General features: G+C 49.2%; 2 protein-coding genes and 2 long non-coding RNA genes across 5 annotated transcripts in view; 2 read left to right on the forward strand and 2 right to left on the reverse strand.

The window, feature by feature from the left end:
• SPP2 (secreted phosphoprotein 2) overlaps positions 1–1,036 on the reverse strand; it is a 22,369-nt gene extending 21,333 nt beyond the window's left edge. For both annotated transcript variants that reach the window (XM_060624244.3, XM_060624243.3), the window contains exons 1-2: positions 859–1,036; positions 612–736 (exon numbers count right to left, since the gene is read on the reverse strand). In XM_060624244.3, coding sequence (XP_060480227.2) covers positions 612–736; positions 859–916 — 183 coding nt within the window. In that variant the 5' untranslated portion in view covers positions 917–1,036. The remainder of the gene's footprint in view (positions 1–611; positions 737–858) is intronic.
• Positions 1,037–20,656: 19,620 nt separating this feature from the next.
• Positions 20,657–118,679, reverse strand: TRPM8 (transient receptor potential cation channel subfamily M member 8). Its single transcript, XM_078450757.2, has 26 exons — positions 118,617–118,679; positions 105,948–106,069; positions 100,912–100,985; positions 94,797–94,953; positions 93,651–93,828; positions 87,888–88,060; positions 81,802–81,976; positions 80,224–80,291; positions 77,782–77,979; positions 72,930–73,032; positions 71,717–71,835; positions 67,009–67,299; positions 64,913–65,008; positions 63,952–64,081; positions 62,020–62,165; positions 59,182–59,294; positions 58,581–58,797; positions 52,733–52,824; positions 51,171–51,312; positions 49,941–50,112; positions 48,629–48,806; positions 38,050–38,240; positions 33,128–33,227; positions 32,005–32,038; positions 27,490–27,582; positions 20,657–23,912 (listed from the first exon to the last, which is right to left on the reverse strand). Exons 2-25 carry the CDS (start codon positions 106,062–106,064, stop codon positions 27,532–27,534), a joined length of 3,315 nt encoding a protein of 1,104 aa, XP_078306883.1. The 5' UTR covers positions 106,065–106,069; positions 118,617–118,679; the 3' UTR covers positions 20,657–23,912; positions 27,490–27,531.
• Positions 79,418–81,764, forward strand: LOC144617106 (uncharacterized). Its single transcript, XR_013557144.2, has 2 exons — positions 79,418–79,695; positions 81,506–81,764. It is a non-coding gene; the product is annotated as an uncharacterized LOC144617106 (long non-coding RNA).
• Positions 87,955–115,275, forward strand: LOC144617107 (uncharacterized). The gene is made up of 4 exons (XR_013557145.2): positions 87,955–88,376; positions 112,487–112,627; positions 113,117–113,687; positions 114,867–115,275. It is a non-coding gene; the product is annotated as an uncharacterized LOC144617107 (long non-coding RNA).
• Positions 118,680–121,896: the final 3,217 nt, after the last annotated feature.

Here is a 121,896-nt window from a genome sequence, read left to right on the forward strand (position 1 = left end):
TCAAGAGGAACCGGGCGGGGGTGGGGGGGGGGGGGGGGGGGACCGTGGACTCAGAAGCAGGATACACAAACGGCAACATCTGGAAAGAGGAAGCCAGGCCAGAGGAGGGAGGGACAGAAGAATCTGGCATCCGAAGTGGCTTTGAGGGTCTTATGACAAGAACGGTAATTAAATGCTTTCTCATCTAAATAAACAAACAAATAAATAAATAAACTTTTTTTAAAAAAGTCTGAAAAGAGGACTAGCTGTTATCTTTCTAAACTGGAAAAAATTTTAAAGGGCACCCAATAGACGAAAGGAAAAAAAAAAAAAAGAACACAAAGCGGCAGAAAGAGGAATCAAGAAGATGGAATGTGTACTTACCCTTTTTCGTTTTAATTTTTTTTTAATGCTTATTTATTTTTGAGAGAGAGACGCAGAGCGCAAGCGGGGGGAGGGGCGGAGAGAGAGGGAGACACAGACTCGGAAGCATCTCCAGGCTCGAGCTGTCAGCACAGAGCCCGACGCGGGGCTCGAACTCACGGACCGCGAGATCATGACCTGAGCCGAAGTCGGCCGCCTAACCGACTGAGCCACCCAGGCGCCCCCCCAACCCCCCCCCCTGCACTTACTCTTTTAATTGAGCCCCTGAAGGCTCGAAACAGATACGGACTCAAGGACTGGGCGTTGACTTTGGCCACGGACGCGCTGAGGGCTTCCCGCAAGGAGGACGGGTCGTAGTCATACACCGGGAAACCTGGACGTGAGTGGACACAGGGGACACAGTGAGACAAGAACCCCAACCCCCCCGCCCCCGCCCCGGGCCAGGACGGCACCTGCAGCATTAAGGGCAGGGGGTCGTGGCGCTGAGCTGCTTACCTGCACAAGACAGGAAGTTCATTCCAAGAACCAGAAGAATCAGTATCTTCGTCACCATCTTCTCCGTTCGGGGAAGAGTAGTTTTAATTCAGAGGCAGTGAGATCGTTTCTTGGCTTTGGACGAAGCGGCTCCTGATCACGTGTGACCTGGCCTGCTCTCTCGGCCTGCCTGCTGCTCCCCTGCCTCTCTGGCCTGCCTGCTGCGGCTTCGACAGAAACCATTGATCCTGGGGTCAATATTTACTGCTGGCTTTTCCTCTGGAAACGTGCCAGGTTGAGGCTACTTTTGAAGTGTTGCCCTCAGTGGGGGACTTTAGCCCACGGCCAAAGACATCGGGAGGTCCGGGGCCCCCGCGTGTGCTGTTTGTTTTTCCCTGTCTTAATTTCATCCACATGTGCTGCTTCGGTCTCTTCCTTTCGGTTGCATGTGTAGAAGGAGGGGGTGTAATCGTATTCTCGGCAAAACCGTGCATTTTAAATTTTTTTTTTTAACGTTTATTTATTTTTGAGACAGAGAGAGACAGAGCATGAGCAGGGGAGGGTCAGAGAGAGGGACACATAGAATCTGAAGCAGGCTCCAGGCTCTGAGCGGTCAGCACGGAGCCCGACGCGGGACTGGAACTCACAGACCGCGAGATCATGACCTGAGCCGAAGTCAAATGCTTAACCGACTGAGCCACCCAGGTGCCCCAAAACCGTGCATTTTCAACGGTCGTCCCTTTGGTTCCCCCTCCTGTTCCTAAAGATCTTGCGGTTGATGGCATACGGAAATGGTGTGGCTACCGCAAGACGTTTTTGGAAATGATGGCGGTAAAGGAGATAATTTGATATATAGGAGCTAAGTGTGTCAGGCAAGTACACGTGCAGCAGGAAGCTTCCTGGTGACCAGGCTCCTCTGCTAATGGACCTTTGTGCACATCACCTAGACCAAAAGGTGTGCGCGTGCTGATGATTTTCACGTGGTGTAAGAGCCCAACGTCGCTGGTGAGTCTTAAAAGCGACAGATACTTTATAGTCAATGGTGCATGTTCATGCACGAGAAGCTGCGTTGTGCTGTGGCTCAGGAAGACCTAGCCCGGAATCTCGGCTCCACACGCATCAAGCGTCTACCCTTGTGCACAGCACTCCATGCCTCTGAACCTCAACTTCCTCGTCTGTGAAATGGGCATAAATAGTAAAATATAAAGTGAGCTATTTTTAAAATTTTTTTAAGGTTTATTTTTGAGAGACAGAGAGAGAGACTGGAGCAGAGACGGGAAGAGGGAAAGAGACACGGAATCCAAAACAGGCTCCAGACTCGGAGCTGTCAGCGCAGAGCCTGATGCAGGGCTCAAACTTAGAAACCGCAAGACCGTGACCTGAGCTGAAGAAGTCAGATGCTTCACTGACTGAGCCACCCAGGCACCCCTGCAGTGTGTTATCAGTCGGAGTTCTACAGAGAAACAGAACCAACAGGGTGTTTAGAGAGGCAGGCAGACAGACAGAGACAGACGCAGAAAAAGAGAGAGACAGAGAGATTTGTTTTAGAGAATTGGCTCACCTAACGGTGGAGGCTAGAAAGTCCAAAATCTGCCAGGTGGACCAGCAGACTGGAGACCCAAAGAGAGTTGCAGTTGAATTCAAAGGCAATCTGCTGGCCCGATTCCTTTCTGCTCCGAGGAGGTCATTTTTTGTCGATTGGTGCCTTCAACTGATCGGATGAGGCCCACCCACGGTATAGAGACGAATCTCCTGTACTCAGTGAGACTGCGGCCGTTTACCAAGGACGCGGTGCGGGGAGGGATGCTGGTCGGAGGCAGGCCCGTTGCTACCGCCAGGAAGGAGGAGGAGGAGGAGACACGGGGTCCGTTGACCACCGCCGCTGTGCCCTAGCGGAAGTGGGGTGGGCAAGCGTTAAATGGACGCTACCACAGGAGGCAACGTGATCCATCAAAATATTGCGTCTGTTTTGCCTGCCCTCTGCACAAAGGGTCAAAATCGTGCGTCTCGTGACTTCGCCTACCGGCCGGTTCACGAACATCTACCGCCCCGAGCCCAAGGGTGCTCTTTGCACACATCCCATTCATCAGCACATTGCCACAAAGGTTGTTAACAACTCAGGAGACAACAGGTGTCGGGGAGGACGCCGCGGAGAAACGGAGAAACGGGAACCCTCCTGCACTGCCGGTGGGAATGCCAACTGGTGCAGCCGCTCTGGAGAACAGTGCGGAGGTTCCTGGAAAAATTGAGACTCGAACTCCCTTACGGCCCGGCAATTGCACGGCTAGTTCTGTGTGCAAAGGACACAAATACGCTGACTCATAGGGGCACATGCACACCAGTGCTTACGGCAACGCTATCAACAACAGCCAAACCATGGAAAGAGCCCAAAGGTCCATCAAAAAGAATGAAATCTTGCCGTTTGCAGCAACCTGAATGGAACTAGAGCGTATCATACTGAGCAAAATAAGTCAGAGAACGACAAATGATTTCACTCACATGTGGAATCCAGGAAACACAGCAGATGAACAGAGGGGAGAGGAAGGAAACATCAGAGAGGGAGGAAAACCGTAAGAGGCTCTTAAATCCAGTGAACAAACTGAGGGTTGCTGGAGAGATGTTGGCTGGGGGGATGGGCTAAATGGCTGAAGGGCATTGAGGAGGGCACTTGCTGGGATGAGCGCTGGGTGTTGTATGTAAGTGATGAATCACTAAACTCTACTCCTGAAAACCCTGGTGCACTAAACTTGGATTTGAGTTAAAAATTTTGAGTTAACAAACTTGGATTTGAGTTTCAAAAAATAAAAATTTTGAGGGCGCCCGGGGGGCTCAGACGGTCAAGCGTCCGACTTCGGCTCAGGTCATGATCTCGCGGTCCGTGGGTTCGAGCCCCGCGTCGGGCTCTGTGCTGACAGCTCAGAGCCTGGAGCCTGCTTCGGATTGTGTCTCCCTCTCTCTCTCTCTCTGCCCCTCACCTGCTCATGCTCTGTCTCCCTCTGTCTCTCAAAAATAAATAAATGTTAAAAAAAAAACTAGTAAGTAAATAAATAAATTATAAATAAATAAATAAACAAAGACTTTTAAAAATCCCTGGTAATCTCAGGGTCTAAATGTCTGTCTGCCCCATGCAACACCTCTGGACCCAGCAGCTTTTGGCCTCCTCTCGGGCCACCGGCCTTCCTGGACGGGTCCCGGTCATACAGGTGCCCTCGCAGTTCCTTGGGGACACAAAACAACCTCCATTCCAGAGCCCTTCTGTGCCCGATTCCTTCTATCTGACAGTGAGGGCTTTCCTTCCTCATGTTTTCCCCAGGTCAGCTCCTTCCCATCATTCGGGTAGCAGCGTTCAGTAGCACCTCCCTGGAGAGCTTTCCCGAGCACCCCTGAAGTTCGCGTACCCTTCACCCCTCCACATCAGCTCTCCCCTTCCTCCCTTCCGAGCCCTCATGGCAAAGCCTGGCGGTCTTGCTTGCTCGTTTGATATCGTCCTTCATCGCTAGACTACACGCTCCATGAGGCAAGGACACGCCTGTCCTGTCCACGCCGGACTGCAGCATCCAGACAGGCGCACACGTGGTCTCTCGGAACCTTCATCCAAGCTCTTTCCGATTCGAGCCAGCAGTGACTTCCGAGGCGCCAAAGGTCACACAAAGCAGTGTGCCACGAGATCTATAATTCTCTTACTCTTAACCTGGTTTGAACTCAATTCCATTAGAGTCTTCCAGATTTAACTGATGGCACCACCTGGCTCCAACCTCCAAGGTCCCATTAAGTGAGCAGGGCTAATTAAAGTAATTGCAAAAGAATAGAGGAGATGAAGGAGGTAACAGTGAAACAATGTTGCCGGCACAGGGCGATGGGTTTTGTTTGTAGTTTGCTGGCACCAGAGACTTTCCAGGGCTGGATTCGCTTGGCTACAATAAACAATGGAGAGCAGGGGCTGGTTGGTGCTACGGAGGGATGATCCGGGGGCGCCTGGGAGGCTCAGTCGGTTGAACATCTGACTTCCGCTCAGGTCATGATCTCGTGGTTCATGAGTTCAAGCCCCGCACCAGGCTCGCAGCTGTCAGCCCCTCAGTGCAAAGCCCACTTCGGATCCTCTGTTCCCCCCCTCCTTCGCCCCTTCCCCACTTGCACTCTCCCCAAAATGAATAAACATTTTTTTAGAAGAAGTGATGATCTAAAAATGCGTCATTTCTGGTAAACCCAGAAGATTATATATAAGCCAGCCAATGAAATTCAGGCCGTCATGATTTATTTCATTATTACCTTTTTTTTTTTTTTTTTGCCTGTCTTCAGCAAGGTATACGGCATTAATTCCAGCAATTTTCTGCCCTTCCCACAAAAATTATTTAGTTAAGCTCTTAAGTTACATGGCAGCAAGTGAAGAAGGCCTTAGAACTTTTTTCTTTTCATTTTTTTATTTTTTTATTTTTAAAAAATTTTTTTTTAACATTTTATTTATTTTTGAGACAGAGAGAGACATAGCATGAACGGGGGAGGGGCAGAGAGAGAGGGAGACACAGAATCGGAAGCAGGCTCCAGGCTCTGAGCCATCAGCCCAGAGCCCGACGTGGGGCTCGAACTCACGGACCGCAAGATCGTGACCTGAGCCGAAGTCGGACGCTTAACCGACTGAGCCACCCAGGCGCCCCAGAACTTTTTTTCTTATATAGCTCCTGGATGTGTATATAACGTTTATCACGGGAAGCTTAACAAGCAATTGGAAAAAGTTTGAATAAAGACGGTGGTGGTCCATAACACAGACTAATAAGGTTCATTGCTAACATCTCCATCGTTTCTCTTGGGAGTGCTTCTTTTTCTTTTGGTCACATCTACAGTAATATTACTTGAGAAAAATTGCTAAGTTTAGAGCAAATGTAAACCAAGTCTTTGTCTGAACCAAAAATCACAAATTTTGCCTCTATCATGCAGTCTCTTACAACGACACAGTTTCTAAACTCCTGGGGGCGCCTGGGTGACTCAGCCAGTTAAGCAGCCGACTTCAGCTCAGGTCATGATCTCGCGGTCCGTGAGTTCGAGCCCCGCGTCGGGCTCTGTGCTGACAGCTCAGAGCCTGGAGCTTGTTTCAGATTCTGTGTCTCCCCCTCTCTCTGACCCTCCCCCATTCATGCTCTGTCTCTCTCTGTCTCAAAAATAAATAAACGTTAAAAAAAAAATTTCAAACTCCTGAACTCCACTGTCAAGATGTCCCTCAATTGCCTACGGTCACAGCCTTTCCACGTTCTGGAAATGTCAATACTATTGTTACTTTTATATTCTAGGGGCGATGTGTTTTTGCCAGCCAAAGCTTACAGCTCAGAGATTCTCCAGGTGTGGTCCCCAGGCCAGCAGCTTCAGCACCACCTGGGAACTTACTAGAAATGCAAATTCTCAAACCCCACCCGGGGCCAATTATGTCAGAAATTCCAGGGAGAAGACCCAGCCATCTGTGTTTGACAGACGCTCTAGGTGGTTCTGATGCACGCTCAAACGTGAGACCCCCGCGCAGAGCAGTGGCTTGCAACCCCCGGCTGACTCTGCTCCTCAAGGACGTGTGGCAGTGTCTGGAGATATTTGGGTTGTCAATAACTAGGGCACAGGATGCCACTGGGCATCTCGAAGCCAGAGCTGCTGCTGAACTTCCTGCAATGTGCAGGCCCCCGTAACAAAGAATTATCCAGTCCAATATATCAAGAGTGCCAACGCTGAGAAACGAGAAACCCTGGGTAAAGGAAAGAACCTTTTTGACCAGCAGCCCTGAGTTTTAATAATGGCTTCCTATTAAAATGTTTTAATGTTTATTTACTTTTGAGAGAGAGAGAGACAGAGTGCGAGCAGGGGTGGGGCAGAGAAAGAGGGGGGGACACAGAATCGGAAGCAGGCTCCGGGCTCTGAGCTGTCAGCCCAGAGACCGACTCGGGGCTCGAACCCACGAGCCGTGAGATCATGACCTGAGCCGAAGTCGGTCGCTCAACCGACTGAGCCCCCCAGGCGCCCCTAATTACGGCTTCCTATTAGTTTTCACTCATTTTGTTTTTGGTGGTGTGATATGTCCTAGGAAAGATTTTATTTTTGTGTTTACATTTTTGTTAAACTTGTTGTTGGTTTCTACCATGGTCATCTTTTGAAAGCCTCCAGGTCGAAGTCATAATTGTTCACCTAGATGTTTCAATTTCCCGTTTTACGTTGTACTTATTCAATCCGCTTGGAATGGATTTTGATGAAAGTTGTGAAGTGATGATTTAACAACTTCTTCTATTTCCTAACCAAACCATGATAGATAAGAGGATGTGCTTCACCACGACAAAAGAGCTAGCTAAGCGTCAGGACGGTTTATTCAGAATCGGCTTCACCTTCATGTGACCAAAACTTCAAAACCAGATTAAATAAAATATGTTTATGTTTCACATTTAAAAAAATAAGCGTGGGGCATCTGGGTGGCTCAGTCGGTTAAGCATCCGACTTCCACTCAGGTGATGATCTCACAATTTGTGAGTTCGAGCCCCACATCGGGCTCTGTGCTGACAGCTCGGAGCCCGGAGCCTGCTTCGGATTCTGTGTCTCCCTCTCTCTCTGCCCCTCCCCCATTCATGCTCTGTCTCTGTCTCTCAAAAATAAATAAATGTTAAAATCAATCAATCAATCAATCAATCCATCCATCCATCAATAAAAGTGTGATAGGCAGGCCAGTGCTTGTTTGGAGGCTCCACAATTACCAGGGATCTGGATTTCTTCAAGACATCCTGTCACTATGGTCCAAAAAGGCTGCCAGAGCTCCAACCATCACATTCTATCCCATGCAGCTTGAAGAAGGAAAGAAAAAGATGGGCTTCTTCTTCTTCTTCTTTTTTTTTTTTTTAAGCTTATTTATTTATTTTGAGAGAGAAAAAGAAAACACAGGAAGGGCAGAAAGAGAGGCAGAGTGAGAGAATCCCAGGCAGGCTCCACAGTGTCAGGGAAGAGCCCGATTCGGGGCTTGAACTCACGTGCTGTGAGATCATGACCTGAGCCAAAACTAAGAGCTGGACGCTTAATCAACTAAGCCACCCAGGTGCCGTGAGCCTCCTCTCTTTAAGGACATTTTCCAAAGGTCACGCACAACATTGCTGCTCACAACTCATCGGCCAAAAACAAGTTAGCAGGGGATTTATGCCCCACCGGAGAGAGGTGGAGGCGGTCTCCAGGAAGACCATTGTGCAGGAGGCTAGAAGGCCACCCCTGAACAGAGAGCCCCAAAGAAAAGATGAAATTAATAGAGTCTTTGACAAAGAATACTGAGAAGAGATTTATACCCTTAGTGTAGACTTTGGAGTTGAATTTCTGATTGGCACAGAGAAAATTAAGCAAACCTTTGAAAATGAAGCATTGCTATTTCCAGGAAAAATAAACATTTGCTCAGGAAAGAATTCAGTTAGGAAAACTTTGGTTACAGTGTGCTAACCAACATGGTCCCCAAAACCACAGGAGCTTAAAACAACCAGATTTTATCTTTTGCTTATGGCTACACGCGCACCGCCAGTTGAAAAAGGGACTGTCCTCATCGTAGTCACAAAAGGACCCAGACTGATGGAGCAAACACCTTCTGGAACGCAGGTAACTTGCGGTGCCTGATGCAAAGAGACCCCTGGAGAATTTCACATCAGCAATTAAATGCCCTGGAGCCTGTTGGCCAGATCAGTCACACGACCCCCAACCCCCCGCCCCCCACGCTGCCCTGCCTGGATTCAAAGGGAGCAGAAAAAAGTCTTGCCACGTACCCTGAAGGTAGACCCCCAAACGTTTGACATCGAGCAACAGTGACAACCACACAAGGACACGGGGAGTTGCTGTGGAAAATACAGATAGAACCATGATCGCGTAAGCATCGAACAATGATGTTTGGGAGGATGGCTGTTGTGGGAAGCGTTTACTACATCGAGGTGGGGGTGGCGAAGGGGCATTAGAAAAAGGAGTCCTTGGGGCACCTGGGTGGTTCGGTTGTTAAGCGTCCAGCTCTTGGTTTTGGCTCAGGTCATGATCTCACGGCTCGTGGGTTTGAGCCCCACGTCAGGCTCTGTGCCGACAGCTCGGAGCCTGGAGCCTGCTTCGGATTCTGCGTCTCCCTCTCTCTCTGCCCCTCCCCTGCTTGCGCTCTGTCTCTGTCTCTCAAAATAAATAAACGTTAAAAAAAATTTTTTTTTAAAAAGAGAGAGATGAAAAGAAGAAAGCAGAACAGACAGGCAAAAGGCTTTTCAGTGTTTGCCTCGGTTCTGTGTTGGGGGTGGGGGTGGGCAGGGCACAGACTGTTATTTTTCACCATGAGCCTTGTGGTGCTTTTTGGCTTTTTAAAATATGTCAAATATTATTCTGGAAAGGCAAGAAATTAAATTTCAAGTTTCAAGAGTGGGAGGAAATGCCTCGAATGTTTGATAGCAAGCGTCTCTTTATCGTTTGAATGCACAGCCCCACACGTCGCCCTCCTAGGACAAAAAGGGAGGAACGCAGTGAGATGCCATATTGGTGCCGTTGCCCCTCGACCCCGGGTGCTCAGCCCTGGAACAAATCCTGGGTCTGTTTCCATTTTCACAAGCAGCCAATAAGCACCATTTAAGAGCAAGGCAAACTAAAGAACTCAATCACCCCCAAAGGAAGGATAATTTGCAGACTTTTCTGCTTCCAGCAACCATGTCTAATCCGGCGCTAACCCCTTGGAAGCACCACAGCGTTTCTAAGAGACAGGAATCCAGAGAATTCTACAACACGCTCCCCTTTTAAAAATGCAAATCAGCGGACATGTTTGCCGGCTCAAGCACGGTATGCACTCCGGAGATTTGTCAAGAAGCTTCTGCGATGCTTCCAAATTCTTGGGATGGCTTCGTGCCTCCCTGAAATTAATAAGAGATCCCCTATTTTTTTTTTCTACCTGGTAGTCATTTTCCAAGCATATGCTCGCTTGAAGAACGTGGGGGGCAGGAGCTGTTTGGAAGGCCAGCATGGCCCTGTCCCCCTGCAGGCTTCTGGAAGGGCAGCCAACCCCCCGTGACTGAGACTGTTAAACTCTTTTCATTGACTCACATGGATGTAAATAATGACGAGAGTCTGGCATCGTCTCACCAGATGCCCTGCATTGCCCTGCCTTCCTTCTGTCATCTGTGATGAAGGTGATGGCGGGGGGGAGAATACTCAAGGTAAGGGAATAAAGAATTTGTGATTCCACCTCAAGACAATATCCCGCTTCTCCAGGCTAACCTCTTGCTGCCTAATCCTATTAAGCACGTTGGAAACTTGAGAATTACCTCTGCCCTCCTGCGGGATTCTCCTCTCAGCTCCCTCCTCCCAGCCCAGGCAGATGGAGATCCTGGGCCAACTAGGGAGAAGGTCATGTTCTCAAAGAGGCAAAAACAAAGTCATGGATAATTTCCAAAACGTTGCCCCGTTTTGATGCAGTCGTTTGGATGTTTGCCAAGTGCCAAGGACCGTGGTGAACACTCGTCCCACAGCCAGCCCCTGGGGAATACTGACCCGATCCCTTTTGGGCAGACAAGATGGCCGGACCCAGACTGTAGGGCCAATGGCAGAGTTTATCGTGCTGTCATGCCGCCTTCCACACTTTTCACGGCCCTACGGGCGATAAAGACTCTCCCCTAGGGACACCACTGGAGGGCTGGGCAATCTACTGGTAGAGGCAGAGCCTGGTAGGTCAAGGCTCAACAGGAGTCATTGGGACTTTCTCCTTCCTTTGACTAAAATCTCCTTCCTGGCCTTCTTCATGGCCAAGCACCTGCTCTACCAGAGTCGGCTCAGGCCCCAGCTGCCCGCACGGTTCCCTGCGGCTCACTCTTGCACCTCTGTCTGCCCCCACAGGCCCTCCAATGAGTCCCCAGGACTTCCTCTGTTACCACGCCTTTCACATCATGTGAGGGTTGCAGTTCTCCTGTCTGTCTCCTCATTAGAGTGTGAGTCCTTTGAAGGAAGACTGGCGTCATTTATTTTAAATAATTCAACGAGTGATGGTTGATGAATAAGTGAGTGCAAAAATGAATGAATGAATGAATGCATGCATGAGTTCAGGTGAGGAAATCAGAGTTTCCTGACCTGCCCCACTCCACATAAGCAGCGATGCCAGAATGGATCTGAATGTTGTGCCTCCTAACTTCTGATCCGGGGTTTTTCCCACCACCGCCTACCAAACCTGGAATGTTTTCCCTCTTTACGAGCCCCCTCTGCAACTCCGCTAACACTGGGCGAGCACTTCGCTTCAGTACTTGTAAGGGAACAGAGCACAGATGAAGGAACCCCGAGGGAAAAGAATTGCGCATCAGAAGAAGAGAACAGAGAACCCACAGAAACAAGAGCAAGGAAGAGAGATGGTCAGCAAAACCAGCCTTCCTTCAGGTGATCGCGTAGCCGCGATCCGGGGCTGAGGTTTGTCTCGTGGAAGCAATTTACAGGGCCCGGGACTCGCGCTTCCTTTCTTCACATCTCGACACCAAAGTTCAAGGAACGTACGGAAGGAGTAAAGTACAATGACTTGAATTAACGTCAGGAACTCCGAAAGGTCTGAGATGTCGCCCAACCAGGGGCGGGCATGGAAGCTGGGAGAAGGTCCACCCTCCTGCGCCGGAGACGAAAGACAGCTTATTCGTGACGGCAGCAGCTGGAATGTCCGCATGCCTTGCGTCGGTTACCTGAGCCCCAGCTCCCCCCAGACGACAGGAGCCAGATTACACCTGCTCCACGAAGATCCCTGCTCCTGGCGACCCCGAATCTTCCCTGGCACACAGTAGGGCTCCCGACCCTTCTCTCCAGAGGAGAACGTTACCTTCATAGCAGAAAGTTGGCACGCCTGTCCTTGGTTTTGAAGGGAGACATTATCTCTACCTTCCAAGGCTGTTCATCGTATAAGAATCCTTAAGGGGCACCTGGGCGGCTCAGGCGGTAGAGTGTCCAACTCTCGATTTCGGCTCCGGGTCATGATCTCAGGGTTCAGTTTGTGAGATCGAGCCCCGCGTCAGGCTCTGCAGTGACAGTGTGCAATCAGCTTGGGATTCTCTCTCTGTCTCTCTCTCTCTCTGTCCTTCCCCCCCCCCCCCTTCAAAACCAAGTAAATAACTAAAACGTGAAAAAGAGAGAGAATCATTGAAACAAAGGCAGATGTGCAGAAACCTGAAAAACCGATGGATGATCGCCCCCCCACCCCCACCCCAGGGAGCATCTGACTTCCGCATTCACTCAGCTATTGAACGCTATCGAGCCGTCACATGCCAGGCACCGTGCTGCTTCCTGGATGTACACAGAGAACAAACCTGACATACATAGCTCCTGACTTCGGGGAGCTTGCACTTCGGCGGGGATAAAAAGCATTCATCCAAGATCCCATAAGTGCATGCAAAACACGGTGACAAGGAACGTCAGCGGAGGCTCCGGGCACCGCAGAAGTCTATCGTGGGATGCTGCGAAAATGTGTCACCTCTGAGTCGGGCACACAGCTTCCCCAAGACAGTCTTGTCTCGTGCCTGTTGTCCCAGACTGACTGTTCACAGCATCCCTTCCCCTCTGCATGGTGCCCTGTGAGGAACTGGGGGGAGGGGGGTGGGCAGGGCTCAGGGAGGGAGAGCGTGTCAGATGAGGCTACAAAGGTGAATAGGACAGGAGCACACGGAGGCTCACGGTCTCTATTAATACCTATGGTCATTATCTGCAGAGCATCAAGAAGCTATTTAAGGGTTTTAAATAAGAGGGTCACATGATTAGAGGCTCCTGGGTGGCTCAGTCAGTTGAGCGACCGACTTCAGCTCAGGTCGTGATCTCACGGTCTGTGAGTTCGAGCCCCGCGTCGGGCTCTGTGCCGACAGCTCGGAGCCTGGGTCCTGCTTCGGATTCCGTGTCCCCCTCTCTCTCTGCCCCTCCTCTGCTCATGCTCTGTCTCTCTCTGTCTCAAAAATAGATAAAAGATGAAAAACAAGAGACAGAGTGTGTCACATGATCAGATTTTCGTATTGAAGACGGCACTTGGGCCCAGATGGGGAGTTTAGAGGAAGTGGCTAGTGAACGAGGAGGGTCAGGGTCCATCGCTGCCTCTGGGAGGAGACCAGTAGTGGTCGAGGAGAGAATGGTTAGATTTGAGAGACACTCGGGGGTACGCCTACCAGGGTAATGACGTGAGAGGAGAGAGGCCACCAAGGAGGACCCGAGGATTCCCATCTGGCATGGCGGGTGGAAACACTGGACAGTGTAGTCAGAGAGGCAGCGAGGAAGCGAGGCCAGCGGCTGAACAGGCCTGGAGGTCAGCTGGTGGATCCGGGCTGGAGTTATTCACCAGAAAGTCAACATCACAAGGATAGTGGCCGAAGCTGTGAGGGTGAACGAGAGGCCCCACAGCGGCACAAAGAGAGAGCCCAGGCCAGAGCCCTCAGAAAGCCAACGTGAATAGACACGTAGGGTAGAATGGGTCCCGAAGGCAACTGGGAAGGTGCCATCAAAGGTACGAGGAAAACCAGGAGACTGTGGCTTCCCGAAAGCGAAGCAAAGCGAAGAGAAGCGAAGAGGAGAAGGAGACGGAAACTATCAACCGTGTCGAATCTGCTGGGTCATGAGGGAGGAGGAGGATTGGAAAACTCCATTAGACGTAAAGACATTGGACTCACTGGTGATCTCAGGAAGGCGTGTTCTGGGCAGGAATGAGGGCTGAAGCAGCCTTGGGGAGGACTCGGCCATGAGCCAGAGGGACAGAAATGGAGGCCGCGAATACAGGGACCTCTGTGAGAATCCAGACGACGAAAAGGGGGGACAGAAAGGCCAATGGAGAGACGGAGGGCAGAGGCTTTGCATTTTGTGGCTAGGAAAGGTTAGAGCAGGTGGAAATCTTCTAGAGGGAACTAGTCACTGGAGACGGGACGAGGTCGAATAAGGGTGGGGAGAGAGTTCACCCGAGGTTCCTGAGACGCGCAGAGCTGAGCAGGTGGCGTCCAATGGGAAAGAGGAAGAACTGAGTTGGAGAAGAGGGGGGCCGGGCCCGGGTGGTGGTGGGGAGGAAGGAGGAAACCCCGGGTCCGGGTGTAGGGCAGTCTCCAAATCTGGAGGAGGGAGGTTGAGTGAGCGCTCACGGGAATGGAGGGGTAGGAGGCCAGGCTATTTGCCAAGAAGGAGATGGCGGAGGCGGGGCCGGAGCTTGGGAGGTTGGCGGAGGCCTGGTGTGGCCACCGGAGCGGGGGGAGGGGGGAAGGGGCAGAGGAAAGCAAGGAGGGTCGGACAGAGTTTATGTGTGCCCGCACACGTGCCCAAGCACACACACTCAGGACACGATCCAGTCTCCACCTGCCTTAAACTGTCTCTCAAATCCAGCCGGCCGGGCCTCCTTCCTCCCGCCCGGTGTCCGTTCCCGAACCATCCCTCGCCAGGATCAGCTCCTGATGAAACCAAGCAAGAGCGTCTGCCCCTCAGAGGGCTGGGGGAGCCCGCGAGGGGGTGGAAAACTGCAAACACTCAGCACTTCACATCCGTCCTCCGTCCCCGCTTCACCTAGAGAAATGAATTCAGAGCAACCCACATGGCCGAGAAGAGAGAGCCCATCAGTGTTTCGATCAAAGCGGTCTCTGCTTGCTTATCCAGGCAGAGGCCGGCCCCGAGGGTTTCGGGGAGCAGGGGGCTGGGGAATGGCTCAGGTCGAGCTCTCCTTTTTCTACCATCTCAGCCATGGGCTGTCCGCGTTCCCTGAGAAGGCGAAAGAAGGAAGAATGAGTCCAGGCACGTTGGATCCAGGGGCGGGAGGTGGGTGCTGGGTGAGAGCGAATTTATCTTCCCCTTTCAGAGTGTAAAAATGCTTCCCCCAAGTCAGATGTACTTCGAGCCTGAAAATGACTCTTTCTAACAGGGAAACTGTGTCACCTACTCACAGAAGGATCTGAAGAGGAGAGCTGACAAAGAAGGGACTTAAATCCGCCGGAAAGCAAAGTGCCATCAGGAGTGGGCGGAAATGGTTCTCCTGACCTGGAAACGACCCTCACTTGGAATGAGTCTCCTGCTTCCTGACACGCCAAGGACAGGGGGGCTCAGAGCCTGGGGCTTTGAAGGGCTGGTGGGGTGGCGGGGAGGGAGGTGGGAGGCCTGCAGGGAGCAGACAGCAGCCCCCCAGCGTCCCCAGGGAGGGGGCTGGCAGGGGCACCTGCAGGGGCTGCCGAAGCCCGAGGCAGGAAGCCCGGGGTGTCTTCAGTTCGGGGTCACTGAAGGCCCACGACTCAGAGTGAAGCATCCGCAAACCGCCTAATCCGCCTGAGGGAAACTGACAGCGGGGCTTGAAAGGAAAGCATTTCTGGAAATAATCCCAGAGCGCTGCAGTTTCTGATGAGCAGATTCTAGGAAAAGCAGAGAGCCTGGGGGCCGGTGGGGGGCGGGGGGGCTTCATGTTGCGGCGGGAGGTTTCTCCAGGAGCCCTCCCCACCAGCCCGGGAGAGCGGATTCTCTCTCATCTGTCACTCATCTCGGAAAGAATTAACCAGACGACGGGGCCATTTGCCAGCGCTGAGATGGAAAAGGACAGAGGAAGCTTTGGGGGCGGGGCAAGGACAGCAGGGGGTGGCAGGAACCGGGAGGCAGTGCCCAGCCCCTCACAGTGGATCAGGCTGGAGTTGTGAGGGTGCTGGGCTCGCTCGGACACACTGCTTTCTTCCGCATTTACTTCCAAGCAGGACGGCAGAATGGGCCCGTGCAATTTCCCTTTCATCCACGCAAAATTACTGCAAACCCTATTTCCCACACCTCACAGCTCAAAAAAAAAAAAAAAAAAAGAAAGAAAAACAAAAAAACCAAAAGGCTACTAAAACTCTTAATTTGGGAGCTCTGTCTGGCACCTGGGTGGCCCCGTCGGGTAAGCGTCCGACTTCGGCTCAGGTCATGATCTCACAGTTCGTGAGTTCGAGCCCCGCGTCGGGCTCTGTGCTGACAGCTCGGAGCCTGGAGCCTGCTTTGGATTCTGTGTCTCCCTCCCTCTCTCTCTGCCCCTCCCCAGCTCACGCTCTGTCTCTCAAAAATAGAAACAATAAATAAATAAATACAAACAAGTCTCTGCGCTCTGGGAAGAGCCACACGCTGGGGTTGAGGTGGGAAGGAGCCGTCAAAGACGCACATCAATGCCACGATCCGTCCACAAGGGTCCCCTGTGACCCTGCAAGGAGCCCCGTCCTCTCTATTTACACAGGTAGAGTTGCCTGGAGACGTTTGGTTTGTTTGCAGTTTCCTGGCAAAATCTCTCCCAAGGGTGAATTTCACAGGCTAGCCATAGGGTGACACGTTGTGCCCAGAACACAGAAGTTAAACCAAGTTAATAAGTGACAGGCAGATACAGTAACTAACGTGGTGGGCGGGGCGGGTGGGTGCTGGGTGAAAGATACAATAACTAACGTCGTGTGGGTTTGGCCTGCCTGGGGGGCACTGGGCTCTGCAAGGTTCAGAATCGGGATTTGAACCCAGGCGAGCTGGTTCAAGTTTGTTCTCTTCACCACTGGCCCGTGTGTCTTTCCCCTACCTCAAACACTCTTCCCTGGAGGAACCCTCTTCGAGAGCCCTTAGCTGGTTCCAGAAAATGCTTCCCTGCTCTCTTCCCCAGAGCTCCGTTGGAAGCCCTTTCTTTCTGTATGTTCCCCTGCAGCCCTGTGCTGAAGGGCCCGCCAGAGGGCAAGACTCAGGACTGAAAACTGGTGGATTTGCCTCTTCCTGTAGACGGTGAGGTCTGTGAGGACAGGGTCGGCATTATATCCACACTGCAAGGCGCCCCATTGACGTGTCTCAGCGCGCGGATTAATGAAACGATGAGAAAGACCAGGTCTTTGTCCCGTGAGAGCCGCGAATCCAGGGGGGAACAGATCGGTGTACGAGGACCCTGACCCCTCACAGACGGGCTGCAAGGGTTGCGGCCAAGTTGAGAAGTCAGGTGCCAAACCCACGTGGGGGAAGGGCTGGTGACCTCCGCCCAGGGAAACAAGGAAAGAAGCGATGGTGTTTAATTAGGGCTGAGTAATAGCTGAGCCAGCCGAGAAGGGAGAAGAAACAACGCGAGTGAAGACAGCTCAGGACACGCTGGAGAGTGGCGAAGAGTATTCCGCTTCTGTCATAGCACACCTAACCGAGCTCCTGGGAGAGACCAGCATCGTCTAGCTACGGTGACTAAAACAAACCAGTAGGACAATGTCCCTTCGCTCGGGAACTCCACGCGGAGGGAGCGGGGAGACCACGGTAGGAGCTGATAGCCACAACTTCCCCGGCCAGGATTCTGGACCAGGAATGGATTACCGCTGTGCCGAGTGCTGACCACCGCCCCCCACCCCCACCCCGGTCTGGGCCTCTGGGTAGGGGCCCGGCCAGGGCTTGTGGCCTCCAGAAGCCTTCATCTAGCACGCCGGTGACCCCCAGATATCAGGAAGCTAGGGAGTGGGGGATCCAGGCAGGCTTTCTGGAGGAGGCGATTCTTGAGTTGGGCCCTGACAGTAGAGTAGGAGCTCACCAGGACAACAGGTGGAAGAGACTTTGGACAAAGGAACAGTGGAAAGTGGTGACGATAGATAGAGATGCTGAATCCACGGAGCAGTTACCCAGGGCCAGCTGGACCTGAGATTCCCCCTAAGCTATCTTGTTTAATCCTCTTAACCCTCCGAGGTACGGACGAGGGTGGGTTTGAGGTCCTTTTGCAGATGAGCGGATCAGGGCACAGAGAGTCTGTGTAACCTCTGCAAAGGCACACAGCCAGCCAGCCAGCAGTGAAGCTGGGATTCACGGCCAGCGCCCTTGTCCCGCAGTTCCGGGCCGGGGGCACCGCACTGCCACCTGTTCAAGAATCCACTGAGGCATGAATCCAAAGAACGGAGGCAGGCCACGGGGAAGGGAGGGCCAGGTAAGTCACGTGGTTTCCCTGTGCCGTGGAGCACTGGGCAGTAAGAGGTAAGAAACGGACTGGGAGGAGGACACAGCATTCGGCCCAGGCCGGGAGGGCCACATGGGCAGCGGCCTGGGGTCTGTGTGAGACGGCTGTTTCTGGAGTTTGGGGACTAGATGGAAAGGTCGGACCAAGTGTCCGTGGACGTGGGTAAGGGCCAGGCTGCTGATGGGGCAAAGCTCCATTTTGGGAGCTGGGCAGGAGTTAACGGAGAGCCATTGAAGACTCAGGAGCAGGGCCCGATAGGCTCCGGGGTGATGTCAGGAAGACAGTCTCAGAGTCGAGAGGGGAGCTGAGACTTTGGCAGAAACATGCCTTGGAAGGATGCTGCTGTAATCCGGCCTTGCGGGAGGCCACGGGGGCTCACGATCTAGATTACCTGTGATCTGCCACGATCGCTTCGCGGTTCATATGTTCCTTTTCTGCAGATGTGCACCGTCGCAGGGAGGAGGGTCCCAAACACAGCGTCCGGCTCCCCCCTAAACGCCCCCCACCGAATGCTCCCTGACGTCTCCCGCCGACCCCACACGCCTGGCTCCCGCCTGTGCACAGCAAGCAGTGCCCATCTGTAGCCACTCAGACTTCACTCTGCACCCCCAGGAGCTCCGCCAGGCGTCTGTGCAAACACCAGAGTGGTCTCGTGAGCAGAACTGGGGGGCGGCAGATTTCCTCCATCGATTTCGGAGCAGGTGCTGCTCGGATCCTTCACGGGATCGCTCCCTGCCTAGCGTGCGTCCCACCGCTCCTGCACCCGTCCCCGCACTGGGCAGACTGCATCGTGGTGTTAGTTCCGTTTCTTAGATCCATCCCGTCTCCTCTGGGAGATGGTAAGACGGTGGAGGGCAGGGGCCTCCCATCGCTGTCGTCTACTCTGAACCAGTCTTATTACCCAGGAAGGGCTCACAGCGGACAGTTAATGGAAACGCATTGTACGTGTAAGGGAGCGAGGGCGGCTTCTCCTGGTCAAACAAGAGTCCCGTAGCGGGAAGAGACTGATTTTTGCAAACTGATGCGATAAAACGTGTTGATCAGAGCAGAGCGCACGTTTCTGAACAGCTGTTCTGAATTCTGAACACAAGTCTGAACAGGATCGAGCTGGGGGGGGGGGGGGGGCTTTGGGGCGCTCTGGTCTGATCGATGAATGGGGCAGGCCACCGAAGGTTGATTTTCCCCCAGAGATTTCCATCTTCAGGAGAATAAAGGCCCAGGTGGGAAGGGAAGGAGGCCGCTGGAGCGTTTGTCTCTGAATCAGCTCCAGCTCAGCCGAGGGCCGGACTTTGGAGCGTTTTATTTTTGAGACACAGGCTGCGGGCAGAGGCTGTCTCCATGGCAACCAACAGCTCAGTCCCTACTTGACCCAGAAGAAGCTGAGAGGGGTAGGGGGACACACACTCCCTCAATTCTCCCTGGAAAAATGTGCTGGCTTTGGAGCAAGAGGATCCTGCCTTCATCCAGGAAAGCATGTCCCAGGCGGGGCTGAGGCTCCATTATCACGTGGGGTTGTGGACAATGGACATCCATTTGGCCCCCAAGATAAACCTTGAGAACCTGTTGTGAGCCCACAGGGGATGTCCCTAACCTCAGAAATAACTAGGCATGTCTGAGGGGTGGTGATATATGGGGGACTTCTTAGAGAAGTCAGCTCAGTAGAACGAAATCCCTGTAGAAACAAATCTGCCTGAACTAGGGGATTTGAGGGGCGCCTGGGTGGCTCAGTCGGTTAAGCTGTTGACTTCGGCTCAGGTCATGATCTCACAGTTCGTGGGTTTGAGCCCCCCACGTCGGTCTCTGTGCTCTCTCAGAGCCTGGAGCCTGCTCGGATTCTGTCTCTCCCTCTCTCTCTGCCCCTCCCCTGCTCATGCTCTGTCTGCCTCTCTCTCTCTCTCTCTCTCAAAAATAAACATTAAAAATTTTTTAAAATAATAAAAAAATAAACTAAGGGATTTGAAGCCTTCTCCAATGCAACTGACCTGTGTCCAGACCACCCACGTGGCCAGAAATCCAGACACCATCAAGCCCCCGAGATAGACATCCCAGTGACCGAAGGGAAGAAACCACCACCACGGACCCATAATCTCAAACCCTGTGACTTGAATGCGTCACACTCACTGGCATCTAGAGCTCTTTGTACTCCAGAGGCTCTGGATAGAGGGTTATCTCGTGCCCAGCTCCCCTTTTACCTTGGCTCTGACATGGAAAGGTTGTTCATTTTTTTTTTTAAACTTCTTAAACCAAGGCTAGGGCTGGAGACATAATTGGTTTTCGAGAAGCGTCAGTACAAAGCTTGTCCTTCGGTGGAAGAAGCCACCTTGTACTGTTTCGTTTACAGTTAACCTACATAATCCTAGCAGTGATATATGGGGACCTCATTACCCATTTTTGTCTTATTTACCGTAGGCAAGAACTTCCCCCACTAGGTAAGCGACGTTTGTGTTGTTCCAGAACTGGGGCTTCTCCGTTTCCTTACCTCTATCAACAGGAGCACGGACAAGGCATGGAGTAGAGGTGTTCACGGACCAGTTTAGACTCCGGCTGACTTGACCAGGATCTTCTGCGTGCTCCAGCCCTGCCGGTTGGGGGACCTGAGATCCGTTTGAGACCTGGGTACAGTCAACAGCCAGACTTGGCAGGGACCCCTCTTCCTGTGCTGAATCTGGAGTGTCCTTGCATTTTGGGAGGCCTAACGGGTCACTTCACCCCGCAGCCCCTTCCTACTGGAGCACCTCTTCGGCCCCTGCTATCGGAGGGATGTTTCCATTTAGGCGTCACAGAACAGACATTTGTCTTGAATATCCTTTTTTTGCCCTCTTAAAGCGAGAATAATTTAACTCCAGTTCGGCTGAAAACTTCCCAGGGGAGAAAATTCGGTCTACTGGTTTGGTATAGATAAATGGACATGAAACTTTTTAAAAGTAAAGACCATTGTCGAGTTTCGTGTGAAGCTAGTGTCACCCTATTTTGACTTTCTTGTTCAGGCCAGGCGTAAAACTTTTTTTCCCAGGAGGTGGAAGGATTTTAAAATTTCCTATACGAAATCATCCCCCCACACGCAAAGGGCCGTGTGTTTTTATGAATACAGTAAAACCTTGGATGGCAAGTAGCTTGTTCTGTGACTGTTCCACAAGACGAGCAAACATTTCTAATAAGTCTTAACCTGATAAACAAGTGAATGGTCTTCGATGCGAGTAGTATGTGACGCCGGGCGTCACATGATCACAACTGAGCCAATGGTTCTTGAAATTCGCTTTGATATACAAGCGCTTTGGATGACGAGCATGTTTCCAGAATGAACTATGCTTGCAAACCAAGGTTTTACTGCCTATAACTCAGTAAGGAAAGAACTAGAGAAGCCACCGTTTTATTTCTCTTCTCACCATGTGCATGTTTGGTCATTGTCTTACGCACTGTCTCAAATTCCCCTGGTGTTTTGTTTTGTTTTGTTTTGTTTTGTTTTGTTCTGCATAGTGTTGTGTCTACCTAAGGAGCTGAGCTGACCTTTCCACAGAGAGGCCCTGGAGTCTAAAATGATCAGGATCATTCACTTATTTGTGTCTTCTGTTACACTCGTGTCTCTTCTTTGTGTCGACAATAAAAATCCTTACTGCTTTCTCAAAAAAAAAACACACACACACACACAACTAAGTAATTTCATTTTATTCTCACTGTCGATAAAATGACCAAAGCAACACATGACAGTTCTTCCTTGTTATTTAATTCATTTACACGCTCGTTTAAACCAAGTTGCCCATTACCAGCAGTGGGGCACAGGACAGCAGCTCAGATTAGATGCACGTTCCGTACCTGTGCTATTTCCTACACCTTAACGTGTTAGAGCTACACCTAACGTAACGACTTTGAATACGCAAAACTCACGTAGAGTGGCCGTGCAAAACCAGCTAACAGACAAGCTGAGCTGAAAACACTCAGCCAGTCCTTCTCTAACACCAGTGGATTTTGAGTATCTGTCCAGGTTCTCTGTCACGAGCGCCAATCAGAGACGTTCTTGTGCTGCTGATACTGATGGGCATGTAGACGTCTCTCTCAAACTAATAAAAACATGGGCAACAGACATAGGAATCTGTGGGCAAATGCATTTTAGCGGATCCACTGATATGCTAAATTTGGTCTTATGAGAGGTTTGCAGTGTGATTTCCTGATTTTATTCAAATTCACTACTCGAATGAGGGTAAGAGGCCAAGACTGTTTCTCCCCGCACAGTGGTATATATCCAATGTGCCACACACTTTATTTTTTCCCGCCAGCACAGAGAGGACATAAATCTCTTCTTGGCTTCAGAAAAGGCAGATACTCCAGTTGCCGTAGTGAAACAAAAGTAACGTTCTCCCACAAACAGAGAAATTTTTGAAAATTCCACTCATTGGCAGTTTTTGCCACATAAATTTCCCATCTACTTTTAGCATCCAAAACCATGAACCCATCAACCCTTTTGAAGGGGATTCCCCTTTAAGCCATCAATAAAGTTTAAGTAAAAAATAAGAGTGTATAATAAATAAAAATAAAAAATAATATAGTCATTCCCATATATTCGTTCCTTGCTAGCATTCTGAATGTTGTGAGTAATCATTTTAACTAACGCCCAGACAAAATGGTAAAACACTTTTGGGGGGGGGGGGGGGGGGTTCGTGCTTTTGTAGTTTTTCTAATTAGATGATCTTTTAATAGTTTCCTTCTACGATTTCCTTCTGCAGCCATTGAGTTTATAGTGTATTCAAAGCGGAGAAAACTAATTCTGGACATTTCAAGTGCCTTATGTTCTTTGAGCACATCTTTTGGGCAAAGACACCACCTCTTGCAGAGAAAGCTGGAACGAGAAGTGTCTGATAAGATCATCTCCCCAATTCTATACCGATAACTCCACTACCTGCGATATTCATAGAAGGATGTTGGTTTCTGCCTAAACCAAGGGTTAAATATAATATCTTATGTTAAAGAATTCTAAGTTCATGTATCTTGCAACTTAGACGAACGTTAATAACTCCTATTTGCTATACAATTATGAAAAAAGCCTCGTAAATGGTTTGATCATAAATACACGCTCCTGGGGATCCAGCCACAGGAAAATTTCCCAAGTGCAGGAAAAGATTCATACGCCAAGATGCTTGTCCCACTGACCAGTTGGAAACAGCCTTCAACGACCAGCATTACGGAAATCACTGGAGGTTGTATATTATGCCATTATTCACATAATGTGTTAGAAGACCAGGAACGTAACAAAACATCCTTGATAAAATACTCAGTGAAACAGCTTATACAAAATCGTATATGTAGTATGATGACATCATGTGCAATTTTAAAAGATAGATAAAACATGCATAGAGGAAAACAGATTTGGAAACGCCTCCTAAAATGTTAGCAGCGATTATCTTGAATCACTAACAGGAGTATTTATAGTCTCTCTACTTGTCTATGTAGTCTGAATTTTCTACAACATCCATGAATTATCTTTACTGGGAAAAGAAGAAAGAGGAGAAAGGAGCCTCCACTGAAAACAAAATCAGGGGTACCTCTTAAGGTCCCATTTTTGGGTGATTATTCACACCGTTAAGAATGGGGGGCTCCTGGTGAGGGTAAGAGGGTAAGACGTTGCTACATCACCTCCGCTGAGAGATAAAAAGCATAATGAGAAGTGAGAACAGTCTTTCCTGAGCAGAGCGGGCCCCTCTTGTCCCGGCAGGTTTTAGAATCTGCCCTGACTGGGGAGACTTTTTAACGACATGCCGACTAATTAGTCACATATTCCCAAAAGGAAAATAGCCGGGGATCAGTTGAGCTAAACAAACCAACCATCCAGGAGGGAACGCACGACCGGGTTCTTCTTCCCGGGAGAGACTTTCTGCAACGCGCAGGGGTCAGAAGTAGGGAAATCGAAGGAAGATGGGGGGGTTCAGGATCATACTCCGATCACACAGCAAGTCCGCGGGACCGAGACTCAGGAAGTAACCGGGCAGCCTTGAGGGGAAGCTCTTCCTTAGTGCCCATCTTCCTGTGTAAGACCAACCACACGTCCATTTCTCAGATTTGAGCACACTGGGGTGATTAAAGCCATTTACTCGGTACCCCAGGCCTGAACAGTTCTTACTGAGTCCTCAGTAACAAAACTGTTCATCAGCACTTGAATTTTTCCCACGTAGATTACTGAGATCACCTGTGAAACAGAGAAAGAGCACCGTTTTAGGAATGGATTTCCCACTTCCGTTCTCAGGAGACGATTTGCTTCTAAATTCACTGGTAACGTACTGGTCATGGGTCCAAATACACTTCCAAACATGGATTTTCTTTTGGTACTGAATTGGCTACCAGACCACTTTCTTTTTTTTCTCTTAAAGGTGTGAGTTCTGACCAGTTTGCCATGAGGACACAATGACCACAGGTGAGTGACAGAGGTTCAGCTCAGCCCAGGTTAAGACCCAGAATGGTTCTGAGTGCTTTATTCACTGGGTGGTTTTCCACTAATAAAAGGATGAATTGAAGGAGCATCTAGGTGGCTCAAGTCGGTTGAGCGTCTGACTCTTGATTTGGGCTCAGGTCGGGATCCCAGAGTCACAGGATTGAGCCCCACGTCGAGTTCCACACTGGGCGTGAAGCCTGCTTAAGATTCTCTCACTCTGGGGCCCTGAGTGGCTCGGTCGGTTAAGCATCCGACTTCGGCTCAGGTCACAGTCTTGCATTAGGTAAGTTCGAGCCCCCGTGTTGGGCTCTGTGCTGACACCATGGAGCCTGCTTCAGATTCTGTGTCTCCTTCTCTCTCTTCCCCTCCCCTGCTCACACTCTGTCTCTCTCTCAAAAGTAAACATTAAAAATATATATATATATATATTCTCTAAAAGATTTCTCTATTCTCGCTAATAATAAATAAATAATTTTTAAAAATAAAAGGGTGAGTGGAAAATAAAGTTAAAAACTGCAGCAACTTATTGAAATAAAGTTTTGTCATGATATCCAAGGGAACGTCACATTCTTTCACTGACCTAGAATTTCAGTGTAGCAAGGGCAAGGATCAATGGATTATTGTGTAGGGATCAAACCATTTCCGGTGACTGCCTTTCCCCCTCAACCCTCGGGTCCTCAGGTCCACTCTAAGTGTAAAGGTCTGAGAAAACGAATGGCTTTGCGCTGTCCCCAGTTCTTAATTCCTTTCAACCTTAGTGTGCGAGAAAGGAAAATAGCTGTACAACCATCTGTTGATTTTATTCCAAGTTACTGGATCAACTTGGGGATGGAGAGCCTAGACGGGCCAGTTGGTGAAGACCTGCCCCTACCAAAGCCAGTTCACTCCCACCTGCAGCTGCATTCTCTTTCCTTGCCCTTCCCCCCAAAAAGATTACCGCCATCCCTCCAGAGAGAGAAGTATAGAGAGACACTACAAGAATAATGCTTTAGGGGTGCCTAGGTGGCTCAGTCGATTGAGCGTCTGACTTCAGCTCAGGTCATAATCTCACAGCTCGTGAGTTCGAGCCCCGCGTCGGGCTCTGTGCTGACAGCTCAGAGCCCGGAGCCTGCTTCTGCTTCTGTGTCTCCCTCTCTCTCTGCCCCTAACCCACTCACATTCTGTCTCTGTCTCTCTCAAAAATAAATAAACATTAAAAAAAATTAAAAGAAAAAAGAATAATGCTTTAGCAGCATGTGGATGGTTACCTATAAAATTACATTTTCAGTGAACTTCAAAAGGATATGCCAGATAGACAACAGGAAAGAAAAGAAAAAAACAAAGAAACGAAAGAAAAGAAAACGGGTCTTATATTGAAAAGAAAAAAATATACAAAAAAATTGGGCACGCCAAATTCATTGTTTCTAAAGATACCAGTGGTGATGAATTTATAGGATTTCTGTTTTCTCATATATTCCTCTTCTTAGCTTCTTTCTTTCTTCTTTTAATGTTTATTTATTTTGAGAGAGAGAGAGGGAGAGAGAATGAGCAGGGGAGGACAGAGACAGAGAGGTAGAGAGAGAAGCAGGCTTTATACTGTTAAGGCTCTATGCCTTTCCGATTGAATACGACACGCAGCCGTCTTGCTCTAACAAAGTCCTCCATATACGATCCATAATTGTCAGAACCCAAGGAAAAGTATGGAGTGACCAGAAATATTGAAAGGAGCCTAATGCAACACAATTTCCCCTGTAACACAATCCGCAATGAGAAATTTTACAGTGTAAGTGTTTAATGCACAGCCTGTAATCAGTGTCTGAACCTCAGCACAGATCCTGACACAGGACGTCTCTGAGAAGTTCATGGGCACTCAGTAAACAGTAAGGGAAGGGAGGGAAAAGGAAGGAAGGAGGGAAGGAAGGAAGGAAGGAAGGGAGGAAGGAAGGAAGGAAGAGAGGAAGGAGGAAGAGGGAGAGGGAGTCAGGAAACCTTAACTGCGTTTCCATTCCTTGCAATTCACTTTCTCAACAAATTCTAGTCAAATGGAATCCCCACTGCTGTTTTTTCCTATATCTACACGTTAACATTTTAACACTTAGGTTCAGAAGGTGGACAGGTCATGGAAACACAATATTAAAGCAAACGGTAAGATCACGGAGCAAAGCCTTGGGTTCAACTGCCAGTCCCCTGAATCACATTTTTACCGTGCAACTGAGCTATGGCTGAAAAGCCTTGAATGGCTCACTAAAACATTTGTTGGTAGGAAAAACATGACCAACATACATTTGTCTATCCCACAGCAATAAACATGTATAGTGTATAGTGTATCATGAGAATAAGGTACACGTTTTAGGCACTGATCCATAAAAATATCCATAAAAGAGAATTAAGTAGCAAGGAAAAATGCCACGTCTTGGACAGTGGGACCTTGATTCAATGAATGCCAAAAGAGCTACATGGTTTGTAAGTAACTTTCCAAGATTCAAAAGGACATTTGCACCCTATTGCTGCCAGTGCTAACCTCTGTGGCAGAGCATCGCTGATGGAAAAGTAATGTGAATCCAAGCTTCTGCTTCTTCCTTCCTATATCCCTACGTTGTTTGAATTTTGGTAACAGTGCATCATTTTCAAATCTGATGACACAGGAAAATAAAAGAACCGAAAAAAATATCATGATTTTATTTTATTTATTTATTTCTTAAGTATAATTTATTGTCAAATTGGCTAACATACGGTGTGTAAAGTGTGTTCTTGGCTTCCGGAGTAGATTCCCATGATTCATCACTTCTATACAACACCCAGGGCTCATCCCAACAAGTGCTCTCCTCAGTGCCCATCCCCCGTTTCCCCCTCTCCCCCACCCCACCCCCATCCACCCTCAGTCTGTTCTGTGTATTTAAGAATCTCATGGTTTGGGGGCGCCTGGGTGGCTCAGTCGGTGAAGCGTCCGACTCCAGCTCAGCTCATGATCTCACGGTTCGTGGGATCGAGCCCCACGTCGGGCTCTGTGATGACAGCTCGGAGCCTGGAGCCTGCCTCGGATTCTGTGTCACTCTCTCTCTCTCTCCCCCTCCCCTGCTCATGCTCTGTCTCTGTCTCTCAAAAATAAATAAATGTAAAAAAAAAAAAAAAAGAATCTCATGGTTTGCCTCCTTCTCGGTCTGAAACTATTTTCCCCCTTCCCTTTCCCCATGGTCTTCTGTTAAGTTTCTCAAATTCCACATATGAGCAAAAACATATGATATTTGTCTTTTCTGACTTATTTCACTTAGCATAAAAAAAAATCACGATTTTAAATTAGCCTTAAAATATGTAAATTTTCAGAACAAAAATATAACCCATTAAAATGACTTACCTTGCTGTAATTAGATTTTTCTCCATTAGAGTCCATGAAGTTCTATTTGATTTTATTAGCAATCTCTTTCAGAAGACCCTTGAGATCATTAATCTTGAAAGGGGAGGAAAAAAAAAAGTCGAACTGGTCTTAAGATGAATTTTCCAACTTTCAATTTTAAATTATGACTTTTCCATGAAACAGATGTATATACCAAATAGAAAGTATGGCACATCTTAGAACAGAGTGAGTGGCGTGTGATATGGACCCTGTCCACTGCTTACTTTCCAAAATCGTGTCACTAGCCAATACTCGTTAGCACGATTAGTGGGAGCTTTTCTCAAAGGTAAGTCAAAAATGGTTCCCACGTTGAAATGATAGGTTTTAACAACACAGGGAAACGATGTGTAGAGATAATAATGTCATGTGCGATGAACACTAATAAAATTATAAGATACTAACAAAGTTTCACTCTGATAGAAGCATAATACTAATAAAAATAATGTGATATAATACTAACGAATCAAGTTTTTGCAAATAAAGTGTCCACTCCCACCAAAAAAGCATAAATTGTAAAACAATTTAAGTAAAAGGCAAAATAAAATTACTTTCAATACATGCATCTTTCGCAAACTTACTGCACCAGACGAAGGAAGCTTGTTCTTTTTTTAAAATATTTTTTAAAATGTTTATTTATTTTTGAGAGAGAGACAGAGAACGAGCAGGGGAGGGGCAGAGAGAAAGGGAGACACAGAATCTGAAACAGGCTCCAGGGGCCGAGCTGTCAGCGCAGAGCCCGACGCGGGGCTCGAACTCCTGAACTGTGAGATCATGACCTGAGCCGAAGTCGGAGGCTTACCCGATTGAGCCACCCGGGCTCCCCGAATGAAGCTTGTTCTAAATTACATGCCACATCAGTGCACTCGATAAAAGCTTGCGTACTGGGGGATAGTGGAAGGGCTTTAATAAGCTGTTCGAAGCGGATGCCAGATTCCCAGAGCTGGCTCAAGGAATAAGGGATGATCCCCAAAGTTCTCCGTGGTTGGAAAGGAGAAGATTCTTTTGTTGCTCAGAAGAGGAGGGCACAGGATCCAAGAGGGAAGAGAAAGGGGAGGGGAGAGGGGAACAGGAAGAGAAGGGCGGAGAGAGGTAGTGGAATCCTGTGCAGTTTGAGGGCTCCCTGGGACCCACCCAAATTCTCCCCAAACCTACAAAACTCATGGTGTCGGTGGGCTTCTGGTAGGAGCCGGCAAAGGGGCTGAGCTCCCCGGCCAGGGGCGTGAAGTGGACAGAACCCGCAAGCTCTTCTCTGAGGCCTGCACAAGGGGGCGGACGGCCTTCAGCTATGCTTTCAGTTCCAAGAGACTTCCTCAGCCCCCACCTCGCACAACCCCGCGGCTCAGGCCCACCGTCCCCACCGACAGTGTCACCGCCAGGCCCTCGGTCGTCAGGAGACCTCAGTCCCCAAGCAGCCTGGGCCGCGGGAGACAGGTCAGCCTGTCCGGTCCCCTGGCTCTCCCGATGACCTCTGACCCAGGCCTGGTGGTGACCAGGAGACCCGAGGCTCTGCCCTGCCCCTCCCTCCCTCCAAAGCCACCCCAGGGGAAGCCACGAGGGAAACAACACGACAACCAAACACAGCCTGCCTTCTCCACACACACAACACCCAGACAAGGCCCAGCCGCCTCTATTCCCAAACCAGACTGTCCAAGCTGCTCTTTGTGGCCACCCCGAGGGCTCGGATTGGTCTTTGAAAGCGTCCGCCAGGTACGTCCTTCTCACGCTGAGGCTTCCCCTGCCCAGGAAGAAAATCCAACTCGAAAGAGGCAGGTTCCCACACAGGGCGGCCCGGCCACCCCCGCTTCCTCCCACTCAGAGCCGTGCCTCGTTAGCTGCCCGGAACCCTCCGTGCTTCTCTGAACTTGGGACCTTCACAGCTGCTGACCCTGCCCCCCGCTGACGCAGACACGGGTGGCCTGTGGGATGCGTGCCAGATACTGCATGAAAATCATCGTCGCCGTCGCATCCCGCACACCTCGGCTCCTACGACCAGCCCGCCCCACAAAGGATCCAGTCGTGACATTTGGGGGCCACATCTGCTTTGATGGCACTTAGCCCCAAGCCTGGCACGTAGCAGGGGCTCCTTCAATATTATGTGCTATGTGACCTAGGCACAGAAGCAGCAGACGACATATTTAAATACAAAAATACATGAGGTAGAAAAGTGAATATATCATTTACGGATATGTATACTATTTATTACACATTATATGTCTAATATAAATCCTCAATCTTAGAATACTATCCCCTGCTGCTCCTTTCATGTATTCTCTTAAAATTCCCTAAATTGTCTGTAGTCTTTAAAAAATATCCAGCAGGGCACCTGGGTGGCTCAGTTGGTTAAGCATCCGACTCTCGGTTTCGGCTCAGGTCACGATCTCGTGGCTCGTGAGTCCGAGCCCAGCGTCGGGCTCCATGCTAACAGTGTGGAAGCTGCTGGGGATTCTCTCGCTCTCCTTCTCTCTCTGCCTCTCCCCTGCTGACCATGTCTCTCTCTCAAAATAAACCTTAAGAAAATGTCCAGCACTTTTCTCTTCCCTCCCCATTGATTATAATCCTGGTACACATCTTCGCACGATCATCCACGCACAGCCCTCAAGTCCAAGAAAACAGGAGTCTTCCCAGCCCCTCCATTAACAACAAACAACACAACTTCAGAAGGAGAGCAGCTGTAACAAAATATACCATCGTGTGATAGCGTGTCCCCAAAGATGGAGGCCACCACCAGTTCCTTTTGGCCCCCACGCAAGTGCCACTCTCACCTCAAGAGGTGGGTCACAGAATCTGGGCCAGCCTTGACCGCTTTGATCAATAGACTCTGGTGGAAATGACATCATGCCAGGTGGAGGCCTAGCCTTCCGGGGCACCGCCAGTCTTTGCTTCCTCGCTCTTGGAAGCCAGCAACTGTGGACGAAGGGGGACAGCCCCAAGACCACCATGCGGCGACAAGCCCAAGCCACAGGGATCAGACGTCACACGTGGGAGAGAAGCCACATGGAGGAGCATAGGGGTGCCAAATCCTGGCCTTGCCACCCACTGAATCCAGCCCGATAAATCCAGCCGAGCCCACAGGAAGCGGAACCGCCCGGCTGATGAGCCCCCAGACTCTTGACCCACAAAAAAACAAGAGCCAAACAAAATGGCTGCTGGGAGCCACTGAAGGGTGGGGGGGTGTTTGTTACGCAGCAGTAGGTAACTAAAGCAAATTGTGATGGAAGCATTTGATTGTCGGCACAAGACAGACCATCATCCGGAGTAGTCGACTCCAATGTTCACAGCTGGCAGTTCCAGAGAAAGGGAAGACGAAGATTCCGAAGGAAGACAAGAGCTACTCTGGGGGACCAGACACAGACACACCGTCCAGACAGGACCTGTCAGGCAGGTGACCTGCCTCGCATCAGGGGCGCCCGGGTGGCCCAGTCAGTTAAGCACCTGGCTCTTGATTTCGGCTCAGGTCATGATCTCACGGTTCGTGAGATTGAGCCCCGTGCTGGGTTCTGCACTGACAGCGTGGAGCCTGCTTGGGATTCTCTCTCTCCCTCTCTCTCTACCCCTCCCCTGCTCAGGTGCTCTCTGTCTCTCTCTCTTTTTCTCTCAAATTTAATAAACTTAAAAAAAAAAAGAATTCTGGTGGTAAATAACACATAAATAACCCCTAAAATTTGAATTGGATAACTTCTCACGAAAGAGCTCTACAAGGGGGTAGCTTTTGGTCATTTCTTCACTCAATAAACATTCATTGAGACCCTTGCGGTCCAGGCAGGGTGCTGGAGAGTCTGCCTTACTCGATGGGGTACCGTCTAGCCACCACACGGCATGGCCCTGGGGCAGAATGTGATTGCCGTCATCCAGGATGCCGTTCTCAAAATACCGTGATAAAACACCAGGTATCATTTCCCCCACAGAGCCTACCAGGGATCCGGTACTTATGAATCAGTTGTAATGTCTGCTAATCCTAAGTCACAATTTCCGGCCACCCAGCTCAGGGAGGACGTGGGCACACTCTCCCCACGCCTAATGCTCACGTGTGTATTCGTGCATTCGCAATGCCCTTCAAATTAAATAGCTAACAAATTAGAGCAGCATCGAGGACGAGCACAGAGGCTCACAGCCTCCCAAATCACTCTTCTGAGCCTCGCTGGTGTTTCTGGAACTGCAGGCATCTTACACCTGCTTTCGCAGCTGAGAGAAAGCGCAGAGGGGGCCCTGGGTCAGACAGACACAGGAGACAGTCCAAAGGTCGGGAAATAGGACTTTAGCACACAGGGGGCTATCTGAGAAGTCACTCCGCTCCAGCCCCCAGACCCTGCACGCTGAACAAACACGGAACAGGGTCACTTCTGTCTTTTTCTCTTTTTTTTTAATAATTGACTTCTTTTGTTTTCAGACCACAACCACTGGCCTCCCGCTGAAAGATCAAAGACAACACAGATTTAAAAAAAAATAATGTTTCCCAAACTATCATCAGAACTATACCTTTGTATCCAGCTGTCTAAACCGATGCCTCATTCTTCAAAGAAGTTAAAAGGGAGACAGAGAGAACAAGAGAAGGGCAGGGGGGAGAGAAAAGGCTATTAGACTCCATTTTACAGTCTTTTAAAGAACAAAACGCCAATCGTTTTCATTTTCAGCTAAATCCGTGTCAGCTACGTCCTCTCGCCGACACCCACACGAAGCGGGATCCCACACTCACCCCCGTCAGAAGTACAGCATACACATGCTATCTCCACTGGCAGAGTTGTGGAATCTGACCTGTAAGGTCCACCCCCCCTTCCCCCCCCATTCCAGAATCAAGATCTCCCAGACCAGGAGCGGAGAAGACCTTAGGGCATCTGCCTTGTCACTCAGAGAAAGAGCATGCCATCCATCCCACATAATAGCTGGGTTGAACTCGGCAAAGGGATTGGTTGTGTTTCTATTTACTCTTTCTTCGCTAGAGTGAATTTTGAGCCATGTTTGGAGCTCTCAGGAAGAGTGACATCATCGGACCGTTAGCCACGTTAACCCGCATAATGAGAAGGGCACCGCTCCTAGAGGCCCTGCATGCCCTTTACTTGGGGACCGTCTACGGATGTAGCTGTGACATAGCTCATTCTATGGCATGTTTACAATGACTCCATGCAACTCATAACTGAGCTTCAGGACTTCTCAAGGACAGCCCGTAACGGACCCACCAAATGGTCCCCCGTTCTAGTTCTTCATCACAGAGACAGGTGTGCGTCACCTGTGAGACGATGCCAATTGCCCGAGATGGGTGGGTGGGTCTTCCCGGAATCCACCTCTGCAGCCATGGCAGAGCGACCCGCGCTCTTGTCACCTGGTTCCAAGGCCCCGCCCTACAGCTTCCAAGTACCTCTTCCCTCCCCGGGGCCTCGGAGGGCAATCGGGATGGCAAGTGGGTGGTCCTGCCCTTCTGGAAAGGCTGATACACGCTCACGTGTTTCTCATCTTCAATTGCCCAGGTAATACCTTTTTGGTGCTTTTTCTTTCTGCCGTAAATTCTCTTCCCAGAGCTTACTCAAAGAAGCTACTTATGTTCTACAAACTTAATGTACGCAAGGGGGGGGCCGTGCAAAGCAGAAGCGAACGACTGACATACTCCTCTGAGGTGTCATTGGCTTTCGTGTTGATCTTGACGAGGTAATTTTCTTTCATGACACCCTCCCAGGCCAGAGTCTCGTTGTCTTCGTTTTTGAAACCTTGAATAATGAGACCAAAAAAAAAAAAAAAAATCACACTGTTTCTTCTGCCCCTTACCTCCTAAATCAACACCTGCTCGTCATTTGGTGATACCCTGGACCCGGAAGATTTAGATTCGTCCCGCACAGGCTGATGTGAGTGACGTTACTTGCTAGTAACAGCCGCAAAGCGATGGAATGCTAATGAATTTCTTGGTAACAATGCAGAATTGGAGCTGTCTGAGTGAAATAGGAATGCAATCTTTATTCTAAACAGAAATCAATCAAAAGCCTGTCTGGGTGTTTTTGTGACTTAGTAAAATCATTTCACCAATGAATTCTGTCCTCACGTTTTATGTGTGCTCCTCTCTCATTTTGATGACATAAAAAGGCTATGTCAACCAGTCGGTTGGATAATTACGGATGGATCGCTACTCTCTCAACCTACAAGGGGCGTAGGGACTTTGGAAGAGAGGACAATAAAGCCCGGACATCATTCCTACCCTTGTGAAATAATACGCAGTCTGGGTGTGGACCTCAAGGAAAATTCTTCCACTCAGTCCTTTTCCTTTCATCTAAGGCAGGGCCTGCTGTAAAACTGGCCTGGGGCATGTTCCAGCAAGATTCTCAGTTCAATTTCTTACAGTACCTGGGCCTCTCAGAAGGCAAGCAAACAAAATCACAGATCAACAAGGCGCCTGCGTTTCAGGTAATGGCACAACGGACAGCAATCCTCCGTACGAACTCGTGGGGGGAAAAAAGCACCTAGGTTCAGGAAGGCGTCCACTTGCGGAAAAAAAAAAAATCTAGTTTTATTTTTAAATTGCCTTCAAAGTGTAAGATCTTCCTGGATTTAAAAAGAATTAATCGGGAATCAAAAGCAGAGCCGATAGGCAAGTCGCGGATTTCAGCAAATCCTATATAGCAAATGCCGGTTTATAGAAAATAATTCCTAACTGGATTTTTTTCCATTGGATTTTTCCTAGCAAAGTGGTTGCCAATGTCTTCTGCTCAAACCGCGATGCATGTAGAAACCCAGTGAGAGCACTTAACAACCAACACGGAAAGGAACAACACACACTCCTGGACACAGAGGGCCAAAGAGTGACAGTGACAAATGAGCGACGGTCACGAACGACAGTGACCAAGACAAAATGGCAAGTTGTTTAGCAGTCGAAATAATGCCGTTGGGATGATGGCATGGCACTTTCACCACCCAACATGGAAAATTAGCAAGGTCTACAGTAATAACTATGGCCTGTGTGGGCAAAGATGTGGATGAACAGGTGTCCCGTAAGTTGGGGAAAAAGATCTGTAAATTGTTACAGCTGCAGCACATGATGGAGAAGGTGGAGGAGGGTGGCAGACAATATCAAAAGATTTAAATCTGTAAGTACCCTTTATCCAGAAATTTCTCTCCTATAAATAACTCCAAGGGGAAAAAAATCAGCAGTATGCTAAAAAATGAAGGCATATAGCTATTTATCGTCATGCCGTAGGACACGGAAAGCACCGAAACCCTCTACGTGTGTAACAGCGAGGGACTGGTGACGTTGAATGTGGCGCATCCGTAGGCCAGGAGAGTCTACGGTTCAAAACTGTCGTACAGGTTGATATTTATGTGTATGGAAAATGTGCATGTATTATTAACTAAATGAACAACTTAGGTTATGGATGTGTCTGTACAGAACAACCTAATTATCATCCACCCACACGAAACTAATAGAATAGATACCATTATGTTAACAATATCTATCTCTGAGTGGTGGCTTACGTGTGTTCTTGTTCTTTCTTATTTACGTTTTTCTGTATTTTTCAAATGTTCCATAAGGAATATGGATTGGTTTTTTCTCATGGAAAGCAATATATTTTCTAACAGTGCAATTACTGGGTAGGGGCGGCATACTTTGTCACTGTTACTTTATGATGTCACCAAAAAGCAGCAAAAATGGAAGCCTGGGGGACGCCTGGGGGGCTCAGTCGGCTGAGCGTCCGACTTCGGCTCAGGTCATGATCTCACGGTCCGTGAGTTCGAGCCCCGCGTGGGGCTCTGTGCTGACAGCTCAGAGCCTGGAGCCCGCTTCGGATTCTGTGTCTCCCTCTCTCTCTCCCCCTCCCCCACTTCTTCGCTCTCTCTCTCTCTCTCTCTCTCTCTAAAAATAAACATTAAAAAAATTTTTAATGGAAGGTTGGATTCTACCTTATCTGAAAAGTTGTTTGAAACATCTTGGCATTTTTCTCCAAAGGACAGTTTTGAGCTTAAATCCCACGACGTCCCGGTGACTTGGAGGCAAGTGCAAGGTGCATTTGGGAAACGAGTTAGCATGGGAGGCTCTGGCAACCACCGAGTTCTGCGGTTTCTGGAATCCATGATCTCCAAGCAGTGACAAATGAATGAATGGCGAGCAGGGCGTCCAGAAGTCTCCAGCGAGTAAACGGGGCCCTCGGCTCGCCCTCTCCCGCCATCACTGTGCCCGGCATGGAGAAGGACCTGTCCCGCTGTGCCCCCCTATTCCCTCTATTTCTTTATTCCTCCCTGAGACTAAGAACTATATGGGGAGAGAGGATGTCATCTTTTTCTCAAATGGTTGTAAGAGCATCATTCTCCCAAGGAAACAGGTGCGGATTCACATAGCTCATTTCTGACCTGTTTGCCTCCTGAAGCTGAAGTCCTGCCCATTTGATGGCCAAATTGGGGGTTTTGCTCCCATTTTTATGTTCTTAGCGCGCTTACTTCTTGACTAAGTTTTGGGGGAACAGAATGCATTGTGTCGTCGAACCCATCCAAATTCAGAAGACTGATTTGCCCTTAGTGATACACTGGATTTTCTGGTTCCACTGATCTTGGACAGAGCACAGGGTACGTGTGGAGAGTGGATCTTCATTCCAAATCCACCTGCCCAGCCCCAGCCGGAATCCAACCAGTGATGGGGATTCACGACCTCACACAGCTATTCATTTCATTTACTGATAATGTGATTTGTTGGACACTGTCTTAAACTTTTACCAACTCAAAATCTTCCTCCCTGAAATTTTTATCCACGGTTCTTTCTCTGGAACCATGTAGGTAAAACTATGGGCCAAGCAGCCCAGCCCTCACATGCTTCTGTTTGCAACTGGTACCCCCAGAACAGAGTTAGTATTTGTGAAGGAAGGAAGACTTTGAGCAACAGGACTGTTTTTACACTGTTTCTTCTCTATGCGCGATAGGGTATATCCCTTTTCGTGCTTTGCTTTCCTTGACTTAAAGTTTGTGACCGAAAAGTTCGTGCTTTTCCTGATGATTTTTAAAAGAAATTTATGGGATGCCTGGGTGGCCCAGTCGGTTAAGTGTCTGACTCTTGATTTCAGCTCCAGTCGGGATCTCACGGTTCGTGAGTTCGAGTCCCACGTCAGGCTCTGCGCTGACAGCGTGAAGCCTGCTTGGGATTCTCTCTCTCCTCATCTCTCTGCCTTCCCCTGCCTGTGCTCTCTCAAAATAAATAAATAAACTTAAAAAATAAATAAAAGAAATATAAAGCCTCTCACGGCCCCGAAACACACGAGCCCTGGTGCCGTGTGTGATGAAGAGGTCAGCCTGCAGGCCTCCCCCAGAGCCAGATTCCCCTGGCTTAAATCTGAGGTCAGAAGGCAAAATGAATGGGCTGGCGGTGCCCTTTCTATCTTTTTCTCTGTGCCCAAACACCCAAATGAATAAAAATAAGCCTCTCCCTCCTTTCCTGCTTAATTTGGTCGAAACGTGTCTGCAAGCTAGGTAGATCTGTCTGGGTCCGTGGCCCCAGGATCAAGTGTTAAGAAAACCTAGCCTAGTGCAGGGAAGAGAGCTGTACCGGGGGAGGGTGTCCCCCAGGGTGACTGAGAATTCCCTGATGATAGATTCTGGCTCCCACAGCGGTGGGGGAAGGAGAGGGAGCCCAGTGGGGACCCTCCTGCTCCTTACCCCTTATCGGGGCTAAGGAGGTGGGTAGCCACGGGAAAAGGAGAGCTGTGGGCGTCCCCGCCTTCCCGAAGGAAGTGGGTCCCCATCAGGGAGAGTCTGCGTGGTGTGGACTAGAGGTTAAGGGGACGCAGCGCTGGAGAAAGTACCGGCAAGCCCTGGGAGTCGAGGGGCCAGCCAGGGAACAGCTGAAGGACCCACCAGGTGCCCACACAATAAAGGGTCAGTTGTGCACACACGCCAGGTCACAGAGCACGGAGCCGGCCTAGAGCAGTACCACTGTTTCCAGAAAAGACTTTCTGCTTCTTTCCCCTCCTCCCTCCCGGTGCTCCAGCCCACAGAGGGTCCGTGACGGCAGCTGGCGGGTGGGAGAGAAGGGGCGAAGAGAGAGGCAGAAGCCAGCGGCCCACACTTCCTTCCAGCTCTACCAGCTGAGAGGGGGTACAGCAAAAAGGGGAGCCTCCCGCCTGCATGGCCATCAATGGGCTGGTGAACAGACCAGACCGTATGTGCAGTGAAGTAATGGTAAGATTTTCGATTTCGCTCAGAGCGACCAGTAAAGTCAGGAGCTCTGCTGGGGCGGGGCTAACGTCTACCAGAGTCGACATCTAACGGAAGCAAGACCGAAGTCGCGTCTCCACGTCACGCTTGTTCAACCTACTATTTGCACGATTATGATGCTCACCCGAAAGTTATCCCCCCAGAATGAGACCGGCCCACAGATCTGCAACGCTCCCTTAACCTACTCTCTCCCTCGGGTAATTCCCTGTCTCTACGGACATACGCACGGGAGCGAGGCCGTGACTATGACGAAGCCCCTTCCCGCTGCCCCGCGCGGACCTGGCGCGCGTCCCCCACGACCAATCACTGCTCCTGTCCCCGGGCACGGAACGGACAATGACTCACAGCAAGGAGAAGGCTCCGTGTTTTTCCTCTTACAGCAGCACTGGAAACACTTCTTCACCACCATGTAGAAGTAGGCAAAGACCACAAAAGGGAAGGGGATGTTCAGACGGTTGCAGTACTCTTGCACCAGGAAGTATCTCTGGAACTTCCAGACCTGGTCGTTGTTCTCCTGGACGGTGCCCACGGTGTAGCTGGTAGGAGGGGAGACAAGGTCAAGCCTCAGCCTGCCACGCGCCTCCTCATTTGATTGCCAAACACGGTGGCATTGATAACGAGGCATGACTGCGATATAGCTTAAATGATAGCTTAAGTCCAGGCAGGGGAGGAGAATCCGTGCCGAGACCGGGGCCAGGACAGCTCAGCGTCGGGCACTCTTCAGTTGGGGCTGGGCCAGAATTGTGTCTACGGCTTTGGGGTCTGGGGCTTGGGGTTTTAGCGCACAAAAAATACTGTCCAGGGAACTTTTAAAAAGCTTTTTACTTCAAGACCTTTCAAGGATTCCCTTCGGTCGTCGGTCTGTTATTGCGTTAGTCACAAAGAGGCGAAGGTATCGACTCTCTTAGGAACAATTTGCTCCTCATATGTTGCTAACGGGAGTTTAATTATAAACAGTCTGGGAAGGAAGTTTGTTCATATTTATCAAGGGCCTTAGAAATGTTCATCCCTTAGGGGATGCTCTATCTCCAAAGGATTTGGTTGGACAACTTAACTGAAGAAAACGATGAAGCATTTTACCAATTGGGAAGTTCAACCATCCCTTAGGGGCACCTAAGCAGCTTAGTCGGTTAAGCCGCCAACTTTGGCTCAGGTCATGATCTCACGGTCCATGAGTTCCAGTCCCACGTCAGGCTTTGTGTTGACAGCTCAGAGCCTGGAGCCCGCTTCAGATTCCGTGTCTCCCTCTCTCTCTGCCCCTCCCCTGCTCACGCTCTGTCTCCCTCTCTCTCAAAAACAAAATAAACATTAAAAAAGAAATGTTCATCCCTTTGATCCAATGACTTGACTTCTGGAAATTTAACCTAAGACTATAGAGGTACTGAGAAAAGGAAATATATCAAAGGATATACACGCATGGCCATTTGCCACAACCCTGAAAAAAACCAGCTTCCCCAACCTCCCACCTCAATAGAACGGGACAACAGAAATGCTCAACACTAAGAAAACGAATCAGCCATCATGGTTAATCAATAGGACTGCATTACGTGGCCGTTCAAACGAATGATTACTAGTAATTTTTATACTATGGGGAAAGGCTTATAACACATGGTAAGTGAAATAATTAGGCTCAAACTCACACTTACCACACCATCTTACTACGTGAGTCACAACTCCCAGGGAGAAATAAATCCGCCAATCACAGTGGTGATCTCCAGCCCACATCGTGAATGTTCTCTATTCTCTTTTGTTCCCTTCCTAAGCATTACGCAATGGGCATGAATTATTCACGTAATTAGAAAAAACAGCCACTGGCCAGAAGAATGTCTCATTGTGCCACTGATTTATCAGTTACAGATCAAACCAACCATAACACAGCTAACGCTGTGCACCAGACGCTGCTCGAAGCAGCCTACTTCTACTAACGACGTCATCTGCAAACAGCTCTCCATGGGATAAGAGTCCTACTTTCGTCTACGACGGACGGATCAGAGAACTGAGGTGTAGCAGGCATAGGAATCTTGTCTGAATTTCCCAACTGGGAAATGGTAAGGCCAGGCCTTGGGCCCCGCGGTCCTGCCCAGCGTCTGTCTGCCTCATTACCACATAATACCACCTCCCAGAGTAAAGCAGGAAAGGTTCTGAGCTATGCTGTGTCTCCAAAGGATTTGGTTGGACTACTTAATTAAAGAAAACGATGAAGCGTTTTACCATTTGGGAAGTTCAACCATCACAGATACTTGTATTGCTGATATCAAATAACCACCACCTCCCCCCACCCCTGCTGCCCCGAGAGCCAAAGAAGCAGCAATCAGTCTTTGAAATCTATAAGCAAATTCTGACTGGGGTTGCATTCAATTCTCCCAATTCTGGGTAAACACTTCGCAGGCCAGGCCTGGATGAGGTGACCAGGCAGGGGACCCGGGTCTGTCTGTTGTGAGACCTCATTCTTGCCCCGTGGCACGCTACGATCTAAGGCTTAAATACCTTTAGCTAAGAAACGATCACACACACGGGCAAAACACTAACCTACACAGCTATGGCTTTGGTTACAAAAGCTTGGCTTTGCTCATGCTGGAGCCTGCTGATGAAAGGGACACCCCGGGTCCTGGATTCCGTGCAGGACTGGTGTCAGCGGCAGGTGCCCCTTCAGCACCTGTAATAAGCCCAGCCCCAGGGAGCCAGCCGTCTTTGCAGGAAGGGAATTCATGCTCCTTGAACATCTATAACACATAAACTCCTACACGAGGCACATAAGACGGTCGCTTGGCTGATTCTCATGTCAATTGTGTCCATTCTATGCAGATTTTTTTTTTAGGTGGAAAACAAGACTGTGCTGTACGAGACCGGAGCAGAGTGAATTCGGCAGCTAGCTTGCAGTTTCTTCCGGATGTAGGTCAGGCTGCTCTGAGGCCACCACCAACATCTTTATCTGTCCTCGCGGGTCCCCGCTGGCTCTTCAAACGGCACCGTAGGCCCCTGCACTGAAAGAGGGGAGGGTGGCGGGCACACCCCGGATTAATGAAGTCCAGGCTGAGAACTTGCCAGAGGTCCGTCTGTTACGTTGTGACAGAACAAATGCCACCATCCAAATCACTGTCACTGGAGGGTCTCAAAATGCTGACGTAACTAGTCAAACAGGCAAAAGCCACAGCATCCATTTTAACGCATCAGATGTTGTTCTCTGAGGTTCCGCCCGGAAGGAATCAACCACTCCTGTGGAAGGGAGGGACGTGTCGGATGCTTTCGAGCTGGGGGAGCCGGCCTCTCCGGCAGGTGGACCTCTCTCCCTTCCTCGGGAGCTCGGCACCGCACTCGGGCCAAGAAGAGTCCCAGTGGGAAACGATTTGCATCTTGGCTTCTTAACTAGTCGCTCAGAAGCTGCGAGAACATCCCATGTCTTCCGGGTCATCTAGAGAAGGGATTGGCCAGCTGTGACCGGGGGGCCAAACCCACCCCCCACCCCCACTGTTCTGCAGGGATCGCCACATTAGAATGGTCTTTGCCAAGCAGAAAGGTGGGGGTGGGTGCTTGGCACTGGGCCAAAGCCAAGACCCTAGCTGGCCCTCACAGGAAAAGTCGCCAGTCCCTGGTCTAGAATGGATTTGGGCCCATGCCCATAAACTAAGGTCTCCATTGGTATCATCCTCCTGGGCAAACAGTACAAACCCTTATCTGCATCCCAGGGGGCGACAGCGAGCCAGCTGATTACCGGACTTGAATACCCAAAAGCCACTTTGCATAAATAACACATTTCTGGGGTTGGCCATGCTGGGGCTTATTTATACTGAGGCCCACCTTCCCCACACGGCAGGAGCTTCTAAACTTCTCCACCCCTCCCCCCGCAGATGAGTTCCGGACTCAGCCAAAGAGAGAGACATGAGCGTTCCCCAGGGAAGGCCGATCGATAATTGAGCACCGCTTCAAACTGCTTTGTTAAAATAATTTTTATATTCTTTAGGCACTGCATTCCATCTCTGTAAAAGGAGAGGCAGGATCCTGGTGCCAATACGTGAGCACCACCCCCCTCGGCAAATGTCCAGAGCAACTCAGACACCATCTCTCCCACCCAGGTTCTGGGCATCTCCCTGTCGGCCGCTGACCATCCAGAGCCTTCCTGGAGAGGAAGTCCACGATGTTCCCTTTGACCCTACGACTCCACGGGTATCATGTGCCCTCCGCTACCCAGCTGGTGGGAGATCTGCAGTGATGACTGAGTTCGGTCCCCTAAGACCACCCAAGTGCCTTCTGTGGAGCAGGACTGAGGAGGCAGGAACCTCACAGGGACACAAAGTTTCAGAGATTTGCTGACACTGAAAATGTTACCAAGAGATAACAAATGTTTAGGATTCAGATAGCCTTGAACGTAAATGAGATCCAGCAGCACGTTAACAGGATAATATGCCATGACCATGACCAAGGAACAGAGGATGACTAAATATCAAGATCATTTATATAATATATCATTTTCCTAATACATCGCAGATCAAAAGGAAACATGCCATTTCCCTAGCTGCTAGAAAGTCTTCTGGCAAAGTCAACATCCATTTCCGATTAGAAAAACTAAAAAAGAAGTAGGAGGAAAAGAAAGGAGTTTAATAAATAAGAAACAGGAGGAAACTTCCATGGCACAATTTAAAAAAGGAGAGAGAGAATAAAAGAATTCAGTAAGGAGACTCATTCCAAAATAAATAAGCAAATCTTTAACAGCCTTCCTACATGTCAAAAATTACTTACTGAAAAAAAAAATAGGAAACAATGTCTTGTTCACAATCACAAACGGCTAGGAGAAAAGGTAACCAAAAATCTTCCAGATCCATAGAGTAAAACTGTTAATCGTCACCAGGAAACCACGTATCTTTGAAAAAGTAGAGAATCACACCATTTTTTTCTGGATGGTAAGATACCATTTTTTTTTTCAGCATCCCCTGAATGATTCTGTCAAGTTCACATCATCACAATAAAATTCACAAGGGTTTTTTTTTTTTTTTGAAGGGGAAAGAATAAAGAGTTTTGGAAGATGAGCCTTAGGCGCCTCCCTGTTATTAAACGTACAAGAAAACCCAGGAAAAGTTTTGAATGAGAATAAGGAGGGGGACTTGCACAACAGATGCTCAAATCATTTTTTTAAGTCAGTAATTAAAGCCATTTGGTAGTAAAAACCAAAATAGACTGATCAACAGACCAGAACAGCAAGTCTGCCAAAAAAAATCACGAAGAAAAAGAAGACGCTAAAACAATGGCAGAATTTTAGAATGAACTGAAAGACGAGAAACTTGCCAGCTAGATCTCAATCAGGAAACACCTCCTCTGAGCTTTTCGCAGATTTCACACGCTTTCCATCTGTTACTTCTTCCCAGACACGCCAGCAATATCCGGCCAGACCTGCCCGGTGGCCTTGGCGACCCCGACTTCTGCTGCCTCCCCCCAGACCCCTCCTGCACATCTCTGTTCCCCTCTCATTCCACAAGATCAAAAAAACAGGTTCAAAGTCAACAGTAAGAGACAGCCAACCATTTCACTACGCTGATTTTTTTTTTTTTTTCAGAGAGAGAGAGAATGAGCAGGGGATACAAGCAGAGGGAGAGAGGGGGAAAGAGAATCCCAAGCAGACTCCACACTCAGTACAGAGCCCAACACGGGGCTCGACCCCACAACCCTAGGACCAGGACCTGAGCCGACATCAAGAGTCAGACGCTCAACCAACTGAGCCACCCAGGCGCCCCTCACTACACTGATTTTGGAAGTGCAAACTCAGTTTAGTGGTTTGCTCTCAGAATCACACGACTAAGACTGTGCCCTGTGCCCTGCATCAAGACCCAGCAGATGTTCCTTCATCTGTGAGAAAATGTCCTACTTCTTTAACGTGGCATAAAAGACACCCCACAACCTGGCCGCTGCCTCCCTTTCCACCCCCTTCAGTGGCTGATTCTCCCCAGACTAGCTTTATCTCCCCTGCTTCGCCCCCCCACCCACCGCCTTGAGTCAGGCTGTGAGCTCCCCCCAGTAAGGGGTCCTCTGAGTGAATGTTACCTCTGCTCAGTGCCACTGACCCTGGCCCCACCTCCAATGTTCTGTCACACCTAATAACGCTGCCCTGATCTCCACAGTCTCTGAAAACAGCCTTTTTAGTACTTCTTATATAATATTCTATTATAATATGTTATATTACATAATATCGTTATACTACCTTATGTTATGTATTGCATTATATCGCACATTGTACCATATCATACTATATGAATATGTCTATGTGCCCCTCAACTCCTTTAACAGCACAGACTTAACTTCTCTCTGCCTCCAACTCCTCATCTGCAAAGTGATAAGAAAGCCACACCTCCACCAAAATGGTCAATGACAGGCACCTGCATGGCCGCACCAGAAGAGAATCAGTAAACACGAGCTATTCTTAAGACCACATTATCTGCTCTTTTTTTCTTCTCACCCCTTTCAACAGCGCCCCCTAGCCAGCCGAAGTGTCACCCAAACCTCTAGTTGGTCCTGGTGATTATTTTCTTTTTTTCTACTTTTCTGCATATTGTAATGAACGCATATTCCTCCTAAGATGGAAACATATTTTGGTTACAGAAATACTCCTAGATGAGGACATGTTTGACGGATCCCCTTTGGGAAAAAAAGGCAAAGGGTGGAATATCTCCAGGACGGTGCCCGTGAGCATCACGGCTGCGTGTCAAGATGACCCAGAGTCATCTACTGACTGTAAGTTCACTTCATGCTCTGATGAGCTGCACAGGGCCCGTGATCGATAATTTTAATGCAGAATAATCACAGAGGTTTACATCCATTACCTCTCCCGTTGAATGCCATCTAGAGAGCGTTCGAATGCTGCTTTAAAATTCCCAAGTGCTCCTTTACATTACAGTTCATAAGGTTGCCGTTGTGTACGGTTAAGCTTTCACACGAATGCTTGGATGTGATGTGAGACAGGGGTCACCGCCTGGCGGCCACTGGCCCACAGAGCCCAGAACAGCTCCCACGGCCGTCAGAAACAGTGTTCCGAAGATTCCGCCCAAGGGTGGCGGGAGGGTGGCTCCTGTTACTCACAAGTTCCCAGACAGGCATCAACAAAGAAAAGGTCTCTGGTTTAACCCGGGACTATTCTCTTTTCTTTTTTCTTTTTTAATTTTTTACGTTTGTTTATTTAAGTTGAGAGAGAGAGAGCGAGTTAAGGGGGAAGGGGCAGAGAGAGAGAGAGAGAGAGAGAATTCCAAGAAGGCTCCGTGCTGACAGAGGCGGGGCTCAAACTCACGAACCATGAGATCATGACCCGAGCCTAGGTCAAGAGTCGGACGCTCAACCAACTGAGCCATCCAGGCACCCCTCACCAAGGACTATTCTAGGAGACCCCCCCAAGGGGAGGGATGCCCCTAAGTTGTCACACCTAAGCGCCGAATAGGGCAACGGTAGGGTACCGCGCCATGGTTGGGTGTCTTGGGGAGGAGGATTGCATTCAAGACCTGAATGGACACAGGCAAGCTGGACGGCCGTGTGGCCAGACCCATGGCCAGGCATTCACTTCCTCAACCTGAAAATGACACGCTGGGCTCCAGTCCCTCCAGGCTCCGGATTCTATCAGTTCATCATTATAATGCGGATAATGGATTAGAAATGTGGCAAGGTCCTCCCTTCACAGCACACAGACCCAGGGCAGATCTAAGTCATATTCTACTCTGTGCCTCTCTGAGATTTACCGAATTAGTGCAACTCAGATGTCACGGCTTTGGGAGCTATCAGCCCCTTTGGTTAATTTCTGGGGAAACTGCATGGTGGCCAGTTTTCACACGGCCTGTCCCGTGATCGGTGTAAAGGTTGTAAGGGCGTGTCCTCCCTCCCTGGTTTTCATGTGGACACATAATCACCCAGCAGCTGCCACTCTCTCTGCAGCTCAGACTGGGACCTCAGGCAGCATGACCCTGTGTAGCCTCTTGACTCCCGAGTCCTTCCCTGCCTGGCCATCCGTTGGGGTGGTGACGGAGAGGGTTGCACATTCTCTCCCTAGGTCCACGTGGACACAACAACCACATGATCTCCGTGGCCCCCCCAGGCACAGAACAGACATTATACATCTATGTGCTACAGCCCCCGCTGGTCTGTGACCCATCAATGACACGTCTCAGGAAATGGAAAGACCTGGCAGCCAAGCTCCCAAGGCGTAACTGAATAATGAACTAAACACAGGAAGGGCCCTGTTCTCATTCATCCAACCCACAAAGGTCCAGGTGCTGAGCCTGACCCGTCTCCATCCTCTAGAGCTTACGGTCCAGAAGGACAGAAGGTTGTCACTGTGTGGGGGGGTGCGGGGAGTCTCTACACAAAGTGGGGAGGGCATCAGGGACCACTCGGGCAGAGGATGATGCTCAGCTCCTTAAAAGGCGAGCAGGATCGGGGCAAGAGACAGGCAAGATGGAGTAAGTAATCCCGACAGAAGGAACAGCACTTGCAAAGCGTCAGATGTCGTAGGTCACCACCCTGTTTCAGGACGGACACCCAGGTGCTCCCCAGGGACAGACCGTGAGATGTCTGACTGTTGCTCAAAAGCCAGGTCATGCACAGCCTTGGAAAAAGCTGAAGAACCTGAAATTTACCTCAAAAGCCATGGGGAAATACCGACATCCTCTCAGAATTTTAAGTAGAGCAGTGACATTTTAGAAACATTACTGCGGCCACAGTGTAGAGGTGGGACCGAGGGAGGACGTCTTTGTACACGGGTAGACCAGATGGCCACTCACTGCTCAGCCTGCTAGATGGGTGACAAGTCCAGAGGCATGTGGCCCCACCCACCCCTGTGCAAAAGGAGGCCACAATCCTTGTGTCTCTTGGGAGCCCAGGGCTCTATGCAACAGTTGTCTTTTTCTTATTTTTTCTCTACATTATAGAAGCTTTATGCGATTACTGTAACAAGTGAAATACATACCTGTATTTTTTTTTTACATGTTTATTTATTTTTGAGAGAGAGAGAGAGTGGGAGCCGGGGAGGGGCAGAGAGAGAGAGAGGGAGACACAGAATCCGAAGCAGCCTCCAGGCTCCGAGCTGTCAGCACAGAGCCTGACGTGGAGCTCGAGCTCAGGAACCACGAGATCATGACCCTAGCCGACAAAGTCGGATGCTTTACCAAATGAGCCACCCAGGCACCCCATACATTTGTTTTTTTAAATTAATTGTACTAATTCTTTTAATTTCTTGGTTTTTACTGCAAGAAAATGAGATTACACCATAAGAACTAGTCTGCAATTTGCTTTCTACATTTAACAAAATATCATTCTTTCAAGTCCATAAAAAGAGATCTATCTTTTTTAAAACCTGCGCAATACTCTGTCATCTGTAACAAGTTTCTTTGGCCATCCCCCCAGCCAACAGGCATCAAACAATGATCCAACAAGCATCCTTGTATATATGTCCTTAGGATAGAGTCCCAGATGCGAGAGAGCTGCCTCAAAGATTTGTGTGTGTTTTCTTTTAATAATTCTTTTCATATCACTTTCCAGAGACTGAGAGGCAATTCACATTGCCAGCAGCGATGTCCATTTCTCAGCATCACCCCCAACACAAGAGGCTTTTTGAAATTTCTGTAGATCTGATGGGTCCTAAGCCAGCATCTCGTTGGCTTTTCTGGCCTTTCCCATCGACAAGACGGAGGCCCTTTTCGTGTTTCCTTCTCTGAATTGCCGTTCCTCTGCCAATTTCCTATTGCATCATCTTTCTGCCATCCACCTGCAGACGCTCTTTCTATATCGGGAATTAAAAAGTCTTCGTTCCTCTCATGCCACCGTTTCCTCCAAGCTACCACTTATCATGTGACTTCACCTGAGCTTTCCTTTACCTTCAACACGTGCCGTACGAAACCAACGGTGTTTACCTTGCCTTTCGTCGTTGCTGGGTTTCTGACTCCGACAAGGTGTTTCTCTTCCACCCCAACGTTTAACAACGATACACTATTGCTAAATTTTCTGTCTGTCTGTGCTGGGATCACATACCCAAAATGACTACCTACCTTGGGGCACCTGGGTGGCTCAGTTGGTTAAGTGTCTGACTTTTGATTCCAGCTCAGATCGTGACCTCACAGATTCGCGAGTTTGAGCCCCACATAGGGATCCACAATGATAGTGTGGCGCCTGCTTGGGATTCTCTCTCCCTTTCTCTCTCCTCTCTCTCTCTCCTCCTCTCTCTCTTTCTCTCTTGGAATAAATAAACTTTAAAAAAATGACTACCTGCCTTAAAACAACAACATACAACTAAGTAGCTCGCACTGAAACTACCACAGAAACCCGGTGAAACCCTCTTAAGAAAGATGAAGGGAAATGAAGACCACGATTTTCTGCAAGTATTAGGGAGAACTGCCAAAGGCAATGAAAATATTTTAGAGTCACCGTCGCATTCTCTCTTCACCTCATGAGACATGAGCCCCGAAAGAAAGTCACTCTCCTGACTCTGCTCTCATGATTTGTATTTAAACTGAAAATTGTTAAAGCAGCCACTAACTAGAGGCTGAGTCCTTTAAACCCTAGAATCCAAGCCACCGAATCCCTAGAAAATAAAGACATCGGAGAGGAGCTGAACCCCACTGCATCGGTATCACGTCCACATCGTGGCACCCGGGAAGACGGCTACGTGGACGCTAGACGTACAGAGTCTGGATGTGCTGGAGGGCGTTACAGGTACGTGTCTTTGGTGTCATAGAAACTGGCAGCACAGCTCACAGGGACTCGCTCGCTGTGTTGTCAATATAGTCCCTCGAAGGCCGCACCCCCTCCCGTCCCCTATGCCCTAAGCTCTCACCTAACTCCCTCGCGGGTGGGCTTCTAAGATCTTGCCCCCGGTGCCTCCGGCCCCGCCTGGTACCGTGAACACCCGGGAAAGTCACGACCGAGCACGTGCTCAGACTGGACGCGAATGAGCCCGTACCCGAACATGGCGACGAGCAGGTTGACCAGCAGGATGTTGGTAGACAGCATGTAGATACACACGAGGGGGATGGTGATCCACTCGGGGAACCGAGGCAGATTGTGCTCGTCCAGCTCCACACACAGCGGCTTCGACTCATTGCCAGTGAAGGTGCAGTGGGCAAAGTCGTACGTGGTACCTGCGGACGTAGAAACCAAGAGGCAACGTGAGGACCCTCTGGAAGAGGCAGTGCCACGGCACCTGCGGTGAGGGGGTGGGGGACACAGGACAACCCAATGAGGATGGCTTGGGGGGGGATGGCGATGATAAAAAGCGTTTGGGTTTCGTGGACATTTAATACCTAATCAACAACACTAGCCAATGGATTGGAGGTGAGGGATGAGGTCACAGGAGGGGTCAAGGATAGGATTTGCACAACTGAGTGGCAGAGCCCAGATGGGGGGGCCTTGAAAAAAGTCCCAGTCCTCACAAAGGACTAACGCTACTGGGGCGCAGTGGGTCTAAAGCCACGAGGATGAAACGTACTCCCTGATGAATAACGGTGAGCACAGTGTGCAGAAGGGAAGTTAACGATAGCAAGGTGCCTTTCCATCACGCACAGGAAAAGAGCTAAAGTCTTGGAAAAGGCCGCAGCAGAAGAGGCCAGGGCTGCCCGAGGCCACAGGGCTAATCGAGAAAACACCAGGGAGCTGCGAAATGTGACCAACAGGGCAGGGGAACATCGGGATCACTGTGTCGTGGCAGGACCGAACACGACAAGCCCGGGCTGTCGTCGGCATCACAAACATGCTTTCGACAGCTCGTTCAAAACACACGCTGGCCTGCACATGCCCCACTCCTTCCTTACGTAAGCTGGGTGTGGGCACATCCGTGTCATCCGTGCTGCCACTAACCTGCCTCCAAAAGAGAGCTGACCGTGGGCCACAGCTGGATGTTTAAATTCCAACCGCCAGTGCAAAAATTTCAATATTGCTCCTTTTGAAATAAATGGGCTCCCAGTTATACAAGAGAGTACAGCTCACAACACCTGTTCCTAAACTAGCGAGGCTTGTTGCTGTCAACTGCCACATCGCTGTTGAAAACACAAGAAACGCTATTTTTTGAGAAGTCGAAACGTCACAGACTACGCTGCTGAACACGTCTGCAAGGCGGGCGTAGAGTCCTGCTCAAAGAAAAGGTCGTGAGGGTCAGCGTCCACTCCCTGGTGTTGACTCAACGCCAGCTGTGGATCAGAGCAGGGAGCCCTGGAGGCCGGTTCCGGAAGCAACCCCCCTACCCCCGGCTGTCCCCACCCGGGCCGGGTCAGGCTCACCGTCCACGTCGCTGGGCACTTGGCCGAACATGGCCAGGTAGGGCTCGTAGATGACCGAGCGGAATATCCACCTCCAACGATGCTCGTTTTGCCTGAGGATCCCTTGCCTGGCCACGCCAAAGGCCACCATCCACACCGCAAACAGGAACAGGAAGAAGAACACGTCAATCAGCTGTCAAGGGAGGACAAGAGAACAGAGTCAGGACCGTGCCCCGCGGGTGGCTCGTCTGCTCAGCTGACCACAGGGAAGGGTCGAAGTTCCAGTCACCCTGCGTTCCCCCTAATTTGCCACCTTTGGGTCTTGGGACAACTCTTTTCCAGAATTAAAACCAACGGATGTATTTTGGCTTTAGGTCTCCCAACCAGCTCAGCCACAGAAACCTTCTGGATGAGAGAGCCCAGCTCGAGAGCAAAAGAGGGGCCTAATTCTGGAGCACCTGTACCTCTACTCCTCATCAGGCTCCCTTTCTTTAAACCCCTACATCGCGTCCTCGGTATTCTTTTTTTTTTTTTTTTTAAGAAAAATTAAAAGCTGTCTTTATTAGACAAGAACGCACGGTTTAATTTCTTTTTTGACTTTTTGCACACACAGCATGACTTCATGGTGACATGGTGCCTCAGATATGCTTTGAATTAAAACCGCAAACTCAGAGGACCTCAGCGTTGGAAAGCAACCTCCAGATGAGCTAATCCAAACGCCCATCTGACTTACAGACAGAAGCACGGGAGGTTTGGGTCATCTGGAAAACAAGCTTAGGAAACCCGCATCGTCAGTGGATAATTATCTTTCTGTTGGACGTCCCTGTGCAAGGGGGCTGGTGGGGCTCGTCCTACATCTATACTACGTGGCTACAGAATCGAAGCTCTGATCATCGCTGTGCTTCTAGCCCCCTGCACGCTTCCAGACGAACATTAACCTCTGCGGTCCGCATCTGTAAGATGGGTATAAACGTCGCACTCCTGCCTCTTCTCTGAGTTGTCCAGACTCAAATGAAAACAGCTGGTAAAGACTGACATCTGGACAGATCGCTTCACTGGCAACACATTTAATTAGCCACTTGCTCTTACCAGCCACCTGTTAAATTTTAAACCGGGGGAGGCCCCTGATGAAAGCACGTCGGAGACAGCAAACCTTGCCAACTGTGACCTGCGGGGGGACCAAGCCCCTCTACAGACAACTGGAGGCGTCTAGCAAGCAGAATGCGAACCACAAACACCCTCCATTCTTACCATTCTCTGCAACATGATAATCTTGGGTCCTAAATTTCTGCTTACGGTGAAAATGTGGATCAACCTTAGAGTGAATATGATATAATCCAGGCAAAAGATCACCCGTCCGGAATACAAAGAGGTTTTATTCGAAGAGTGGAGCCTACGGAAGGAAGGGAAGCAGGGCCCGTGAGACTTTGACAAAGGAGTTCAAACTTTTGTTTTTAAAACTGATTATTTATTTTTGAGACAGAGAGAGACAGAGCATGAACGGGGGAGGGGCAGAGAGAGAGGGAGACACAGAATCGGAAGCAGGCTCCAGGCTCCGACGCGGGGCTCGAACTCACGGACCGCGAGATGGTGACCCGAGCTGAAGTCGGACGCCCAACCGACTGAGCCACCCAGGCGCCCCTGTTTTTAAAACTGACCGAACACGAAGAAACAGGGTCAGGGTGCCGAGAGTGAGTGGCAGCAGACCAAGGACAACACGTGTCAGTCACTGAGGACCAAATGCCCTGGTCTTCTGCCCTCGTGGCCCCCGGTGGAGCAACGACAGGGCACACAAGGCTTGCAGAGGTTTTTGCCGCGTCCTCCTCAAACTCTACCCACTGCAAGAACGCCGTCGCATTATCGCTAACTTCCTGGCTCCCTCTGCCACCATGATGATCCCGGTCCCCAGCCCAGACCAGCCACTTGGGACTAGGTTCTGCCAGGTTTCCCCTAATGAGACCTCACCTCATTTGCACCAGATCATTTGACTCACTGACCACCTGCGAATGTGTTAATTGGGAGCCATGTGTTCTCGCCGCCTGGAATTCTCTAGAAATCACGTCCAACCCACCGTGATTCAAACGCTGAGCCCCAGCAGAAAGGAAAGGTATCGGAGTGGGAAACGGGGCTCTCACTCACTTGAGACTGCGGAGTGAGCAACGGGTAGGCGTTCGTCCAAAGAGTCAGGCTTCTCTGCAAGGGATGCCGTGTGCACAGCTCGAATACGACCACGAGCTTTACCTTGAGGCTACTCGGGGAAGGCAGGCCCGGAGGGGTGCGGGCACGGGCGATGTGCGCCATGGTCTGGGTGTACCTCAACTTCCCTTTCACGTGGCGTGCACATTGTTTTTTGCCTTCAACGGTGATGCTAGATGGGTTTTTCTAATCATCCGCTCTGACTCTGGGAGGGCGGGCTCCATAGCCAGCATTCACGCGGCAGTTAGGTACATTTTAGAAGATTACGTGGTCCAAAAGGAACACGTTACACAACATTTCACGTGCTCATCATCCTCTGCTTCCTCCGTCTCTAATCATCCCCCTCCCCAAAATTCTGCGAGCACAGAGAGAAAAACTGTGAAGAACTTTTCGATTACAGATCACCAGGAGGGAGAAGAGAGGAGACGTAACTCCATGCCGACCACGCTGGGTCTCTAAGAGGCTCAGACGGTGGCGTTCGCAGTAATCTCGAGATGGAGGGGAAGGGGAGTCAGGTTGATCTTGGGCTTGAAGTAGAAAAGATCTTTTCTTCACCTCTTCACTCAAGAAAATCCAAAAAACACCTGAAACTGGGAAAGGGGGTGAGGCCAACTTACCGAAACACAATTCCTGCTATGAAGTAAAAAAGCCCGAGCGTATCCATAACATTCCACAGGTCAGTGAAATAATTCACCCCATTCATGTACCACTGCAGCGCAAAAAGGGACAGAGAGAGAGAGAGAGAGAGAGAGAGAGAGAGAGAGAGAGCATCAGCAGCCGGGAAACATCGACTGCTTCCAGGTTTTTTTTTAACGTTCACACATTTTTCCCCACATCCTTTTTGAGCCACATGTCCCATGTGCCCTGCCACATGCCCCGTGATATTCTGGGGGGATTGGAAAGTAGGTTGCACGCTTGCTGTTCCGTTACTCATGTGTTGCTGACAAAGTCAGAAAAAGGACTCATGCACCATCGCCGTTCTTTAAAGATGAACCGGAAGACAGTGAGCACAACCTGCGTGGACAAATGTGGAACACCCAAGCTGCCCAGTACAGTGGTATAAGTTGTGCACTGCACAACTGACGACTGTTGTCATCATAGATTTGCGTATTTGTTGTAAATACTTTTTGGCACGTGGCAATAAAACATCTTGATAAAAGGAATTTTTTCTTTTATTATTTTAACGTTTATTATTGAGAGATGGAGAGAGACAGAGCACGAGCATGGGAGGGGCAGGAAGAGGGGGAGACACAGAATCCGAAGCAGGCTCCAGGTTCTGAGTTGTCAGCACAGAGTCCGACGTGGGGCTCGAACTCACAAACTGTGAGATCATGACCTGAGCCGACGTCAGATGCCTAACCAACCGAGCCACCCAGGCGCCCCAGGAATTTTCTTTTTTACTTTGCACACAGGTGTTCTATGCGGCACCTGTGAGGACAGGCATAGTCGCAGAAATGACTGACAGGAACAGTGTGCCTCAGGGACCCTTTCATCATGACTTGTGGGTATTGGGTATGATTTGTCAGAAGAAAACTTGTCAGGAGATAAAGAGGGAAAAGACGATCCAGTAGAAGGACAGCCCCTTGGTGATCTGTCTGCTGGGTCTGGGGGACTCCAGGGTAGTCACCTGACCCTCCCGTCCATCCCTCTAATTTCAAACATGTTTACCGAGAGCCCACAGGATTCCAAATGCCCGTGCCGGGCTCCTGGCACACAGCATGTCGGATTAGGTGCGACACTGATTCTCAAGGAATCCACTGGCCCCGGGGAAAGGCAGTCATTGGACATGTTTAAAATGAAATGTGGTAAGGGCTGGAGGGCTGGTGACACCAAGCCCAAGTGAGCTCAGATAAGGAAACCACCAGACTTACTTGAGCGACGCAGGAAAACATCGGCAAGGACGTGTCCTCAAAGGTACATGGCACTTTTCAATTTCACTACGAAATCAAGCACCAGGGAAATAAAATCTCCCAGCCCCGGTTCGACCACGTTCCTCTGTGGGATGGCTGAACGCGCGGGCCCAGAAACCGCATCAGCATCCCTCACCGTCCATGTGGGCGGCCCCAGTCTCACCGATTACCCGCCAAGAACCGTCTGTAAGATGAGAGCGGTTGGGACAGGCCCCAGCCACCTGCTCCCCCTTTAAAACCCTGATCCGGGAGGCAGATAGGAACACAGCAACCAGGTAGATCCAGTCCAGCTCGGCCTCTCAGAATCCTGGTCTGAGCCGGGGGAGAAACCCTGAATAGATCGAGCCTGGGGGTTGGAGGCACTGTTGTAGTAAGAAAGCGGGGTTTTTTTTTGGGAGGGGGGGTTTAATGAACAGAGGCCTCTTTTCTGGGTGGAATGACAGACAGGGGCTATACTCACCAAATACCAGAACCATATTCCAGCATATCTTTCAGGATTTGGGGATTCACTGCACCTTAACACTGAAGGGATGATGGAACTCATCTCGTGTTGCATAAAGATCCACAATTTGATCAGTGGACGCTTGTACATACGGACTGCCTTGGTGGAAAATGTCAGTTTAGCCTATTACAGCCGCCCCCGGGGAAGGAGACATAAGGAGAGTGCACTTTGGGATACCCAGACACAACCTGAAACAGGTAACATCCTGTCTGGTTCCGGGTTTTTCCTAACGAGGGTGAATTCGGTTCATTAAGACTGTGCCAGGATAGCAAAGCAGATTCCCGGAGGAAACCAAACTGAGGATTCCAGCCGCACGAGTCTGCAGGCAGAAGAGAAACAGCGACCCCCAGTGTCGGATTCCTTGAACGACGAGAAACCCGGAGGCCATGCTCCGCAGTCTGGCTCACAGACCTCAGGGTCAGCTGTCCGGGGGCAGAGACAGACTTGAACCCTTTCATCCCTCCGCCGCTCTCAACCCTCAGCCCGAGGCACTCCCATACCATCGCCTTAACGCACACAGGATCGATGAATGAAAGCGGTCCGTTCCAAAGTGATGTTTAAGAGGAAAAGAAGAGGGGCGCCTGGGTGGCTCAGTCGGTTAAGCACCCGACTTCGGCTCAGGTCACGATCTCAGTCTGTAAGTTCGAGCCCCGCGTCGGGCTCTGTGCTGACAGCTCAGAGCCTGGAGCCTGCTTCAGATTCTGTGTCTCCCTCTCTCTGCCCCTCCCCTGCTCGTGCTCTGTGTCTCTCTGTCTCAAAAATAAATAAAAACATTAAAAAAAAAAAGAGGAAAAAGAGGAAATATTTGCCCAAAGCTGGACGCCCACATCATCACCCTCCGTATCAAACATCACCCATTATAAACGTACACAGGACAGCGGGACTGGGTCAGAGCTGTGGGCATCACCTCCTCCCGGCAGGCCCCCGGGATGACTGGGAAGTGCTTCTCCGCAGCCCACTTCGCTTCCCGAGGCTCCTACCCCCCACTCTGTCTACTCTGGGTCTCTCCCAGGGAACACGTCACACTACACCTGCCCAGGGTCCTTCTCCAAGCAAAATGCACTTGTCCTGAGCCTCCTTCGAATAAATGACTTCGTCGTTAAACGTCCATACAACTTTGGATGGAGATATTTGTGACCTAAGGACTTCTAATTTTACAGCTGCAACCCTCTAGGCCAATATTCCAGTAAATGTAAGACTCTGGGCAGTGCTGTTCTCTCCTCGGAACCTCCCAGAAACGACCCCCGCCGATCCTCTCTAACCGGTAAAAAGCTCCGTAAGAACAGAGAGATTTGCGTGCTTGGTCCGTTGCTGTATCTCCAGTGTCTAGAACAGTGCCTGGCATCTGGTAGGTGTTCAGTAAACACTTACTGAAAGGCAGAAGGCACGAATGAAGTGTTTAGCTTACGCCAAGACGTGTCTCCCTGCGTCTTCCAGCCGCCGGGCCAAGCCCCGCCCTCTCACGCAACCCAGAGTAAGTCCTGTCTCTGGGCCCACGACTTCTCTAGATGCCTGGAGGAACCAGACAATGGCTGCAGCGTCTGTGCCTTCACACCATGCGGGAGGCAGGGTCAGCCCCGAGACTAGTGAAGAAATGCCTGGGAGCAGGAATGAGCGAGAAAAGAACATTCCGAGAAGCAGCCACCGGTAGCACCCTCTGCTCCAAAGGACACCCTCGAGCCCCTTGATCCCGGGCTTCCCAAGTCTCCCTCGCTCTGGCCTCATGAGCCACCGTCGCGGCCCCCGCTTGCTCCCAGCCAGAGCACCGCCGTGGGACTGAATGAGGAAAACCCTGCCTCGCCAACTCACCTCTTAAAAAACATACACTCTCGGGGCGCCTGGGTGGCTCAGTCGGTGAAGCGTCCGACTCTTGATCTCAGCTCAGGTCACGATCTCACAGTTCATGAGTTCAAGCCCCGCATCGGGCGTGGAGCCTGCTTGGGATTCTGTCTCTCCTTCTCTCTCTGCCCCTCCCCTGCTTGTGTGCACACGGTGTGCATGCACTCTCTCTCTCTCTCTTTCTCCCTCTCTTTCAAAATAAATATATAAACTAAAAAAAATTTTTTTAATTAAAAAAAAAAAAAAAAACAGAGGTGCCTGGGTGGCTCAGTCGGTTTGGCATCCGACTTCGGCTCAGGTCACGATCTCGCGGTCCGTGGGTTCGAGCCCCATGTCGGGCTCTGGGCTGACGGCTCAGAGCCTGGAGCCTGCTTCCGATTCTGTGTCTCCCCCTCTCTGCCCCTCCCCCACTCATGCTCTGTCTCTCTCTGTCTCAAAAATAAATAAACGTTAGAAGTTTTTTTAAAAAAATATACATTCACTTGCCAGATATACATCAATGTCATCCCTTGAGCTAAGCCCCTCTGGGTCACATATGAATACGAAGCAAATCTCTGCATGGGGTCATTTTCATGCCACTCGCTTCTGGACAACAGCAGCATATGTATGAGGAGCTGAGAAACCACACCCGGGAGTGGAGGAAAAGGAGGAAGGCACGACCCCAGAGCCCAGCCACACCAGGCTAGGAGAAGGGAACACACGTGACCCCACGTGGAGAGCCAGCTCAGCGCCTACAACGGCCTCAGGAGGTTCCCAGTAAAAACGGTGCTGTTCCCTTACTTCCTCACATCGGCCTGGGCCCCTTCCTGCCTTAAATGTGGAACTTCCTTCTGTCTTTGCTTCTCCAGAGCAGGACATTTTCACCCCCTGGCTGCAGACACATAGTAAGTCAAAGCCAGCAAGTAAAAGACAGCTGGGAGAAAGAGCCTTTACAGAGGGGTTATGGGGTGAATCGCACCCCCCAAAATTCATACTTTGACGTCCCAACCCCCATGTACCTCGATGGGGCTGTGACCTCATGAGCCAGTAGGTGGGGCCCTCAAGAGGCCGACGTGAAGTCAGAATCCTCTGTGAGTCAGCAGGACCCTGACCTGGGGAACAGTTGCTGGTAGACAGAAAGCCTGATATCTTCCCACCCGCGACACCCATGTGGGTCGTTCATGTTGCTCGAACCCCCACCTGTCCCCTATCTCCATCCCCCACCTGCACCTACGGGGCCGGGGAGGGCAGACGCAGGGCCCTGGCGCAAAGACTCCCTCCCTCCCCCCGGCCCACAGCAGACATTGAGAACCGATCAAGACACTCGCCGGCTGAGAACAGAAACAGACTCAAATCATCCTCAGTCGAGGGCTCCTAGAAGCCACAAAAAAAAAGTCTATCAGACTTGGCACGATGGGTGAAACCACTTTGGGATTGCCGGACCAGGCAGCGGCACTGTGAGGTCAAGGACGGCGCTCTGTGGCCCTCCCAATCTCTTGTGACACCTGCCGTGGCATCGCGTACACATAAGCACCGAGGCCATGCTTACTGAATGGGTATGATGTTGGGTCTGGGCTCAGAAAGGGGGCGACAGAAGCGACAGCAACAGCACTGCTCTCAGATCATCACTAAGTCTGAAAGGGTTTCCCGGGACTTTTCATAACGGTTTAGGGACAGCATCACCCCTGCCGTCAACGCTCATCCGTCCAACAGTTACCAAGGGGGCACCTGCTATGTGCCAGGCATGGGCTAAAGCTTTGGATTGAGTGGTGGGGAAAGGATGCCACAAGACGCAGATCCCAAAGACACTGCAGAAAAGCACCGTGAATAATTCACACGCACTCCCTGAACCCCACAGGGACTTCCGTGACTTTCTACCACTGTCACTCCGACACGCTGGGCATTAAGATGCTCTTAGCTTGAAAGTCCCCCCATCTCCCCTGCCTCCCTTGATGACGGCAATGGCAGGCGTGGGTTTGCCGTCCAAGGTCAGTCTTCTCTTTGAACACGTTCCCAATCCTGAGTAATTCATTTCCATCAATTAACATTAATCAGCAAGGAGCGAGCTTGGTGCTAAGAAGTCTCACCGGAGGGCTGAGGTATTGAAAAGGCCCCATTTACTTTAGGAAAACCATGACTTTGGAACCTCGGAAGCAACTTCTGCTCCTCGCTGGCTGTGGGAAGACAGCACCTACTGAGCAAAGGAGGAGGTGCCCCACGTGGGGACGGTCCTACCTGTCTTACTTCATCGCAGAACAGGACAAAGACCAGGGCGTAGAGGACCAGCTCGGGGGAGTGTGGCACCGAGTGAAAATCCATGAGCAGCACGTAGGCGAACAGCAGGAGGAAGGCGATGTAGAAGACCACGTTCCAGGCAAAGACCACAAAGGGGGAGGTGAAGAACGCCACGTAGTACCACAGAATCTTCTTGTGCTTGTCGATGGGCTTCTTCCTGGACCAAGAGGTAAGAGCACCGCCATCACCGTCCGAAGCATCGCGGCCTGCGGGGGCCTCGGACCCACGGCCAGGGGAAGGGGAGCCAGATCGACCCCGCCAACACTCAGCCCTTGGCATTTCAGGATTAACAAATCCGAATTCTGCCTTGGATACTGAAGATGTAACTCTATCTCCAACTTTTTGGATCAAACCCGGGAAAAGCCAGAGAAGATTCCCAGTCCTACTGTGTAGGGCATGCTGCCTACAGTCCCATCATACATTCCAGGCTTTATAATCCTTTACCTAAGGATTTACCTAAGGATACGTGCACACACACACTCTCTCTCTCTCTCTCTCTCTCTCTCTCTCTCACCTGTCATCATATGTCTCAGTTTCATACCTAAATGATACAAAGCCACAGCCAACCAAGGGTATAATAAACAAACACAGGATAATCTTCCAATTCTTGGTGTCTCGGGAGATCTCTCCATACCACTGCTTGGAAAGAAAATTCTACAAGGAGACAGAGACAAAGGACACGAGTCCTTATTAATGCAGCGAAATGCAGGATGGTTTGTAACCCTTCTTCCCAACCTTCACACCCCTTCAAAAGAAATAACTCTCCAAATCAAGGTCCTATCCTTTTATATTAGTTACCTGAACTCTGAGGGGCTTCGATAAAATGATTCACGAGTCTGTTTGATTGTCAACCCTTTCCTGACTTGGGTTCTGTGAACTTTAACGCTTATTTATTTTTGAGAGAGATAGAGAGACACAGACCGTGAGCGGGGGAGGGGCAGAAGAGAGGGAGACAGAATCTGAAGCAGGTTCCAGGCTCCAAGCGGTCAGCACAGAGCCTGACGTGGGGCTCGAACCCACGAACTGGGAGATCATGATCTGAGCCGAAGCCGGAAACTTAACTGACTGAGCCACCCAGGCGCCCCAAGGTTCTGGGAACTTTAAAATAGAAGTTGTGTGAGTCCAGATTCCCTAAAGCCATGCTTTTTAACCACTTCTAATTCTTCTTAAGTAAGTTTAAACAAGTGTCCTTCTAGCGCCTTCCTTCCCCCTGATTGCAAATTCACACACCCGTCCAGCGCCACCTGCAGGACCCCCGGGGTTATTTCCGGAGGCGGACAGGTGACAGGAAGGGGGAGACAGTGGGCATCGCAGCATCACTCAGAGTCCTAATGCATGGATAAGCTTCTCCCAGACTGTGCCAACCCCTGAGAGGTGGGACGGGGGCCCCCCAAGAACGTGGCAATGAGAAACCTCAGGTCGCCTCTGGGAGCCACACCCCACATCAACACAAAAGGGCGAGTGTAGACCGGTCCTCATCAAAGGAACACACAGCTTCAAAAAAGGCCTTTGTTAGTCAGGAGGGGATTGGCGCTGGCTGGGAGGCTCAGGGCCTGTGTGCCCCGCCAGACCTTCCATCTCGGAGAAGCCGCTTCCCCCGGGGAGCCCGCCATGCTCTGCCGGGCGGCTGCAGCCAGGAGCGTGCCCGGCCCAGGAGGGGCAGCCGCAGCAGAGGATGGCCTGCAGCTGGTGGGCAAACACCAGCTGGCCTGTGCCCACACGGGCCACGCCAGGGCAGGCTCCCTGCGGCCCCCACAAGTCCCCGCAGGGTTGAGCCCTGTTGATCAAGGCGACAGCGTGCTCCTTAGCGTACCTGTGTCTGCCTCCTTCCCTCGCCCCTCTCACCGTCCCCACCACCCCGTGCACTTCCTGGGTTCACCGCCAGAACGAACTGCTTGCATTTAAATCCTTGCTTTGGGGCCTCTCCCTCAGGGAGCCGGACGAAGACAGGTCATACCTGTCCAGCCCTCCGCAGCCTCGTATTCCTGCTGAGGGGACGAGCACATCCAGCGGCACCGCTAGGTCCCCAGTCACGGGAGGCTCTTCCCTAGCTCAGCCTCTACGGCCACCAGCAAATTCGGACCCCAGGCAGCAGCCTGCACACAGGAAGCCAGCTCCCTGGGCCCACGTGTCTGGCAGCGAGATTTCTCGCGAACATTAATGGATCGGCCTCTGGTTGAAACCCCTGGGACTGGAAAACTTGGAACAAGAGCAAGAGGCAGCCTCCCCCAGGCCCAAAGCTCTGGGGGCACCAGCAAGGTCAAAGCCTGAGGTCAAAGGCGTGGTGAGCTGAGCGTGGCCCCACCTCGGCATCCAGCCCCGCCTCCAGGCCATCCTGCCCCCAGGGCGGGCCTCACTCTCCCCCCCCCTTATGGTGCAGACCCTAAAACAGCAATAGCAAGACTCTTTCTTTGTGCCTTCCTGGTCACCGATGACTGTCGCCATTTACCCTGGCTTAGCTGTAGCCGCGAACGGGTTTTGGGTTGTTTTTTCCCACAAACGCTTTGCTAACTTTGCTAATGATCGGTTGCACCGTGTAACGGAAAGTCCACCTGACGGACAATCAACACGGATTCAAGCCTCAGCTCTGCTACTTCCTGGCCGTGCAACCAGGAGAATGTTCCAGAACCTTTTCTGAGCTGTTGCGTCCCTATCAGCAGAATGGGATGACCTCCACCTCCGCACGTGCTGTGAAGGCAAAACGTGGTCACGCGCATCATGTGTATGACACGTAAGGCTGAGCCCGCCCTCGTCTCCCCTGCCCCCCGCTTCACACCCGGGCCCCTCCAACTGGGATTGTGGGTGGGGGAAAAACCTCTCCTCGGCGACCGGAGATGCCAAGTGCAAACGGCCGGTGGAAGTCGGTGCGGAAAGCCTCTAGTTAGGCCTCACCCAGTTCGAGCTGGTTCCTCTAAGTGCCGCTCCTACCAAGAAGAGCTATGACAGCATCCGCCGAAATAAAGGGCCGGCACCTGTCACATCCCGCCTCCCCAACCCTCACGGCAACCTTCCTTTACAGAGGAGGAAACTGAGGCTCAGAGGGCTCGCGTGCTTTGACCCATCACCACGCACATAATTAGGGATCCGGTGGGTGGAGACCCAGGCGCGGGATCTGGGGACCCAGCCCTCCGTTACGGTGCAGCGCCGCCCAGCGCTTGGCGGAAAGTCAAAGAACGTTCTCTCTCCTGCACGGTCTCTGGAAGCAGGGGTCTCTACCCGCGTCTATGTGCTGCCACCTCCTGGAGCGTCACTCAGCTTTCCCTGCTCCGGCTTCTCCACGGGAGGCGACGGTTTTGTTTTAACGCCGCGCGCGGACAGCACCTGGCGGAAAAGGCCCACCTCCGGCGGCGGCGACGTTGGGCGACGGCGCGCCGTTTACCTGGACGCCAGGCTGGGCGATGAAGTGCTGGTCCGTCGCCTCCACCGCCAGCTCCAGGCAGTTGCTGCCGCCCCAGGCTTCACAGGAGTACACCAGCAGCTGCTCGGCCAGGTCCTCGTCGCTGCTGTAGCACTCCGTGAACAGCTCTGCGGGGACAGTGTCGCCAGAGGGACCGAGGCTGCGCGCGGGGCCGGCGGAGGCGCACACAGCTCCCGCCCCGCCCCCCACACCCCAGCCTTGACTTTGCGCGGAGCCTGGTTCCCAGCAGGCTTCCGGAACGCCAGCGCAAGGCACCGCGTCGTCTCCCAGCCAACAGAGGGGCTCTCGAGGCACACCAGGCCCAGCGCCGCCCTTGACGCGGCAGGTGTCTGCACGCGCCCCCTGAACCGAGCGGCGCTGAGCAGGCAGCCCCCCGGCCTTGGGTGGGGCTCAGCAGAGGGGCTGCGGACCCTCTGCCTCCTCTTCACCTACGCCCCCATCCCGTTTACCTCCTGGGCCTCCTTGGTGACGGCTCTTCGCAGACAGGGCCCCCGTGCGAAACCACGACGACCACGACAAAAACCATGAGAAAGTGGAAGAAACACTGACCTACTGCATCAAAGCCGTGCTTACACGTGGAGACCCAACCAGAGAACCCGGGGAATAAATCCGCGCGGGGAATTTTTCAAAAGTCAAAACCCTAGGATCTCTTCTCTGAAGTCTATCGGAAATAAACAGACTCTCCTCGCAATTTTAATGTATTCAAAGAAAGCATCGGACACCCTTCGGCCAACACAGAGAAGCCAAAGTCACGAGAGTCTGTTCGTTACCTAAGACAACGGACAAACGTGTGCGTTTTGCGACGGGCCACATGGCCAACTGAAAACCCTCAAGTGAACCGGGAAGAAAAAACCAAGCAGGTCCAAACTGTCTGTCGGTGGGAGGCAATTGTTCTGGGTCGCTCACGTTCCTGCATGGTCTGGACCTTCTTTTTCTTTTTTTAACGTTTATTTATTTTTGAGAGAGAGAGACAGACGTGAGCTGGGAAGGGGCAGGGAGAGAGGGAGACACAGAATCCAAAGCAGGCTCCAGGCTCTAAGCTGTCAGCACAGAGCCCGACGCAGGGCTTGAACTCATGGACTGTGAGATCCTGACCTGAGCCGAAGTCGGACACTTAACCGACTGAGCCCCCAGGTGCCCTAATCTGGATCTTCTCAGCAAAAAGCACTGCTTTGTTCAAGAATGACCGAACAGCAGACAGAAGACAGGCATTCCAGAAGGGCAATGCTTAGCAATGCCTCTCTGTTCCAGGTAATGAACAGTCGCGCCCTGGAGGGGAGCATGGGAAGGTCACCCGCAGCCCCAGTAGAAGCCCCAACTCTCCTAAACTTTGGGGAGCTGCACCATAGGCAACAGCAGCCCATAATCATGTCACTCCAGGGGAATGAAGGCACGAGGAACCGACCCAAGATTCTGGTCTGGCTGCTGCCTTGGCCATTAGCAATAAACCATCTGTGTCCCTGACCCAGGGGTTTGGGGTCTTATCTGTAGGTTGCAGGCAGGCTAACTTGATAACCTGCAAGTCGAATAAAAATCTCAGATCTGTCACAGTGTCTCGACAGCATCCAAAAAGACTCCTCCCCTGCCCCCCAATTCCCTGCGGTGCTGAGTTTCTTAGACTTGGCCTGGGCGCGGCCCTGGCGGTTGTGGGACGAGACAGCCCACATTTCCTGCATCCATCCTTGGACAAGTCAATAAGTGCCAGGGCCAAAAGGACCATGGCTTCGGCCACAGCATGCACACCCCTGACCGTGTGGTCTGCAGCCCCTAAATCGGGCCAGATAAGGGAGCCTGGACATGCCGTTGACCTCTGCCACCTGTGGGTGCTACAGGCACGTGCGTGCCTCCTGCCACACGGTCGCCCGCCATGGTGCCCCGCTCCCGGAGACTCACCAACTGCACGGGTCTCGTACTCATTGGCCAGCTCCTCGGACTCCCCTGCCGCATTGATGTCATTCTTCACCTTGGCCAGAGTCTTCAGAAGCTTGCTGGCTCCCAGGGCTGCCAGAGTGCAGCCCCTGGTCTTTCAGAGGGGCGGGTAATGTTAGTTAGTTCCTTATCCCTTCAAGTGGCCAAGTCAACATTAACGTCAGACAAGGACAAACTCATGGCAAGAGCAGGAAATGGCAAAATCTGAACGGTTCATGGTGATTCAAAGTCAAATTTGCAATATACACAAAACACTGTCGACCCTGAAGGCACTCCCAGTCTTGAATGTGGAATTGGCATCTAAAAAGAAAATATCAAGCTAAATGCCAAGAGAAACTGACGGCCTGAGGCCCAACGGCCCGGCCGCCACGCTGCGTGTAGCAGCTGAAAGGGAAGAGGGGACTGAGAATCCGGGAGAGCTGACGATGGGGTTAGTAAGACTTGCAGAGTTAACACTCTGCACTCAACATCCATCTTCGTGCTCCAATAACGGAGAACGTCTCTTCTCCGCAACTGAACACAAACCGTTATGTGCTAAACCACAAGGACAAATCTCAGCAAGCTTCCCAAAGCAGAATTTACACAAGCCCTCCTTCCTATCCCTGATGCCATAAAGGCAGAAATTAATTTTAAAAACTAAACTTAAAAACTGCATCCACTTAGAAAACAATCCCGCACCTGCGCACACGGGAGAAGCGAGAGCCTCCTGGGTTGCCCACCCAGCACAGCTACCTTCCAGGAAGGTACCTCCCCTCCCAAACACCCCTCCGTCGCCACGGAAACAGAGGCACAACCATGTTCACCTGATGTAAGACATTCCGTCGTGTTGGTGACGTTTCAGATTAGGCGTGTGAGTTTCGAGGTCAGAACGACCACAGCAAAGCATGCATTTGGAGTAAATCTGGCAGGGGGCCTAGACATTTACCTGCTCCCAAATGACCTTGGAAAGTTCCTTCTTGTTCTGAAGAATGGCCCAGATGAAGAGTGCTTGCAGGGGGTGTCGAGTTATAGGAGACACGTCCTGGGAGGAGGTAGAACATGTGGTCAGCACACAAATGGGAGATCCCTTTAGTAGATACGCTGGTGTAAGAATGGAAGCAGGTACCAGGATGCCCCAGGGGAGCACCCCATGTTTGGAGGGCTCTGTATGTTAGTATATGAATCCAGTATAACAGCACAGAGGTGCGATTTTCATCACGGCGACTCACCGGGTAGGACGATCTGACAGTCTCTTACCTATCATCAAAGACGGAGTATGACTAGACAGAAAAGCACAAAGGGCAGGAGTATGTCTGACAGCAATGTAAAAACCGAACAGCTTCTGACAGCCTGAAGCATTCCTTCTCGTCACAGAAATCCGTTTCTCATCTACAAGAGTCGCTCAAACTAAAGTCTAACTTTCCCACAGTTTAAGTTCCATTATTATGACGTAAAACCACGCTTCTGTCTTTGGAGTGTTATTCAAACTTCCAATTCCTAACACGTTCACCAGCTCCTCTCCAGAATTCCAGATCTCTCAATGGAAACTTTTCAGATGGAAAATAACTATCTATCTATAACTTCCCTACAGGTTTAACGAAGATCCAAAATGCTTCAGGCAGGATTACGGATATCGCAGAGGGTTTTAACATAAATAGTGTCAAAAAGAAGCTTTCTTTCTTTTTTTTAAATGTTTTTAAGTGTATTTATTTATTTTGAGAGCATGAGTGGGGCAGGGGAAGAGAGAGAAGGAGAGAGAGAGAGAGAGAAAGAGAGAATCCCACGCAGGTTCCAGGCTGCCAGCACAGAACCCGACTCGGGGCTTGAACTCATGAAACCATGAGATCGCGACCTGAGCAAAACCAAGAGTCGGACATTTAACCGACTGAGCCATCCAGGCCCCCCAAACAAGCTTTCTGAACACTTCTGATTCCTTCAAACACCTAGCTCATTGAGATTTTTGCAATGCACATGTATATACATACAAAATTCATAGAATTATAGGAGATAATGACTTCGTTTGAGTTTCCCCAGAAGCAATCAAGAATTTGAGACGAGTAGTCAATCTGAGAAGTGATCCCAGGGAAACCCATAGGAGAGTGAGGCATAAGATTGGAAAAGAAAGAACGAATGAGAAGGGTGTGTTATCAACAAGTTGTCACTGTAGGTAACTAGAGATTACTACCACTAGGGAGTCCTGGCAGCCAGTGTAGAACACATGACTCAGAATTAGCTCCTCCAGGGGTGCCTGGCAGCTCAGTCGGTTAAGCATCTGACTCGATTTCAGCTCGGGTCATGATCTCACAGTACATGAGATTGAGCCCCACCTGAGTCTCTTCGCTGACAGCTTGAAGCTTGCTTGGGACTCTCTCTCCCTCTTTCTCTGTCTCTTTGCTCCTCCTGTGCTCTCTCTGTCCCTCTCAAAATACAAATAAATAAACATTAAAAAAAAATAAAAGAATTAGCTCCTCCAAATGGGGAGGGAGCTGGGATATTTATACACCAACCGCTGGCAGTCACGGGGCCCCAAGCAAACCTATGGCAAAGAGCATACAGTTGGAAACAGAGCCTGCCTGTGGTCAAGAAGAGAGAGGCCTGAGAGAATTCAGGTGCATTGACAACAGCCTCCCAGATGAAAACCTGGATTATCCCTTTGGAAATAATCACTGCCTCTTCTGTCTACACACGAAAACCTGGCAGTCCCTCACATGGGCAATCCATCATGCCCAAGAGGCTGAGACATGAACAGGGGCCATTCACTTTTCCCTCTTCCTTGTTAGACGCCTTCAGACAGTATGTGCCACACCGAGCTTTGCAGTTAAGAAAAACTGCGACAGTAATTTGAAATATAGCACAGAGCTTACAGCAAGATATCAGACGACCCAGCAGGTAGACTCATGATCTTAAGGAAAGGCAGTAGCAAAAATTAACCACGCCAACATGTTAGCTACTTTATGGTGGCAAGGGGAGACGTGGGAGAGGGGGAGGTGGAGAGATTTTTCGAAGAAAGACGCAAAAGCGGACAACCGCCCTGGTACGTACGTGAAGCTCTACGTCTATCTCGTCCCTGCTGTTTCTGTCTTCCTTCCGGAAGCCTCTTCGGAAGTTAGCTACCAGTTTCCAGACAAACGTGAGGAGGGCGTCATTATAGGAATTCTTGGCAATCTGCAGGTTCCGATACACAAGGGTGCTGAAGTGGTTGGAGAAGAGCTCGGTGAGGACGTCGTTGGTGAGAAACTTCCGCAAGTTCAAACCGTTCTCCAGGAAGAGACGGACGAACTTGGGTCTGTCCTTTATGAGAGCCGTAAACATGACCTCTTGAAGGTCAGCAGACTACGGAGAAAGCAGAGCAAGGACTCAGACCCCGAGGCCACTGAGGGAAACACGAAGCGTTTTCTTTCTCAACCACATCGCATTTCCAGCCACCAAGTAATAGTACCTTCAGCTTGTGTTTAATCCTGTTTGGGGGAATACGTGTTATCTTTTCAGCTCTAATACAACATTGGATTATAGCCCAAACAGACGGGGAAGCGACGAGGTGGAATCTTGGGCTTGGATGTGGGTGTGCAGGTGGTTTGGCCTCTTGCTATGGCGGAGTAGAGAGGACGGTGTCGGTCAGGAATTTATCGCGGTGCCTGGCACGGCAGAAGTCCTCTGAGGCAGTGTGGCTCACACCGTTTCTCTGAAGTCTACACTACACACTGATTGTGAGCCAACCACCGGCACCTTGGAACCCTCCTGTTGCCCAGCACACCACACATGACCAGGCCAATGGCTGTGGGACACTTGACAAGTATACCTGGTCATTATTTACCTTTACCCCCACTCTCTGGGCCCGGTGATAAACCTATCCCATGGGAGCTTAGGGAGAATCTTATTAAAGATAATTCATGTTTACGTCAGACCCAAACCAGTGGATGACAGGCCACTGTAGCTCCCGGATATGTCCCGCCTGTCCTCCAGAATAGATCCTACAATGTGATTCTGTTGCCAACGTTACAGTTTAGAAGGCTCTTAAAAACCCACACACTTCCGGGGTGCTTGGGTGGCTGAGTCGGCTGAGCATCTGACTTTGGCTCGGGTCATGATCTCACGGTTTCTGGGCTCAAGCCCCGCATCGGGTGCTGCACTGATAGTGTGGATAGTGTGGAGGCTGCTTGGGATTCTCTCTCTCTCTCTCTCCCTCTCTCATTGCCCCTCCTCCACTCCTGCTGTCTCTCTCTCTCTCTCTCTCAAAATAAATAAGTAAATATTAAAAAAAAAAAAAACATATCCACACATTTCCAGCACTAAAATCCAGATTTAGAAGTGAAAACCAGAAAGTCTGACAACACGGAGAACCATCAGCTAGAGCCAAGTGACAGCTGCTCCCGGGGACCCGGAGACTCCAGTCCCCAACGTCCCGGCCACTCCTCATTACTGTCTGCCCAGCCCACTTCCCTCATGATGCTTTTCTGACCCCAGTTTGGGGGAATATCCTCTGCCAAGGGCGGCATTAACCGTTTCTGTTTCTGTCTCATGTTGGGCCTCTGGGGATCACACGTTGCCTGGAGACAGACCTGCCAAGTGGCCCCTGAGTCCCCACAATGTGGCTCCAGGTGGGATAAGAAGGGGAAGGGAGGCCTGCCCCGGGCCAACACGAGACAGCTACACCTTCTCCTCTGTCCCCAAGGCACGTGTTCCTTTGCCCAGCACTTCCCATATCCTTCTAATCATTGCCTTTCCCTCGGTCACACGCTTGATAGGACAGGGTCCCCAGACTTCAGTCAGAGTCACCTTCTGGAAACACAGGTGGCTAGAGACCATCTTAGAATTTCTGCTTTAGCAAGTCGACATGGAGCCTGACAATCTGTGTTGCTAACTACCGAGTCCCCAGATTATGCCCACGCTGCCACTGGTCCGGGGACCACACTTTGAGAACCACTGGAATACGAGGAAAGAGAAAAGCTTTGCAGTCAGACACGTCTTTGTTTCCAAATCCTGTCTCTACCATTACCTAGATGGGTCACCTAGAACAAGGCCGTGTCTCCGAGCCTCAGTTCACTCTTCTGTACAATAGGTGTTTGCAGGGATGAAACCAGCTAACACAGGTCAAGATCTTTACAGGGGCGTGTGGGTGGCTCAGTCGGTTAAACGTCCAACTTCAGCTCAGGTCATGATCTCATGGTTTGTGGGTTCGAGCCCTGCGTCAGGCTCTGTGCTGACAGCTCAGAATGTGGGGCCTGTTTCGGATTCTATGTCCTCCTCTCTCTGCCCCTCCCTGGCTGGCTCATTCTCTCTCTCTCTCTCTCTCTCTCTCTCTCTCTCTCTTTGTCTCTCAAAAATAAATAAGCGTTGAAAAAATTTTTTAAATATATATATGTCTTTTCAGAGACTTGAGGGCAGAGCAGCCCCTCCAAACCCCATCAGTAACTCTTGATCCTGTGGTACCCACGGAGGCCTGGATTATTAACCAGCAAAATGAGATCGTCCCTGCGATGGGTTGGTGTGAGGGACAAATAAACAAACACCACGAGACTGCTTTGTGCGCTGTAAAAGGTTACACCAACATTACCATTATGCCAAAGGCTTTTGCTTATTTTTAAACAGATTCTTATGTAGTGTTTAATACGTGCCACTGTTCTAAGTGCTTCAGAACCATCATCCGATTTCATTGCCGTAAGAATCCAATGAGGTAGACGCTATCGTTATCACCTCCGTTGACGGATGAGCGGCGGGTGCTGTGCTGGTAAATGTCTGCCAATCGCATCTCTGTGGGGGAAGCAGGCGCTCATTTGTGGTCGTTTTCAATTCCTGTGGTGTCAGTGCTCCCACTGTGCCCGATTTCCAGGCACCAGTGTGGTCTCACTGAACGCAGAATTGGGAGCAGAGGAGAAGAGGCACATCACTGTCTCGAATTTCCAGCATGAGGAGACGGCAGATGTGATCAACCTCCAGAGCACAGGTGGTAGAAATGCAGTCAAATAATGCTCAAGTGATGAGTCTTGATTATTTATTGCCTTTGGGTTTTCTTTAAAGTTTTTTTTTTAACATTTATTCATTTTTGAGAGACAGAGAGAGGCAGAGCATGAGCGGGGGAGGGGCGGAGAGAGAGGGAGACACGGAATCCGAAGCAGGCTCCGGGCTCTGAGCCATCAGCACAGAGCCCGACGCGGGGCTCGAACCCACGAACCACGAGATCACGACCTGAGCCGAAGTTGGACGCCCAACCGACGGAGCCACCCAGGCGCCCCTTACTGCCTGTTTTTAATTTAAAAACATTTAATTCTGAGTTTATGCAATTTTTAATAATGACTGTACTTAACAAGTGACACAAATGACACAAAATGTCTAAAACTTTAGCGGTCAGTTCTTCCAAGTCAGCATCAGCTGACACCAACGCACCACCTGTGGGGAAACTGAGGCACAGAGAGGTCAAGAGATTTGCAGAGTTAAGTCACACAGCTGGGCTGCCTCTAGGGTCCATTCTCATAACCATTATGCCCTTCACCCTTAACTATCTTTAGTGAGTCCATAAAATTGAACGTACCGTCTGCTATATGCCTAAGTTTATGTTTATTTGCACCGTCTGACCTTACACAAATAGAACATTTCACACACAGGGATTAGTTTACAAATCACCTAACTAGATCTGCTTATAATTCTACCTTCTCTCAACTTATTAAAGCCTTGCATCATGCACTAGGGCTCATTATGCTGCAAAGACCAAACATAAGTGAACATGTGCCGAAGGAATGAATAATTTAAAAACCCATAAGCCATTACTTCATTTGCATCACATTATGAAACCTGATAACGTGTTAATATAATATAGATCAAGTCTTTGTCTTCGATTGTATAGCAACGCCTTAAAAACGTTTTCTGAGCCTGACTGCACACGATGGACGTTAAGAAATACACGAACCTTCCCCGCCACGTGTACGCGTATACGATTCAGTGAATTCTCACTGCCCACCAACTGATGACTTAGGTTAATCCAGAGGAGCCAAAAGCAAAGTAGCACATGGCCTTGCAGACCCAAGGGGGACTTGGGTCTACCAAACAAAGCTCCTAAGGCTGATTTAACTTGAGTAGGACACCAGAGGACACTGCTAAAAAAAAAAAAAACGCAGTCCTACAACTCTGATCAAATTACCAGTGAGAAGAATCAGTCCACTGGGGGGAAAAAAAAATACAGTTTTTAACAGACATACCACTTCCATATTGGAGGTGCTTGTCTGGCTGGGAGTCCGGAGTCCCTCGCTCCCAAGACATTCACTGTGGGTCTTCAAACAAGCTGTTCTATTTTTCCCATACGCATCTCACTGCTGACAAGTCTCTTACCAGAGACTGGCTGGGCAGTTGGGACACGGTGCAAAATGAGTACTGTTTTCTCGATTTTTAGTCGAGCTCCTTCTGATAAACCCCTTCCAATCATCTTGTCCATAGTGTCCCCGTACGTCTCCCGGTCTGCGCCTAGGACGGTGTCTGTCCCACCGCACCCAACTGGAGAAGCACATCTCGCATCGTGACCGCAGGCTGGAAACTCTGAATGGCGGTAGTGGTTTGATTCTTTCCTACAGTAGGTGCTTCTGTTTTTACTATCTCTCGACAACCATGCTACTAAGTCAACGGGGTTGTCCAAAACCACAGATGAGGGAAGTAAAGGTTGGCACCGAAGTGGAACAGTGCTTTATGAGATTTGGTATTGAAGACCTTGTCTGAATTGGCCCGACCTGACACGGGCATAACCCGGAAGGGCTTCTGTTACCTCCCATCGGCGGTCATTGGTGAAAATCTCATCACTGGCTAGGTCCAGCTGGTTCCATTCCAGGAGAAGCTTCAGCTGCCCGTTCCAGTTATCCTTATCTTGTTCATTGGTGCTAAAGGCTGTAGGAGGACAGGGAAGGAAATCGACGCCCCAGAAAAAAGAGAGTCAGAATTGGCCACGCAGCCAATGATCAGAGCCATTTATAAAGGAGATTCTAAAGCATGTTCTCTTAGAATCTGACACTCAGAATTGTCATTTCTTAGCCACATTCTCTATGGTATTCACTCTTGTCCATATTCTGTATGTCCTAAAGTATATAATGAAGATCAGTTCAAACGTTAATATCTCTCCATTTCATATCCTAACAGTGTATGCTATGCTGATGTTTTCCACAGATTCAGACTCCATAAATGTTACATTTCAAGGACCCTGTCTGACTTAAATTATATCTAAATCTATGAAATAATGAGCCGTAGTATAACAATGTTCTCATTGTCTTTTCCAGAGCTAATATATTCTGTATCTATGTATCTCTACAAATATAATCCCATGTTAATAAATACACTGAAACAGCCAATTTTCTGGCAAACACAGCAAGAATAATGCTAATAAATGGTTAATGCTTAAATCACACTTCCTAGTGCCTTACCCTACTCTGCATACCTCACATCTCTTACTCAGCTGGCTCAACTCTACATGGTGTTTGCCAACGATTGCTTTACTGTGGGTAATACCACCTCGATGGAATTCTAAGATGGCAAAGATCACGGATGAGAATTTTAAAACAGGTTCATCCATAAGCTTCAGGAGGTGTGTAAATTCCTGAAACTGGATGCAAATTTTCTCATGTGTGTGAAGTGTGTGTGCATCTGAGTACACGGGGAGCCCTAGGACAAAGCCCCTCAGCTTCTATCAACTCCTGAGACCCAGATGAAAATCTTAACCCACGGTCACAGACAGCTCTTTGGAGAGTGCTGGGATCATATTCGACCGGTATTTTAACGACATAAAAATTCTTGTTCTATTAAATGCATTCAACCAAGGAGATTTAACGCAGCAGGCCAATAATAGTTACTCTAGCTTCCGATCTATGATAACCAAACTTAAGTGCAAGATTATATTTCAATAGAGCTGTTTGAATAAATAAGCACAGGCCATGAGAAGCCGCAGGAAGCAACACAAAGCTGAAACTTGAGGAGCTACTTTTACTCACCTTTGTACAAAGCGTAGGAAATAGCGTTGCTCACAATTTCATCCCCAGCTTCTTCCATTTTAATAACTGTTAACAGGTGAGAACTTTCGAGAATTTCTTTGAGCTGGCAAGATTTAAAGAGCACTGTCATCAGGCAACTGCTTTCAGACATAAGGAGCACATAAGCTTCTCTCTTTTGGTGAAGACCCTTTTATTCCATTTTGTTTTTAAACACCACGTAGAGGGCGTTCCCAATCTCCTTCCCTCCCTGTAGGGCGTCTGTACCCGGAGCGTCCAACCTCTGAACTGGAATAATGAGCCCTTAACCACGACGAAAACAGAGCACTGGTTGTACAAGGGCACACGTGTGAAACAGCCCCCAGCAAAGAGCTGAGACTCAAGGGACTAGGGGTGAGTGTGTGTGTGTGTGTGTGTGTGTGTGTGTGTGCACGCACGAGCGTGTGCACGTCACAAAGCCTGGCACGCGGTAGGCACTCAATTGTTGAATGAGCAAATAAATGAGGAAAGAGTGACAGAAGCCACAGAAACCAAGGCGCCTGGGCGGCTCAGTCACTTCAGCATCCAGCTCTTGATTTCTGCTCAGGTCGTGATCTCACGGTCCGTGAGTTGGAGCCCAATGTCGGGCCCTGTGCTGACAGCATGGAACCTGCTTGGGATTCTCTCTCTCTCTCTCTCTCTCTCTCTCTCTCTCTCTCTGCCCCTCCCCTGCTCTCTCTCTCTCTCTCTCTCTGCCCCTCCCCTGCTCTCTGTCTCTCTCTCTCTCTCTCTGCCCCTCCCCTGCTCTCTCTCTCTCTCTCTCTCTCTCTCAAAATAAATAAATAAACCTAAAAAAAAATTTTTTTAAGCCGCAGAAACCAAGTGCGGTCATAAGGCCTTCACCCACGGGAAGCTAAAGTCCAATGTGCACAACAGCCAAGAAGACTTGGTGACTGGAGAAAGAGAGAAGGAATTTGCTGTTATCCTTTGTGATTTGTCCGTAATGTTTTATGTTAAAACCCGATCCCAGGGCTTCAGGCGCTGGCGAGCTTGGCCGGAGCTTGATGAGGCAGAGCTCCCCCAGCGGAGGAAGCCGGTAGGGTTTACTGAGCTCCGGGCTGGGGATGGGGGCCCAGCAACGTCTGGAAATGACGATGTGGAGCGGCAGAGCGTCACGTGGACCGGGGGAGGGGGGTCTCGGGCCAGGTCGGGAGGTTGAAAGCTGTGGGGCAGGCAGGGCCTTGGATTTGGACGTTAGGGGGTGACCGTTCAGCCCGCGGTCTCCTGGGAAGGCCGTGCTGGGGTTCAGAGGCTCAGATCAAGGGGTGACCAGGAAATAAAGGAAAACTGCCTGACACTTCCAGGGTGGGCAGCCCGACGGACAGGCCGGGAGGGGGTGGGGTGAAGGGAAGGGGCCTCTCGCCACACAGGCAGTCCTTGCCTCAGAAGGAAAGGTCCAGCTAGAAATCACAGGTGGAAGGGGTCCAGGTCCCACGATTCTGGGGGCACAAGTGGGGGGGAGACATCTTTTCTTTCAAAAGGAAAAGGAAGAAGGAATATGTGAATATGGACACAGAGCAAACTGACAGGGCCCAGGGACGGCTGCAGGGAATCTTACCTGGGCCCCTCCCGACACCTCCCTCTTACCTCCTCCAGTCCTGTCCCCCCACCGCAGCCAGTGTGCACTTTCCTGCCCACAACCCATCACAATTCGACCTTTCGGGGACTTCCCATCGCACTTGAACAAGGCCCAAAGTTTGAAACGGTGTTCAAGAAGCTGCCTGGCTTGGTCCTTGGTAAGCTTTCCAGCTTCCGCCCTCGCTGCCATATTGTAGGTCCTTGGGGTAGGCCATGTTTGCCCTGCACCTCAGGACCTTTGCACATGCTGTTTTAGCCGTTCCAATCCCAGTCCTCACCCCGCTAACTACCTAGCCTTCAGATCACAGCTTCCATATCACCTCCTCTGAGAAGCCTTCCCCTTTCATACCAGGCCAGGCTCCCTTGGCTCGTGCCCTTACAAATCCACGTAACCTTTCTTAAGAACACCCATTTCAGTTCAACTTCATACACTGTAATCACTCAACCTAAACTTTTTTCCAATTTCTGTTCTCTCCATGCGGACGAGGGCTCTTCCTGCTGGGTATCCTGTTCTTCCTGAAGTGCCTATTCCAGAACCTGGCACCTGGTATACATTCAATAAATATCAACTGCATAAATGAGTAGATGAGTTTGAAATCAATGAATGAATGGTACCTAGACTGCTTGATAGATTGGGACACTATGGAGAGTCAACTTCTCGAGAAGGTGAGGAGTGGGCACAGGGGGATAACTCTGGTTGAACTGGTAGAAGGAGAAAGCATGATCGTAGGGAAGAGGTGCCCTGGGTCTCCAGGAAAGGTCAGGAAACCATGAGTGCAGATTTGGGGGTTGGCTGTCCACAAGATCAGTAAGGTCACCCCCAATTAGCCTGCGGGGTTGCTCAACTAATATCTGACTGGATGTATGCATTCATTAATCGATAATTCCACTCCGTGGTCTTTTGGGAAACCTGTACCAATTGCAAAACTTTATATAAGTGCATAATTAAAATGCCAGACTAATTTTGTATTATTGACGGATGTCTTCTGACATGATTAGAACTATGATAGATCATTAGCATATTAGATATGAATACGAATGAGGTATGAATCCCAGACAGGATAAGTGAAATGTGTCTGATTTTTAGCCTGTTTCAGAATTCCTGTGACAGATTTTCTTAAAGCAGAAATCAAAATCCTTTGTCAAGAGTGGGGGACCTGTTAGATGGCCTCTGTTCTTTGGCCATGACATGGCTCAGACTCCAGAAGAAAAGTTGCATGAGGAATAGAAGGAAAGTCACTGGAGAGGACCCAGGGCCATCGCTGGTGGGAAGCTAAGAGTTGTCGATTCCTTCCTCTGTGGGTATCCTTGACCCAACCACTGAATTTCTTCCTTCCACCCAGGGAAAGCACCTTGAGTACAGCGCTCAACATACAATGTCGCCGTTGATATGCATACTCTGGGATTGCTCTGCTGATATGTTTGGAATCGACTCAGACCATTTAGGTTTCAACACGTGGACAATCAAAAATGTACAACCACTCGGGGAGGGAGGCCTCCTTTTCCCTACCCGTGTATTTCTATGCAGAGCAAGCTCTATCCAAATTAGGTCCTGTGATACTCTCTACCCCTTCACTTACTCCTACTCAGGTTAAGAGAGTGACATATCTGATTGGTGACTTTCACCTTGCCTGGCCAGCCCTTTCCTGTGTCTCCACTGGGATCTGCTCCTGGCAGAGTGCCCGTGCTCTTGTCTGCCCTCAGCCACACACCTAGCCTGGGAGACGCAGAAGCTATCCAGGGCCACCTCCGTCTAGGTGGGCTCATCTGTCTCTTTCCGGGGCTCAGCACAAGACAGCCCATTATGGCTGCACCCCAAGCCACATCTGTCAACCTTGCCTTCATCATCAATGAAGCTGATAAAATTTAACGTCTATCCACCCGATTCTTGTGTCTGTCTCTCAACTGGACTTGGGCCAAGACACAAGAAAATCCCAGCACAAACTTTTATAGAAAACCACCAGCTTTACCTTTTTAATAAAATCGGGGAAAGGCAATAATTCAAGGAGGAATATCATACAAGAATTTGTGGGTCAGGATGCCATTCCACACCAACACCGACTCTGGAAGAAGATGCATCTGTGTTTTTCAGTTCTGGATTTCAGGTAATAAGACTTAATACAGAAAGGACTTGCTTCCTGATTATTTCAGCTAAGTGCCCACTCATATGAAATTAAAGAAGACCAGTAGGGTCCCACTGTGTGTTACTTTACCACAGAGTACCAAGCAGCCTAGAAGCCTGGGTTGATTTTTCTCATTATTTACAAGGCTTTGGTTTGTCTAGGCTTACCTTAAATAATGGCAGAGGCTACCATGAACAAGATTATCTGCACTATTCCAGGATTTCAGCTTGCCGTGTTTGGTATTTTGAGATGCTTTCACAACTAACTACTGTTGAAATACCAATGTAGTTAAGGAATATTTTTTATACTAAATCCAACCTTGAACTCTCATGACAAAATGGGCTCTATGACTAAAATCACCTGCTCATTGCCTATAGCCTGTTTTTTTTTTTTTTCCTTTATGGATAAATTCCCAAGTGGTAGCCTGTGCTCCTAAAACTATCTAAACATCGAAGGCCATTCTGGAATGAGTTGAGGTGAATTCACCCACTAATATTAACATGAGCTTTCTCATGAACTGAGCGATCAAGAAAATGGAAGCCAGTTCCGGTCAACAGCAGTCATGAAACAGACGGAAAAGTGAGGAGGCATGGCATTATGTTAAAATACTTTTATAGGCTTAGCGATAAGAAGTGTAATAGATATTCCGGTAAGTACGTTTCTTACACGATCTGATAAGAAGGGCAAGAGATTCTGAATGGAATCACAGGCCAATTAATTTAGAAAGGCAATCATTCCATAGTAACAACTCCTCCGGTGAATTTCTAAAACATCATTGCTTGGGATTTCTTGCCTCCCCTCCACTGATACACACAAAATTCGGAAGCTAAACATGTGGTGAAGTCAGGGCGTAAAAGGATTACCAGCTTTGCAAACAGACTTGACTTTGAACCCCATATGCTACCCTTACCAGGTACAGAGACTTGGAAATCATCTAACCTACGCGACCTTCAATTTCCAGCGAGAAACCTGGTTTGGGCCAGAGTATCACTTCAGTGTCACTGAGAATAGATAAAATAATGCAGCTCTAGCGGAGTCGGGCACGTAAGGCTTCCTCCCTCCCCAAGAACTTAGCTGCCTTTTTCTCGGCACCCAGAAGTCCCCCTAAAGCTCACCCATTTGATCCAACTCTCGGTCTCTTCCTCAGGCAGCCGGGACACCGTGCGGGGTAAGAAGCGCACCAACTTCTCCTTGACCACGGATGACGTCAGCACATCCTCCACCTCCACCAGGCTCGCGATCACGTCCGCAATCTGCCCTGAGCCTTCCACCACCACGCAGGGGATTTTACTCTTGATGGAAGTGTTGATGGCCTAGGAGAGGGGAGACAGAGTCGGCCAGAAGAAAGACACACTGATGGCCAACACAACGCACTCGGGACCAAGGTGGTCAACCAGACACCTTGACACGTCTCTGCACATTTTCCTCTGTTTTTTCTGTTTTTTTTTTTATTTTGAGAGACAGAGACAGAGCGCAAGGCATGGATGGGTAGAGAGAGAAGGAGACACAGAATCCAAAGCAGGCTACAGGCTCTGAGCTGTCAGCCCAGAGCCCAACGTGGAGCTACAACCCACACACTGTGAGATCGTGACCTGAGCCAAAGTCAGATGCTTAATTGGCCAAGCCACCCAGGCGCCCCTCCTTTGGGGTTTTATTTCAATCAGAAGCAAACCAAATGTTTGCAACTGTTTATGAATGAGAAATATGGGCCAGGTGTATTACACCCTGTGCTAATACCAAACCTCATAATAAGGACACGCGTGACGAGCTTAAGTTCTCCATAATAAGTGCTTTAAAATATCTCTACCTACAAAATTGATCATTTCAACTCCTGACATCATAGATTTGCATGACAACTTCTAAAACGGTATTCAATATTATCACTGACAGCTTATGTGACATAGGTTAAAAATATTCATACTCACGAGGTATGAAAATACCTTCAAGCAGCTACATATTTTCTATTATGTTGACACCCATTTCCCTTAGAATTCCCAAATCATTTTCCTTGCCCCTTTTACAAAAAGAGAATAAAATTAAATTTGTTTCTTATATAAATATGCATCACACTTTTATTTCCACAGAGGCTGGCAGAGAGGAATCGTTCTTCAGAGTCTTAATTCACTTGATGGCAAGATAAAGTGATATATATGCCCAGAAGAAACTTTGAGTCCCCAACCTTTAGGAGACACTGAATGCCTTCATGGAGAACATATCACCCATGGAGCGTGTGGTGCCTCATTGGGGCAGACACAAGGGTGTTCCCAGCTCTGCACCCCACTACCTGCCCTGCGGGCAGGTATCCGCATGCTGGGGCCGGAGTGGGGTGATCAGACAGGGAGCTGTCCCTCCTCTGTCTTGTCCCCTGTTCTGGGCACAGTTACTGGCTACACAGGTGCTCGGGGAAAATGCCATGGAACTGTAGTGGCCCTCTGGAAATCAGAATTTCAAATCTAAAATTTGAGAGAGAGATAACAAACATAACCATCTTTCAATTACTTTCTCTTCCTCTCTTCCTCTTCTGCTCTTAAAGCGAGTGTATGTCACCTACTGAGAGTTTCATATTGAAAGAGAATCGTTTGTTTCCCTGATAAGGCTTTCCCTGAAAAATTTTCATTTACCAATGGTCTCAGTAGCAGATCTTACAGCAGGTGCTCAATAAATACACATGAATGAATGAATGAATGAATGAGAAGGCCATTGTTACATAAACAAAGAGAAGTGCTAGGTTACGATTCCAAACAACTTGGCCAGGAATTACTTGTAACTCCGGGAGGAGGCTCTGGGAGGGAAGTGGAAGATAAAGAATCGTAGTATCTACACAGAATAGTTTGGAAAATGAGGGGGCAGGCAAATCAATGTGAAATTAATTAAAAAGAGGAGTTGAAAATCACTTTCTTGTGAAGTCCTATTCCTAAAACTAGGAATCTTCAGCACGACGTGCCTGCCTTGAGACACCAGCAAAAATGCGGTAACACTGATACATTCTAAAGTCAAGCAGATACCTGGCTGCCGGCAAGATGCTCTCAGTAAGATCAAAGTCTGCACAGATGGGGTGGGAAGCAGAATTCCTGCTTGATTCCTCAACTTGGAAGTGTAGAATTGTTCAGGAAGTTTCTGTGATCTCAGTCACTTAGGGTTTGGGATTCCTTCTTGTGGGTGGAGTCTTTGCAGGCCCAGGAAGCATTTGGATGGGTTTTTGGTGGGTCTGGGAATCCTGATCTGGGGGCCACCTGTATTTATGATCACAGCCCATCTCCACGCACATGGGGTAACCATGGTTTTCCAACATACATGCTGCTTATGATCTGTCTTAGGAGTTAATGTCAACCCTTCTCCTTGGTGGGCTGATGGCCAAAGCCAACATTAGGTATACAGGCTATTCATGTTCTTCCAAAGCCTCCTCTGGAATATTAGAGAACATTGTGTGGCTAAGAGAATACTACCTACTTGCTGTAGTAAAAGAAATTGACCACACAAGCCCCAAAGCCCTGAAAATGCAAATTTGCTGGGTTCGCTTGTTGATCAATCTTCTAGAAAACCAAACCAAGACTCACTTTCAAAGTCTCTTTGCCACCTCCTTGGGCAAAACACACAATGGGGATCTTGCCACCGTAGTTGGAATCTGTAAGACATGAAATGTAAAACGTACTCATTAGAAGCACTCATCTACTTCAAGAAGAGGTAGACCAGGAGCTTCTGCTCCATGAGCCCAGGGTGTGAGGTGATGGCTGCATACCTCAGACTGACTATAGGGTGTGAGGTGATGGCTGCATACCTCAGACTGACTACAGGGTGTGAGGTGATGGCCTCAGACCTCAGACTGACTACAGGGTGTGAGGTGATGGCCTCAGACCTCGGACTGACTACAGGGTGTGAGGTGATGGCCTCAGACCTCGGACTGACTACAGGGTGTGAGGTGATGGCCTCAGACCTCGGACTGACTACAGGGTGTGAGGTGATGGCCTCAGACCTCGGACTGACTACAGGGTGTGAGGTGATGGCCTCAGACCTCAGACTGACTACAGGGTGTGAGGTGATGGCCTCAGACCTCAGACTGACTACAGGGTGTGAGGTGATGGCCGCAGACCTCAGACTGACTACAGGGTGTGAGGTGATGGCCGCAGACCTCGGACTGACTACAGGGTGTGAGGTGATGGCCGCAGACCTCGGACTGACTACAGGGTGTGAGGTGATGGCCTCAGACCTCGGACTGACTACAGGGTGTGAGGTGATGGCCTCAGACCTCGGACTGACTACAGGGTGTGAGGTGATGGCCTCAGACCTCAGACTGACTACAGGGTGTGAGGTGATGGCCTCAGACCTCAGACTGAATACAGGGTGTGAGGTGATGGCCTCAGACCTCAGACTGACTACAGGGTGTGAGGTGATGGCCTCAGACCTCAGACTGAATACAGGGTGTGAGGTGATGGCCTCAGACCTCAGACTGACTACAGGGTGTGAGGTGATGGCCTCAGACCTCAGACTGACTACAGGGTGTGAGGTGATGGCCTCAGACCTCAGACTGACTACAGGGTGTGAGGTGATGGCCTCAGACCTCGGACTGACTACAGGGTGTGAGGTGATGGCCTCAGACCTCAGACTGACTACAGAGTGTGAGGTGATGGCTGCAGATCTCAGACTGACTACCTACCCACTGACCATGACGGATGTGTCTCTGTGCCCAAGCCAGCAACAGCATGACATGGGTCGTATTGCAATTCCTTACTGATATTTAAAAGGCTAACGTCTGTGAATGATTTAGTTTTGCCAGGTTCAAGTGTATCCTTAAGATAATTACACTCTCGCTAATCTGCATAATCCTGTGCTTTCTTGAAGGGGTGAAAACTTTACATGACTATGTGTTCTCTCCAGAAAGAGTATTACCAATACAAATGCCTTCCTTCATGTGTGCCCCACTGAAAAAGGAAACAGGTTGAGAACACCTCCAATGCGTCCCTGTTACGGAGTCTATTACTACATCATGATGTACTCTGGTTCCATAACAGGACACATCTCAACACCAGCATCTCAGCAGTGGGAAGACAGAGAGAATTTGCCACTCCATGTGGCAAATAAAGGCTTTCGCTCCATTGTTGCATTGTTCCCTTAAAGTCCACTTTCTAAATCCTGACCTTGAATAGTGCGCTCAGAGATGTACTTCTCCAGCTGATTCCGCAGTTTTGCCTCAACCGTAGGATGTCCGTGGCAGCCATTGTCCACGAGTAACAGATGGGTGTGATTGTTGTCCAGGATATACAGAGGGTCTCTCTTGAAGTCATCCATTATGTACTGAGCTGAAAAATATCCCTGAAAAGTACAGAGAAACTTCTCTTTGAGATTTGTGGCCCAAGATGCAGGATAGCATTTTTATATGTCAATATTAAGGCTAACCCTTCAGGTTCAACTATACTGATGTCTCCTCCCAGAGTCCTAAATGCAGAAGGGTCTTGGAGATCTTATGGAACAGGGCTTCGTTTTAAACATGAAGAAATGAGGGTTCAAAATGGCGGGGTCACTTACTCGCTGTCACATAAATGGCCAGTGACCGTGTAAGGATCACATTTCCAATCTAGTTCTTGTTCCGTTGACCTGTGCTCATTTGTGTAAAGTCATTGAAACTGATAGCATTCCAGGAAGTGTGTGTGTGCTTCTGTGTGTGTGTGTTTGTATCCAGATACACACACAGAAATCTGTGAGTGTGTGTATGTATCTACACATGCACACATACATACACTACTTATATGTGTGTGGGGGGGGATACAGGTAGACATTGATATACACACATAGATATTTGTCTGGAATCTATCACATGCCAAGACCTTTGCCAGGGTCTATGGAGTAGAAATTGAAACAAGATGGAGTCTTTGCTCTTTAGAAGCCCATAGTTACAAGGCCAAAAAAATGAGGCAATTAAAGAGATATTTTGTCCTAACACTTAATTCCATACAATAAACAAGTGCTGGGGTAGCATGAAGAAAGGAATTTCTGACCTTCATGTTCCATTCGAAGGTGTTTGGTTCTTAGAGTATTAGGGTTGCATTAAAAGATGTTCAATCTTGGGGCGCCCGGGGGGCTCAGTCAGTTAAGCGTCCAGCTCTTGATTTCAGCTCAGGTCATGATCTCATGGTTGTGAGAAGGAAACCCACGTCAAGCTCTGAGCTGGCGTGGAGCCTGCTTAGGATTCTCTCTCCCTCTCCCTCTGCCCCTCCTCTACTCACACACATGCACTCTCACTCTCTCTCTCTCTCTTGCTCTCCGTCACTTTGTCTCTTAAAAAAAAAAAGAAAGACGTTCAATCTGAACTCCAAGAATATAAGCAAAGTTTATAAGGGATGATTCAATAGGGAGAGGAAGGTTACTGCCTAGTAACGCCATATGTATTCAATCAGAACAAAAGAAGAATGAAAACAAAATCCAAATATTACAGTTCTCCTCTGAAGGTGGTCCTGGCCCAGTCAGGAGCTCCAATCAAGGAGAGTCCTGGAAATGACAAATGGGATAATATTTGCAAGACAGGGCTCTGGGCACTTGACAGGGGAGCCCTGTAAACTTTCCTGGAACAAATCATTTCTATTCCATTTATATTCTTCCAGAACATAACACTAATTCCAAAACCTCAACAAGGGAAGAATCACACAAGGAAAAGCCAAAGACCACACTCTCTAATGAATAAGGATACCAAACTCCTAACAAAGCACTGGATGATTAAACCCAGTTAAGATTATTAAGGAAAAATTAGCATTGTTTCTAAGATTAAGTCCATTAGATTATGGCTTCAAGGGGAAAATTCCAACCCAATAGATGCAAAAAGACACTTTGTACCCAACATTCACTCTGGATTAAAAAAATTATAAACTGGAGGGGCACCTGGGTGGCTCAGTTGGTCGGGTGACTGACTTCGGCTCAGGTCATGATCTTGCGGTCTTTGAGTTCGTGCCCCGCGTCGGGCTCTGTGCTGACAGCTCAGAGCCTGGAGCCTGCTTCGGATTCTGTCTCCCTCTCTCTCTGCCCCTTCCCCACTCATGCCCTGTCTCGCTCTGTCTCTCAAAAATAAATGTTAAAAAAAGTTATAAACTGGAAATAAAAGGATGATGCCTTATGATACTTTCTGAAAATACATGTATATTGAAGCTTTCACCAAATCCTATTTACTGGTGAAAATACTAGCCTCGTTCCTACCAGCATGACACCAGGTATTTTGAATGCCCATCGGGATACTTGCTATGATCATTGGTATTTAACATCACACTGGACATTTTAGCCCAGGCATCAATACAAGCAAAAAATGCAAGATATAATTAAATGGAAGAGTTGCATTTAGAAGTAACACTTTTATCAGTAATATAGTCGCAAACAAAGAACACTCAGAATCTACTGAAAAAAAAAGAATTCATAAAACATTTGATTCAAAACAACAAATAAATCCCTTTTTATATAAAAAACGGCCTCCAAAATTACATTGAATGAGGACCTCATTCACAATAATAACAAAAATACATAATCACTAGAAATAACATTAAGAAGAAATATGTAGGTCTTAATGAGGAAAAGTGTAAAACTTTCCTCAAAGACACAGACTTGCAGAAACTGAGAGATATCCTATCATTGGAAGGAGACTCGATATTACAACAATTTAAATTTTCCTGCATCAGATTATAGGTTTTAACATGATTCCCACTCAGTGAGTATGAAATTTTATTGTGTTGTTTTGCCTCGTGGTTTGTCTTTGTGGTTGTGCTTTGACAAAGGGATTTTATTTATTCTTTTTTTAAACTTTTTAATGTTTATTTATTTTAGAGAGAGACAGAGACAGAATGTGAGTGGGTTAGGGGCAGAGAGAGAGAGAGACACAGAATCCGAAGCAGGATCCAGGCTCTGAGCTATCAGCACAGAGCCCGATGCAGGGCTCGAACTCACGAGAGCCGTGAGATCACGACCTGAGCCAAAGTCAGACACTCAACCAACTGAGCCACCCAGGCACGCCTGACAAAGGGATTTTAAAGTTTAAATACCAAGAATAAGGAGAGGCATGAGCTCTTTTTTCATACATGTGTATTGCAACAATACTTTGGAAAGTGTAGCACTGACTCCAGAAAAAAGAAAAAACAGCTGATGGAAAATGAGAAAAAGCCCAAAAGAGATCCTCAAAATATATAAAACTTCAGTGTTTGTGAAATGTGGTATTGTTTCAGACCAGCTAAGTCCGGGTCCTGGTATAGCCCGTCTACTAGGAAGGGGGGGGGGGGGGGTGGGTTGTAAGCCACGAATAGAGACCACAAAGGAAGATCCGGTCAACAAAGTTATTGTAAACAACTTCCACAGAAGACCAAACACTCTTTTTCAGGGAAGACAGAAAAGAAACAAAGAAGTCGACCACAAGATCCTATGCGTTGGATCACCAGAGATTATCATTAACAGACACATAAAAGGAATACAAACTAGTGCTATAATTTGAGTATTTAAAAATAATACACACTCACTGTAGGAAACATGGAAAATGCAGGATAAAGTGCAAGAAAAATGAAAATCATGCTTAATTCTACAACTCAGTGGTCAGCACCATCAAGACTTTAGGGAACTTCTGTCTTTCCTAGGCACACAGATTAATTTACGTAGCTTTCATAATTTTTTATTTAAAACTGCAAATATTCTCTGTCCCTCCCCCGTTCATGCTCTGTCTCTCTCTGTCCCAAAAATAAAATAAACGTTGAAAAAAAAAAAAAATTTAAAAAATATAAAACTGCAAATATTTTCCATACCATCAGAAAAATCTTTGGAAGTATTATTTTCCACAATTTTCCTTCATGTTTATAAAGTAATCTACCAGAAGATCCCTCTGCTATTGAGATTCCTAGCTCTTTAGGTTTCTGTCAATTCTGGATATTGTCAGAAATATTTTAATCATCTGTTTGTCTAAATATTAAATTCCTAGTGAGATATCTGTAAGTACAGTATGAACAGTTTTCACATGCTTGATATATACTTTGCAATGGTTTTCCAGAAAGGGCACCGATTTGTTCTTTCTCCAGCAATGCATAAGGATCTCACACTTCTGTATGTGTTGGAGACCATAAACATCTTTGAAATTAACCAATAATAGAGTTTTAAAATTTTTTCTGGGTGAAAGCATCTGGCCCAGAGCAATTTTGGAGCTTTTTACTTCCCTTTAAGCTTGTTCACTGATAATTCATCTAGTCAGATTTTCTAGTTCTTCTTGTTGAAACGGGTTTTGAAAATTATAGTTTTACAGAAAAATATAAATTCCCATGAGATGTTCAAATTTTTTGGCATACAATTATATGTTACATCCACACAATTTTCCTCAATATTTGTTATCATGTTTGAATTCTCGGTTTTATTTATTCCTTAAATTGTTAAAATGATTTCAGGGAATAAAGAATATTTCTATTCTTCCTCTTTTTTCCTTTCTAATTTAGTTCCGATCAAATATTTTTTTTTCTTCCTGCTCCTCTTAAGTTGTGTTAGAGTGTCATTTTTCAAACCCATTAATTTGAACACGATGGTGGTTAAAAGGCCGTGAACCATGTTTCTGCCACTTACTAGCCATGTAAAAAAAAGAAAATTTCTTACTTTCTCTATGCCTTAATCTTCTCATCTATAATGAGAAGGTAACAGTAGCACTTAACTCCTTGTTGAGTTAGCTTCAGTGTTGTGAAGATTATTATTAATATCATTGAATTATTTTCTTTATTTTTGCTAATAAAGGTATAGGACTATGCATTTCACTCTGAGGGCAGCTTTGGCCATATATTGTTAGTCCTTGCATATAATATTTTCATTTCCACTGCTTTCTAAGTGACTTGCGATTATATTTTTTGAAAGCTCATTTTTGACCCAATAGTTATTTAGCAAGGTGTTGCTAGTTTGTTTCTTGCTTCCCAAGTGATTGGAACTCTCTGTTTAATCTTTACATACTCATGTCACATTTTACTTGTTGATAGAGGATGGGCCTCATAAACTGCCATGAGGGAAATACTGAAGTCTTTTGTGGTCGTTGTTCCAATCCAGGGGGATTGGTAGTTGGTACATAAAGTACCTACTTTATGGGGTTGCTCTTGTGATTTTTTGAATTCATATATAGAATATATCCACCACGACAGTGGTGATTCTCCAACACGAAGCTGATGCCCAGGACAAACATGGCTGAGAGACAAACAATGCGATCTTTCCCACACAGCCTGCCCACTGTCCTCAGAATTCTACCAGGCGACACTCATCCTGAAGTTGGCATTTGATGTGAGATGATTTTGCCTTCCCTGGCTGTGTGTCCAGCAATAACAAATAAAAGCTACCATTGACTTTGCACAATATTCCGTCCCATACAAGGTTATTATTATAAAATAATACAAGGTTATTATTATAAAAATTCAAAGAAAACTCACTCAAGACTCTGTAGCTAGAAAAAGTCTACTCTGTGTGCAAAGCCCATCCTCCAGCCACCCCACCAGGCTGCCTCCTGGAAGATTCTCTGGAATGGCTCCTCGCTTTTCTCGGTCCCTTCTACACCTCAAAAATACAGATGTAATATCATTTAAAGAAAAATAAAAAGAACCAGAGTAATTCTAAAACTCCACCTAAACTTCTAAGGAGCCCCAAGTGGGAGAAGGTAGAGATTAAATTGGGATTTCTGAACATCTGGCCCAAAGCTTCTAGACAGACATCACCTATTGCTTGAGGAGGTTTTCAACTCACTAGAAATGCTGTTTTCAAAATTCCATGCTTGATACAAAACCTCATAGGTCTACCTTGCATTTAGAACGTGAAATGTGTATTGATTACTCTCTAAATATGCCCTCAGGAAACTCTGAGGGGAGAACTATTCACAGCCCTCTTAATCCCAAATTAACCAGGGTTCACAGCATTGATTTCAATACCTGTGAATGTAGCCAAGCAATAAGGGTATGGTGGCCAGAGCTTAAGCCCTCCTGGGACAGACTCAGGTCATAGCTGTAAAGAATAAAGAGCCTGACTTTAACACGATATTGCCAGGCAGAAATTTTAATGAACAAGACGCATCCATTGGTAACTCCTTCTCAGGAATTCCTTGATCGTGTCCTCTTTGTTTTTAATTGTCGGTCCCAAGGGTTCTCCTTATAAGGCCGACCTCCCCATAAGCTAGCTCCATCACAGAGCCCCAGTGTGCAGGCCAGAGCCCCAGGCCACGGTGTGACCTCACAGACCTCCTCCTGTTCCATACCTCAGCGTCACAATTCCTGAGGAGGGTGTCCCTGTTGGAGACCATGCCCCAAGCCGCTATGCCAATGGCTACGATGTTCTCCTCTGAATTCCTGCTGATGGTGTTGTCTCTCACCACCTCCCCGATGTACTTCATCAGGCCATAATGGGTGCCTCCAGTGAGAATCCAAGCACCTGTCAACGAGGGAAGAGAGCAGATAAATGCTCAGCTGGCTCTGAGTATCGTTCTTGTCCTGTGGCCACACACCCCCAAAGAAGCCTCCACCCTGCGAGCACCAGGGCCCAGCACTGCCAGCCACACCTTATAATGGGCCTTGCCAAGGGCCGACCGTATGGAGAAGAAGGAAAAGAGGGTCTCAGGAGGCGTTTCTAGGAGATCCTGCTTTTAAAAAGACACAGATTCTGGGAATCGCTCTAGATCTTAAGCATCAGCGTCTCCGGGGGGAATGGAAGGGGCCGAGGGAATCTACATCCTTAACCAGCTTCTCAGGTAAATCTTATTATGGATAATAAATGCCGGGCCTGAGCCTGCGAGCAGGGGAGGCAATGCCGCCATGGAAAGCAGAGTTCTCTTCTCTCGGACTCCTACCCCAGTGCTATGAGCCTAGGGCCGACAATTTAGCTTTACTTCATAATTACACAACTTTGCACACTGGTATTTTACGGTTTATATTTGGTGATCTTCACAATGTCAAGTGCTTTGCACATTCGTCCTGCTTTGGTTTTTTAAGAAATGCAGAAAATACTTATAAAATATTATTTGGCACAATGACCGAACCTAAAGTCCGAAGTGACCGTGGTCTAACGTGCTAGCCATGAAGGAATCCAGCCTGAGGATGGGCACTGGCATCTCTTGATTAGCTCTGGTGATGGAAGGCTCACTTTGCCCCCAGTTGATAGAAGGTCCCTTTGTTCACTATTTGTCTCCATTCTCTCTCTTTTTTTAATGTTTATTTTTATTTTTGAGAGAGAGAGCGACAGAGACAGAACACGAGCGGGGAAGGGGCAGAGAGAGAGGGAGACAGAATCTGAGGCAGGCTCCATCCAGGCTCTGAGCTGTCCACACAGAGCCTGACACGGGGCTCGAACTCACGAACCGTGAGATCATGAACTGAGCCAAATTCGGACGCTTAACCCACTGAGCCACCCAGGCGCCCCTGTCTCCGTTCTCTAATTGTACTACTGTCTTTAGCGAAAAGGAACGAGTTTAGTCACCTTTCACATAAAAGTCCTTCCCATATTTTTAGGTAAATGCAGCATGGTCCTTAGGACTGTCATACCCGATTCCTGCAGCCATTTCTCAGAGGATGTGAACTCCAGACCCTCGGCATCCAATCTCCTTCCTCGAGACAGATTTTCATCATCAACCTCCCCCTTTCAACCCAGGCAATGGCAAGTGAAGCAGCCTCCACGCGGCCAATGCAGAGGACGAGACTGTCCACGTGCAGCCCGGGCCCCCCACCCCTTCACCTCCCTGGATGTTCTCAGGCCAGAGACTTTTGTCCATTTCGGTGCTGTAGTCCCAGCACCGACAACAATTCCTGACACACAGTAGGCGCTCAATAAGCATTCTGAATGAATGACGTGTGTTCAGGACTTAGTAGTAAGGAAAGTGACCTGCTCCGTTTCGTACAGAGTAAACACCTACTGTAGCTCCCCCTGGGGGGTCAGGAAATTGAGAACAAATGAGGACAACGGCCCAGTTTCCTCTTGATGTTGAAAGAAAAACTCTTACCTAAAACGAGACGTGCGGGGGCGCCTGGGTGGCTCAGTGGGTTAAGCATCCCACTCTTGGCTTTGGCTCAGGTCATGATCTCCTGGTTTGTGTGTTTGAGCCCCACATTGGGCTCTGCACGGACACATGGAGCCTGCTTGGGATTCTCTCTCTCTCTCTCTCTCTCTGCCCCTCCCCTGCTCTTTCTCTCTCTGCCCCTCCCCCGGTCATGCTCGCTCTCACTCTCTCTCTCTCTCTCTCTCTCTCAAAATAAATAAATAAACTTTTAAAACTAAAATAAAAGAAGGCATGTGTCCTTAGCTCTCCCAGTTAACTAATTTTTTTTTAATATAGTTTATTGTCAAGTTGGCTAACATACAGCGTATACAGAATGCTCCTGGTTTGGGGGGTAGATTCCCATGATTCATGGCTTACCTGCAACACCCAGTGCTCATCCCAGCAAGTGCCCCCCTCAATGCCCATCCCCCATTTTCCCCTCTCCCCCACCCCTCCCATCAACCCTCAGTTTTAATAAAGAAGTTCCTAAAATATTAGGCTTTGATAAACTGAACCTAATCATGAGGAAGCATCAAATCGAATGACGGAACAGTCTGTAAAAACAATGTGTCTGTGTTCTTCAAAATGTCCTGAAAGACCAAGAAACTCTAGATAACAATCCCAGATGAACAAAAGCCTTTCAGTTTGCTTTGACATGAAAAGCTAAATTCAATGGAGTCCACTGAGGGGGGAAAAAGGTGTTTTCGGTTTTTTTCTGAAAAGGATAATATTGGAATAATTAATTAAAATAAGGACTGTTTTTTAGATAACAGTATTGGGCAGCTGGCTTCCTCAGGTTTGAAAATTGTACCGGGTTACGGGAGAGAACACCCTTGTTCTTGAGAGATTCGTGCTGACATACGTAGGGGCTAAAGGTTGTGATGCCTGCAAGGTACTCGCAAATGATTCTTTAAGAATAATATGTGACTGTTTTGGGGGGCTTTTTAATGCTTATTCTTGAGAGAAAGAGTGAGACAGAGCACTAGCAGGGGAGGAGCAGAGAGGGAGACGCACAATCCAAAGCAGGCTTCGGACTCTTAAGCTGTCGGCACAGAGCCCGACGCGGGGCTCGAATCCACGAACCGTGAGATCATGACCTGAGCCCAAGTCGGAAGCTTAACCGACCGAGCCACCCAGGCGCCCCTGGTGTGACCGTTTTTGAAAAACCATATGAAAAAAAAACTGAGAGCTTTTTCCCTGAGATCAGGAACACGACAGGGATGCCCACTCTCACCGCTGTTGTTTAATATAGTGCTGGAAGTTCTAGCATCAGCAATCAGACAACAAAAGGAAATCAAAGGCATCAAAATTGGCAAAGATGAAGTCAAGCTTTCGCTTTTTGCAGATGACATGATATTATACATGGAAAATCCGATAGACTCCACCAAAAGTCTGCTAGAACTGATACATGAATTCAGCAAAGTTGCAGGATACAAAATCAACGTGCAGAAATCAGTTGCATTCTTATACACTAACAATGAAGCAACAGAAAGACAAATGAAGAAACTGATCCCATTCACAATTGCACCAAGAAGCATAAAATACCTAGGGATAAATCTAACCAAAGATGTAAAAGATCTGTATGCTGAAAACTATAGAAAGCTTATGCAGGTAATTGAGGAAGATATAAAGAAATGGAAAGACATTCCCTGCTCATGGATTGGAAGAATAAATATTGTCAAAATGTCAATACTACCCAAAGCTATCTACACATTCAATGCAATCCCAATCAAAATTGCACCAGCATTCTTCTCGAAACTAGAACAAGCAATCCTAAAATTCATATGGAACCACAAAAGGCCCCGAATAGCCAAAGTAATTTTGAAGAAGAAGACCAAAGCAGGAGGCATCACAATCCCAGACTTTAGCCTCTACTACAAAGCTGTCATCATCAAGACAGCATGGTATTGGCATAAAAACAGACACATAGACCAATGGAATAGAATAGAAACCCCAGAACTAGACCCACAAACGTATGGCCAACTCATCTTTGACAAAGCAGAAAAGAACATCCAATGGAAAAAAGACAGTCTCTTTAACAAATGGTGCTGGGAGAACTGGACAGCAACATGCAGAAGGTTGAAACTAGACCACTTTCTCACACCATTCACAAAAATAAACTCAAAATGGATAAAGGACCTGAATTTGAGACAGGAAACCATCAAAACCATCAAAACCTTAGAGGAGAAAGCAGGAAAAGACCTCTCTGACCTCAGCCGTAGCAATCTCTTACTCGGCACATCCCCAAAGGCAAGGGAATTAAAAGCAAAAGTGAATTACTGGGACCTTGTGAAGATAAAAAGCTTCTGCACAGCAAAGGAAACAACCAACAAAACTAAAAGGCAACCAACGGAATGGGAAAAGATATTTGCAAATGACACATCGGACAAAGGGCTAGTATCCAAAATCTATAAAGAGCTCATCAAACTCCACACCCGAAAAACAAATAACCCAGTGAAGAAATGGGCAGAAAACATGAATAGACACTTCTCTAAAGAAGACATCCGGATGGCCAACAGGCACATGAAAAGATGTTCAACGTCGCTCCTTATCAGGGAAATACAAATCAAAACCACACTCAGATACCACCTCACGCCAGTCAGAGTGGCCAAAATGAAGAAATCAGGAGACTATAGATGCTGGAGAGGATGTGGAGAAACAGGAACCCTCTTGCACTGTTGGTGGGAATGCAAATTGGTGCAGCCGCTCTGGAAAGTAGTGTGGAGGTTCCTCAGAAAATTAAAAATAGACCTACCCTATGACCCAGCAATAGCACTGCTAGGAATTTATCCAAGGGATACAGGAGTACTGATGCATAGGGGCACCTGTACCCCAATGTTTATAGCGGCACTCTCAACAATAGCCAAATTATGGAAAGAGCCTAAATGTCCATCAACTGATGAATGGATAAAGAAATTGTGGTTTATATACACAATGGAGTACTACGTGGCAATGAGAAAAAATGAAATATAGCCTTTTGTAGCAACATGGATGGAACTGGAGAGGGTGATGCTAAGTGAAATAAGCCATACAGAGAAAGACAGATACCATATGGTTTCACTCTTATGTGGATCCTGAGAAACATAACAGAAACCCATGGGGGAGGGGAAGGAAAAAAAAAAAAAAAGAGGTTAGAGTGGGAGAGAGCCAAAGCATAGGAGACTGTTAAAAACTGAGAACAAACTGAGGGTTGATGGGGGGTGGGAGGGAGGGCAGGGTGGGTGATGGGTATTGAGGAGGGCACCTTTTGGGATGAGCACTGGGTGTTGTATGGAAACCAATTTGACAGTAAATTTCATATATTAAAAAATAAAAAATAAAATAAAATAAAATAAAAAAGAAAAAAAAAAAAAAGAAAAAAAAAAAGAAAAACCATATGAAAAATGTGAGAAAATGTTACCAAGTGGTCATTCTAGGGGAAGGATGTACAGACATTCATTATGTTATTCTTCCAACTCTTCTGTAGGTTTGAAATTTTTCATAATAAAAAGTGACAAAGAAAGGAGGTACTAAAGCCGCATATTTCACGTAACAAAGCCACAGCTATTTGTCCTGGTCTCAATTAAACACTTACCTGGCGCCCACCACCTGCCAGGCCTTAACCACTGGTCCCAAAAGCGCATCGCTGGTCTCAAAATTAAAGAGCAAAGAAATCAAACTTTCCTGTTTGACGCGCCAGAGTGTTCTGGGTAAAATTTTCCATGCAGAAACAACACAATGAAAACCTGAGCTGACTCAAGGAAACAAAAGCACCCACGGGGAGGCCCCTCGGCGATGTTTGCTTTTGGGACCCCCGCCCCCCACCACCTGCCAGAGCCCCCTGTCTGCCCACTCACTTGAGGACCTCGCTTTTAAATAGATCGCGATTAACCGTGTGCTGCTAGAGCCTCTAGGTTCTGCGCATGAACTGCATTGGGGGATTTCGTTGGGTCGCCCAGCCCAGGGCGGAACCCCACGACGCGCTGTCCCCGTCCCCGCGCGGGGACCCCGCACCTTTCGACTGCGCGATGTAGATGAGGCGGCTGAAGATCTTGCGCATGCGCGGCTTCAAGGCGAAGTTCTTGGCGCCTCCGGTCACGGAAATGACAAGGTTGGGCGTTTTCAGGTGCCAGTGCTGGGTCAGCAGCTCATAGAGGGTCTCCGCGTCCGTGTCGCAGGACAACCGGATATACTGCGGGGAAGGGGGAAGGCGGCAGGGTCAGCGCACCTGTCGCCACAGCCACCTGCTCCTGTGGGGAGGGGCGAGGCAGCTAAGGCGGCCCCGCGGGGAAGTGCAAGAAAAGCACTAGGCTGGGGGGGGGGGGGTGCCTAGGGGATGGGGGCGCCACCGAGGGCCCCCCGGGCCGGCTGGAGAACCTAGGAATTTATCCCACAAGCTGTGGGGCGCCTGTGAAGCGTCTGAAGCAGAGCACGTGGGGTTTACATGTTAGGGAATCTTCCAGCACTAGGGCTGACTGTAGACCACGGCCCAAGACTGACACAGGGGAGCCAGCTGTGCGCACACGAGAGCTGGCAGTGACCCATCCTGGAGCAGGGGCCCTGGGAGAGACAGCAGTGTGGGTCACCTTCTGGGGCTGCGACCACGGGGCTGGGGTGGGGAGGGGGGTTGAGGCATCCAGACCCAGGCTCCAGGCTGCCTACGGAGGGTACTGCCATGGACACAGAAGACCCAGGGTACCACTTTCCGGCCTCAAACCTTGCGGTGACACCCCTGTAAGAGCCTGACATGTGGGTGTGTAGAGGGACAGGGCACCCTATTCGGGGCCATATGTCTTCTCAAGAATGCCACGCGCTAAACTAAATGAGACAACTCCCAAAAATGGTCACCGGCCTTCAGCAGCAGTGGGGGGTCCACGTGGATGTTCCGAGGTCGCCTGCCGTGTGCCCCGGGGAAGGGCCTCTGAGGGACAGCCGGTCACCAGCTGAGTTTTCCAGTTGCATATAATGTGATCACGGCTTTTTGACTTTCACAAGGTTTATCTTTTCCTGCAATCGTTTCGGGATCGACTGCCCGTCCCCTCCTGCCTCCACACTGTTAGACAATTCAAGGTACCTCCAAGGATTGTGTTACAAGGTTACCAGGTGCCTCCCTGGTTGTGTTAGTATATGAATCAGCTAAAGCAGAGAACCGTCTCTTACCTTCCCTTTCTTCCCCAGAGTCTCAAACTGAATATCCCCAAAGGCGTCCGTTGGAAATTCCTTGGTGTGTTTCTTGTAATTCCATTTCTCATTTGGGTTGATCTGGGTGCCTTCCACGTGCTGGCTCTGGGTGTAGCCACACTTACACACGTTTTCCCTGAGCGGAATGATACCGAGAGGAAGGAACAGATCTCGTTAAGCCTCCTTGACGGGGTTCATCATGTTTTTAGAGGAAACCGCACAAGATTAGCTTAAATAAATGCACAAAGAGATCTGACCATCGAGTCTTATTTCCAGACTATAGTCATCATCTCGGGTGACTGTTTACAAACCATCTTGGTGGCTTAGTCCTGTCGTCTGCTATCCATCCACCAAAAAGCGGGCTCCAGATCGCGAGCTAGGGTAGAGGAGTGCCCTCAGGGAGTTGTCTCTGCATAAACAGCCATGAGGTTATTACAGGATTAAGCCTCGGAAGTCTGAAGACCACGACTGACCTTCCTGCGTGGTTCACAACGCGCGGGAGCTCTGAGGCGGGCCTCTGAGGCAGCACCAGACTTTCCGAGGTGAGGTGAGCCCTTCTCCCGGGAGGCAGGGGGCCCCTGGCCGGGGCTCAAAGCGACCCAGAGTTTAGAGAGACCATCCCGTCTACACTGGACGTCACCTGCTTGGGAGACTTTCCACACTTGGGCTGGACAAGGACAAGCTGAGCAACACATGAACACTATTGCTTCCCATGAAAAGTGCAAGGGAACTAACATGTACGTGTTTGCCCAGTGACACGTGTGACCATACAAAGTTGGAGGAGGATGAAAAAAATAGGCAGTAAGAGGTAAAGGATTGAAAGTCCGCCCTGAGTCAGGCCTGGGTCGAGCTCACTGCACCCAGGGAATCACGGCCTGCTCTCCGGTCTGGGGGACCTCTCGGGAACAGCCAGCCTGGCTGTGAGGGGCGGCACAGAGTAAGCGGACCCCTCCTCTACTCCAGCACAGTCCTTCTCCCCCCCTTGCTCGAGAGGGTCGGAAACAGTGGCGCACACTCTGTCGAGGGACCTTCAGGCTGCGGCGGGGCCATACGAGCAAATCAAGGAATAGCAGACGTGGTGACACCAGAAAAAGAAGAAAAAAGCAGTTAAAATAAAATCTATAAACAAATGCGATGACTCCTTGGCTCCTGTAGCCGGGGCTATGTGGCGGCCTGACCACCACGACAAAAATGTCAACGCGGCCAAAGCAACGCTCCCCAGTGAGGCACCGCTCACCCTTCTCCTGCCCCACCCACTGGGCTGCCCCTATTCTTTCTCCCATCAGTCTTTGGACAAGATTCGGGAGGGCACTGGGAATTCAAAGGAGCCACGACCAGTGGAGAAGCAGGACAGAGTTCTGTCCCAAGAGGCTGGAGACTGGCAAAGGGAGACCCATGTTTGGCCACTGAAATAAGCCAGAGGGGCAGAGCTCTCCTTCTCCAGAGAGGGGAAGAAAGGGATAATGGAGCAAGACAGAGCCACCACCAGTGAGAGACCAAATGTCCCGATCTGCCCAGGAAAATGCCACTTTATATCTGCTGTTCAAGCCCTGGGAGGGTCAGAGCCTCCATCGTCCTATCAGTGTTCCAAGTCTCAAAGTATGCAGTCACCCTAATCACCAACCTGCTAGAAAAGATGCCCCTCTGGCAGACACGAGCCTGTGACGCCTAGCACATTTGTGCAGTGCACAACCTGGGCAACCATACATAGTGACTCTGAAGCAAGGATTCCCTGGGCAGGCTGGGTCAAATAAAGGTATACAAGCCTGAGAAAACCTGTTAGGGTTTATTTTATATTCTCTTTCTTGGCACATAAGGGCATCCAGCAAATATCCTCCAAACAATGAAGGAATAAATGAGTAAATGGATACATTGATTAGTCTCCTGTAAATCATTTGTATCTTAATCATTCTTCAGTGATTTTTGTAAACTAGGTATTTTTTGCCTTCTGGAAGATGGGCTTAAGCATACACAACTGTCACATGGCTGTCACAGGAGGACGGGCAATATTATCAAGGTCTTCCTCACTGATGACTTTATTTAACAGATGGCAAAATGTAGAAATAATTCTAAAAACACTCTGTGGCAGTAGATCCCATCTCAATTGTACAAAATGACAACAGTGGTCTTGTTTTTCTGTGACACCTTCTAAAAGTTCGATGGAGCAGAAACCAGTTTGGGGAGGAGGTTTTACGATCGCTCCAGAAGCAGACAGATTCTAATAGGGACCAAGATTCTACTACCGGGAAGCAATTGGCCTCAACCGTGTGACCTGAAATGACTCACTCTGCTAATGGAGACCTTCCTGAACTACGGGGAGCCCAGGGTAACTGCCAAAGCCACACAACAAAGACCGTCCCTAATGAGGAACAGACGCATCCCAGCAGGAATCTTCCCACGCTGCTCGATCTCCTAATGGTGATACTTCAGTGCGGTCCCTGCTGGAGAGTGTGCATGTGATGTGGACCCCAGCGAAGCTGTCCCTGTTCCTCAACCCCATCCACGCGGTCAGATTGAGACAAGCCTTTCCTTGGGTTCGGGGTGACATGACTGTTTCCAACGGTAAACCAACCCTTTTAGGTTAAGCTGGCGTGAGTTCCTTGTAACTGAAAGTCTTCCTTACTGTAGAGGATGGAAATTATCTGTGCTCAAAATATATGCCAGACTTTCAGTATTTTCTTGGGCTGTAAAAATCGAAGTAAAGCCTGGATCCAAAGTCACGCAGCAATGTTGCCTTGGAACAGTTTGGAACAGTTCTCTGGGCATCACGCAGTCAGGCCAAAAAAAAAGTGAATTGACCTCAGTTTCCTCGGTGCTTTTCTTACTAAGTCCCAGGGCACTTCCTGAGTCAAGGCTGCCCCCCAGTGGTCTCAGAGTCCTCCCCACTAGGGTCCAAGTTGACTTCCTCTCCTTTCCCTTTAGCTGTTACCATCTTGCTATCTGTTGGGGTCTGTCCACACCCACCGAAGGTCAGTGCAGGATGGGGGGGTAGGGAGAAGTCCCTGCCTCACCTGTCCTGGCTACAGCGGAAGACAGACTCTTAAGCCCTTTTCCCTTCTATGGGGAGGTGTGTGCCTCAGGTGACCTTGGCTGAGAGAGTTGTCTGGCTCCATTTTGATGGTCTGCAGGCTGGTAGTCCTCTACACAGGAACTTGCATGAATTGGTTTACAAATGGAGAGGAGGCCAGAAAGGCATTAGGAGCACAGATACCTGCAGGAGGGATAGGGGTGATGGAGAGGGGGCATGGGGCAGATGGGAGAACATCAGGACCCTAGTTCTACCTCTAGGACCAAGTCTGAAACCTATGGAGCGACTCGGTCAATAAGGCAGCCATTAGCCATGCGCGGCAATGTAATTTTATGTTTAAATTAATTCAGATCAAAACTAAAGAAATTCAATTCTTTGATCCTACTAGCCACATTTCAAATGCTCAATAGCCACCTGTGGCTAGTGACTACCGCAATGGGCAGTGCAGATATAGGGCATTTCTATCGTGGCGGAAAGTTCCATTGCACAGAGCAGCTACAGAGAAGGTAGAGTTCTCCTTACTTCTACCTAGAATGCAGCATGGCCAAGGCAATGCGAACTGAAGAGAACAAACCCAGATCGGGGTCTCACAGTCTCGGAAGTGCCAGGAGGCAACCCGGAAGCAGGGCAGCAACATTTCAGAGGGTCCTCAGCAGTGGGTGCAATGGTTGGGGCTCACTCTCCAGTGACTAGTCAAGAAAGTGGAGAGACTTGACTAGTCTGGGCATAGCACATACGAGCAACCCCAGGAATTCTCTGGGGAGACTTGGACAGCCTGTGTTAGTTTGAGGGGGAAGCAAGCAAATTCAGGTTATCAATATCAATAGTCCCTTCATTTGATTTCCCTGTCCGATGGGTACTTTGGATGACACAGAGTATTCCCACCATCTATGGAGAGATGGGGAAGTTCAAAGAGTCTAAGGTCTTGACCTTGGTCTACAACCTTGTGCCCTTAGGAGAAGGGAATCAGAATACCCTGAGGCGTTCTGGTCTTCAGTTGCTGAAGGTGGGGACTGCTCCCCTTCGTTTCCTGCAAGATTCAAGCTGTCATCAAGCACTCTAACGTAGGCAACTACAGGTTTCTCCGTGTGACATCCATTTCCTGGTCTGCTGGTAGGAACACCCTGATCTTCCTTTGAAGAACCATCCCTCTCCACCCTGGGTCCATGTGGACACGATACCCAAGCCTGGCCCATCAACACATCCCATTCCCCAGCCCCAGGGATGAGTTTAGAGGTGGGCACATGGCCCAAGCCAGGGCAAAAAGAACCATGGACATCAGTCCAGAATTTTTGGTGGAATTGCTAAGAATGAGGCCCTCTTTCCCCCACTGGCAAAATGGTAAGCTGATAACCTGTGACATATGGTGATCGTTTTGGCACCATTTGTTAAGAGGCTGCTCACCCAGAGGGCAATAGAAACGACAGGTGGAAAAGAGACAGAGTCTTGGTGCTATTAAGCTCGGGCTCTGGCTGTGCTTTTCAGCCGAAAGGTCCCATTACTATCCCTTTGACTTAAGCCAATTAGACTGGACTTCTGCACCTAAGAAACTGTTGAGGAATACAGTCTGTCTGAGCCAGTGTCATTCTTAGAAAGAAAGGGTGGGAGCAGGGGATAAAAAGAACACACAAGCTAGGAATCAGAAAACCTGGGTTCAGTCCTTCATCCATCTCCCGCTGGCCATAGGACCTTGGGCAAAATACTGAACTCTCGGGGCTCACGTGCCTTGTCTGTCAAATGATAGCAGCCACCTTGAAGGGGTGGGGGGGGGGGGTTGTAGAATTAGCGATCAAGTATGTTAAGTCCTTGCGATATAGCAGGTTCCCAATAAATATTTGTTGAGTGAATGAATGAATCCAAATTGTATTTTCTACCCATCAAACAAATATATTAACAGCAAAATCTTTCATTGAAACATTCAGGGAATAAAGAGCTGACTCATGAGGTTTACACCCCATCAAAATGACTCACGAGGAATATGTTTTCACCAGTGGCAAAACAGAGATTCTTAGTTTTTCTGATGTTCCTTTTCTCACTCACACGAAGCAAGAAAACACATTTATGAAGAACCTTTTATGCCCTGAGGCATCACAGCATTGAATCCTTTATGCGTCACAGCATTGAATCCTTACCACAACCCATGAGGAATTCTTTGCTAGCGTTTTAGCATCAGAGAATTCGGTGCAGAAAAAAAGGATAATTGGCTCAAGGTCACGCGGTGAGCAGGCAGCCGAGCCAAGGTGGGATGCGGGGCTGGTTCCAACGAACCTGCTTTTTACTTGTTCTTACATCCTTCCTCTGTTCGCTGATTCTGTTCCGCAGAAGGTCAGTGCTTTAATTATAAACGACAGCAGCAACTATCTAACCAATGAAGAGTTAGATTCTTTCTTCTCTCAGCAGCGGGCAACAGAGGAAAGGCAGAGGGACAGGATGAGAGGTGGGCGGCACGAAAAATGTCTCTTTGGGTCCGGGTACATCTTCTATGGGAAAGATCAGGGGTCTGCTCATTCACTCCCTCCCTCATTAACTAACATTCATCGAGGACCTCCTCCTGCATTCAGAGCCGCTGGGGGCTGCTCCCCGTGTTTGGAAACCCAGCCTTGATGGTACAAAACACTCGAGACTCGGAGCGGATGAACCCCCGATTGGATGGGAAGGCCCTACATCAACAGCCTCACGGAGGAGTCGATCGGATGGCCACGTGTGCTCGTGCCCGGGGTCACCTGCCAACAGCTACAACACAACACCCTTCATTGCTGTGGCCACTCAGGTGGGCTCCCAGGCTCATGGGAACACCGAAGGGGGCGACAGCCTCTCTTAGAGCCTCTACCAACTATTGCCAAAGCTAAAAATACAAAACGAAATGCTACCACCCTGGGGACCCGCTCGAGGGACCAAGTCCGAGCTACTTGCCAAATTCTTCCTGCTCGCACACCATTTCTGAGAATCGCAAGATGAAAACAACTTTAATAATGAACTAGTGAGCATTTGTTTGTTTGTTGTAATGGTTGTTAATAATTTATTTTCCAACCCGGAAGCAAAAACGGAGGGGAAATAGATACTTACGTGGCTTTGGAATCTTTGGTAAAGAAGACACATTCCCGTTTCTTAAAATTTGCTTGAATAAAATTCACCAAGTCCTTTGGAGAAAGAACGTTGGGCAGCATATCACTAATTTATTCGAACACACTGCTGTTATTAACAAATACGAAAGATGATCTAAACCTACTTCAAAGGCTTTAAGAATTTACCACGTATTCATAGCACCCAGCGTCCATCCATGCTCTTAGAGTACACGACGGTTTTTAAAAGAGGCATACATTTAAATTTTATAAATTTAATTTTATATAAATGCGAATTTTTCTAAAAGTCAACTTGGAGTTATCTTGTAATAAATGTCATGATACACATACAAATTATGTTTTCCCGTCTCTAGGACTACCGAGGGAATGTATGCATTTGTTGATAGTTTACCATAAATAATGTATCAAAGCAGATTCTCTGTCCTCTTACACTTGCTTTTCTAAAGAAGACATATTTCAGAGATTCCTTCTGGGCTTGTATTTTCTCCCCCATGGGCAAGGTGGTAAGGCATATCCGGAACCTCATTCTGAGAAACAACCACAATTTTTTATACACCCAAAGCTTCCCTTTAGATGGGAAAGCAAACTATATGGAAAGAGATGAAAAATACATTGGAAAACACTGTACTTCTGGGGCACAGTCGGTGGCTCAGTCGGTGGCTCAGTCGGTGAAGCGTCCGACTTCGGCTCGGGTCGTGATCTCGTGGTTCCTGAGCCCGAGCCCTGCGTCGGGCTCTGTGCTGATGGCTCAGCACTTTGGATTCACTGTCTGCCTCTTTCTGCCCCTTCCCCATTCACACTCTGTCTCTCTCTCTCTCTCAAGAATAAACATTAAAAAAAAATTTTTTTTATGGGAATGCAAGCTGGTGCAGCCACTCTGGAAAACAGTATGGAGGTTCCTCAAAAAAAAAAAAAAAAAAAAAACCTAAAAATAGAACTACCCTACGACCCAGCAATTGCACTACTAGGCATTTATCCAAGGGATACAGGTGTGCTGTTTCGAAGGGACACATGCACCCCCATGTTTAGAGCAGCACTATCCACAATAGCCAAAGGATGGAAAGAACCCAAATGTCCATTGATGGATGAATGGATAAAGAAGATGTGGAATATAGATACAATGGAGTATTACTCGGCAATCAAAAAGAACAAAATCTTGCCATTGGCACCTACGTGGATGGAACTGGAGGGTATTATGCTAAGTGAAATTAGTCAGAGAAAGATAAATATCACATGACTTCACTCCTATGAGGACTTTAAGAGACAAAACAGATGAACCTAAAGGAAGGGAAGCAAAAATAATATAAAAACAGGGAGGGGGACAAAGCAGAAGAGACTCATAAATATGGAGAACAAACTGAGGGTTACGGGAGGGGTTGTGGGAGGGGGGGATGGGGGAGGGGCACTAAGGAATCCACTCCTGAAATCATTGTTGCACCTAATTTGGATGTAAATTTTAAAAACTAAAAAATAAAATTTAAAAAAAACTTTTTTAATAAACATTAAATAAATAAATAATTTTAAAATTTTTTAAAAGAAGAAACCACTACACTCTTCAAGTGGCAAAAGATGTGAGCACAGAGCGAATAAAAAAGGACGCACGGATAACCCGTGCACGTGTGAAGAGAGGCTCACCGGCATCGGTAATGAGGCGAACGTGAAGCGAAACCACCGTGACTTCTCACTTCCCCGGGGAACCAGGTTGGAAAAATCAAAAAGGCAACTGACGCGGAGAGTGATGAAGGGGAAGGCAGTGGGGCCTCGCGCCCCCTAGGGGTGGGTGAGCACATTGGCGCGACCACTCTGGAAAATGGTCTACCGTGGCCAGCAAATCACGCCCCTAGAAAGCGCCCCGGGTTGGAGAGAGAAGTAGGTCTGTCCCATGAAACGTGAGCCCACAGGCTGAGAATGCCTGGCCACGGTGGTCAGCCTTCGGGGGGGGCGGGGGGGGGCTGTCTTGCCCTGGGGAGGTGGGGCCGGCAGTCCAAACCCTCAGGTTTGGGTGCAGGGGGCAGGGTGCTGGCAGGTGCAGTTCTCAGACAAGGTGGTGCAAGTCTGGCTTCCCAAGTCAGGCTGCTGGCACCAAAGCCAGCCGTGACTCCTCATCCCAGACAGCGGGGCGGCCACCAGCTGTGCACGCATGGGGGGGGACAGGCAGCCTCTTGGCATGAAGTCCACGGTGCGCCCAGCAGTCGGCCCCTTGCTCCCGGCCCCCCTTCCTTCTGAGACATCAGAGAAACAGGGACCACACGCCTCCTCTTCCCGGCCCTTCGAACGAAAGTTATCCCACAAACCCCGGGTCTTAAACCAGACCTCATGATGGAGAGGTGTCCACCCTTCACCCACCCAGCTTCCCCCTAAGCACGTTTCCCAGGGAGCCCCAGCTCACACACCCCAAAATGTTCACGTGGCATTGCTCCTAATAGCAAAACGCAGAAACCCAAATGTTCCCCGTAGGCCGGATGAACACAATGGATTGTTGGACGGCAGTGAAAGGAATCGACACAGATGAATCTCGAAAATATAATGAGGAAGAAAAAAACAAGTTTCCCCATGAATACTTGTAGAATTTCATATATGTCAACAACAGATAAAAGTAAATAATACATTGTTTAGGGATATATATATATATATATATATAGGAAGGAAGGAATGGGTCATAGAAAATTCAGGATTGCAGTCACCTCTGGCAGGAGACAGGGGACAACATGGGAGGCAGGTGGGGGCCCTCCAAAGTCCTGGTGATACTCTGTTCCCTAAGCTGGTGGCCGGCACAAGAGTGTTCATTTTATTACTCTTCCTTAAGCTGGAAATTTACACTTACACATTCTTGTCCACAGACACTAAGAATACGGAAAGCAACGATGATTCCTACCCTCATCTGAATGCATAATTTTTGAAAGGCTTTGATGCCCTTCCTCCCTGATAATATTTTCTAACCTCTTAACTAATTCTAAATCTGCTTAACCACAACGAAGAAGATTCAACAGATGTAGAAGCCAGCGAAATCAGTGGGCGTGGAGGGTCAGTGGTGTGAACACGGCTCTGTCGCTAAAAATTCCCTCTGTTGCTAAAAATGCACTTTGCAGAAGGGTGTGTTCCTTTTTTTTTTTTTTTAATGTTTGTTTATTTACTTTTGAGAGACAGAGAGAGAGAGAGGAAGACACAGGATCCGAAGCAGGCTCCAGGCTCCGAGCTGTCGGCACAGAGCCCAACAAGGGGCTCAAACTGAGCGAAGTTGGCTGCTTAACCGACTGAGCCACCTGAGTGCCCCCAAAAGTGTGTGCTCTTGAGGGGCGCAAACAGGGCTTTCTAGAACTGAGGCGTCCTTGGGTGGTCTCAGAAGTCCTACCCAGGGGGCTGCCAGCGCTGCTGAAGGTGTGACCAGAAAAGCCGTCCAGAAATCCCTTGGGAGCCATGGAGTGGCCTTGTCCCACCGTCAGCCTTGGTCCATCACCCAGAGGCATCAAAGCCCCATCCAAACCCAGAGTGAGATGGGTAACGGCCTTCCCCGCCTTCCCCGGAGGTCTCTCATTGCCTGAGGCCGGGGGACAGGCCCCCTCGCCTTCGCCCACCATTTGTTTCTGCAGGGCCAGGGCTAAGGTGAGGCCAGGGGCAAAACGTAGGGGACGTGGGGGGGCTCTGTGTCGGGGATGGACAAGTGCAGGAGGAGTGCCTGAGAGCCAGCACTGCCTTAAATACGCGGGGGCCCGGGGGGGTGGGTGTTTTTGCCCCCTTGTTTGTTCGTTCAGAGCTCCCTGGTAGCTCACAAAGCCAGCCCCGTGTAACCACCGGTCAGACCCGCACACTGATGGGCCCGGCACCGGAGCACCCTTCCCCATCCCTCTTCCGTCCTCTTTCCCACGGCAAGCCACCGTCCTGACTTCCAACATCCCAGTCCAGGGGGACCGTTGGTATCAGACTGCAGTGTCGTCTTTATTTCCGGACCAGCGAGCACATTCGATCTGCCCGGAGGGTGGGCACGAAGCCAGTGGAACCTGCCCCAGCAGGAGCACCGGGGACAGCGCAGAAGGGCCCCTGCTGGTCCCAGGAAGCAAGGACTGGCGAGTCCCTATGACCTCAGGACAGCGTGGACGCGGGGTTAGAACGGGAGACACGGGTGCCCCGGACACCAGCTAGAAGCTGTTGCAAGAACAAATGAGAACCGAACAGAGATGCAGCCGTGGACTTGAAAGGAAGGACTTAGATTCGAGAGTCGTTTCTGGCGAGCCCACAGGATTGGAAGCAGAAACACCAAGAATGAAACGAGGGTTAACAGGGCAGCATCGTAAATGTCAAGAGCGTCCATTAACAAAGGCATCTTTTCGCAACTTAATTAAGGTTACCACCTTTCAAATAAGGACGCTGGAGGGGCATCTGGGTGGCTCAGTCGGCTGAGCGTCCGACTTAGACTCAGGTCATGATGTCACCGTTTGTGAGTTTGAGCCCCAACTCAGGCTCAAGGCTGTCAGCAGAGAGCCCGCTTGGGATCCTCTGTCCCCTTCTCTCTCTGCCCCTTCCTGACTGGCGCTTGTGCAAGCTCTCTCTCTCTCTTTCTCGCAAAAATAAATAAACATTTAAAAAATAAAATAAAATAAGGATGCCGTTGGGGCGCCTGGGTGGCTCAGTCGGTTGAGCGTCCGACTTCGGCTCGGGTCACGATCTCGCAGTTCGTGAGTTCGAGCCCGGCGTCGGGCTCTGTGCTGACAGCTCGGAGCCTGGAGCCCGCTTCGGATCCTGTGTCTCCCTCTCTCTCTGCCCTTCCCCTGCTTATGCTCTGTCTCTCTCTGTCTCTCAAAAATAAATAAATGTTGAAAAAAAAATTTTTTTAATAAAATAAAATAAAATGCTGCAAAAACAGCACAAAAGAGAAAATGCTTCCATGTTTGACAAAACATAACCCACAGAACAACGTACTATACGTTGAGGTAGGGTCTTTTCAGAGAAGGAGTACGGGTCCCCAAATAACATAACGACCAAAACGACGCCTTCAGAGGGCCCAGCACCGCCTGGACTCACGCTTTCGCTGTAGGACACGTCCGTGCTGCGGGACGTGCTGGAGTACAGGGTCCGGGTACTGTCCAGCAGGCCGTTCCTTCTGTTCCTCATGCTGAGCCTGGCACCCTCGAAGGACATCTTTTCTGTGGAGAACAGGGCGGGGAGGGGGGGTTAGCTTGAGTCGCAAACAGCAAAAGGACTTCACGGAAAGCCTGTCACAGGCCCTTTTGCAGAGGGCCCCTTGCTCTGCCCCAGGTCCCCCACCGGTCACTGCACCCCCGCCCTGCTCTTCTGGCCTCATCCCCCCCTCACCCCTCCGGCACCTGCTTGACTTCCTGTCTTCACGGCCCCTCCCACCTGGGGCAGGGCCCCCCTGGATGCTGCTCTCTGAGGCGGGGCCCCGCATCACAGACCACCACACTTGGGAGGTTCGCAGTGGCTGCTTCCAAGTTAGGGGCTTTGTAGGAAAACCATAAAGAACAAACAGTAACAATGGCTTGTGTCAGCCAGAGGAGGCGGCCAGACTTTGAGAAGGATCCTGGCCTTGATCCTCCCCGTGGTAGCAGGGGCCAAGGGCCTGTGTGTCTAAGGTGGCTCTGGGACGCGGGGCCGGCACTTGGGGACCAGGGATACCTGGCAATTCCCTCTCGGGCCTGGGAGCAGACCGTCAGCCCAGGGGACCGAGAAGCCTCAGCCGCCTTGGGGAGGATCCCGGGGCCGCCCCTGCTCTCCTTACTCCCAAACCCCCTCATCAGACCTTCAGGGCCTCCCTCAGACCCGGAGCCCAGGTTGCAGACAAAAACACCCACGGCTACTCCCTCCACTTCCCTGTGTTGTCTGGCAGACACAGCAAACACATTTCTAGAACGAAAGCATCATCCTTCCCCGTCTCCCTGAGTGTCCTCCTCTGGCACGAAGCTGCCACCCATGATGGCCACACCACATCCAGGGGCAAGTCCCACCTCCTCCCCGGTCGCTAGCCTCTCCAGGAGCCCACAACTGCCCCCGGGGCCCCACCCTCTGTCTGGAGCCTTCTTCTGCAGACCCTCTCTGTCTGTCTGTCTGTCTGTCTGCTCAACCTCGGGGCCTCACGTCTGCACCACTTCTGTGGGGAGGTGCCGTGTGACCCCCAGGCAGAGGCACGCCCCGGTGACTCCTGTAGCACCCCTACTCCCCACCCAGCTGCCGGAACCCCTGATTCGTTTAATGATCTGTTTGGCTCCTGGACCAGATCTGTCTTGTTCAGCATTATATGCCCAGGACCCGGCAAGGCACACAGAGGTGATCTGTACAAATATGTATTGAGCGAAAAATTTAAACGAATAAATAACACCCCCTGCTGACCCCTAAATCCTCCTCCTGCTTTCGCACAGCCTTCCCTGGGTGTGGAAAGGTCTGGACCCACCGCCCAGCCGGTGTTCCTGCTGTCTCTGGCCCAACGGCCCCTCCCAGGCAGCCTCAAAAGCCTCCCACCCCACAGAGACTGGAAGCTTCTTTGAAACCCACTCAGAACAGCTGGTACAGGCTGTTTAAAACAATGAGCGTTTCTTTTACTTCTCTCCCCAGACATTTGAAAGAGAGGCTCGGAGTATTAATTGGTACTTTACATACATTATCGTAAAACCACAGATCAATCCTGCAAGGTATTTACTGTGATCCCCATACGGCAAATTGCTTCTAAGTAGGGCACCAATGGTCAAGAAATGATTTCATTTGCCCCGCAATGAAAAACTGCTTTTTTTTTTTTTTTTTTTTGCTGCAATGGGAAAAGGTGTATTTTTGCTTTTTAATCACATTTCAGTCAAACAAGACACAGGCAAGTCACGTAAGATGTGCAGGGGGCGGCCCTGTCCTGGCACGTCCAATGCCTACATGAGATATTTGTTTCCACCTGCTCTTCTGAGGCGAGCTGATGCTCAAGTCGATTGATTATGAGTTTAGACTTTCTTCACGACATCTTATGTCACAGGTGCTCTGGGTGATCATCCTGAACGGGGTCAGGGGTTAGGGCGTGGGGGAGAGAGGAGCCAGGCATTAGCAGAAGGGGCTAGAGGGCAGAGGGCCACAGGGAAAGGGCAGAAGAGACACCCGGGGGGAGAGCCTGGAGAGTGAAAGGAGGGTATCCAAGGCCCCCACACCCAGGAACCCTGGGAAAGGGGGAGTGAACTGGATAGGCTGACAGCCAGGAGGGGAGGAAGGAAGAAAAGTCACACCAGGGAGAACCCAGCCCATGCACTGGTGCTAAGGAAAATAGGCTCGTATCAATAGAAAACCCGGTAGAAAAAAATGGGCTAAGGGCTGAAATCCAAATCCATCAAAGAGGGAGCACAAATTGCTAAAAAACGTGAAAACAGACTAATCTTCCTTTCTCATAAAAGCCATAAAAGGCCCATAACAGTGAAACTCCACAAGGAGGTGTTTTCAGATGATAATATTTGATGGTGGGAGGATGGTGATGAGACAGACAATTCCAGACGACTGGGTGGGGTGAAAACCCTTTTACGGCCTTCAAAGCAACTTGGCAGTAAAGTAGCAAGGCATTTAAATACTGTCACCCCAGGGAACCAGCTTTGGAGACCCTAGATAAAAGGGAGAGTCAGAAACACAAAAAGTTGTACTGAAAAGCTGTTGATCGCGGAGTTCTTTCTAATAGGGCGATCAGAAACAACCTAAATTTCCATTACTAGAACATTCCACCCAAAAAAAGTAACAGGGTGGTGCCATTAAGGGGGTATAATTTAATGACATGGAGAAATTATTATGATTTGTTCCAAATAGGGGGGAAGAAAGAAAGAAAGAAAGAAAGAAAGCAAGCAAGCAGGCGGCGAGGAATCCTGGTGGTTAAGAGACACAGCTTCACGGACCGGCTCTCGGATGAACCACCAGGCCGCAGACCTTGAGTGGGTCCTTCACCCTCCTGGCCTCCTTATGAAGGCGGCTCGGCGCCTGCAGGAAAGGCATCTGCCTCCGTAGGGAATGTAAATGCCTTACAGATGGTGTGTAGAAGGCACTCGGGAGTAAATACACCGAAATGCTAATCACTATATGCTAACGTGGGGGGAGGGTAGGATAGTCATTTGTTTTATTTTTTTTACTTTTTATATTTACCAAAAGTAAATACATTGCTTGTGCCATCTTCAAAATACACTTAATAAACAGGATAAGCAGTGGCCATAACAATGCAGTTTCAGCGATGCGGGTTGAGAGAGCATGTAGACACCGATGGAGACAACCGGTGTGGACCTCCCCTCCAGAGGAGCAAACGGGAGGGAGGGTGGGCGATGGCTGACTTGGGGCCTGTTTCAATCTCTCAGAAGAAAACTAGCAGACAGGGGGCAGGTATGATAACTGCAAGAATAAGGGCGTGAAGAAGAAGGGCTTTGTGGGGCAGGCAAGACTGCTGAAGCGGTCCCCACTAACATCACCAATCGGAGATAAATAACCAATCAAAGATCAAAGGAAAGGAAAGCCAACAATCACATAATGAATACGGATGAGAAACTTTGGCTGTTTCTTCCCCCTCGCGTCACAGTTTCTGAACCACTTCCTGGATAAGGAAGTGATTGGTGTTCCTCTCCCGGCACCCTGGTCCTACGTGGCCTGCCTGACTCTTACTGTGGAGATGAAATAGGGACAATGTCCGGGTGTTCAAGGCTTCACTCAACAGCCGAGTCTAGAGTGTGGTTTTCAAAGGGCGTCCTGGGGGCCTCCCTCCCAGCTAAGAGGGGCTGAGGAACGCCACACACACACACACACACACACACACAGACACACATCGGTGGGAGCAGCACTGCCTTCGCCCCATTCACGCCTCCAAGGTCCTAGAAGGTCCTAGAAGGTTCTAGAAGGTGGCCTCTGTGGAAAGGTTTCTGCTGTTGAAGAGCAGCTAGAATCCAGCTCCTGAGCTCTGGTCTGCTCTGCACACCTGCTCCCCATCACCCAACGGCACTGGCAGACAGGGGATGTCTGAAGCCTCAGTCTCTTGGAATCGATGAGAGAGCCACTACTGAACTTGAGGAAAAGTAAGTTTGTCGATGGTTTACCATGCCCCGAAAGTTACAAGTGATGGATTTATCCATGACAACCCCCAACAAATGGGAGTTGGAGTTTCACATACAACTTGGGAAATATGATTGCATCACTCCGAAACTAGAATGCAACGGAAAACGTTATACAACCATGGCATCCAAGTGTATGGTGTTGAAGCCTCACCAGAACTGCCTCTCGGATACTGCTTCTTTCCAGGGATCCGATCTGCAGTATTTGGGGTTCACATGACAGAGACACGGGCTTCCCACCCATTTGGAGGGCACTGGAGTATGATGCTTAAAAGTGTGAGTTTCAAGTCTAGGACCATCTCTTTATTTTCTCTTTAACTCAGAGTGTATTTCTTTAAATTCATGGAACTCTGGGCTAGGAGTCGGAAAGCAAAGTCAAGAAAATGACGGCCCGTGATGTGGATAGAACTTCTCTAATAGAATCCACCAGTAAAATGACAGCAAGGGCACCCCACGGTGTGTAATAACCATATTTGAAGGGGGTGATTTCTTGTAACGCAGACCCTCCATTCACTGTGCTATTCGTCTCAAAAATCGTGGGGTTGGCAAACACATCAGGAAAGCTCAAACATCATAGCACAGGCCAGGAAGTCAAAAGTTCAGGCAAACCAAGAGAAATACTTGTCTTTAATAACGAAAAGTTCAACGTCAAGAGGAATTCAAGTCAACACGCCGAGAAACGCCCGTTTATACAATCAAACTTCTAGGGAAGGGCACCTTGTGGCTCAGTCGGTTAAGCGTCCGACTCTTGATTTCGGCTCCGGTCATGATCTCCTGGTTTGTGAGTTGGAGCCCGGCGTCAGGCTCTGCACTGACAGTGTGGTGTCTGCTTGGGATTCTCTGTCTCGTTCTCTCTCTCTGCCCCTCCCTGGCTCATGTGCACTCTCTCTCTCTCTTTCTCTCTCAATCAATAGATGAACTTAAAAAGAAATAATAATCAAGCCTCCAGGGAGATGAAGACTGTGTGGTAGAAAAACAAAACAAAACAAAACAAAAGCAAAGGCTTGGAGTCAGGAAAAACCAAGCTTGACACAAGGCTCAAGCAGCCTCGGCCTGTGGATGGTCAGCATTACACGGGACGAGCCCACAGCAGCTCAGCACAGTGCTTGGGTGACATTAGCTTCGGTGCTTCTGTCCTTACTGCCACCATGAGTGTAGGGACTTCAAAAGAAGAATGAATAAGGTGTCACAGGAAAAGCAAAGTGGCAGGAAACGCCACTGATTCTTAAGCATCGTGACCTCCTCCCCTGCCTTGCCCACAAGAGAAACCTGTTTCATCTACTCAGCTCCTGGGGCTCATGGGGAGTGAAAAAAGGAGAGAAGCCTAGAAAAGCTGAATAGATTTATATTCCAAAGGACCCAGAGCCAGTCACAGGAGAACAAATGTGGAAAATGGGAGGGGGAGGCTCTGGAGAGACGGTAGGGGTGTATGAGGGGAGCCGGGTGCACAGGGATGCCGCCGTGAGTAAGGCCGTTGTGAGACAGGTAGACAGCATCTTTTGGACTTTTTTCTGAGTTCAACCATTCCTCTCAGTTATCTATTGCCGTGTCAGAAATTATGTCAGAACATAGCTGCTAAAAACAGCACGTACTTTGATCTCACGGTTCCTGCAGGTCGGGAACCTAGGCACGGTTGAGGTGGGTTCTCTGCTGTCGAGGTACAAGCAGAGGCTGGGGTCTCATCTGAAGGCTGGACGGGGGAAGGCCCTGCTTCCAAGCGCACATGGTTGTCAGCAGGGTTGAGTTCCTAGGGTCAGGACCTCACTGGCCGGTGGCTGGAGGCCACCCTCAGTTTTGGCTCTGTGGGCCCTCCTATGTGGCAACTTGCTTGGTCAAAGCATGCCAGCCCATAAGGTAATAGAATCTGCCACAAGGCAAAGTCACTGGCTTTTGTAATGTCATCATGCGAGTGACATCCCAAATCACCTTTGCCATATTCTACCATGAGAAGCAAGTCACTGAGTCCTGCCGCATTCCAGGGGAGGGGACCACACCCGGACACAAACACCGAAAAACAGGGGTCCTTCGGAGCCATCTCAGAAGCCTGCCTGCCACCGTGTCCTTTCATTCACATTTATTTCCAATGCTCTTGCTATGTTGGACCTACATATCTTTTGAATAAAATATTGTGCGAGACCAGTCATAAGACTCTTCAATTTTATTTGGGTCCCATACATGGAAAAATCAAAGCGGGACCCCCTAAGGTATCTGATTGAGCAGCAATGCTAAGGAGGAAATCCGAGTAGCTTTAGGAAAGAATGACAGAGCCCCCGCAAACCTGACCCTCACTGCACTAAGTCAGTGTCAGGTCAAGTTTGTTCATCTGCCCGCTGCCTTCAGGTTACTCTCTGGATGACCGTCACCCAACTTCCCCCAGCCCCATGGCCGTCCATGTAATCCGGGAATTAGACCCAGCTTGTTATTGTCAAGCTATTCTTTTTAGATTGTATATTTTTATGTATGAGAATACTTTTTATGTCTATGTTTTCGACCCTCTTTCAGACTCAACCCTCCATGTATCACTGGCGTCCCGGTGGGAGTCCATTCATACCGGACTTCTCCACCCTGGATTCATCTGTCTGCATCGGCAGGAAGTCCCTGGGGATGATTTGAGAGGAGCGACTCACAGGAGGTGTACATGGGGTACTTTTTATTCATGTGAATGTCTTTTCGCACGTGAAGAATTTGACAACGTTCTCCCCCCACCGTAGAACCTGTTCCGTTCTTATTAGACTTTTGATCTTGTAAAAGAAAACCCTGAGGGCAGCCTCATTTTTATTCTCTCTTCCCAGCATTTATTTGCTTTTCCCTCTTCTTCTATTTTTTTTTTATATTTATTTATTTATTTTTGAGAGGTGGGGGGTGGGGGGTGGGGAGAGGCAGAGAGAGAGAGGGAGACACAGAACCTGAAGCAGGCTCCAGGCTCTGAGCTGGGCTCGAACTCCCCAACGGTGAGACCATGACCTGAGCCTAAGTTGGAGGCTTAAGGGATTGAGCCACCCAGGCGCCCCTCCCCCTTATTCTTAAATGCTAATATTTTATTGACTCCTGCTAGCTAGTGGCCTAAAATGTTTACTTTGTGAACTCTTTTTACACGCAAACTCAGGTTTGGTTGTTTTGGTTTTCTTGCAGCTCTGCGAAGCCTGTTGTTGGTGTTTTATTATTGTGTTCTGATTACAGCCCGCCCTGGGTGTGAATGGCTCCAGGGAGCATGTCGCCTCCCCAGTCAGTCCCCGTAATGTGTAATGAAGGCAGTTGTGACCAAGACAGAAGGAGAGGGTTTGCTCAGAGAAGAAGTCTCACGACCCAGCAGCGAAGTGCCTTCCCGAACTGCCTCCAGTCCTCTTTGTGCACGAAACTGGCACCCTCCTCAGGGGTGGCAAACCCGGGCACCATCGTGGCACCCAACATCAAACCGGAGAACGTTCTCAGCTGTCTGGTGGACACGAGCTCAGTGTCCTACACAGTGACCCCTGGCAGAGTGGGAACAGCACAGGCTGAGGCTGAGGACATCGCGAGGCTCTGCCCCATCAACTCTCCAACCCGGACAGGAGCCCCTCGGGGCAACCGCGCCACCCCTTGCTATGGCCGTCACGTGTGGAGCCACGGGGAACACGGATAGATGGGCCCTGAAAGTAACACGCCTTTCAGAAGAAGAAAATGATCCCTGTAGAGGAGGCACCATAGTCAAAAGGCCAACAGGGTAAATCTTCCTCCCTGGGCTAATGAAAGAATTGGGTCTTTAGTACAAAAAAGTCCCACCAAGAGGTGCCTGGGTGGTTCAGTCAATTAAGCATCCGACCCTTTTTTTTTTAACGTTTATTTATTTTTGAGAGACAAAGACAGAGCACGAGCAGGGGAAGGGCAGAGAGAGAGGTAGATGCAGAGTCTGAAGCAGGCTCCAGGCTCCAGGCTCGAAGCTATCAGCACAGAGCCCGACACGGGGCTTGAACTCACAAACTGTGAGATATCATGCCCTGAGCCCACGTTGGACACTTAACCAACTGAGCCACCCAGGTGCCCAAAGTGTCTGACTCTCGATTTCGGCTCATGTCGCGATCTCATGGTTCGTGAGTTCGAGCCAAGCTAAAACAGTGTGGAGACTGCTTGGGATTCTCTCTCTCTCTCCCTCTCTCTCTCTCTCTCTCTCTCTCTCTCTGCCCCTCCCCTGCTGGCTCTCTCTGTTTCTCTCAACATAAATAAACTTTAAAAAAAAAGAAGTTCCACCGAGTCTCCTGCCAGGCAAAATTAATTGGCTTAGAGGTGTCTTGGTGAAATCATTCAAGGATAAGAATAAACACAAAACTGTACGAGCAGAAAAAAATAAGGTAGGAGAGGGAGGGAAGTAAGCCTGGCATCAAACTTCTCCTCGGTGGCACCATAAGCCGGAAGATGAAGCATATGTGTATTTTTTAGAGAGAAAAGATGGTGATCTAGGAATTACATCCTCAGCCAATTCAGCTGTGAGCGCCCCAGAGAGGTGCGCTCGGGACCCAGAGAGCAGGGGACAGGGAGCCACCCACAGGGCTAGAACCGGTTCTGGAAGGGGGCGGGGTGGGGGGAAGAATCTAAATAATAAATGGAAAGGCGCCTGGCTGGCTCAGTCCATTGAGCATCCGACTTGGGCTCAGGTCATGATCTCTCGGTCTGAGGGTTCGAGCCCTGCGTCAGGCTCTGTGCTGACAGCTCGGAGCCTGGAGCCTGCTTCAGGATCTGTGTCTCCCTCTCTCTGTGCCCCTCTCCCACTCTCTCTCTCTTTTTCTCTCTCTCTCAAAAATAAATAAACATTAAAAAAAATAATAAATAAATAAATAGATAATAAATGGAGAAGACATGGGAACAACCTGTTTGCCTCACCGTCTAAATGTATATTTTGTCCTAGGTGTGCAAAGTTTGGAAGAGACTTACTGAAAGATTGCTGGGTACAAAGGAAGGAAAGAGCAATTTGCGAGCAGAGGGTAAAAGGAGAGAGACTCCAGACGTGCCGGGGCTGACCCAGCACATGGAAAGCCAGCCTGCTGGGGCTGCTAGAAACTGCCTGCAGCCTGATCTCGCTGGGGGCCTAAGCAAAGGGGTGAGCACGGTCAGGTGCAAGCAAGATCAACCCCACCCCCACCCCCCATGCCCTGAGCCAGCAGCCTTCAGGGTACAAAGAGCTCCTGGGTCAGGGGAGGGGGTGGGGCCAGATGGGGGGGACGATAAAGCGGGCTCCTTCTAGCGACCGCGAAACAGTTCCAGAACCTGACTGGTGGTGGTGGTTACCCAAATGTGCTCCTGCTAAAATTGAATAAAATGACACATCTCAGTGAGAAATCTGAGTGCAGTCTGTGGGTGATACCGATGTCCGTTTCCTGGATTGGATGCTAGAGCATAGCGCCCCGCCCCCACCCCCCCATCGGGGAAAAGGGGCGAAGGCTACTTGGGACCCCTCGGCACTATTTTTCCAACTCCCTGTGAATCCGCCATTATTTCCAAATAATGATTTGAAAGGGAAATGACTCCCGTGTAAAAGGAACACTGGGCCGCACAGGGGGAGCCACCCCAGACGGAACCCGGCGCCCCCAACGCACCAGCCTGGGGGCCTGTTGCCTCTAAGGCCTTGAACGCTCGTGGAAGTTGCTCAGGGAAAGCGGTTCCCGGAGCGATGGGCCCCAGGGTACAGGCACCTGAGAGGCTGGCCAGATGGAGGACTTACCCGTTTGACTGTGCGTGATCTCAGCTTTCAGAGTCTTAGCAATCTCTCGATTATTTTTATCGATGGCCCTGACACTCAAAGATTGCGGACGGACGTTGCCTCAGTAAAGAATCAAGACCCAAATGGACTCTGAAATGCCATTGGCGGTTTCACAGTTTCACAGTGGGATCGCGAAGGCATAGACGCCCGCACACGTCAGGCCCCACAGCAGTCCCCGGCCAAAGACCCACGGTGTCTCCAGTTGCCCACGCACAGAAACACGTGTTCTCTGCACAGACTGAATGGCTGGGGGCCTCATGAAAACTCAGCTTGCGGGGCCCCCGAAACTGCTCGTCAGCTCCGAGGTGGCCCACAGGCTCTGCGTCTTTAACAAGTTCCCAGGTGCCGCTGGGGCCCCTGGTCAGGCGACCCCATTTACAGCATCAGCGACCTCACCCAGGACACTGTGAATAGTCTCCATGACCCTCTCGTCTCTGGCTTCAATCTCAGCTCTTCAGAACTTATCATTGGATCTTTTTATTTATTTATTTTTAATGTTTATTTACTTTTGAGAGAGAGAGAGAGAGAGAGTACAAGCGGGGGGGGGGGGGGTGCAGAGAGAGAGGGAGACACAGAATCCGAAACGGGCTCCAGGCTCCGAGCTGTCAGCACAGGGCCCGACGCGGGGCTCGAACTCACAAACTGCGAGATCATGACCTGAGCTGAAATCGGACGCTCAACCGACTGAGCCCCCCAGGCGCCCCGGGATCTTTATAAAACACAAGCATGTAACTGGGGTGCTTCAGAGACCATATCGTGTCAATTTGGGCTCGGTGTTCTTCTGTGGGTCATAACTTGAATTTATGGACAACGCAGTTTGTCCTGCAAACACACGAGACGCGTCCCCATCAGCCGTGAACGGCCCCCTCGTGCCAGGAGAAAACAGTGGACGCGTCTCATGCAAGGTCTGTTATGTGCCAGGCGCTATGCTGAGCTCTTAACCCTCAGTCCTCCTGTGAGTTAGATGATTCTTATTCCCCCACTTAAACGGATGAGGAAACCAAGGCACAGAACGTTATGGATGCCACATTACCACCTCTTGGGGAAGAGACAGACTGTCATTTACACTCCATTCATACACCGTTAAAATTTGAATCGAGGAGTAGAAACCTCGAGGGGGAGGAGGTTGGCCTAATGCTCTCTTCAGTACTGGCCTTCACGGCTCATTCCGAATCATCTAGAAATCACCCATTCCTAACAGAATACTCCTGCATCCTGCGAGCCCAAGCCCGTTGCAAAACCAAAACCAAAACCAAAACTCAATCTGCTACGCGATCGTCCGGGTGCAAGAAAAGCATTGGGCATGTGTTTAAAATTATGGTTTCCCTGCCTCTTGCCACCAGGGAGAGAGGTGCTCTTCGAGCAGGATGTGTTACCTAAGTCTCTGTGTGGTAAAGGAGACCAGAGAGCAAGTTTTCCTTATGTCACCCGAAATGAGAGGGACCGTCTCGTTCGTGCTCCGAAAGAATGTTCCAAAGGGCCGGTGCCGAAGCCCGACCATCTCCACTGCCTTCATTCCCTCAATGAATCAATTATTCATAACGGTGAGTGATACTTGCAGAAGCTTCAAACAGAAATGACACCATGCGGAGACATCTTCTCCCTTCCCGTTCTCGCCCCAGCCCTGGAGGTTTACCCAAGAGTTACAGTGACCCCACAGGGGTTAACGTGCGCCTCGCCTCCCCCGTCTGCTTCACCCTGGAGGACTGAGATCGGTGTCGTCATGGGAATTATCCCGCATTCCCGAGGGGCCCATAGTTTTGTCAGTCACATTTTTGAAGTTTGCATCGATGGGTAAAAACTGGGGGGATGGTGAAAACCCAGGGGAGCTCCTAAAATCATTGATCCCAGGGTCTCCGGCCCCAGAGAGGAGAGAGGAGAGAGGTGAGTCCTGGCAGCAAATGAATTTGAAGGTGCTAGTTGCTGAGAGCCCCCTAGAATAAGGGGGAAAGACCAGGGGTCCCTCTATGCCTGGAGCCCTGTCATCTTCACGGGTACCAGGAATAACATCAATTGTTAGGCAAGACAAAGAAGATGAATACAGCGTGATACCAACTTTGTTCCAAATTTTAAAGAACCATAAATCAAAAGTCACAACCCTGAAAGAAAGTGCTTTACAATCTCGAGACACCGAGGAGCCAAAACCCCCTACCATGAGGGGGTCTGTATTCTGCTGAAGAATCTTAACTCCGAGAAAGTCAGCGCCGGCAGTCAAGGGCTCAAAACCGAATAGAAATGAAATCTTTAATTATTCATCCAACCCCTCAGTGTTTCACTTTTGCTTCTAAAGAACACAAGCCATGAGCGTGTTCCGGAAGCTGACAAAAGGTAAGGGAGCACAGTGTGTAAAAATCAGCCAAATATCCTTTTCTCCCTCCATCAAAGACTGTTGACGCTTTGGACACGTTCTTTCTTGATGCTAATTTAGGCTCCCTCATCGTCTTGATTTAAGGAGAAACTGTTTGGTGACGTCCCCGATCATCCCATGTTTGGAGAACATAGGATCGCTTTAGACCGTCAGCTGCACAGTTAAGATGCCAGTGCATTTCTTAATAAAGCTCATTTGAGGAAATTTCTGACTCTGTCAATGGGGGGGGGGGGGAACGCTGTAATTATATTTTAAATCATTCAGAAACCTGCTGCAGACGGCTACACTTCTAAATACATCCAAACGAGTACCGTATTTATCCGTGGACCACCATCACGCTTATCCCCACAGCTCCCTGAGAAATTTCCCGTCTTGTCTTCTGTTCCTTCCAAATCTTCACAGATTTCACATCTTCCCAGAAAATCTAAACGATGCCCTTCCCAAACACACTCTATTCGTGCCAATTCTACGAGTCACAACAATCGCGACATTTACGGAGAGACAAAAAAAAGCAAAGGTTGGTAACATACCAGCTGAGGTAGGATTTTTGTCTGGCAGGATTTGCTTGCGCTGGAAAGATCCTGCTGGCCTCCCCTTTCTTGCAGAGGAAGGAGGCTTTTATAATCTGAGCTTTCTCAGCCCCGCCCTCCTCCCCGAGGCTCTTGGAACGAGAGGAACAAAAAAATTTAAGCAGCTAAGAGAAGACTGGAAAAGCCACGACCGTAGCAATGTAGTGATCGCATCTGAGTGGCCAGAGCATAACTAGAGAACACGGTACTTTAAGTGCTAACAGAGGAAACACAAACATTCTCTCTCTTGGCTTCCAATGTCAGTGTTAAGTCACACGAGCATTTAATTTCTACAATTTATGGCACATCTTAAAAACCACAAATGAAATCGGAAATGCTCATTATGGAAGGTGACGACAAGATCAATGAATAGGTGAAAAGCTTTTAATTGATTAGAAGAAAATCATAAAGGACATTTAATAAACTTTTTTTTTTTTTTTTTTTTTTTTTGCAGTTTCTGTTCACTTTGTCTACACCAACTCAGCGCTGGGCTAGCTGGGGTGTCGAGGGGTAGCAGGCTGTCTCAGCAAGGCTAGCTTCATTCACTTGTAGTAACACCTACGCCTTCTTAACACTTGGCCTTGGTAGTCACTCCACCAGCAAGGCTGAAAAGTAATCGTCGTCAGGGGGTGGCCATCAGCCGTCTTATTGAAATGATGCACCACAAACATCATTTCAATAGTTTTGTCATCGGTAATGCTCCTGGAGTGTTGGCTGTTCTTCCTTTCTTCTTTTTTTTAAGATTCTTTTAAATGTTTATTTACTTATTTTGAGAGAGTGAGCCCGTGCCACGTGAGCAGGGGAGGGGCAGAGAGAGACAAGGAGAGAGAATCCCTTCAGAGCGGAGCCCGACTCAGAGCTCGATCCCATGAACTGTGAGATCGTGACCTGAGCCAAAAATCAAGATTTGGACACTCAACCCACTGAGCCACCCAGGCGCCCCTGAGATTTTATTTTTAAGTAATCTCCGCACCCAATGTGGGGCTCGAACTCACAACCCTGAGGTCAAGAGTCACACACTCTCCCTACCGAGCCAGCCAGGCGCCTTGCCTGTTCTTGCTATGACGTATTTATATACGAAGTATGTGTTACAGGCAAGAAGTGAGAGGATAGTATAATTTTAAAGTTGATTACATAGTACAAACAAATGCAGAAGTGTTGGAGATTGAACATAAGGAATGTCAGGGGCAATTCCATCAAGGCAGAGGGATCCGAGCACGATCTAAGAGGGATAAGATGCCATCACCAAAAGCAGTAGCTGCTATAAAGAGCATATTTGATTCAGAGGGAGAAAACCCCTATGACAAAGAGAAACAAAACAACTCAACATAGGACCACAAACTAATACTCTGAGGGTCAGGCAGGTCATGAAAATGAATGGAGACACCAAGGGCAAGGCAATAGGGAAGAGTGGGGACTGTGGAAAACTGGGTATGACCCATACTGCATTTGAATGAGGACCCGCATGAGAAGAGGTCTAGCAAGAGACAGAGAGAGAATCAGAGAACTCGCAAAATCACCCTTGATGTGGATCCCAGGACTAAAACTCCCACCCTCCTACGATCCCCTTCCCGGACCCCCACACACCTATGCATACAGACAGAGCCCCTGGATCCCGTCCTCTGTTTCCTGAGCCTGCAGTCTACACAGCATTCTTCTAGGTATTTTCAGACATAAAGGAACCAGAACGCAGAATCTACAATCTAGTGTGAAACTCAGAAAACGAATCGGAAAGGACTAGAAAGCTAGAAAATTATAGAGACTGAAGTCCAAAGTGCAGATAGGTATGGCGGAAGGTGATGCGGAAACCGTCACAGGCTGGCAGAGAAGAAGCTGGTAGCAGAGGGGAAGGGCGTGATGTGGGCAAACGGGGTGGAGCATGGCCCGTTCAGCAGGTGAAACATTATAGAGCCCATGAGCGTCTTGATTGGAGCGTATCTACAGGGAAAGACTCAAAATCCATGTTGCCAAGTGATTGGCATAGGTTGCAAAACAGGGGCAAACAGTTTCATCTTGGGTTTAAAATATACTTTGAGGGGCACCTCAGTGGCTCAGTCGGTTGAGCGTCTGACTTCGGCTCAGGTCATGATCTCGCGGTCGGTGGGTTCGAGCCCTGCGTCGGGCTCTGTGCTGACAGCTCAGAGCCTGGAGCCTGTTTCAGATTCTGTGTCTCCCTCTCTCTCTTCCCCTCCCCCACTCATGCTCTGTCTCTCTCTCTCTCTCTCTCTCTCTCTGTCAAAAATAAATAAACCATTAAAAAACATTTTTTCCCATAAAAAATAAAAATAAAATATACTTTGAGAGAAGGACCAAAGGATATGGAGGCTGGGGCGGGGGCTGAGGCGGAAGGGCAGTGTTGGGGAGAATCCACACTGCGATGTCATGGCACCCAGGAGTAACACCATGATGGGCTTTGAGTACAAGCCTGGGGGCTCAGATTTGATTGGACGGGCGGCCCCCTGTAGGTCCTTAACAGTGACAGCAAGAGTCAGGCCTACGCTGAAGGTCAACATGGCACAGACTGGAGGGGTCGGTCTGCAAGGAGGAGGGTCTCCAGGGATGCGGTCGCTGGGAGGTCCAGGGAAAGCCGGTGCCTTCTGAGAGTGAAGAGGGCAGTTCCACACCCCAGGCCTAGAAGCTGCACCTGCCATATGTCTTCTGCCCCCGGAAGGCTAGACGCAGCCCCTGTTCTGGGCCCAGTGTGGGTTCCCGAACCCCCATCCCTCAGAATGTGACTGTATTTGGAAATAGGGTCTTTCTGACAGAGGTCAAGTTAAGATGAGGTCTTTGGGGTGGGCTCTGACCCCATATGACTGGTGTCCTTATAGGGAGATGAGATTGGGAGGCTGACACACACAGAGGGAAGACCGCGTGAGGACACAAGGAGAGGACAGCCATCTGCAAGCCAAGAGGAGAGGCCTCGGAAGAAGCCAAACCTGATAACTTGATCTTGAAAAGTCAGCCTCCAGGACTATGAGGAAAAATCATCCAGCCTGTGGTATTTATTATAGCGGCCCTGGCACAGCCCCGAGGTCCGGTGTAAAGGGGGTCGTTGACCCGTCCCTGGGAATGGCGGGGACAACCACGGGTGGCCCAGGGAAGAGCAGAGAAGCCCCATGGGAGCCTGTGGCACCCCCCCGCCCCCCCCCCTTCAGCACAGCCAAGTCACCCTATGCAGGGTGACGGAATGGGCTCTTCCTGTAACATTGGGAGCCCGGTGGCCCTGTCCCGCCTTCAGAGT

The sequence above is a fragment of the Panthera onca genome, chromosome C1 (genome assembly GCF_046562875.1).
Source record: "Panthera onca isolate mPanOnc1 chromosome C1, mPanOnc1 haplotype 2, whole genome shotgun sequence".
Lineage (NCBI taxonomy): Eukaryota > Metazoa > Chordata > Mammalia > Carnivora > Felidae > Panthera > Panthera onca.

Excerpts from the sequence above, each read along its gene's own strand:
- TRPM8 (XM_078450757.2), bottom strand. The coding sequence starts at position 106,064 with ATGTCCTTCGAGGGTGCCAGGCTCAGCATGAGGAACAGAAGGAACGGC. Across the intron at positions 33,228-38,049 it reads CACGGAGCCTTCTCCTTGCT|GTTTCAAAAACGAAGACAAC; the intron begins GTGAGTCATTGT and ends TCATTATTCAAG. Across the intron at positions 27,583-32,004 it reads TTAGACAGCTGGATACAAAG|ATTAATGATCTCAAGGGTCT; the intron begins GTATAGTTCTGA and ends TCCCCTTTCAAG.